Consider the following 144,179-nt stretch of genomic DNA (forward strand, 5'->3'; position numbering starts at 1 on the left):
GGAGAAGTCCTTCCAATCCAGCATACCTTGATTTAGCATGTATTGATCCTCAATGTCTGCCTCTGAATAAGCAAGGGAGATTGGCCTTGAATAATCACGTATTGATCGTCAGCATCTGCCACTGAATCAGTAATGGAGAATGGGGTCCTCAGTGCTATCCAATTCAGCACGTCCCTAGCGTACATAGATTTTTAAGTGCGATCAACCAGCCCCCTTCATTTCTTAGCCACTTTATTAGTTTCACAATCATCCAAGTGAGTCACCTGAACTCAAGCAAAGCTGATTTTGTGATGCTTCAGGAAAGAGAGCACCTTGTACCATTTTGGTGTAGAAACCCAAGCAACGGACATCCCATAGCAAAAATATGTACTTATCTGCCATGCGTGGACCTCGAGAACACAGGTATTACTCCCATGATCTTCAATAAAGTGACACCCATTGTTACTGCAACAACACACTCAAGAACAATGTAGTCACAACAGTAAACTCTTCATCTCCCTTCCACCCAAATTATGTACAGGACCAACACAGCATCTCCCGCTCTGTCTAACAGGGTTAGGGTGCCAAATACTCTGCTCCCAACCCAAACATTCAGCACAAAAAACTGAAATAAAATGCCTGAATCCACCTTTGAGGGGCACAGGCTCCACCCTACACCATCGAGATTAGTGCGGCCCATTGCAGACACCCCTGGGCAATATCACACCCATCTCAAAACACACAACAATGCGCCAAAGCGTGCAACTCAGGAATGCGGCCAGAGGCCATCAGACAATAAGCATTCTATGAGAACTCACAACATATGTGCACCCCAGTTCCCAAAGACATGCCAGTCAATAAAGAGAGGTAAGTACCCACTCAAGAGGCTACGGCCGCTCGATTGCAATTAATAGTGTTTCAGGCACAAAGTCTAATGCAACATGGGGGTTGGCACTCACAGGCCCAGCCAATGGAAGCACTGCAGGCCCTCTCTCAAGCTTTGGCGGGACAACTGATTCCCACAACTGCATGGTACCATCATCTTGAATCGTGACTCTGTGGGAGGCCGTGCGATTCATCTCCACCGGCCCCCCGAGATGCACAGCCAGGCTCCCCGCCTGATCTCAAGCCAGTCAAGGGAGAAGCTGCCCAAAAGAACCAGCCAGGCCCACACTTTATCCAGATGGTCAAAAAATGAGCTATACCCTGCAAAATAACTTTCAGCATGGAAGGAGACAACAGAATGTATTTCAATTGCAGAGCATGCAGCTTTTGTTTTTGAAGCCATGATTGATTTACGCTGCTCCTGTACATGTATTGCAATCTTACTGTTCTCAAACCGAGGGGCATCTGGCTCCCTGGCAGATCGCAATATACAATCACTGTCCCAGGAGTTCAGGATCTTAGCTATTATAGCCCATGGGGCGGCACCGGCGGGGGAGGTGGTACCAGAGCCATGTACACCCGCACAACCACAAAGGTTTTCAAAAGCCCCCCTGCCGGTAGCTGCTGTCTCAACCAACTTTCCAAGAACACCTCCAAAGATGCCCCCTCAACCCGCTCCAGGAACCCCAGTACCTGATTGTTACTACGGCAAGTGCTGCCCTCCCCATCCTCCACCTCTAGTTCCAACAGTAGTCAATATGGCTATGTGTTGCTTAAGAGGGGAGAGACATCCCCTTGCAAACTCTCTTTGTTACCATTTGCCACAGCCACCTTGTCGGCCACCTACTGCAGATCAGTCATAAGCAAGGTGACATGAAGTGAAACTGCCTCAATTTTATTTTCCAATGCCATCTAGGAACCCTGAAACGCCAGCGGATCTGCACGCGTGCGGGCTCTCTCATGCTCTTAGGAATGCCTCCATGGAGTCCACACCTCCCTGATGGGTGATCCTATGGGTAGGTGGCCTGGGTGTAGGGTATTGCATAATAGTGTTGCTGTATTACGAGTAAGCAGTCTTATCCTTTCTCATGGCTTCCAACATTGTTAAAGTGCACAATCCGGAACAAGAACTCAAAACATTGGTGCACTCTCTAGTTTTCTTTAGACTATGGCATTGCCCTTCTGTCAGGAATTCCCAATATTTACCTAGGCCCCCAGAGAGCAACACTACATGCTGCAGCATGCTTCGTCTTAAGTCTCAAGAAATATGACAACATTTCGCCTACCCTGCTAACCATCAAATGGCTTCCCATTGAAGAATGGGTCCAATACAAAATTGCTAGTATGACCTACAGAGAGTTGCACTCCTCCTCGCTCTCCTATCTAAATGAGAAAGTAAAAATCCCCAGAACAAACAGGGGTCTAAGAAATGCCCAATTTCTGCTCCGGAAACCCCCCACCTTCAGTGGAGAACGATTTGTGAACCCGTCCTTCTCTGGTAGCGCCACTAGAATCTGGAACTCTCTGCCTCCCTCACTCCATCTAACCACCTGCCTCGCAACTTTCAAAATGGACCTCAAGCTCCTCCTATTTGACAGACATCTTGGTTAATTCGCCCTCGACCAGACTTGAGTACTCTCTCCACTGTCCCCTGATCCACCTTTGTTTAACTGTGTATGCCTTCTGCCCAAATGTTGTAACTCTTGTGGTAGCGCCTCTACCCATCCACCAATGTAAATGTCTGAGTTTAGCTAATATTTCTGGAAACCGCAGTACTCTGTATCCTGTGTGTAGCAAAGCGCTTTGCTGCCCTCGGGCCATGTCCGCGCTATATAAAATTCCATAAATAAATAAATTGAAAAGTTTTAATGATACAGCTCGACAAATATACATCAGAAGAGCAAACAGGCTATTTGTCGCCAACAATGAAACAAACTTGTACTCCACTGTCATAGAAAATCACCTTTTAGCACCATTCCAAAGAGCCTCACAAGAATTAATTTGCCCCTTGTGACCATGTTCTGAGCCACACTTTATTGGTGGAATTCATAGGTGCAGGTAACCCTACCTCTAGAAGTTACTAGAAAAGCTATGAACTGGGGTAGCAGAAAAGTAATAGGCATGCACTGTGGAGTATTGGCAGAGCAGGAAGGTGAGTGTGGAAAAAACAGAGGCACGAGGGTGACCAGAAATAGTAGTGCTGTTAGGCCAAGAGTGATAACTGATGAAATATGGGTGGAATTGTGCCCGGTGAGTCAGCATCGAGGGATTCTGTGCTGTACCATCGACCTTCAGGCTTGCTATCTGAGATGATACAGAACCCCTTGATGTCTCTATCAGGCTTATTAAAAACACCCACAATGCCTAATCTCTGGTGTTGTCAGAGATACAAGTAGCTGGAAATAGCAGTCTCCGACCTTCAGCGCCAAAGCATGGCGCAGTCTGTTTGTGGAGTGCCGTCCGGGAGGAAATGCATACCCTTCAGAGTCCAGTGACTGGGGAATCTATGCCAGCTTTCCATTGAGAAGTGTGAGCCATGTGTGGTGGTGATACAGTAGCCTGAGTTTACTTATCACATAATACTTCGAGTTGTATTATTTCAATCAGGGCACCAGTCCTAAAAAAAGAAGTGGGGGCACTAACCTAGTTAATCAGTATGCCATTGGCATTGCAGCGCGTGACATCACGGCACGTGACATCACAGCGCATGACATCACAGGAACTGGCATCACAAGAAGTGATATCAATTTTTTAAGCCCTCATATATATGTTTAGCAGGTGTATCACGAGTACATTTGAGCACATTTCGGGTATACTTGCAAACCCACCTGATTTAGGCAGAAAATGCACACTTTTGTACGCCACATATAAAACAATGTCACCTTTTGGCAGCGTTAAGCTTTCTATAGACATAGTGCTTTGAAAGAAATAGTGATATTTAAATTATTACAACGCCTCCTCAAGGGTAATTAGCGTATATAAATGCAATTTATTTTGTGCAAATACTAGGAAAGAACAACACATCTGACATTCTTACAGTGCATGCAAACCTCCTTAACAGAGCCTGAACAAAGTGAAAAGCTGCCTCTCCTAAGTATGTGTGAAGTGCTAACAAGGGGCAAGCCTTTGTTTCCCCTCTGCTGCATTTGTATCAGGTGTGAGGCTCCTGACTGCTGCCAGCCAGGAAACTCCAACAAACGGAGACGGCGCTCGCGGCCCAGACCCGGCCGGACGGCAGGGCACAAAAAGGTAGCGAGTTGGGCCTAACTCCTTGGAGAAGCTACCCCTCCCTACACGCAAAGGGCGTGGGTGACCAGCCAAATGGTGGTCCCAGAGGTAACACGACAATGAGGACTACCAAGGACCAACAAAAGAACTGGTTTGGTAGGCGTGCCATCTACGAACTGAATGTACCACGGTATGATCTGCACAATATGATGATTGACATGTTTATGACCCAGATATGATTTATGACAATGATGACGACATGTATGATTTATGACCCAGATATGATTTATCACAATGATGATGACATGTATGATTTATGACCCAGATATGATTTATGAAAATGATGACATGTATGATTTATGACCCAGATATGATTTATGACCACGGCGATGGCATGTATGATTTATGACCCAGACATATTGTATGACATGTTTATGACCCAGATATAATTTATGGGATATTGTGTTGACATGTATATGACCCAGATATGATTTATGATCCCAATAAAACTGCGGCCAACAACCACCACAACAACTACGTCCTTGTTGGCTAAGTGTATTGGGATAACAGGGGTATTGGTCTTGGGGTAGATACTTCCCACGGTATGGGGGAGTGCGGGGGTTATCCCAGCAGGAGTCAGAAATAAGAGAGCCTCGTCCCCGCCTGCACTTTATTGGATCGAAAGCAGACAACAACATGCACGCGCTGCTGTATGTGTACCGGTGTTTGGAAATTACACTGGGACGAATTTAGCTTCTTTTTTAGAAGGCCCAACTTCTTGGCAGGGTGGACGGCATCCACCCTGTGAAAGAAGTGGGGGGACGGCGTACACCCGCGTGGACCACCGGCTCTCGCCCTGATTTCAATGCCCTGTAAAAAACAGAAGTTACTATTACCCTATTTATTGAAACTGTTTATCAGGCTTGGAAGGAAAACGAGGTATTTAACTTTGTGGAGTTTGGACGAAATGTCAGCACTGATTTCATAACTAGCCAAGCCGACAAAAGCGTATATTTGTGTGGAATCTTGGGGAGTTTGCTATTTGATGAATTCAAATGTATTTCATCCAACTAAAAGTCAAGTGTCACCTGCTTTTGTGAAAAGTGTCTATACTGCTTCTCCTCCAGTTATGTCTGTGGTCTCCTAAGGGGCCAAACATAGCTAATGGTAATGTAGGGCCTTTAGGAATACAAGGTGCACCACAGTGATGAGGCCTAAGGAGGGTGAACTATCCCTACTCGGGAGGAGCCAAGGGTGATTTGAATGGGCCCTTGTTGGTAATGGCTCAGAGACCAACACAATGATGGAGTGGAATATTTCGCAGAGTAATCCCCAGTGGGTAAGATTTACCTTTTTTTATTTCTTTTAGTGAGACACCTTCAGTAGAATGACTATGCCAAGATTCTAGTTCTGCAGCTTGTTGTACCACAGAGAATCAAGCCCCGATCTCCATTGAGCAGGAGTGATGCAAGGATTTAGTTGCATTGAGGCAAAAGAAACCTTCTGGACTCACACCTGCCCTGCCAATATTACCAAAAGGGCTGAAACAAAGCTGTTGCTTGATTTTCCATTCAGAACTGGACATTTACTTTTAGGAATAGAAGAATTATTTGATACGTTTTATTTTTTATGGCAGAGAGGCAAACAATAATGGGTTAGAATGCTACAAAAGGCACTGCCAGAGGTGGAGACTAATGTAATTTTATGGAAACATTTATATAGTGCTACGTGGAGCAATGAAACGCTTGCCTACATGGGCCACAGCGATATTGTGTTGGCTGTGTGGGTGGAAGTGTGTTATCTCTATTTTTTGTTCCTAGGTGCAAAACGTTTCCATGTCGTGCGGGAAGACCACTGAGGAGCGGTTATTGTGTTATGGACGAAGCTTTATCCCTGAGGTTGTTAAAGACTTGTGAGAGTCACCCACAGTTTATGGTTTTCATTACCTTAAGCAGCTCCACGGTTCCTTTATGGTACTTCTTAGGATCATAGCCTGCTCAGCATGAGCAGCTCCTCGGTTCCTTTAAGGTGCTTCTTAGGATCATAGCCCGCTCAGCATGAGCAGCTCCACTGTTCCTTTATAGTACTTCTTAGGATCATAGCCTGCTCAGCATGAGCAGCTCCTCGGTTCCTTTAAGGTGCTTCTTAGGATCATAGCCCGCTCAGCATGAGCAGCTCCACTGCTCCTTTATGGTACTTCTTAGGATCATAGCCTGCTCAGCATGAGCAGCTCCTCGGTTCCTTTATGGTGCTTCTTAGGATCATAGCCTGCTCAGCTTGAGCAGCTCCACGGTTCCTTTATGGTACTTCTTAGGATCATAGCTCGCTCAGCTTGAGCAGCTCCACGGTTCTTTTATGGTACTTCTTAGGATCATAGCCTGCTCAGCATGAGCAGCTCCTCGGTTCCTTTATGGTACTTCTTAGGATCATAGCCCGCTCAGCATGAGCAGCTCCACGGTTCCTTTAGGCTACTTCTTTTGATCATAGCGCGCTCTCCTCGGGGTGCTCCTCGGTTCCTGTAGGGTAGTTCTTGTGATCATAGCGCACTTACCTTGAGCAGCTTCATGGTTCCTTTAGGGTGCTTCTTAGGATCATAGCGCTTGAGCAGCTCCACGGTTCCTTTAGGCTACTTCTTAGGATATAGCACGCTTACCTTGAGAAGCTCCTCGGTTCCTTTAGGGTACTTCTTAGTATATAGCGCGCTTACCTTGAGAAGCTCCACGGTTCCTTTAGGGTACTTCTTAGTATATAGCGCGCTTACCTTGAGAAGCTCCACGGTTCCTTTAGGCTACTTCATTTGATCATAGCGCGCTCACCTCGGGGTGCTCCTCGGTTCCTGTAGGGTACTTCTTGTGATCATAGCGCATTTACCTTGAGCAGCTCCTCGGTTCCTTTAGGGTACTTCTTAGGATATAGCGCGCTTACCTTGAGAAGCTCCACGGTTCCTTTAGGCTACTTCATTTGATCATAGCGCGCTCACCTCGGGGTGCTCCTCGGTTCCTGTAGGGTACTTCTTGTGATCATAGCGCATTTACCTTGAGCAGCTCCTCGGTTCCTTTAGGGTACTTCTTAGGATCATAGCGCATTTACCTTGAGAAGCTCCTCGGTTCCTTTAGGGTACTTCTTAGGATATAGCGCGCTTACCTTGAGAAGCTCCACGGTACCTCTAGGCTACTTCTTAGGATATAGCGCGCTTACCTTGAGAAGCTCCACGGTTCCTTTAGGCTACTTATTTTGATCATAGCGCGCTCACCTGTGGGTGCTCCTCGGCTCCTGTAGGGTACTTCTTGTGATCATAGCGCACTTGCCTTGAGCAGCTCCACGGTTCCTTTATGGTGCTTCTTAGGATCATAGCCCGCTCAGCTTGAGCAGCTGCTCGGTTCCTTTAGGGTACTTCTTAGAATATAGCGCGCTTACCTTGAGAAGCTGCTCGGTTCCTTTAGGGTACTTCTTAGGATCATAGCGCTTAAGCAGCTCCACGGTTCCTTTAGGGTACTTCTTGTGATCATAGCCTGCTTACCTTGAGCAGCTCCCCGTTTCCTTTAGGGTGCCTCTAAGGATCATAGCCCGCTCAGCTTGAGCAGCTCCACGGTTCCTCTAGGATACTTCTTAGGATCATAGCCCGCTCAGCTTGAGCAGCTCCACGGTTCCTCTAGGATACTTCTTAGGATCATAGCTCGCTCAGCTTGAGCAGCTCCACGGTTCCTTTAGGGTACTTCTTAGGATATAGCACGCTTACCTTGAGCAGCTCCACGGTTCCTTTATGGTACTTCTTAGGATCATAGCCTGCTCAGCATGAGCAGCGCCTCGGTTCCTTTATGGTACTTCTTAGGATCATAGCCCGCTCAGCATGAGCAGCTCCTCGGTTCCTTTATGGTACTTCTTAGGATCATAGCCCGCTCAGCATGAGCAGCTCCACTGTTCCTTTATGGTACTTCTTAGGATCATAGCCTGCTCAGCATGAGCAGCTCCTCGGTTCCTTTATGGTACTTCTTAGGATCATAGCCCGCTCAGCATGAGTAGCTCCACTGTTCCTTTATGGTACTTCTTAGGATCATAGCCTGCTCAGCATGAGCAGCTCCTCTTTTCCTTTATGGTACTTCTTAGGATCATAGCCTGCTCAGCATGAGCAGCTCCTCGGTTCCTTTATGGTACTTCTTAGGATCATAGCCCGCTCAGCATGAGCAGCTCCACGGTTCCTTTATGGTACTTCTTAGGATCATAGCCTGCTCAGCATGAGCAGCTCCTCGGTTCCTTTATGGTACTTCTTAGGATCATAGCCCGCTCAGCATGAGTAGCTCCACTGTTCCTTTATGGTACTTCTTAGGATCATAGCCTGCTCAGCATGAGCAGCTCCTCGGTTCCTTTATGGTACTTCTTAGGATCATAGCCCGCTCAGCTTGAGCAGCTCCACTGTTCCTTTATGGTACTTCTTAGGATCATAGCCTGCTCAGCATGAGCAGCTCCTCTGTTCCTTTATGGTACTTCTTAGGATCATAGCCTGCTCAGCATGAGCAGCTCCTCGGTTCCTTTATGGTACTTCTTAGGATCATAGCCCGCTCAGCATGAGCAGCTCCACGGTTCCTTTATGGTACTTCTTAGGATCATAGCCTGCTCAGCATGAGCAGCTCCTCGGTTCCTTTATGGTACTTCTTAGGATCATAGCCCGCTCAGCATGAGTAGCTCCACTGTTCCTTTATGGTACTTCTTAGGATCATAGCCTGCTCAGCATGAGCAGCTCCTCGGTTCCTTTATGGTACTTCTTAGGATCATAGCCCGCTCAGCATGAGTAGCTCCACTGTTCCTTTATGGTACTTCTTAGGATCATAGCCTGCTCAGCATGAGCAGCTCCTCGGTTCCTTTATGGTACTTCTTAGGATCATAGCCTGCTCAGCATGAGCAGCTCCTCGGTTCCTTTATGGTACTTCTTAGGATCATAGGCCGATCAGCATGAGCAGCTCCACAGTTCCTTTATGGTACTTCTTAGGATCATAGCCCGCTCAGCATGAGCAGCTCCTCAGTTCCTTTATGGTACTTCTTAGGATCATAGCCTGCTCAGCATGAGCAGCTCCTCGGTTCCTTTATGGTACTTCTTAGGATCATAGCCCGCTCAGCATGAGCAGCTCCACGGTTCCTTTATGGTACTTCTTAGGATCATAGCCCGCTCAGCATGAGCAGCTCCACTGTTCCTTTATGGTACTTCTTAGGATCATAGCCTGCTCAGCATGAGCAGCTCCTCGGTTCCTTTATGGTACTTCTTAGGATCATAGCCTGCTCAGCATGAGCAGCTCCTCGGTTCCTTTATGGTACTTCTTAGGATCATAGCCCGCTCAGCATGAGCAGCTCCACTGTTCCTTTATGGTGCTTCTTAGGATCATAGCCCGCTCAGCATGAGCAGCTCCACTGTTCCTTTATGCTACTTCTTAGGATCATAGCCCGCTCAGCATGAGCAGCTCCACTGTTCCTTTATGGTACTTCTTAGGATCATAGCCTGCTCAGCATGAGCAGCTCCTCGGTTCCTTTATGGTACTTCTTAGGATCATAGCCCGCTCAGCATGAGCAGCTCCACTGTTCCTTTATGGTACTTCTTAGGATCATTGCCCGCTCAGCATGAGAAGCTCCTCGGTTCCTTTATGGTACTTCTTAGGATCATAGCCCGCTCAGCATGAGCAGCTCCACTGTTCCTTTATGGTACTACTTCTTGTGGTCATATCCTGCTTAGCTAGTTACAGCACTGGATTATCCAAACTGATATTTTGTGTACCAGTTTTTGGTCCTGAGCAGGCAATGGTTGGAGATAGAAGTGGTGAGGAGATTGGCAGAGCTGGTACTTGTTGCTATCACCCCATGTATGAACGTAATTCTGAGATATAAAGACGTGGTCATAGTATACAGAGTTGAGCCCTGCAGGGGTGCTCTAGATTAAAGTGCTCTGTTTGGCCTGCAGTACGTGGTAGATTTCTCCAGTCAGTCCATGCCTGTGCAGTTGGCGATGGCTGTTTTTTGTTGCTGATATAATATTGGGTGATGGAAAAGACATGTTACATATATGTCCTATTTGAGTTACATAGGATTACGCTATAGTTGACAGTAGGATGCTTAGTGTTATAGTTCTAGTATTAGTGTTATATATGTTTTCACATAAATACATGATACCTGGGCTAACAATAGGTCAAGCCTCCTTAGTTTACCTTCATACTGACAGCAGTGTGGTATTTGGCCTCATCATTATCTGATAGTTGTAAACCTGTAAATGTACCTTTAAGGTGCGATTATCTTTCTGGGTTCACTTTCAGGGTTTTTAAAAGTTCCCTCCTTCTCAATTTTCACCTTTAGGAACCACATCTGCCTTTCCTGGTCCTCCTGACCACTCCCAGTGCACATCTGCCTTCCCAGGGCCTCCTGGATACTCCCAGTCTACATCTGCCTTCCCTGGACCTCCTGGCCACTCCCAGTCCACATCTGCCTTTCCTGAGCCTTCCAGCCACTCCCAGTCCATGTCCCCCTTCCCTGTGCCTCCTGGCCACTCCCAGTCCACACCTGCCTCCCAGCCACTCCCAGTCTACACCTGCCTTCTCTGTGCCTCCTGGCCACTCCCAGTCCACATCTGCCTTTCCTGTGCCTCCCGGCCATCCCAGTTCTCATCTGTCTACCCTGGGCCTACCAGCCACTCCCAGTCCACATCTGCCTTGCCTGGGCCTCCAAGCCACTCCCAGTCCACATCTGCCTTCCCTGTGCCTCCTGGACTCCCAGTCCACATCTGTCTTCTCTGTGCCCCCGACCAGTCCCAGTCCACATCTGCCTTCCCTGTGCCTCCCTGTTCATATCTGCCTTCCTTGTGCCTCCTGGCCACTCACAGTCCACATCTGCCTTCCCTGTGCCTCCTTGCCACATCTGCCTTCCTTGTGCCTCCTGCCCACTACCAGTCCACATCTGCCTTCCCTGGCTCTCCTGGCCACTCCCTGTCCACATTTGCCTTCCCTGGCCCTCCTGGCCACTCCCTGTCCACATTTGCCCTACCTGGGCCTCTCAGTCCACATCTGCCTTGCTTTTGCCTCCTGGCCACTCCCAGTCACATTTGCCTTCCCTGTGCCTGCTGGCCACTCCCAGTGCACATCTGCCTCCCCTGTGCTGCCCAGCCACTCCCAGTCTACTTCTGCCTCCCCTGTGCCTACTGGCCATTCCCAGTCCACGTCTGCCTCCTCTGTGCCTCCTGGCCACTCCAATTCTACACCTGCCTTCCCTGGGCCTCTTGGCCACTCTCAGTCCACATCTGCCTTCTCTGTGCCTCCTGAACACTTCCAGTCTATTAGACCTGGCACCTTGGCGTGAGTCTCCCTTCCACTTTTTGCTGCTGTGCCTCATGGGTTTTGCTGGTGTTAGCTGCTCAGGCCACTGTGCCACTGCCAATCAGTGCCACAGTGCAAGTGCTCCCTATGAAAAGTGTATACATTGATTGGTGTCCATGATTGGCTTATTTGGTTTACTGTCAGTCCTCAGTAAAGTGCACCAGGAGTGCCAGGGCTTGTAAATAAAAATGCTGCTGGTGGGCTTGTAGCACTGGTTGTGCCACCTACAGAAGTGGCCTAGTAAAATGTGTCTAAGGTCTGCCACTGCACAAAGCTGCGTGCAGTCTGGTACTGTCACCCTGACTGTGCAAGTACACCTACTTGCCAGTCCCTAAACCTTTCCTTAACTTCATATTAGTCACCCATGGGCAGGGTGCATTGTAAGCATAAGGTAGGACAAGCCCTGATGTGTGTGGCATGTCCTAATAGTAAATTACAGCAATTTTCGTTTTTCACTATTGTAAGGCTACCTGTTCTAATAGGCCAGAATGGGCTGCTGGAATTATTACACTCTATAATCCCAGCCGGCTCAGGGAACATGGTAGAAAGTCAAGTTTAGTATGCCTGAACTCAGAATATTAAAATACTTATTTTAGTAAAGTTTATTTTAATAACCTGTGTTTGCAAATGCTACTTTTAGAAAGTTAGCATTTGCTTGCCTGACCATTTCAGCACGCCTCTGCTAGGATGTGTATCAGCTGTCTGGTTTCTGTGAGTGACAGGGCTGGGGATTCCAGGAGACAGTCTGGGCTGCCAGGTGGTGAATAGAGAGACTACACCAGGATAGGGGGGAGGGGTGCCCCTTTACTCTGAATAGGGCTGTGCTCTGCCACCACAATGCTGGCTCCACCCCCTGCGGAGCGTTTGATGTCTCTGCCCTGCTCACTGAAAGAGGAAGCCCGAGTCACCAAAACAAAGTGCTCCAAAACAGGGCTGAACCAGGCTCAGGCCCCCTGGCCTGCAAGAACAAAGGATTTTCAGTATAAAGGTAGGAGCACTGCTCCTAAGAAATTAGATCCTGTTTACGCCAAGAAAAAACTCTGCCCGAAGAGAAGGACCTGGGAAAGCTGCATGGAGGACTACTGTCTCTAGCCTGAGAGACTGGCCTGTAGTGGGTGCCTTGCTGCAAGAAGGAAAGTGGACAAAGACTGAGAAAGACTTTATTTCCACTTGTGCATTTTTATGAACAATCTCCAAGGGCTTGCGTGTTTCACCGTCCGCCACTTCCCCCCCTTCAGGATCGAAGCGTACGATCCCACTTCAAGCCTGCCCTACAACGCAACGCTGCCCTGCACGCACCGTGACTGCTGAGCCCTCGAGCCGTAGCTCGCACCGCATCAGGAAGGCCCCGTGACGTAGGACATCTGGCCTGGCATTGTCCGCATCGAACCCTTCAAGCTCAAAGGTACTGTGCCCGTGTCGCACTGTACGCTGCTCTCCGGACTGAGACGTCCGCGAAGCGCACATAATTGTGAAAGCCTTTGTTTGTCAAAACGTGGTACGCATCGCACAGGAGTGCTACGACTCGTACCCTTCCTGTGTCTATTGACCGCACCGTACTCCGCGTACCGCAAGGCGCATGAGGTTCGGCGCGGTCTCCATGTTCGCACCGAGCAAAGCGCACAGGAGCCCCAAGAAGCACACAACCTGTTTTTAAAGATAGCAAAAGAACTGAACATTGTGTCTAAGGATTGTGGCATCATTTTAAAAGTTACTGGAACCATTCTAAGTCTGTTAAGCCTGTATCTAAAGCCTGCTTGAACGTTTTCATATAAAGAGTATATTTTTACATAAGAACAGCCTTGTGATGGGTTGATAAATTACTGTCTGTGTTGCTACAAATGCTTAACACCAAACGCTCTAGAGGGTGAGCAGGTATTATTTCTAGGAGTAGTCCTTTGCCCTGACTAGGGAAGAGGGTCCCTGCTTGTCACAAGTTCATACCTGTGCCAACCAGAGACCCCCAATTCTAGCATTGGAGGCAGCGGAAAGGATCACGAATTTGCAGTATATATACAGTTATTGTTGACCATTGCATAGTGAGTGCAGTCCAGTAACTTAGCCACATACACATTTTAATTTTTGCTTTGCTAGAAGAGATCCCGTGTGTTTGAAGTCATGCCTGGCTCAAACAGCTTAGAAAAAGCAGCAACTGAAACCTCTGAAGTGGTAGAGGTAGAATGGGATGAGTCCAAACTGGACAGCTACAAGAAATCCGAGTTGTAGAGCTTCTGCAAGAAGTTCAAGGTTTAACATGTGGGATGCAAGAACAAGGCGGATCTATACAAGGGGCTGAAAGCCTGGCTTGAATCAAGGAATTCCCCTGAGGATCTTGTGATAGCTGAACCAGCAGAGAGCGTCCATAGCTTTGGCAGAGACCTGTCCCCAGAGGAGCTGGCAGATAGACAGGCAACCAGAGATCATGAAATGAAGCTAGCAGAGTTGAAATTAAATGGCCAATTGGAGCTAGAAAGCAAGAAGATGGCTCTAGAAGAAAGGAAAATTCAGATGGAGCATGACATGAGAATGAGGGAGCTGGAGCTGAAAGCCAAAAGTTTGGAAAACAGTCCCTCTGGTGGCAGCGCAACGCTGGTGCAGGTAGAGTCAAGGGTGTACATGCCAAAGGATGTAGTAAAAGAGTATTTTAAGAATGATGACATAGGGCAGTGGTTCAAGGCCTATGAGGTAGCCATGTCCTCCCACCTGGTCCCTGAGAGAGATTAGGGAGCGGGGTTGTGGGGGCGGTTCCTTAGTGAGGGGCGGTACACACTCTTAAATTTGCCCTCTGACGTCTATAACTCTTATCCCCTCATGAAGGAAGCTTTGATGACCAGGTATGGGTTAACTACTGTATTGTATAGGCAGAGGTTCAGGGGGTGTACAAAGATTCCTGGGGGTACCTATGTGGAGTATGTAACCTTTTTCTGCAGAGCACTGAATGGTTAGGTGAAGGGTAGCAAAGTGAATGATTTCCAAGGTCTCTTTGATTTAATTGCATGGGAGCACTTGTCCAGTAATTGTTTTCCTGAGCTACGCCAGCACCTGATTGATAGCAAGCTGACTAACCCTAGTACCTTGCGGAGGAGGCGGACCGCTGGCTCAGCACCAGGGTCCACAAGGGTCCAGTGGGAGACTCAGCCAAGGGTGGGCAGGGTCCCCAGTAGAAGAGTGGGGGGACAAGGGAAAACAGAAAGGGCTACAGAAAGGCCCCCAAAGTAATCCCCAAGGGAACCAGGGAAAGGTTCTCAGCCTCCCCCACCCCAGAAGTAGACCGGGGCCCCGACAGGTAACCCTGTTCCAAAGGGGCCCCCAAAATGTTATAAGTGTGATGAGCCGGGTCATTTTGCCAGTGACCCCTAGTGCCGCCAGTATGTAAAACCCGCACCCACTGGTGCTCCGCCACGGCAGATGGCTAGTGTAGCCTTTGGGGAGGAGGTAGAAGTCCAAGGTGGGTGGGACCCTGTTCAGATGATCCTAGTCTCACTAGGAGACAGTGACATGGTCCCTGAGAACTACTTAACCTCTAACACTAAGAAATATGGGCAAGTAGTGACCATCAATGGGAAGAAGGTAGAGGCTCTTAGAGACACAGGAACCAGTTTGACTGCAGTCCAGTAGCACCTGGTATCTCAAGAGCAGGTTGTACCCCATGCCTATTGCTGTGTTGTCAATGCTGACAACACAGAGAGCTGTTGTCCAATGGCTCAAGTTCCCTTTGAGGGGGAGGGTCTCTGGTACTCTGCAGGTTGCTGTGAGAACTGCCATGCCTGTAGACTGTCTGCTATGGAATGATTTGGAGAGCTCCCCTTGGAAAAGGGTGGAGAAGACAACTCACCTGTGAATGGTGGGTTTACCCAACTGGGCGTGCGTGACCACCAGGTCAATAGCAGCCAGTAGGGGTGTTCAAGCTGTCCTGGTGCCTGAGGCATTGGCCCAGGAACCGGCCTTAAAGGGAGGGCGCAGCAGGCGTCGGAAACCGGCCCCTGAAGTTCCCATGGCCCAGGAGGAAGCAGAACTTGAGGAGGATGCCCTGGAGCCGACTGGGGAACAGATCGCGGAACTGGGGGACCTGCCTGAGCTGGCCCATTGGCAGCAAGAAGGAGGCACCTCCAGGGAGGAATTCTGCCGAGAGCAGAGCGAATGCCCTTCTCTCGTGGGTGTGCGGCAACAGGCTGCAGACCAGGCCAATGGTGATCAGTCCGGTACACATTTCATCTACTGGGAGAATGACCTCCTGTATTCAGAGCCTACGTTTGCTGAATCTGGGTCAGCCCTTGTGCTGGTGGTACCCCAGAAGTTCAGAGCCTTCCTACTGGGGCTGGCTCATGATGTGCCATTAGCAGGGCATTTGGGGCAGGACAAGACCTATGAAAGGCTTGTCACTCACTTTTATTGGTCTCAAATGCACAGGAGCTCATATGCTCATTATAGGACCTGCCAGACTTGCCAGGCAAGTGGTAAGAGTGGGAGGAAGCAAAAGGCTCCTCTCTGACCTTCCCCGTCGTCAGTACCCCATTCAAGCGAGTGGGCATTGACATTGTGGGGCCACTGGACCCCAAGACAGCCATGGGCAACAGGTTCCTCCTGGTCTTGGTGGACCATGCCACCCGGTACCCTGAAGCCATCCCTCTGAGGACAGTGACGTCCCCCGTGGTGGGAACGAGCACTGATGGGAATTTTCTCCCAAGTGGGATTCCCTCTAGAGGTGGTGTCTGACAAGGGCACCAATTTCATATCCAAATATATGAAATCCCTTTGGCAAGAGTGTGGTGTTACCTATAAGTTCACCACCCCTTACCACCCCCAAGGCAATAGGTTGTTTGAGAGATTCAACCGAACTCTTAAGGGCATGATTATGGGTCTGGAAGAACCCATGAGGCATAAGTGGGACGTCCTCTTACCATACATTCTCTTTGCATACCGTGAGGTGCCACAGAAGTCTCTAGGGTTCAGTCCCTTTGAGCTTCTGTATGGTCACCCGGTCTGGTCAAGGAAGGCCGGGAGCAATCTCCCAGGAAACCTCCACAGAATGTATACAGTTACATGCTGGTCTTCAGGAATCAGACTAGGCGTTTCAGGCAACTTGCTGGGGCAAATCTGGAAGCCAGCCAGGAGGAAATGAAGCGGTGGTACGACCAGAATGCCACTCTGGTTGAGCTTCAACCTGGACAAAAGGTGTGGGTCCTGGCCCCGGTTTGAGCCTTGTGCACTCCAAGACAAGTGGACCGGACGCTTTGAGATTGTGGAGCGCAAGAGTACTGTCACCTATTTGGTGCACTTGCAGTCTCCCAGGAACCCCTTGAGGGTCCTGCATGTCAATCGCTTGAAGCCCCACTTGGAGAGGTCCGAAGTGGGCATGCTCTTGGCTACAGATGATGGGGTGGAAGAGGAGCCTGATCCTCTTCCTGACCTCCTGGTAGCCTCAGAGCGAGATGGGTCAGTGGATGGAGTTAACCTCTCACCCACCCTGACCCCTGAGCAACAAGATGACTGCCGCCAACTACTGGGGCAGTTTCCTGATCTGTTCTCCCTGGTTCCTGGTGTCACAGATTGGTGCATCCATGATGTGGACACAGGAGACAGCTTGCCTGTAAAGCACAAAGCTTACAGAGTGACAGACAGGGTCAGAGCCTGCATCAAGGAGGAGGTCTCCCAGATGCTTGCTCTTGGGGTGATTGAGTCCTCCAGCAGTCCTTGGGCCAGCCCAGTGGTCTTGGTCCCAAAGGCTGCAGCGGTGGGTGCCACACCCGAACTTCGGTTCTGTGTGGATTACAGAGGACTCAATTCAGTCATTAAGACTGATGCGCACCCTATCCCCAGAGTTGATAAGCTCATAGATCGGTTAGGGGCTGTCCGGTACCTCAGCACGATTTGATGTCTGGGTATTGGCAGATCGCCTTGACTGATGGGGCCAAAGAGAGGTCAGCATTCTCCACACCAGATGGGCATTACCAGTTCCGGGTTATGCCATTTGGGATGAAGAATGCCCCTGCCACCTTCCAGAGGTTGGTCAACCAGGTTTTGGCTGGCTGGCTGATTTCAGCGCCGCCTACCTGTATGACATCGCAGTGTTCCGTGGCACATGGAAAGAACACCTGCGCCACCTTTCGGAAGTGTTGATGGCACTGCGCAAGGCAGGCCTCACGATCAAGGCAAGCAAGTGTCAGATCGGGCAGGGTTCCGTGGTGTACTTGGGACACCAAGTGGGGAGCCGCCAGGTGGCGCCCCTCCAACCCAAGATTGAAACCATCCTAGCTTGGGAGCCCCCATAGACCCAGACTGAGGTGAGGGCCTTTTTAGGACTCACAGGAGGTTTGTCAAGGGTATGGCAGCATTTTTGCACCCTTGACAGAGCTGACTTCTAAGAAGCAGCCCAAGAAAGTGATTTGGACTGACACCTGTCAGAAAGCTTATGACACCCTGTAGACCGCATGTGCACGGCCCCCGTGCTCCTGGCTCCTGACTTCTCCAAAGAATTCCTAGTGCAGACAGACGCTTCAGAGCATGGTGTAGGGGCTGTTCTCTCACAGATGACTGAGGAGGGATGGGACTAACCTGTAGCCTTCATCAGTAGGAGGTTACTTCCACGGGAACAGAGGTGGAGTACAATTGAGCGAGAAGCATTTGCTGTGGTCTGGGCATTGAAGAAGCTAGGGGCCCGATGTAGGTCGCCAATTACCGGTCGGTAACGGCCGATTTCGGCCGTTACTGACCGGTATGTGGGATTTGACATGTAGGTAGGCTTAATTTACAGAATCTGTATATTTACCGATTCTGTAAATTTACCGATTCTGTAAAATACCGAATCGGTAGATTTACAGAATTGGTAAATACTGATGTAGGTGGCACTGAAAACAGTGCCACAGGCCGTTACCTATTTGTTATTTACCATGTAATGCTATTACATGGTAAATAACGAATCCCACTGTACATGCACATCTGTGTATGTACACCTGTGCCATGTGGCACACAGACATGCCCTAAGGGCATGTATGTGTGTCACATGGCACACAAGGCAAAATCAGGGGTGCAACACGGTGTCAAAGTGACACCCTGTTACCCTTGCATAATCCGAATTTTACCGAATCGGTATTTACCGATTCGGTAATTGACATTGATTCCTATGGTCCTGTAGGCCCATAAGAATCAATGGCAATTGACGAATCGGTAAATACCGATTCGGTAATTACCGAATCATACAGATTCGGTAAAAATTACCGAATTTATACCTACATCTGATTTACCGAATCTAGAATACCGAATCGGTAAAATTCGGTATTCTAGAGTCAGTAAATCAGATTTACCTACATCTGGGCCTAGGACCCTACTTGTTTGGGTCTCACTTCCAGGTTCAGACAGACCACTGGCCCCTCAGATGGTTGATTCAAATGAGGGGTGAGGACCCAAAACTGTTGAGGTGGTCCATTTCCCTACAGGGTATGGCCTTCATGGTGGAACATCGCCCTGGCACAGATCACGCCAATGCTGACGGTCTGTCCAGATTTTTCCGCCTTAGTGATGAGGAACTCCCTGGGGTAGAGTAGTTCTCCCCACATTTCAGCTGGAGGGGACACGTATTAGACCTGGCACCTTGGTGTGAGTCTCCCTTCCACTTTTTTCTGATGTGCCTCATGTGCTTTGTTGGTGTTAGCTACTCAGGACACTGTGCCACTGCCAATCAGTGCCACAGTGCAAGTGCTCCCTATGAAAAGTGTATACATTGATTGGTGTCCATGATTGGCTTATTTGGTTTACTGTCAGTCCCCAGTAAAGTGCACCAGGAGTGCTTGTAAATACAAATGCTGCTGGTGGGCTTGCAGCACTGGTTGTGCCACCTACAGAAGCGGCCTAGTAAAATGTGTCTAAGGTCTGGTACTGTCATGCAGACTGCGCGCATGCCCCTACTTGCCAGTCCCTAAACCTTCCCTTAACTTCATTATTCACACCTATGGTAGGCCCAAGGGCAGGGTGCATTGTAAGCATAAGTTTGGACAAGCCCTGATGTGTGTGTCATTTAAGCGGAGCAGGAGCGCATTTCGCTGTGGGAAGGAGACAGTGGCAGTGTCTCCGACCCGCTTTGCATTCTGACTTGTCCTGGGCAGTAAGTGCTTGTTAGCGCTTAGTAATTTACTGTTGTAGCATTTTTAAACGTGTAAACTGTGTTTTTTAAAATTTCACTTCCCCCTTGCACCACACGCCACTATTGATTACCGAAGCCGCCTCCCTGACACTCCTTGCAGGGATCTGCAGGCACTTCCGGTCGGACGGCACGAAGAGCGGGTAGCGCTCTAGTGTTTGACTTCCTGGGGGTTATTTAGCCCTCGCAGGTCTACGAGCGCGCAGCGATCGCGCGCAGCCCCGCCGAAGACCCGCCAAAGAGCTGCCCGTCTGCGCCCGTCCACGACAGGACGCGGCGTAGGGGCTAGGGTTCTTTGTGTTATGGATCCCGATACTGCAGGTACTCGATTTATTTCGTATTCTGCTACTTTCCTGCGCCAGCTCCAACCCACGCGCACCTGCGCCACACGATTACCCGGCGAGATACTTGAAGGTTGCTTTTCTTGTCGACAATGTCACTATCAATCTATGGTGCCAATTGATTGTTCCCATGCCAATGCTTCCATATCTGCTTCCCCCATAGAACTTAAGTGTCTTCTCCTTAATGTACGATCCCTTCCAAAACACCAACTCCAGATCTGGGATCTGATTTCTTCTCAGCAACCTGATATATGTTTCTTCACTGAAACGTGGATGAAACCCCACACCACTACTGCTATTACACTAGGGGTCCCAGTGGGTTATAAAATTATACATGTGGATAGGCCTATCAAAACTGGTGGAGGATTAGCCATCATTTTTAAAGACTCCTTTAAAATAGTAATGATAGAACAGAGTATTACTCCCCTCCTGGAAATCATGATTTTCAAAATTAACCTGACTAGCAATATCTCATGGAAGGGCGCACTAACATATCGCCCACCGGGACAGAATCCAGATTTTCCTTTATCTCTTCTGGAACTACTGGCCCCCCATGTCAGAGCTAAGGAGGATTTTATTCTCCTTGGGGACTTTAATATACATATGGATAACCCCGAAGATCATGAAGCTATACAATTAACAGAAGATCTGTCCAATCTTGGATTAGAGATAAGAAACAGAGGGGCAACTCACACAGCTGGACATACCCTTGATTCTATTTTTACTAACTGTACCAAAATAAGGTGCCTTCCTGCTACAGAAATCCATTGGACCGATCATTTTTTGATTGAATTCTATTTGGCAGGACCCACCAAACAATTACCCAGAACACCATCTCCTCCTATTTTCCGTCGCCAATGGCACAAAATATCAGTTGAGAATCTGAGTGAACACTGGCAACAACCCCAAATCACCGAAGGAGACTCAGCTGAAGAGGCACTGGAAAAATACAATAAGTCTCTTAAATCAGCTATTGATTCTCTTGCTCCATTAAAACTTCACAAACAGTACCCTCCTACTAAACAAGAGAAGTGGTACACTTTGGATCTTAGGAAGGAAAAACAGAAATGCAGGAGATTAGAAAAAACATGGAGGAAATCAAAAAACGAGCAAGAAAGGAAAATGTTTTTAGAAGCTCAGTCAAAATATTATAAAAACATAAAACTTGCAAGGAAAAATGATTTATCCTTACAACTAGAAGAGGCGGGTAACTGTCCGAGGGAATTATTTAAAATCTTGCTAAGTTTTGTCAAGCCATCAGCTAGTGAGAGCCCTGACGATGCCTCACAGACGCTGTGTGACGAAATCTCCATGTTCTTTGAGGACAAAATAAATCTGATTTATAATAAAATCTTGGCTTCACAAGGCGCAGTAACACGGCCCTCCCCTCCATGCGCACTTCCTGCACAGATTAAAAACACCTTTCTTACCATTCCTCCAGTTAGTGATTTAGATCTCCCACTCCTCATCAACCATATGAAAACTGGCTCCCCGAGCGATCACCTTCCTGCAAAAATGGTGGCCCCGTTAATTTCCATCTTGGGGCCCTCCATCCAGTCAGTTATGAACATCTCTCTGACGAAAGGACAAGTCCCGAGAGAATGGCAGATAGCGGTGGTAAACCCTATTAGGAAGAAGGCGGCTCTCCCCTGGACAGATTTGTCCAACCTTCGGCCCATTTCCCTCCTACCCTACATCGGTAAGATGACGGAGAAGCACGTTAACACCCACCTATCGAATCACCTTGAAGCAGCAGAAGGCCTGGACCCCTCTCAATCTGGGTTCAGGCCAAACCACAGTACCGAATCGGCCCTACTAGAAGTGACCAATAACATCAGGTTGACACTTGATAGTGGGGGGTCTATGATTCTGGTGCTGCTGGATTTGTCTGCTGCTTTCGATACGGTGTCTCATGAAGTGCTTCTCGGTCGTCTGAGGGGTGTAGGGCTGGGAGGAACGGCCCTGTCTTGGGTAGAAAGCTTCCTTTCCTGCCGCTCTCAAGAAGTCAGGCTGGGCTCCCATAAATCCATCTCTAGGGAGCTCACCAGGGGTGTGCCACAAGGCTCATGTCTTAGCCCCACATTATTTAATGTGTATGTGGCCCCCCTGGCCGACTTAGTGAGGCCATTTGGGTTTACCCCGATATCCTACGCTGATGACACCCAGCTGCTGTTCCCCTTTAAAACCTTCTCACCTGCTCTGCAAAAATCTTTTGCAGAAGGCATGAGGGCTGTGTCATGTTGGATGGCTGAGAATTGCCTACAATGCAATGTGGGCAAAACAGAGGTTTTATTGTTCGGGGAGGCAGCAACACTATGGTCTGGGGAGTGGTGGCCCACAGAATTAGGGCCAGTTCCTGTCTCAAAGCAGACTGTCAAAAACTTGGGGGTGCTATTCGATCAAGCCCTGACTTTTAAACATCATGTCAACCAAGTTGCAGGCACCTGCTTCAGAGCCATCGGACTTTTGAAAAGGGTGTTCCCCTATATACCCGATGGACACAGGAAAACTTTAGTCCAGGCACTAGTGATCAGTAGATTGGACTACTGTAATGGCCTTCTTTTGTCAACTAATGAAGGCCAATTAAACAAACTACAAGTATTCCAAAATACGGCGGCGAGGTTAGTTCTCAATGTACCATCTAGAACTCCCTCCCGTCCCCTACTAGCCAAACTTCACTGGTTACCAGTGCGGCAACGCACAAAGTTTAAAATTCTGTGTACTATCCATAGGTGTCTGATAGGAAAGGGCCCCAAATATTTGACTAAAGCTTTTTTACCCTATGTACCAGGCCGATCACTTCGATCAAGTAATCTTCACCTTTTACAGGTCCCAAAAATAAAAAAATCTCGCCAGGGAGGTCGTGCTTTGGCACATACAGGACCTGTCCTTTGGAACTCCCTTCCCATTCAACTGAAACTCATTACCAACCATTTATCCTTTCGCAAAAACCTTAAGACTCGCCTTTTCTCTTCCAACTAATCAGTTTATGATTTACTATTTCTGTTTATGATCAGGCGCAGGTCAAATGTAATTGTTCCATCATAAGCGCAGAGATATCCTTTCGGGGATCTAGTCAGGCGCTATATAAGCACATAAAATAAATAAAAATAAAATGTCCTAATAGTGAATTACAGCCATTTTCGTTTTTCACTATTGTAAGGCTATCTATTCTCATAGGCCAGAATGGGCTGCTGGAATTATTACACTCTATAATCCCAGCAGGCTCAGTGAACATGGTAGAAATTCAAGTTTAGTGTGCCTGAACCCAGAATAATAAAATACTTCTTTTAGTAAAGTTTATTTTAATATCCTGTGTTTGCAAATGCTACTTTTAGAAAGTTAGCATTTGCGTGCCTGAACACTTCAGCCCGCCTCTGCTAGGATGTGTATCTGCTGTCTGGTTTTTGTGAGTGACAGGGCTGGGGGATTCCATGAGACAGTTTGGGCTGTCAGGTGGTGAATAGAGAGATTACACCAGGATAGGTGGGAGGGGTGCCCCTTGATTCTGAATAAGGCTTTGCTCTGCCACCACAATGCTGGCGCCACCTCCTGCGGAGCGTCAGATGTCTCTACCCTGCTCACTGAAAGAGGAAGCCCGAGTCACCAAAACAAAGTGATTCAAAACTGGGCTGAACCTGGCTCAGGCCCCCTGGACTGCAAGGAGTAGTAGTTTCTGTCCTGTAACTCCAGTTCTGTAGTAGGGGTATCTCTGTTATAGTCATAATCTAGTGAATAGTCCCGCCCATGTGCGTGGACCCCGGCAATCAAAAATAATCTCTTATGTTGTCAAATCATGCAGAAACTGCAAAGACACTTAAGAGAGAATTTAAAGACAAATAATACAGCCTATATCCACAGGCTACACTGTCCAGTACTTCAACTAGAAATTCCACCAAATAACATCACACACAACACAGCCTGCCCAGTTTCTACTATAGAGAAACTTGCCTCCACCAGTAAAAGACTCTGGAATGATAGAGAGGAAGGCATGGACAGACAAGCCCCATAGGCTGCCATTATGTGGCTTAAATAGGATACTGTGCCTTTAAGAGAATTTTCCAGAACTTTCTCCCAGTATCCCAGAATGCATAGCAGGTCCCTCTTACTTTCAGTTCTTTTTGAAGGCGAAGCACGGCAGACCTGTCGCATTCCTTACATGAAGAAATATCTCCACCGGGGATGAGGGCGGGCGCTTATGACTATAACAGAGATACCCCTACTACAGAACTGGAGTTACAGGACAGAAACTACTCCTTCTGTAGTATGGGATCTCTGTGTATAGTCATAATCTAGTGAATAGAATGGCAAGCCCATCCCCACACCAAAGCGGCGGTGGAGAAAGAAATTAACGCCACTATTGTGCGAACAAATTCCGCAGCGAAGCCTGCCCAACCTGAGCATCTGCCCTGGCATCAGAGTCCAGACAGTAATGCTTAGCAAAGGTTTGAACCGACTTCCAAGTGGCTGCCTTGCAGATTTCAGCAATCGGCACGTTACGGAGCAAGGCCGTCGTGGCAGCTTTGCCCCTGGTGGAATGAGCCTTAGGCTTACCTCCTAAGGTCTTATTAGCCTTTTGGTAACACAATTGTATGCAGGACACAATCCACCTAGAAATGGACTGCTTAGAGGTAGTAAGACCCGTCCTGACTGATCCATAATTAATAAACAACTTTTCAGACCTACGAATATCTTTGGTTTTATCCAGATAAAATTTCAACACCCTCCTAACATCCAGGGAATGGAGAGACCTTTCCGCTGGAGACGAAGGATTCTGAAAAAACGTAGGCAAAGTTATGGTCTGGTTGACATGAAAATCAGAAATAACCTTGGGAAGAAATTTAGGGTGAGTACGCATAACAACCTTAGCAGCATGAAATACAGTATAAGGTTCAGTACAACACAACGCCTGAATTTCACTCACCCTGCGGGCCGATGTAATGGCCACGAGGAACGCCACCTTCCAGGACAGGTGCTGCAACGAAGCCTTATGAATAGGTTCAAAAGGCTCCTTCATCAATCTGGACAGCACCACATTCAGTTCCCATGAAGGCGAAGGAAGCCTGACAGGAGGGAATACTTTCTTCAATCCTTCCAGAAAATCTTTGATCACAGGGATCTGGAAAAAGGAAGTCTGTGAAGGGCATTTCCTGTAGGCAGTCAATGCGGCGAGATGAACCTTAATAGAATGAACATTAAGTCCAGACTGCGCCAAATGTAGAAGGTAAGGAAGGATGACATCTTCCTTACACTTCGTAGGGTCATGGTTCTTAGACTGGCACCAGATACAAAACCTCTACCACTTGTAAGCATATGAAGTCCGAGTGGAAGGTCGCTTAGACTCCTTCAGTATGTCCATGCAATCCGCAGGCAGATTCAGATGGCCTTATTGCACTATCTCAGGAGCCATGCCGCCAAACTCAAAGACGAGAGGTTGGGGTGTAACATCCGTCCCCCGAACTTCGTGAGAAGGTTCGGCCTGCACGGCAGCCGAATGTGAGGAAGTAGAGACCGGTGAAGCGGGTCCGTGAACCACCACTGCCTGGGCCACTCCAGGGCAATGAGTATCATCCGAGCTCTGGACCGGGCCAGCTTGATGAGCACTGCTGGAATCAGGGGAATGGGAGGAAAGGCGTACAGAAAGCTGTTCGTCCAGTTGATCCATAATGCATTCCCCAGCGTCCCCTGCTGGTAGTACCTGGAGGCGAAGTCTCTGCATTTGCTGTTTTCGGTGGTGCCGAACAAATCTACGTCTGGAGTTCCCCACCTTGCGAAGACTTCTCCTAGTACTTCGTCGTTTATGACCCATTCGTGGTTTTCCTGAACCAGTCTGCTCTGTGCGTCTGCCTGAACATTCTGCACACCTGGCAGATGGGTAGCCGTTATCGTCAGTCCTCTGGCTAGGAGCCAGTGCCAGATCGCCTGCGCCTCCTGTGACAGAGTGCGTGATCTCGAGCCCCCCTGCTTGTTGAGGTAATACATTGTGGTGGTATTGTCCGTCTGTACAAGCAGAGAGTTGGTCTGGAAGGACGGAAGAAAGGCCTTCAGTGCCAAGTGAACAGCTCTGAGTTCCAGGAAATTGATGTGATACGAGGCCTCCATCGGTGACCACGTTCCTTGAATCTGTAGGTTCCCGGAGTGCGCCCCCCATCCCAGGAGAGAAGCATCCGTCACGACAGTCTGCGAGGGAATGTCCTTGTGGAAGGGAACTTGTGTGTATTTAACAAGAACCCCCTGAGTAAATGAATTAAGAAATTCCTAGGTCAGGGAAATAGTACAATTGAGAAATAACAACCTAGGTAATTTTTAAGAGTGAAAAACCGTAATGGTAAGGATTAATGAAGGTATGACTACAGCTGGCTAAAAAAACATGATTTTATTAATCAATTGTCACAATAAAAAGGAGATTCATTTATATAACACACAATCAAGATTAAAAAAAACTGGCCGTTTCGGCGGCCAGTTTTATCCATACTGGATACTGAAAGAATAACAGTAAGAAACTGAAAATCTACTGTGTACTGCTCCTTAAGAAAATAATCTTTTTAATATTACGTGGCTACTCCAGGAAGAAGGCGCTGGCCGCCGATACGCGCGTAGAGACCCTATTTTTATGCCACTTACCCTCTCTCTTTGTGTTTTACTTTTATGCATTGATGTCCATGTCATATGTTTACTGTGAATTTTTAATCTTGATTGTGTGTTATATAAATGAATCTCCTTTTTATTGTGACAATTGATGAATAAAATCATGTTTTTTTAGCCAGCTGTAGTCATACCTTCATTAATCCTTACCATTACGGTTTTTCACTCTTAAAAATTACCTAGGTTGTTATTTCTCAATTGTCTTGTGGAAGGGAACCCCTCTCAGGAAATTCTCCGCCGAACACCACCACTTCTGTGACTGAAGAGCATGCAGAGACAGTCGTATCTTGTCGTCCCAAGATCCTTTCCTCTGATCCCACTGGTCTTCCAAGCACTCCTGCAGCGGTCTCATGTGCAGTCGTGCGTGTGGCGTCAGGAAGATACAAGAGGCCATCGATCCCAGTAGAGAAGACACTGTCCTCACTGTTGTAGATGGAGTTGTCATAAGAGCCTGAGCCTTCCAAAGGAGAGATAATCGTCGCTCTTCTGAAGGAGACACGCTTGCTGGCAGCGTATTGATGGAGGCCCCCAAGTACTGTATGCATTGGACCGGAGTCGGGACAGACTTGGCCATGTTGATGTGCAACCCCAGCCTGTTCAAGAGAACGCACGTCTTCTGGAAGTGTGCTCGCGCTTCCGAGAAGGAGGATGCCTTGCTCAACCAATCGTCCAGGTACAGGTAGACAAAAACCTTGTTCTTCCATAGGTGTGCTGCTACCACCGCCATGCACTTCGAGAATGTTCTCGGCGCAGACTTTAGTCCGAATGGGAGTACTGTGTATTGATAATGATTGGCGCCGGCTTGGAACCGCAGGAACTTCCTGTGTTTGTGTGCAATGGGCACATGGAAGTAAGCATCCTGTAGGTCTATAGCACATATCCAGTCTCCCTGTTGCAACTGAGGATAAATCTGATGCAACGACAGCATGCAAAACTTTTCCCTGCGAATCCATTTGTTTGCCTGTCGCAAGTCCAGAATGGGCCTGAACTCGTTCTTGCCCTTCTTGCGAACCAGGAAGAACCGGGAGTACAGACCTCTTCCTCTCTGGGACAGAGGTACGTCTTCTATCGCCCTCTTCCTTAACAGGATATCGGCCTCCGCCTGGAGCTCGTGCAGCTGAAACTGCGAGCTGACCGGAGGAATCGCGGGAGGCGGGCTTGTGAACCGAAGACTGTATCCATTGCAAACAATATTCAGCACCCACTTGTCCTGAGTAATTTTTCTCCACTCTGCCAGAAAAAATTGAATGCTTCCCCCTACCGGAGTGGGTAACAGATCCGGGGGAAGTAGGTTCCTAGGGCCTAGACCCAGCCTGGCCCTTGGGCGCCGGAGCCGACTGCTGGCCTCCTCTGCCCTTCTGGCGCTTCTGGAATGGCTTACGGAACTGTTGTTGTTGTTGCGACTGTCCCGAAGCTTGGCCACGTCCTCTGCCTTGCCCACCGAACCGCCGTTGGAATGGGCGGTACGATTTCTTCGTGTCTTTAGGCTTCTCCAGGCCCACAGCCGTGAGCGTTTCGGCCTCCGCCTTCATGCGGGCCATCTCGTCATCCCCATGCTTCCCGAAGGAGCCTCGCCAGAGAATGGCAGGTTGGCTACCCTCTGCTGTGCGTCCGGTTTCAGGGACGTAAGGTGGAGCCAGGCGTGACGTCGTTGGTTAACTCCATGGCAAAACCCATGAGCTGCCAACAGGGAAGAGTCTGCTGCAGCGCTGATAATCTGGTTCGCCACCAGCATCCCTTCATTCAGCACTTCTTGGAAGTCCTTGCGCTTCTCGCGAGGTAAGTGCTCCGCAAACTGCTGGAGGGAGTCCCAGAGGGCGCGGTCGTAGCATCCCAACAGCGCCGTGGCACTCGCAGCCTTCATAGAGGTCGCCGACGTTCCACATACTTTCCTCCCTGCTGAATCCATCCATCTAGACTCCTTATCCGGATGACGAGGTGGTGGCATGTTGTTTGCGGGCTGCCGTCACAATCACAGAATCCGGAGGGGGTTCCGCCCTCAGAAAGCCCGGGTCCGAATCGGGAGCCCGGTACTTTTTCAGCAATCTCGATGGAGCCGCCTTCGTCACCGCATGGGTGAGTAAAAGGGCCATAGCCGGTTCCTCCAGACCCGGCACCAGAGGCAGCAGTGGACGAGACAGGTGTTTCTGATGCAATGTCTTGAAAATTACTGAAGTCTTAGGTGTAGGCACCGTCAAGAATATGCCCAACTTCGCAGCGCCCCTTAAAAGGACATCATGGAATGCCACCAGGTCATCAATCGGAGACACCCTCGTGTCCGGTGACCCCGACAAGGTCGGAGAATAGTCCCTGGTCCCTGAGGACCTCGTGTGAGAGCGAGAGCCGTGCCTCCTATGGCGGCGTCTCGACCGCGTGGACGATCTGTGTCGCGATCTCTCCCTCCTCCTAGAGCGAGAACGAGACCTGCCAGCCCGTGGCCGCTCCACCGGTTTCCGTGGTGGGGTCTTCCTTGGCTCCTCTCGGGGTTTAGGTTTCGGTGTGCCCTTAGGAGGTGTAGGCACAGGAGGTAACGACGTGGACCTCGGCAGAGGGACCGGAGATACCACCAACCGAGGGGCCGGCCCACGCGGTGGAATCGGTGGCGGTGGGCCGCCTGGCGGAAGCAGAGGGTTGGCGGGAGGGTCCTCCTTAGGTACAGGCGGAGGTGGCGACCTAGGCCGAGATGGTGTGTACACCACCGAGTACACCGAGCCCGGTGACCCCTTAGGCGAAGGGGGCTGAGATCCAGCCCCTTCAGCAGGTGATTGCTTCCTCTTGCGTCCTCCACTAGAAGCAGTCTGACTTCTGGGGCCAGAATCCCACTTGCGCCGTTTAGGAGAGGCAGAACGACTCCTAGACGCCGATCTCTTCCTTCTCGACGCTGAGCGTCGCTTTTCCGGCGTCGAACGTCACCTCCGCGACTCCGGCGTCGAACGCCGCCTCCGCGACGTCGATCTCTTCTTCCACGACGTCGAACGCCGCCCCCGCGGCGTCGACCTCTTCCTCCGTGGCGCCGTACGCCGCCTCCGCGACGCCGAACGTTCCGTTCTCGACGGCGAACGGCGATTCCTCCTTCTTGAGGCCCTCGACGTCGAGGAGCACCTCGACGTCGACCGGTGCTACGACGGCGATCGACGGTGTCGCCTCGACGGCGAGCGCCGATGCTTGTTACTTTGTCTCCGACGTCGATAGTAAGACTCCGACGTCGCCGATGACGATGACGTCGACGGTGGCTTCGATGGCAGCCTCTCCAGGGCCTTCGACGTCGAGTCGCCATGCCGTCTCGACCCGGAGCCCCGGAGAGATGGGGAACACACCGCCGTCATCCCTCTCGATGGAGACCGGGACCGTTTGCTGGTCTTCCTGCCTCTGGGGAGCCCCCCAGAGGCCTCAGCAGAGGCAGTGGGAACCTTCCCAGCCTGCCCAGACCCACCTGCAGCCTGCAGACATCTCTCCTCAAGGCCTGAAAGCCTAATCTTCAGCCTGTCCCTCAGAGTCCGAGCTGTAAACTGCTGGCAGATGACACAGTCTTCAGGGACATGATCTTCAGGGAGACAGACGATGCAGACGTCGTGTGGATCACTCTTGGCCTTCTTCCTTCCACATGCTGGGCACTTGTCAAAAGGACCAGGCATTTAAGAGCCCTAAAACGCCTGAACCAACACACAGAAGAGAAGAAAAGCACCAAGAAAGCTAAACTCAAACACTTTTAAAAACAAAAGTGAAAAAAATCCAATAAACACTTGAAACAAGGGAGAGCTCAATGCCAGGGTCCTGTTAGCAGGAGCCGGAAAAAAGAACTGAAAGTAAGAGGGACCTGCTATGCATTCTGGGATACTGGGAGAAAGTTCTGGAAAGTTCTCTTAAAGGCACAGTATCCTATTTAAGCCACATAATGGCAGCCTATGGGGCTTGTCTGTCCATGCCTTCCTCTCTATCATTCCAGAGTCTTTTACTGGTGGAGGCAAGTTTCTCTATGGTAGAAACTGGGCAGGCTGTGTTGTGTGTGGTGTTATTTGGTGGAATTTCTAGTTGAAGTACTGGACAGTGTAGCCTGTGGATATAGGCTGCATTATTTGTCTTTAAATTCTCTCTTAAGTGTCTTTGCAGTTTCTGCATGATTTGACAACATAAGAGATTATTTTTGATTGCCGGGGTCCACGCACATGGGCGGGACTATTCACTAGATTATGACTATACATAGAGATCTCCTACTACAGAACAAAGGATTTTCAGTATAAAGGTAGGAGCCCTGCTCCTAAGAAATTAGATCCTGTTTACGCCAAGAAGAAACTCTGCCCGAAGAGAAGGACCTGGGAAATCTGCATAGAGGACTACTGACTTTAGCCTGAGAGACTGGCTTGTAGTGGGTGCCTTGCAGCAAGAAGGAAAGAGGCCAAAGACTGAGAAAGACTTTATTTCCACTTGTGCATTTTTTTGAACAATCTCCAAGGGCTTGCGTGTGAGCCTGCCCCCTGAACTGCGCCCCAGGAACATTGGGCGCTACCCTCCCTGAAGGAGAAGCTGGTGTTGCCTGCCCCTACAGAGCTGCCCACGGAAAGTTGAGTGTGCTGTGCCCCGTCATCGCACACCCTGAAGAGCCTGTGCAACACACAGTCCTGCCAAGCACCGTGACTTCTGCCCGCTGAGCCGCAGCTCACAAAGTAAAGGTCAGCCCCGCCTGACCCGAGCACCGCGACCCTGTGGCCTCCGAGCCGTAGCTCGCATCATAAAGGCTGACGCCTGCCTGTGTTCGCTCTCCATGTGGCGTCCTGCTGTTCGTGCCCCGCTGCTGTGATTGTTGCAGATATGGTGGTCCTAGAGATAGACACAGCGTGTATATTGCTTCACTGAATATCCAACTTATCATCTTTCGCCGACAGAGCGAGGGTGAGTCTGATTAGCTTCAATGTAATGTCCAAGTTTTGTCCCTGTTAAGTCTATGTCTTGTATGTGTAAATCACATTGGAAGAAACACAGCACTAATGGCAATATGTTTCTTGTTTTCCTCCAGTACTCGAGAGCACGTTTGATCGGATCTCTTTTAACGAATTGACCAGTTGGCAAATAGGCGCACCACTAACAGGGTGAGTGCTTTTGGAGTACCTACCGTAAACCTTCATGCTGTTGGTTTTTAAAAAACTTAGCCCATACATTTGTGTTACAGGTGTCCGCCTACATTTCTGGGGTTACATGAATGCAATGTAACTATGCTCCTTCCCTTCACCGTCCCGTCCTGATGAAGACCCGCCTATGAGGATACAAATTGCCCTTTTTTATCCTTGGGTCGAAACGTCGACATCTTTCCATACAGTGAGCCTGCAACTCCTATGCCCCTGCCCACTCACCCCTTCTGAAGACCGAAAACCATCTGAGCGAAGTGATCGCTGTAAAGACAATTACAACTCCTTTACAGACTAACTTTTGAGGGCAGGCTCTGTCTAGAATCAAAGCCAACAGATTCTTCAATGACCATACTATTCAATATCCCCTGACCGCTTGGTCCTTTCTTTCCTTTGCACGAGCACAAGAATTTCTCACTCTATGCACTTTATTCTCTCTCGGTAACCCCTTCTGTTCCGAATTGTAGATACTGTATATTTGTGTACTGCCCTATGAGGAGATTTTTATTATGAATAAATAGTAGAGTTTTCTCCTCTACTTTTAAAAGGTTAAAACACACCTGTTTTTGTGTTTGTATTGGACACCTGTGTATTTTTGGGCTATTATGTTTCTTGTTTTTTCACTTTAGGAATTAATTTCTCATATGAAAAATAATTGAGCGGAGTAATTTTGGATTAATTGTGTGTGTAATTCTATCTCTAGGACCACCATATCTGCAACACTTGATACCCAGGTCCTAGGACTCTTCTCGGGTTACCCCATATATAATAACGACCGCTGCTGTGATTGAGCAGCTGCGGCGCATAGTGCGGTTGTTGGCCGTCCCGTACTTGGGATCGCACCGCACCCTGTTTCACGGTCCGCCGCTTCCCCCCCCTTCAGGATTGAAGTGTACGATCCCACTACAAGCCTGCCCTACAACGCAACGCTGCCCTGCATGCACTGTGACTGCTTAGACCTCGAGCCGTAGCTCGCACCGCATCAGGAAGACCCTGTGACGTAGGATGTCCGGCACGGTATCGTCCACATCAAACCCTTCAAGCTCAAAGGTACTGTGCCTGTGCCGCACTGTACGCTGCGCTCCGGACTGAGACGTCCACGTAGCGCACATCATGGTGAAAGCCTTTGTTTGTCAAAACGTGGTACGCGTCGCACAGGAGTGCTATTACTCGTACCCTTCCTGTTGTATTGGCTGCACCGTACTCCGCGTACTGCAAGGTGCGTGAGGTTCAGCACGGTCTCGTTGTTCGCACTGAACAAAGCGCACAGGAGCCCCACGAAGCGCACAACCTGTTTTTAAAGATAACGAAAGAACTGAATGAATGAATGAATGAATGAATAAAGTGTTTAATAAAGCGCACGGTGGCCGAACGGCTTCCTGGCGCTGGGGACCTAATCAGAGCTCAGCAGAGGGAACCCAAGGAGGATTAGGAAGGGAATGCCTGAGAGAAAAGAAAAGTTTTAAGAGCTTTGCGGAAGTGAGTGTAGATGGGAAAGGAATGGATAGAGAGAGGAAGACTGTTCCAGAACTGGGGGGCCAGGACTGAGAACCGAGTGCCCCCCGTTCTGGATTTACGGAAGCGGGGGATATGAAGAAGAGAAAGAGAAGAAGAGCGGAGAGTGCGGACCGGGGCATGAGAAGAAACAAGAGAAGTGATGAACAGGGGCGCAGAGCGGAAATGAGCCCGAAAAGCTAAACAGGCCAATTTGAAAAAGGATCTAAAGTGAACTGAAAGCCAATGAAGTGATTTGAGAACCGGGGTGATGTGAGAAGATTTGGGGAGGGAAAGGATAAGACGAGCAGCTTGATTTTGAATGGCCTGTAGGCGGCGGGATTCATAAGCCGGTATGCCCACGTACTGGCCATTCCCATAATCAAGGCGGGAGATGACAAGTGCCATGACTGTGGGTTTAAGTGCATCGGTAGAAAAAAAGCTTGAAATTTTCCGGATTAAACGAAGAGAGAGAAAGCAAGAGGACACGACAGAGCTGATCTGACTGTGCATGGATAAGTCATGACTGACTTTAATACCAAGAGTGCGAACAGAAGAAGCGGGCACCGGAGGGGGGGGCCAAAAGAAAGGGGCCAATGTGCAGGGGACCAAGGGTTGGAGGGGCCACCAGTGAGAACAAGTTCCGTCTTGTCTGGATTGAGCTTCAGATGGTTAGCGCTCATCCAGTCAGAGATGAAGACTAAAATGGAGCAGAACTTGGGAAGAGAATCAGGGGAAGAGGAAAGATCAAAGACGAGCTGGAGGTCATCTGCGTAGTTGTACACCGAGACCCCCAGCTCAAGGAGAGAGGTGATGAGGGGATGAATGTAAAGATTGAAAAGGAGGGGGGAGAGAGAAGAACCTTGGGGAACGCCGCAAGTGACAGGGCGGGGGGGAGCAGAAAAACCGGGGAGATGGACTGCCTGGGACCTGTCCCGCAGAAAGGACGCCAGCCAGGAGAAGGCCGCGCCCCGAATGCCCGCTGCGCTGACACGGTCGAGAAGGATGGAATGGTCAACCGTGTCAAACGCAGCGGACAGATCGAGAAGGACCAGGGCTTGGGGGAGGTTAGAATCGGCCTTCCCCTTGAGCTCGTCCAAGACTGCGAGGACCACCTTCTTCGTGGAATGGCCCGCGCGGAATCCCGCCTGGGGGGATGCAAGGAGGCCGTTCTCCTCTATATAAGTGGAGAGGCAGGAAGTGACATGAGCTTCAAGGATCTTGCCGAGGTAGGGAAGAAGAGAAATGGGGCGGAAATTGGAAGGAAGAGAGGGATCTAAGCCAGTTTTTTTTAGAATAGGAAGGACTATAGCGGATTTGAAGGAAGAGGGGACAGATCCAAGAGCCAAAGAAGAATTAAGAAGAGCAAGAGGGGGGGCAGGACAGTTGGTGAAAAGAGTTTTGAGAATGCGTGCTGGCACGCCATCCGCAGGAGAACCGGACTTGGTTTTGACCAAAAGTTTTAAAAATAAATCGGTGGAGATGGGAGGGAAAAGGGCGAAAGAGGAAGAGGGACAGATAGGGGAGCAGGTGGGACGGGGTTGAGGCACTGTAGGAATGTTGGCTTTAATCTTCACGATCTTGTCGATAAAAAAGTTGTTAAGTGAAGAACAGAGGGACTGTGAGGGAACTAAACTAGGAGTGGAGCGATCAGAGGTGGCGAGATTGTGGACCAGCGAGAAGATTTCACGGGGTTTGTTAGCAGCGAGAGCTACTCTCTCGGTGAAGTATGCGGTTTTAGCCGCTAGGATCGCTTTTTTATATTCAGTAAGGAGTGATTTGTATTTGACGCGCAAAGAGGGGCAATAGGTCCGTCTCCAGTGGCGTTCCGACCGCCTAAGGTCGAGTTTAAGTGTTTTAAGTTATGGGGAGAACCATTTGTGCGCGTCATATCGACGTACCGCCTTGATCTTTCTAAGCGGGGCGACTAGATCGCACGAAGAGGAGAGCCATGTGCCGATAGCATTAACCTGGGATTCAAGAGGAAGATTAGTGAGGTTGGGGGCAGAGGAGGCCAAAGTGAGCGAGAGGGAGTCATGGTCGGTCCGATTCCAATTGCGAGCTAAGATGTTTTTCGGACGGGGAGACTTATCGACCGCTCCCAGATGGATAGAGAAGGAGATGTTAAAATGATCCGACCTCACGCATGGGGATATGAGGGGGGGTGAAACAATGGGACGTGAGGACCAAATTTGGTCCAAGATATGACCCTGGGTGTGAGTAGGGACTGAGACGTGAGAAGTAAGGTTTAGACATTGAAGAGTGCCCGAAAAATCTTTGGAGGGGAGGTCTTCCATGGGGTCGCCCGGCCAATAATTAAAGTCGCCGAGCAAAAGGACAGAGGAATTGTTGACCACAAGAGTGGCCATAAGGTCCTGAAGGGAGGCAACAAAGTAAGGCATGGATTGAGGGGGGCGGTACACAAGGACAACAGTGAGGGGGGCAGAAAGATTAAGAGAGCGAGCCACAAGGTAGTCCACGTTGGATATGGGGGGGTAGTTGAGGAGTTGAAATTTGAAGGTCGACCGAATGATCATCGCCACCCCTCCCCCCACCTTACCATCAGTGCGATCGGCCCGGAGGGCGTAATGGGTGTCAGGGAGAATGGCTAAGAGGTCGGGAAGGGAATCAGCAGTGAACCAGGTTTCAGTCAGAAAAAGGAGGTCAGGGGAATCAGTGGTTAAGAGGTTGAAGAGAGCTGTTTGATGTTTGACAGCTGAGCGGGTGTTGAGCAGTAAGGCAGAAGCTGCAGTGGGGACAGGGACGAAGGGGGAACAGGGTGGGCGAAGGGAGTCAGCAGCGGGAGGAGTGGGACCAGAAGAAACCGGGGTCGGGTGAAAAGGGGGAGAAACTGAACATTGTGTCTAAGGATTGTGGCATCATTTTAAAAGTTACTGGAACCATTCTAAGTCCTTTAAGCCTGTATCTAAAGCCTGCTTGAACGTTTTAATATAAAGAGTATATTTTTACATAAGAACAGCCTTGTGTCTCTGTGTGATGAGTTGATAAATTACTGTGTGTGTTGCTACAAATGCTTAACGCCAAACGCTCTGGGGATTAGCCTGCGCCTCCTGGCCACTCCAAAACCACATTTGCCTTCCCTGTGCCTGCCGGCCACTCCCAGTCCACATCTGACTTCCCTGTGCCTACTTGCCACTCCCAGTCCACTTCTGCCTTCCTTGTGCCTCCTGGCCTCTCCCAGTCCACATCTGCCTTCCTTGTGCCTCCTAGCCACTCCCAGTCCACATCTGCCTCCCCTGTGCCGCCCGGCCACTCCCAGTCCACAACTGCCTTCCCTGTGCCGCCCGGCCACTCCCAGGCTTTTTATACTTTTACTAGATTTCCTGCTAATAATAGCAATAATGATAAGATGGCGTCTTCTTCATCTCGATGTATGCTGCAATGTCCTTCTCAGACGTCGTTCAGTAAACCAGGGAGGCCCCCCAGGCCTCTGTAGAACCTATAGGCCTCGATTAGGAGCACATGGTAAATTGCAAAACTCTAGCAAATCCTTAATTGCACAAATGTTGCTATTGAGACTTGGTCGGATTTTTCGAAGCCGGGTCTTGGAGCTTAGTGGACAAATGTACACTGCAGGGGCCTGTGTTTGACCTCGTAGTCACAGGTTCCATCCCCGGCCAGTCGGAGAAGTATGGCTCAATGATTAGAGCGGCAGACCCTGATGCAGAGGTCTAGCCCGGGTCCAGGGTTCAATTCCCACCTCGGTGGGTCTTGGGCTCAAAAATTCCACGGACCTGATAATTCTAGCCTCGGTGCCTATTCCAATCATGGAGTCCCACTCTGCAACTCTGGGCAATAGCTTGCTTAATCTCCACAACGGCCCCCACAACGCTAAGGATGCCTGGCCTCCACCTTGGGGGTGCCCAGGAGTGGACGCCTCACAGGGAAAGCGATATTCGTACAAGCGCCTTGAGACCCTTGCAGGTGAGTAGTGCGCTATACAAGTATCAATTTACATTTACATTTCATCCTTCTGTTGTCGATAAAATGAGTACCATTGAGTTGGGTAGTAATAAACACCTGTTAGCGCCAAGATACCCTACTGGGTTAAGGTAGCTTTAATACACATATTATCTTCACAAATACACGTTACCCTTTCGAGATATATAAGGTGGTCAAATCTGATGATGTTTACAAATGGAAAAAAAAATATCAGGACATTCGGATTTTAGTGCAGTAAGCAACACATTGCACATTATTCCCGATTTCCATGGGGAAGCTCGTCATTGAAGTAATTTCTCACATCCGATGAATAACGCTTTCCAGGGTATCTTAATTTATTAATTGACACAGATAATAGCCAAATACTAAGCCAACATTAGTCAAGGCCTTAACACCGCGCTTTTCCACAATCAGGACATGATTTAGCTTTGGGCGCTACATCAGATAGTAAACCCCATTTGCACATTTACATAAGTGCACGGGGTTTGCGCCGGGTTTTACCGCACAAACGAGCATTTTCCCCGTGAATGGCGATAACAGGCCCAACTATTGCTCCGCGTCATTGCGCTCGTTTTGCGCTAACTTTTACTGATACCTTGCAGCCGGTCGCACCTAAATTAGAGCACGAGCGAGCGCAATGCAAACTCAACTTAAAATTGCAGCAAATCGTGAACATGGGTGGCGGAAGCCGCGCGCCGACTTCGCACTTTGCACCGAGCCTGCACGCGCGCTGCCGGCCGCTTATTGACATTAATCTGTTAAAAGGAGAGCGCTCCGGGCTCTCGCATTAAATATATGTTGACCTCCTGCCAAGACAATCAATCAGACCCCTTGTGTTTGCGGTAAAAATATCTTAGGAAGTTCTATTTTAATACGGCATATAAATATTACACGGGGTGAGTCTCGCTGCGCCCTGACCGCCGGTGACAGGAGCTCGGCGAGGAATCGCCCCTCATTGGGGGGGCAGCAGGCCTTTTAATTTTTTTGGGGCCTGCCATTGTCCCAGCAAGCAAGCTTTGCCTCCATTGTCCAGTGTTTGTCCAGACCACGTTCAGTGGGCTGTGGGAACGGATTAGCGCTTAATGTTTTTTTTCTTCCCTTCTTGCATAAACTTCACTTCAAAGGCATTCCTGAGATGACAAAGCACTGTATACTGTGTCACACGGCCCTGACCAGACTGCACGGACAGAACTTTAAAAACACATGCACACATTGTTCCGCCATTGGTATATTTTACAAAATAATTGTGCGGATACACCGAATTTTTGGGGATCTGGTTCACCTTGCACGAGAAAACATGTCCATGGCGAAATGAACAATTGGCACTTTCTTTAGCAGAGGAGCCGAGAGGAGAAGAATTGTGGCGAATTCCTGGTCGTGAAATGTGGATAAAAGGTCCCATAGAGAGAGACAGAAGTGTGCAATTTCTGAAAAGGAATGTTTCCTTCTCATTTTCCCATGCTGCAGCCTCTATTGTGGTGGCAACCTGCAGGATTTTCGTTTTGTGCCACACTCTTCACTCACCCTGTCTGGAGGCTGACCCATGCTTCCAGGACTGACAATGAACTGCAGATGTATTGACTGCAGTGAGCTATGAAATACATGTATTGTTTATTTGAACGCTCCAAACCTCTGCATGCTGTTAACAGAAGAATGGCCAAGATTTAATGTCATTGGGCCCGATTCACAGAACTAACTTAAGACACAATCCTACATTTACTTCCATTTTGGTATTCACAGAAGGCACTTACTCATTTCGGTAAGGACTCCTAAATGCCTTCTGTCAATTCCGAAAGCATTAAAGTTAGGAATTTTCTCAGTTTAGGAGTAGTAAAGGTAGGACTCCTAACTTCAGGACTCCTAAACTGAGAAAAACCCTGACTTTAAGACTTTTGGTATTCACAAAAGGCATTTAGGAGTCCTAAAGTTAGGAGTCCTAACTTTAGTACCCCTAAACTGAGAAAAATCCAAACTTTAAGAGACTTTTCAAATTCACAGAAGGCATTTAGGAGTCCTAAAGTTAGGACTCCTAACCTATGTGAATACCCAAATGAGTCAGTGCCTTCGGTGAATACCAAAATGAGTAAGTGCCTTCTGTGAATACCAAAATGGTAGTAAGTTTAGGATTTTGTCTTAGGTTAGTTCTGTGAATCGAGCCCATACTCTTTGGCTAACTTAGTGAAATAAATTACATTTTCAGGGGCATTATGAGCACAGGACAACTGGGATTAGTAAACTTTAGGAAGAAACATTTACATTTCGAACGTGTAGGAGACAAAATTGACAATTTGTTACCTACATTTGCAGAACTGATATTCGAAATGTTAGACATCAGCCACATTTTAAATGGGTGACATGACAAATGCCTCTATCTTTTTGAGTTGGTGTATTTAAAAGGTGAGATGTACAAACTCTGAATAATCTCTGCTCGGCCCAGCGCCATTCAACACATTAATTCAGCAGAATATTTCAGCAGTACCAGATGTAGAAAACAAGAGCTAAGTAAATTAACCATACATCTTAATCATTTGGGGAACCTATGTCGAGGCCATATGGTTGGTGTCTTGTACGGTTCGTTCAATAACCACACTTCACTTTGTTGTATTAGCCTATGATGGAGCGAAAAGGCTATTTTTTAGGACAGGGTTGCCAACAATCTATTCAACTTTATTAACATCAACAATATTTCAACTTTGTGCATCTTGACATATACCCAAACATTTTATTCTCCCTGCACTATTCACACTCGCCCGCTTTCAATTGCCCGCTTTCAATTTCCCAGATGGTCCATATCAGTTCCTACATTCCTCTCCCTTCTACTCACTGACCTCGTTCCAGTTACCCAGTCATTCCTTGACTTGCCCTTCAAGACATCCTCCCTTGCAGACCCTTCCTTCTCTTGGCCGTTGCATTCCGTGCACCTACTTCTGTAACCTGTGCTCCTCTCTCCCCCACTCGATTTTCCCACATGTGACTCACTACTCCTCAAACTAGCGCCAACCAGGATAACCCCGGAGTGCGGTTTCCTGCCTCACCACACACGTGCACCATTCGCCTCTCAACAATACGATCTGCGGCACCAAATGGACTCGTTCCAAGCGCGCTCACCACATCCCGCATTTCCATCATGTAGTAAACATTTCTCAGCTTACCGGCTCTTCTTCCTTGAGCCCACTATGCTTTATCACCTTAATGTGGTGGGCCTGACAAAAAACCCACATTGCCCTGTTCAGTTTCCTCCAGGCCTATTCAATTGCCGCATGTTTTAACACACCCTTCCAAATCCTATGTGGAACTAGCTCATTCCAAACTAAACATATTCCTGAGAAATACCTCTCAATTGCTTGCAGATCCCTCTGCATGTGCTGAGGTAGGGACAGTCCTGACACCCGGACAAAGTAATTTTCCTCAAGATGAATCAGAAGCGTATGCGCCTCTCTGCAGAACCAACGTAGTCAGCCAAGGTAACAAGGCACCTCAACACATTCCCCCGTTACCCCACCATAGCACCTAATGGTGGCTGCTCTTTAAGCTCAGGTTCTGTCCAAAAACGTGTTGGTCTACATACTTCGCTGCCCAGTGCACAAAATAATTTCCCACAATCCAAGTAACCGTCTTGGCCTATGGAATGCTCATGCAGCCCGTAGCAGAAAAAAGAAATAATTAGCTTTGGAAACTCATCTCCATGTCCCCCTCTCCCTTGTGCACATAGTCCTCCCACTTTTACATGTATTGCTCACAGCATCGCACCTTCCACCTGCTAATCTGTTGAATCCTTCCCAATGACCACCCCAAGCAAGCAGCCACTGTTGCTGCCTCAATCCAGAAGGTATGCGCACCAAAATTGGGTGGGTCTCTACCCAGCCGGCACAAAGGCAATGTGCAACACTGGCAACCACTGACAGGCTGTAACACTACTGCCTTCCAGGTGGCAAAAAACTTATGGTAAACACCTGTTAGGCCACAACTGGAACCCACGCCTTTTGAGGACTGGGCACAATGCACTCCTGCCGCCCTTACGCAACCAGACCCACTTCCCCCAGCACATTTGATCAGTTTTAGACTGCCATAACCAAATGCCCAGTTGCCCTTGTACCAAACGCACCCACTCATACAACACCCCACCATGTACAACCGTACCCAAAATCTTCGAGACCTGGAAAGCCCCCAAAAACATCCAAATCATACTCAGGCGCATCATCGCCACCTCAAACGCATCATAGCAACAAACATGCAACACACTCAACATGTCCCCCAACAGCTTAAACGTAATAGCTTCCCGCAAAGCCACCCTCCCCAGACCCATCACGTGTCCCAACCCTTTCAGAACCTGGCCCAAAATCTCATCCTTAGCAGAGTCAAACTGTAAATACAGCTTCCCATAGAAAGAGGTTCCAGCCAGCTTGCCCACAATAGTAATGGGTGACAAACGTTTGCCAATACAGAACAACACAAAACTCAACACTCCATGTAAATGTAAATGTAAAATATAAATAGATACTTGTATAGCGCACTACTCACCCACAAGGCGCTTAGCGACCCCCGGGTGATAATGCGCTATATAAATTGAAATAAATAAAAAATAAGGGTCTCAAGGCGCTTGTATGAATACCGCTGTGGAACCCATCCTGGCTTTCCCTGTGAGGCGTCCACTCCTGGGCACCACAAAGGTGGAGGCCAGGCATCCTTAGCGTTGTGGGGGCCGTTGTGGAGATTAAGCAAGCTATTGCCCAGAGTTGCAGAGTGGGACTCTATGATTGGAATAGGCACCGAGGCGAGAATTATCTGGTCCATGGAATTTTGAGCCCAAGACCCGCCGAGGCGGGGAATTGAACCCTGGTCCGGGGCTAGACCTCTGCATCAGGGTCTGCCCTAATCATTGAGCCACACTTCTCCGATGCCCTTGCTCAATGCCCTGAAGCTCCTGTTGCACTCCCCAAATATGCTCTATGCCAGCCTGTAATTTGTCGAGAGCCAACAAGCTCTTGACAAATCCCAACACTCACTCACCCCAGGCCCAGCTATCTGTGGGCAACTATGTCTTGAACTCTTCCTCTCCTTGTGCGAGTGGCGGAAACATTGCCACTTGAAACTCGGCAATAAATCAGCGATATCATTGCAGGCTCTCAGCACATGTTTCTACCTGAAAACTACATTTAGACCCAAGCATACCATCCTTAACCTCTGCAACAGCCTCAGCATTATCAAGTTTCATGCACGCTACCTGTTCACAAAATCCACCACAGTCATATTGTCTACATGAAAAAGAACCGTTCTGTTCTTAACTCATTGCCCCACACAGCCAGCGCGACCAACAGTTGAAACAATTCAAATAAAGCAATGCTCTGCCCTTGGGCCTTCCAATGTCGTGGCCATATTTCCGCACTCCATCTCCCATCTTAGTACAGGCCAAAACTCAGTGCTCCAGCCACATCCGAGAAGATGTGAGCCTGCCATCTAGTGTTCTCTTCCTAAAAATCCAAAGACACCCCATTGAATTCGTTCAGGAACATCTGCCAAACACACAGGTCCGCACGCACTGCCAACAAAATCTGTACTATGTGGTGTGGAAGAACCGCCCCAACATGGCCATGCTGAGACGTCTATAAAAAATCCTTCCCACACTCACCACTCAGCATGCAAAGTTAAAAAAAACTAGCAACTTTTGCACCACTCTGAATTCAATCTATCTCTACCCAATCACATGTTAGAAGTCCCTGAATGTCCACCACCTTGTCCCTTGGTAAACAGGCCACCCATCGCACAGAGTCCAACTCAATTCCCAGGAAGGTCAAAACCACACTGGATCCTTCTGTCTTCTCAGGAGTCAAGGGCACACCAAAATCCTGTTCTAAAGACTCAGAAAATCATAGCGCCGAGCCCACAGTTCCCTGTGGTTATGCCCCGATAAACATAAAATCATCCAGGTAGTGAGATACTGCCCGATGGCCAAGGCTCTTGATAAAAACCCACTGCAAGAAGGTGCTGAAAAGTTAAAAAAGTGCACAAGAAATGGCACAGCCCATTGGCATCACCTTGTACACAGATGGCTCTCCCAAATTGCATACCTAGGAGAGAGAAGCCAGTAAGATGAATAGGCAGCAAGTGAAAGAAGAACTTGACATTGCTGGACCAAGCGAATTTCATCATCCACATAGGCAAAGCACTCTGGTATCTTCCTCAACAATTAAATCATTGACAGATCCGTCCTCTGGCCAGGACAAATGATGAATCATCCTATGCTCCACTGGGGATAGTGCCTATTTTTGGGGCACTATCCCCAGTGGAGAAACAATTAAGTCTGGCAGTGACCACTCAAAAAATTGACCTGCCACTTTGCCTTCCGCCACTTCCTTGTCTAGCTTTGCAGCTACCACCTGTGGTAGTTCTTTGACTGACCTCAAATTTTCTGCCCACCGACATGCCCTAGGACCTTGATGCTCAACCCAGAAACCTTCAGTAAATCTCCATTCCAACTGCAGAGCCGGCTCCCTGTCAGAGTACACAGAGGGCCAAGGTTACAGGTCCTCCACCTTACTTTGAGGTAGGGGCCCTTAGGTCAAGATTGACCCTGGCCTCGAGTGGCCTTTCATTGTTCCGAGGGTGTGTTCAGTATAATACCCTGTGGGATGGGTTGGCGGCCCCTACACTTGTCGTCTTCATGCCAAAATTGCAGGGATGCTGCGAGGAGTAGCCCTTTTTGAAGTTCCAGCAGTCTGGCAGTGGACACTCCAAAAATGGACCTGCCACTTTGCCCTCCGCCACTACCTTGTCAAGATTTGCAGCTACCATCCGGGGAAGTTCTTTGGCTGACCTCAAATTGTCCGCCCAGCGGCACGCCCTAGGATCTTCATAGCCCACCCGGAAACCTACAGTAAATCTCCATTCCAACCGCAGAGCTGCCTCCTTGTCAGAGTATACAGAGAGCCAAGGTTACAAGGCCTCCACCTTAATTTGGGGTTGGGGCCCTTAGGTCAAGATTGACCCTGGTCTCTAGTGGCCTTTCATCGTTCCAAGGGGGTGTTGAGCATAATTCCCGGTGGGATGAGATGGCGGCCCCCACACTTGGAGCCTTCATGTCTAAAGTTGCAGGGATGCCGTAAGGAGAAGCTCTTTTTGTAGTTCCAGCACGCTCCAGTGGTGGGTTCTGCAGGCTTTGATACATAACCCGATTCCCGTGTAGTTGATAGAACCAGTGGGTCACTTACAACTGTAAGTGACCCACTGGCTGTATGCGTGGAAGCATAGGATTGAGAGGATGGCATTCACTGCATCGATAGTTCTGAATCTACCTCTCCCCATGGCTAATCAGGGATAACGCTGTCTCTTGCCCAAAACTCATCATTGTAACTCAGCCATGATTTACCCCCAATGTGCATCTGCGCCTTGCGAATAATGTCTATGTTCTTCAAAAGAGGATTCGCCCAATCCAAATGCCGCTCACAATAAATGCTAACGTAAATCAGAAAGGCAGACGTTCAATTCTCCATATTTATCGGGCCCCTCGGCCTCCGAGTCAGTTTCCACTCCTCCTCTTTGGAACCCTTGTTCGCCTCTATTTCCCTGTGAAAGAACTTCAAAACATTGACATATTTGTGTTTCCATATCCTATTCTAAGTTTTTTCCGACAAACGGGACCCCAGTGGTATCGCCAGCCCATGTAGGGACATTTTTTATTGATGTTTACCATGTTTGGCTCTCTCTTTGCTGCCCTCTTTCCCATTGTCAATTTTCTCGCTATCTGCACCCCCATACATGCCCTTTGTTTACTGTTGCCCACCCAGGCTGACGCCACATGGGCCATCACTGTGTCCGTCAGCATGGCCGTTGAATCATCTACCACTCCCACTGACCTACGAGACTTACCACCACCCTTGGAGTCCTCAATGTCAAATAGTGCCCACCACTCGCTTTTACCTGTTAATACAGCTCCACCTACTGCCTTGTCAACTGCTGTCCTCCGTTCCAAGATCGTATCTCCTTGGCGCCCCCATTTTCCACACTTTACATCTGCAAAACACCAATGTTGCCCTTTGCCTACTCCGTTCCCCCAGGCCTCCCCCGAAGGTATGTCCTCATGAAAATCGCAACACCCCTCCACTCACTCATCACTTTCATCACCGTTATATTGGACCAGGTCATCCTCACCCACATTCATATTACTATCGTCCTCTCGCTCCACTCTTTTCAAAATCTGGACAGGCACTCACGTCTGCAACAAAATTGGGTCATGCCGCGTTTCGAGCCACCATCCAGGGGCTGTGTTGCGCCCCGCCAGCATCTCCCACTTACTCCTAGCCTCAAACGCTGGGCTTGCACTTCTTCCCCTTCCAGGCTGCTGCAACCTAGAGTCCTTCACACCACCAGACCCCTGAACCGCCTAAGCTCCTGCCCTGTCAACACCCCTTGACAACTAACCTCAGGAACCCACACCTACTGACTCTGACCCCACTGGCCATGAGGCAAAGCTGGTGAACCTGTTTGGGATGCCTCCTGGCTCACCAGAGGGAGGGCCACCACCCTCTCCCTGGTTTGTCATATCTTGGCCTAACGTGCCTCAGTTTCTTGGTTAAGGAGGTGCTGTTCTCTATTGTGCACCTCCTAGTCTACCCCCTGCTAATTGGTCTGCTGTGATATTCTGATATCCCCAGGAGTACCCCATGCCTTGTTGCCCTGCTGATGCCCTCCACGGTTTATATGTACTGTGTCCCATGCAGCTAAATTTGTCTTTCTGTAAGTCAGGGCCTGAAGGGCCAGCCTCTTTCCCCCTGATGCTCAGAGGAGGGGCATTAGATGATAAATCTAAAGGCACATCCACCCGCCTGTCCTGCCTTGTAGTCCTTTGCAGGAGTAGGGTCAGGCTTCTGCACACCCGTCAGTACACCAGTCCCTGCCACCCTACCTGCTCTTCCCAATCTCCACTGAGGACACCATCCGCCTGATGAACTCCATCCACTCAGGATCCCCCACAGACCCTTGCCCTCACCACATCTTCATCAAAGCAGACTCCATCATAGCACCACACCTCCGAGAAGTCATCAGCTGCTCCCTCAACTCCGCCACCTTCCCGGAAAGCTGGAAACACGCTGAACTCAGCGCCCTTCTGAAAAAACCCACAGCGGACCCCACCGAACTCAAAAACTACCGTCCCATCTCGCTCCTTCCATTCCCGGCCAAAGTCATCGAGAAAGCTGTCAACAACCAGCTCGCCGCCTTCCTCGAAGCCAACAATTCCCTCGACTCCTCACAGTCCGGCTTCCGAGCAAAACACAGCACGGAGTCCGCCCTCATCGCAGCAACAGACGACATTCGAACTCTACTGGACAATGGAGACACAGTCGCCCTCATCCTCCTCGACCTCTCCGCAGCCTTCGACACAGTCTGCCATAGCACCCTTCTACAGCGCCTCAGAAACATTGGAATCCAAGGAAAAGCACTAGAATGGATCACCTCGTTCCTCACCGGAAGAACCCAGAGAGTCCGCCTTCCACCATTCAAGTCAGAGGCCAATGAAGTCATCTGCGGCGTGCCACAAGGATCTTCACTCAGCCCCACCCTTTTCAACGTATACATGAGCCCCCTCGCGGCCATCGCACGCCAACACAACCTCAACATCATCTCCTACGCGGATGACACTCAACTGATCCTATCACTCACCAATGACCCCAGCACCGCCAAAACTAACCTACACGAAGGAATGAGAGAAGTAGCCGAATGGATGAAATTCAGCCGTCTGAAACTGAACTCAGATAAAACAGAAGTCCTTATCTTAGGTACCTCCCCCTCTGCATGGGACGACTCTTGGTGGCCAGAAGCCCTTGGAAAAGCACCCATCCCGACAGACCATGCACGGAACTTGGGCGTCATCCTGGACTCGTCACTTTCGATGAACAGACAAGTCAACGCCATCTCTTCATCCTGCTTCAACATTCTTCGCATGCTCAAAAAAACATTTCGTTGGATCCCAACCGAAACTAGGAAAACGGTCACCCACGCCCTGGTCACGAGCCGACTGGACTATGGAAACACCCTCTACGCCGGTACTACCGCTAAACTCCAGAAAAAACTCCAACGAATCCAAAACGCCTCAGCCAGGCTCATATTAGACATCCCGCGTAAAGAACATATCTCTGGTCACCTGAAAAACCTCCACTGGCTTCCCGTCAATAAAAGGATCACTTTCCGGCTCCTTACCCACGCACACAAAGCACTCTACGAAATCGGACCAGAATGCCTCAACACACGACTGTCCTTCTACTCCCCCCCCCCGCCAGCTACGATCATCCAACCAAGCCCTTGCCACTGTACCTCGCATCAACAAAACCACCATGGGAGGTAGATCCTTCTCCTACCTGGCAGCTAAAACCTGGAACTCACTTCCCACTTACCTTCGCCTTACTCAGAACCACCTAGCATTCAGAAAGCAACTTAAAACGTGGATATTTGACAAGTAATTCCCCACCCCTCCTCAAGCGCCTTGAGACCCTCTGGGTATGTAGCGCGCTATATAAATTCTTTGACTTGACTTGACTTGACTTGACTTGCCGCATTGTTATCTTCTGCAGGGGCGAGACGGGTCTGGAGGCTCCTCCACCTGCCCTCGCGCTTGGGTGCTGCAGCAATGTGTTCCGCTCCTGTCACATCCCGTGCCTTGTTTCTCCATGCACACCGCTACCGCCGCACAACTCGGCTCGATGCCAAGCACATCAGGCGTTCCATACCTGCCCAGGCCTGGTCAAGGACACCAGGCCTGAGAAGGTCAGCCCTCCGCGCCACCGCTAGCACCACTAGTGTATAAGACCACAGACCCTTGGTCGAGGTCCACTCTACACCCGCAGCTGTACTGTGCCGTGTCTTGCCTCCAGACCAGACCTCCTCCTTGGGAGGTTCGAGGCTGCTGCCTGTTTCTGCACCTGGTGCCCACTCCAACTGGGTCCGGACAGCCTGCAACCACCGTAACCTTTCTCAGCCGTTTTTTTTCTAAATTTTTCCCTGTTGTTCCACTCTTATTGTGCCCATCTGTGTCTTGCTGTAATTTATTTATTTATTTATTTTTGAGATTTATACAGCGCGTACAATTGCCCGTAGGCGTCTCGGCGCTAGAAACTTTGAAAGTATGCCCGAGGTTAGGCCGGTAACTATTCTTGATCAAACAGCCAGGTCTTTATCTTTCTGCGGAAATGCATCAGGGATGGGCTGTCTTTGATGGAAGCTGGCAGGGAGTTCCATAACCTGGGAGCTGCCACAAGGAAGCGTCTATCGCCCCAGTTAACTGTTTTTGTTCGTGGTATTTGAAGGATTTTAAGGTTGTTAGATCGGAGCGATCTTATGGAGGACTGGTATCTGAGATGGGATTTCAGGAAATGTGGACCACAGTTGTGCAGTGCTATATAGAGTATGCACAGCGCTTTAAACTTGATCCTGTTTCGAATCTTGAGCCAATGCAGGTCTCTTATAATCTCAGAGATTGGTGAGAACTTTGGGATTCCAGACAAGAGGCGGGCTGCAGCATTCTGGACGGTCTGCATTTTGTTGGTCACTCTTGCTTGGGCGTTGATGAATAAGCCGTTACAATAGTCAAGAGATGACAGCACGAGGGCGCTTACCAGCGTCTTACCTGCTGAGGTTGGTAGAAACGGCATGATTTTCTTGATCAGCCTAAGTTTGTGATGGGCTATTGCTGCTATTTTATTTGAGTGGGCCATGAAATTTAATTTATCGTCAAAAATCACCCCCAGATTTCTGACGGTGATGGCTGGTGTAGGTGGTGTTCCGTGCGTAGGGGGGCCACCAGGTGTTTGACCATCCGGGGGAGAGATGTCCTAATATGACGACCTCGTTTTTTCAGCATTTAACTTTAGGCAGTTAGAGGCCATCCACTCACCGATCGCCCTCATGCCCTCTTGGAAGTTTTCAGCTACCTTGTCTCCATTCCCGTTGATGGCCAACACAAGCTGGGTGTCATTCGCGTACGAGGTAAGGCTCATCCCATAGGCCTTGATGACAGAGGCCAGGTTCGACACGTAGATATTGAATAGTGTCGGACTAAGGGATGAGCCTTGGGGAACCCCACACGGTAGTGACAGCTTGTGCGATTGGAAGGGCCCCAGTGTGACCACCTGTGATCTCCCGGCCAAGAAGGAGGAAAGCAGATTTCTAGCCATGTGGCGGATGCCCAGGTTTTCGGCACGGTCGACCAGGATCTTGTGGTCGACCGTGTCGAAGGCCGCCGACAGATCGAGCAGTACGAGTATTGCTGTACCTCCCTGGTCCCGGATCACTCTTATGTCCTCTGTAGCTTTTATTAAGGCAGTTTCGGTTCCGTGGAACTTGCAGAAACCAAATTGGGTGTTGTCCAGTAGTTGATGTTTTTCTATGAACTCTGAGAGTTGTGAGTTCATAGCCTTTTCCACTACCTTGGCTAAAAAGGGGAGACTGGCTATGGGGCGGTAGTTTTTTGGTTTGTCCTTGAACAGATTAGCTTTCTTAAGTAGGGGTTTGACCAAGGTGTTTTTAAGGGAGTCTGGGTATATCCCAGTTCTGAACATTGTGTTGCAGATTGATACAATGTCAAGGGAGAGATAGTCCATGATCGGACAAATGACTTTTAGAGGGCAAGGATCTAATGCTGAGCCTGATTTGATTGTGGCCGTTATTTCCTTGATTTGTGTTTCTCCAAGGTCTAAGAACTGAGAAAGTTCGATATTGTTAGTCCCGTTGTTAGATGTGGGGGGGCTGATTACTGTTTTTGTGGAGAATGCTTGATATATATCATTCACCTTTGTGAAAAAGAAATCAGCCAAAGAATCACAAAAGACTTGGGATTGTGGAGGATTCAGGTCCGGTGCGTTTCCCGCTAAAACCTTAGTTACCTCAAAAAGTTTTTTACTTGAGTTTTTAGCAGAATTGATTTGTTCAGTGAAATAGGATTTTTTTGTCTCGACTATAAGGGCTTTGTATTGTCCGAGTGCTTCCTTATAGCTGGTCTTGCTTTCAGCGCTGTAGGATCTGCGCCAATGTCTCTCCCTGTTTCTACAGAATTGCCTCTTAATACGGAGCTCCTCTGTAAACCATGGGGCTGATGGCGTTGCTCTATTTCTAGAGAATTTTTTAGTTGGGGCTAAGGAGTGGGTGGCGGTACCTATCCACTCCTGAAATTGTCGTGTGGCCAAGTTTGGATCAAATGTTGAGTCAGGACGAGTTTTTTCAAGTAGGCTCGTTAGCTCAGCGTGATCGATGTCCTTCCAAACTTTAATGGTTTGTGGTTTCGGTACAGAGTGGGGTCTGAGTCTATTTAATGTGACTGATATTTTTATTAAAATGGCGAAGTGGTCGGTCCATGGCATTGGTAAGGTATCTATTATATTAACGCCTTGCATATTAGTAAAAATGCCATCTAGCGTGTGACCGGCTATATGGGTGGGGGTGGTTACCAGTTGCCGAAGACTCATGGTGTGCATGTCTGATATCAAGGAATGGGTATCTTGGTCAGCTGCATTCTCAAGATGGAAGTTCAAGTCGCCCAATAATGTAAATGAGTCTTCCAGCGCTGGAGCTTCTAGTATTGCACCCAGATTTGCTAGAAAGTTGGTGCGAGAGTCTGGTGGTCGATATAGGAGGATGCCTTTAAAATGAAACGATAGGGTGAGTTTAAGATCGTAAAGAAGGGTTTCGCAGGAGGTGGAGTGGATGTGAGATATTCTGACCGTTATGTGGTCGCGGGCGATAATGGCTAGTCTTACTCCCCGCTGCCCCACTCTATCTATGCGATAGGCATTATAGGCTGGGGGGGTCGCAACTGCCATGTCAGGATCAGATGCTTCATCCGTCCATGTCTCCGTGAAAAAGAGACAATCAAGGTTGTTGTTGATAATAAGATCGTGTATTTCTACCGGGGCTTGACAAGGGATCGTGCATTGATTAGTGCAGCGGTGATGTCGGAAGACATAGATGCAGTGACAGCATGCGTTTTGATTTTTTCATTCGTTATCTGTAGCTTCATGTTGCAGTGAGGACATGTAAATTTTGTGGTATCTGACCATAAGTGTAGATTATATTGAGCGCAGTCGGTGTTAGGCGTGCGCAGTGCCATCAATGTGGATTTGGGGTAGATGTGGGGAGCCTGTCGCGGAGATTGATCAGAGGTTCTGGCCCTTGGCCCGGTCTCGGCACGGACGAGCACAGACGAGCTTGCCTTATGCGCGCCTTCGGCGCGCATTCGTCGCGCCCGCTGCGCTTGTCCGCTGCGCTTCCGGAACATGCACATATTTGTAGGGAGGGAGCAATGCAAGAGGCGTGGCCTCGAAGTGGCCGAGTCCCAGTCAGGGAAAGGGGAATGAAGTTGGCGGGAAAACGGCGATTTTACCCTTACCAGTGCTCGTTTTTCAGCAGGAAAGGGTGCCTTCACACTGCAGTGATGTGACAGGGAAGGTGAGTGATTTTAAAAGCAAAGTGAAATTTTACAGTTTTAAAACAAAGTTATGCTCAGTTTTCCTTGCTACTCCCGGCTGTGCCTCAGGAGGGTTCAAAAGTTATCTAAAGCGCTAGTAGTCAGTGCGTCTTTTATAACTTTGAAGAGGGGGGGCGTGGCCTCAAAGTGGGCCTGTCCCAGTCAGGGAGAGGGGAATGAAGTTGGCGGGAAAACGGCGATTTTGCCCTTACCAGTGCTCGTTTTTCAGCAGGAAAGGGTGCCTGCACACTGCAGTGATGTGACAGGGAAGGTCAGTGATTTTAAAAGCAAAGTGAAATTTTACAGTTTTAAAACAAAGTTATGCTCAGTTTTCCTTGCTACTGTTTTTATTTTCTCATTCCTGCCTGTTCCTTTCGCCTTTCACCACTGCTGCACCTGTGGACCCTCCTTCCTGAAATTTCCCCCGAAATTCCCCCGCTACCCCCCCTCCCAGCCTCTCCTCCCTCCACCCTTCCCTACTTAATGGTGGCTGCGCAGAGGACAAGCGCAGCGGGCACACCGCCGGCGTGCTGAAGGCTCGCGAAAGGCAAACTCGTCTGCACCCGTCCGTGACTTGATTGCGGCCAGCACCAGGTACCCTGGACCTCCCACTACCCATCGCTACATTCCCACCACCCTCCTTGCACTCAACCCTGGAAGAGTTAGAGAATGCCAACAGGCCTCGCCAAAAACAACCCACGGCCAATTCCCCTGCCTCCACTGCTGCCAGACCCTCACCGCCACCCCGGCCTCCAACACTGCCAACACCAGCACCGGAAACATCCTAAAATGCATCCACCTCAACATACGCTCTGTACACTAACACACCATGGAAATTTGGAACCTACTCGACTCTCTGTTGCCCGACATCGCCTTCTTCATAGAGACCTGGACCAACGCATCCTCCGCCCCGACATCAGCACCGCTACCCCAGACGGATACAGAGGAAAGACTACCCCAACCACCCAGGAGGGGGCATCGCAATCGCCCACAAGAGCACCCACCGCCTCACCCACCTTAAGCGAAACCTTCCCCTTTGCCGAACTCCTGAACTTCCAGATCCAGACCATCAACAAAGCCACACTCTGTGGAACCCTTGTCTACAGACACCCCAGCCCCCGAATACCCTTTGCCACCACCTTCACCAACTTCATCGCACCCCACACCATCACCTCAACAATCTACATACTCATTGGAGACCTGCACTCGACAACCTCAGCGGCCCCAACTCTACTATCCTTCGTGACAACCTCGCCAGCATCGGACATAAACTACTTGTCAACACACCGACCCACAGAGCAGGACACACTCTCGACCCCATCTTCGTGGCAGGAAACCGTGTCCAATTCAGCCACGCAATACAGCCGCCATGGACCAACCACCACTGCATACACTTCGCCATCAATAAACCCAGGTCACCCAAACCAGCCCCATGCCCCCCACAAAGGAACTGGAGCAAGGTTACCAATGAGCTAGTTAACTCCACCCTCATCCGAGACAACCACACCTGGGCACCCGATGCAAACGACAAAGCCAGAGAACTCCAAACCTGGATCTCTGACTGCGCAGACAAGCTCGTCCAGCTGCCAACCTCGACAGACAAAGCCCCAGGAAAGCCGCCTGGTTCACCACCGCTCTCCAAGAAGCCAGACGCACCTGCAGACGCCTGGAGAAGAACTGGAGAAACACCAAGACAACCTAAAACCACACCACCTATAAGGGCACCATGACAGACTACCTCAACCAGATCAGAGCCACCAAGAGGAATTTCATCCACAACAAAATCTTGGTCAATTCCACCAACTCTAAGGAACTTTTCAGTGTCGTTCAAGAATTCACCAACCCATGCTACAAAGCCACGGACATCACCTAATCCCAAGACCTCTACGACAATCTTCAAACCTGTTTCCACCTCAAGAACAAAAACCTCTACGACAACTTCATCAACCATCAACCAGGCACCACAGACTGCCCCCCACGCCCTCTGAAATACCAGCCAGCCACCATCTCCAACTGAACACCGATCAGAGCCAAAGACACCGTCTCGACCGTGAAAAGCATCCACTCGGGGGCCCCCACCCACCCCTCCCCCACTCACATCTACCATAGAGCCACGACCGCCATCACACACGGACTACAATGCACCATCAATACCACCTTCAAAACAGGCACCTTCCCAGATGACTGGAAATGCACATAAGTCAGATCTCTGTTCAAGAAGCCCACAGCTAACCCCACAGACCTCAAATACTATCAGCCTATCTCGCTCCTCCCCTTCACGGCCAAAGTGGCAGAGAAAACAGTCAACAGGAAACTGACACTATTCATTGTACAGAACGCCATCCTCAACCCATCCCAATTCGGATTCCGAAGCAGAGATCGCCCTACTTGCCACCACAGACGATATCCACACCCTCCTGGACCAAGGGAACTCTGCAGCCCTCATCCTACTCAACCTATCAGCGGCCTACGACACTGTCTACCACCGCACACTAGTTGCCAGACTACATGACGCAGGCATACAAGGAACAGCCCTGTATGCCTGTAACCGATCATTCCTCACCGGAAGAAGCCATAGGATCAGACTCCCACCCTTCCTCTCCGACCACACCAAAATCACCTGCGGAGTCTCACAGGGTTCATCCCTGAGCCCCACCCTCTTCAACATCTACATAGCCCCCCTTTGCAGCCATCGTCTGACAACATGGCCTCAACATCGTATAATATGCCGACGACTCCCAGCTCATCCTCTCCCTCACCAAAGACCTCACCACTGCTAAACTCAACTTCCCGAAAGGAATGCAAGACATCGCAGTCTGAATGACCAACAGCTGCCTGAAACTCAACGCTGAGAAGACAGAAGTCCTCATCCTCAGTATCACCCCTTCTGCATGGGATAGCACCTGGTGGCCAACCACCCTCGGAAGCCCACCTACCCTCTCAGACCATGCCAAGAGCCTCAGCATCGTACTCGACTCATCACTCACCATGAACCGACAGGTCAACGTCATCACCTCCGGTTGCTACAACACCCTCCGCATCCTCCGCAATACCTTCAAGTGGATCCCCCCTGAGTTAAGTAAGACAGTCACCCATGCACTCTTTAGCTAAACAGATCTGCAAACCCCCCTCTTCCTTAGCGCCTTGAGACCCTCATGGGTGAAAAGCGGGCTTACAATTCCCTGATTGATTGATAACGCCAAGAGTGCGGCACGGACAGCCTTGTTTCTGGGAGACACCATGCCTCTTCTGCTGACTCCGGACTTCCCAAAAACACAGGTGAGGATTTATCCCATTTATACCTCCCTCCCTATGCCACCTAGCTGATTACACCCCTGACCTGCTTTTCTGGTGCTAGGCGTCGGAAAAGGCCGGCGGTGCCTTCCCGATTCCTATATATCCCCCTTAAAACCCACCCATTCCCCTTGATCTACCCTATCCCCTACCTGTCCTGTGCCCCAGCATGTAACAACCCGGGGGAAGACTGGTCTGTGATCTTCACTTCCCTCAGGGGCTGACATTCGGCACAGAAGACTAGCCTAGGACATTATGATTCTACCTCAAGAATGTGTAGTGTAATTCCATCTGCATAGTACTGTCAACATTGCTCCTGGGTCTATCTAACATTTGGAAAACAAAGGGGGGTTGCTGCACTGTTCCTATGGTAAGTGAGGGAAGTGTTAGCTGGCATGACCACAGATGTTAGAGTAACATCCTGGGGCATCCATTTTGTTGGATGTAATTGCCTCACACACCCCGAAGGATGTCATGCTTCATCATCGGCGGTTGCTCCTCGTCGGGGAGGCGGTGCAATCCCCGACGGGCTCACCTCAAAGAGGGGCTCTTTGGCGGAGATCTTTTTCCAACTGCCTTATGGTGAGGTGGGGGTGTGTGGGCTGGGCTAAGTGTAGTGGTGTGTGGGATATTAAAATGTAGCAAGGGGTACCGGAATTCAGTTTATTCTGGGGGTCCCCTGGCTGCAGTTAAAAAAGTGGGGTTAGCTCACTAGGTGTCAGCAGGTTAGGTCAGGTGACCCTAGATGAGACTAAAGGTGATGTTGGTCGACATGTTTCACGCTGTGGGTATAGTCACCCGCGATTCATCAGGACCTTAGTAATGTGCAAGGGAAAACATGCTAGTGTCATGTATGTTGTTACCTCTGTGGGTACTCCTATGCCTAGACATAGAGAAAAAAGAAGGACAACCATTAAATGCTAATCTGCATGTAAACAGTTCAAGTTAATGCCAGGGTGTTAACACAGTGTAGCATGCTGTTGGTGATAAGGAGTATTGTATAACCGCCAATGCATGCCTTGCAAAGTGTGTGTGTCTCAAGTGCGCAGTGAGGAGCACACACAACTGTAGAGTTCGTGAGGAGGTTTGTGATAGAGTGCTGGCTAAAATCAAGATTTTTAAAAACAGTTTTAAAGAAAGATTTAAAATTGCAGCAGTTTGAGAGGACTGAACTGCTCATTTAGTGTGGAATTCGAGCAGGTGTATTGTTTATAAGGCACCTTTTGCAACTACATGCACAACAATCACACACTGTGTCCCAACTGGGAAAACATAGAGCGGTATGTCTCCCGTGTCCCACTTACCTAATGGTTAAGGATTACATGCCACATGAGGGGTCGGCGGGACTAGACATCAGGGAAGAGCCCAGGATTTCAGCTGGAGATGGAATATAACATAGCACCTGTAGTTGGATAGTTGCTAAAGCTAATGTTAAAAAATGTCTCCAAGCAGAGTTGGGCTTGTGAGGTCAAGGACCTCCACGCTGTCTCCCATTGTTAAATCCCTATCGAGTGGACTCACCTCCATTCTCCCGTGTCCGCGCAGTCAGACCTACCCTTCTCCGCCGAGCTCGAGTAGATGTGGGAGCTCGGCGGCCGGGGAAATTTAAACCGTGTTGACAGGTCGGCGTGTGACGGAGCGTCTCCGCCTCCTCTGTCAGGTCACATGGTTGGGGCGCTTTCTGTGGCGGCCATCTTACAGCGGTGTGCTGGTGCGCTTAACGCTAAGTATACATCATTCTAAATGTCAATACAACTATTTGTGTCATTTAGAGGGGGGTGGAAAGGTTGTTGAGAATCACCCCATTTTACCAAGGGCAAGTCACCACTATTGTGCGTGCGGAGTAGTTTGTTCAAAAGTCACTCGCTCTTATGTACGAAGTGTAGCGGCCATATTGTGATGGGCACAGAATATGTTCCGGGCATGCACTGACCACTATGGTTTAAGAAAACGTGGCAGTATGTTGTATTTTGGTGAGCCTACTGCCTAAGGAGCATGCATGGCATTTGGGACACGTTACACAGTATGTGGTGTCGCGTTGCATAGTGTGTAGTGTTGGCAACAGGGACTGATGGTAGAATGATTTGGGTGGATCACTGTCAACAATGTGGCCAGTGTATGTGGCAACTGGTTAAACGAGTGGTGGAAAAAGGACCTTGATATCCTAAAGTGAATGCCACGGAATATCCTCGTTGAGACCCTGTTTGTCTGTAGACAAACGATGGATCCATCTCTGCTCTTTCCGAAACAGGGCATTGCTCGGGCAGTTGGGGCTGGCTTCAAGCACCACCCACCTCATGGAGTCCTCATCATGGTTTTGTTCAACGAAATGTTTGCACATCTTTGTGTGGGTCTTTTTGCAACGAAAGTTGCTACGGTGTTCAATAATTCTCGTTTTGACTGGACGGGTGGTCATCCCGATGTACAGTAGGTCACAAGGGCACTTGAGCATATATATACAATTTGATGTATTACAATTAGTGTGGTGTCTGATCTCCCATTTGAAGGTCTCAGAGAGCTGGATAGTCTTAAGTGTCAGGGTGTACCTACACACACCACACATTCCGCAAGGATAGTGGCCCGTTACTGGGGGAAGGTGCCATAAAGTTTGTTGGGTATCTTTCCTGGTGCACTTAGGCCTAGTACTGATCAGGATGTCCTTCAGGTTTTGGGATCTCTTGAAGGCGAACCTAGGTTCTTCTAGGGATAAGTCGCCGGTATTAAGGATCCCCCAATGGCGTCTGATAGTGCCCCTAATCTTAGTGGACAGAGGGGTGTATGTTGTTACACATGTGATTGGTTGATTCTCAACCGGGATTCTTTCTTGTCTCTCTAGAAGCGCTTCTCTGTTATTATTCCTAGCGCGTTTCCTGGCTTTGAGGACATCGCATCTGGGGTAGCCCCTGTCAAGTAGATTCCTTGAGAGGATTTCGGACTCCTTTCTGTAGTCAGATACCTTACTACAATTGCGTCTTATTCTTAAGAATTGTACGAAGGGCAGATTGGTACGCAAGGCCCTCGGATGGTGACTCTTAAAGTGTAAAAGACTATTGCGGTCAGTGGGTTTGCGGTACATGGTGGTGCTGATGGACCCGTCTTCTAGTCTTATAGTTAGATCCAGGAAGGCAATCTCCTTGGGTGAGGAGGCCATCGTGAAATGTAAGTGAGGGTTTAGAGAGTTGACCCAAACCAGGAAGGCTTCATGTGACATGGGTGGACCCTTCCATAAAATCAGAATGTCATCAATGAAGCGCTTCCACATCTTGATGTTGTCCATGAAAGGATTGGTCTCGTGATGTATATGTAGACCTTCAAACTTGGCCATGTACAGACAGGCCACCGAAGGGGCAAAGGTGCTGCCCATGGAAGTCCCCTGGGTCTGGTGGTAGTATTTGCCTCTGTATTCGAAGTAATTTTCAGTCAGAGCTAGGGTCGCACACTCCATAATAAAGGTCTGTGAAGTGTTAGAGTTCCAAGTTTCCTGGCTTAGTCTTTCCTCAATCACCTCTAGAGTGGCCCTCTGAGGAATGTTTGTGTAGAGGGCCTCCACATCTAGGGTGATCAGGAGATCAATCTCTCCTGTGTTCTGGATGTTGTCCAGAATGCGTAGTACGTCTGTGGTGTCCTGGACGTAAGAGGGAATGCTTTTGACAAGGGGTTGGAGAAAGTGATCGCAAAATTGCGAAAGGGGCTCTAAGACTGAGTCAATCCCTGACACGATGGGTCTCCCTGGTACTGGTCTCGTGGCTTTATGTATCTTGGGTAAGATATAAAAATATGGTACCCTTGGGTCTTTTTTAACCAGGAAGTCAGCCTCCTTCCTAGTGATCCACTGTTCGCACTCTGCGCTAGTGACCAAGCTTGTAATCGTGGTTAGTAAGCGCGTGGTAGGGTCACTGGCAATGGGTGTGTAGTACCTGTTGTCACTCAGTTGTCTGATACATTCCAACTCGTAGTCTTTAGTATTCATAAGCACTGTGGCGCCCCCTTTGTCTGCCTGTTTGATGGTTATGAGCGGGTCATCAGCCAAAGATTTCAATGTGGCCATCTCATTCCTAGAGATGTTACAGTGCGATGTTTTCAAGTCCAGTTTTGAGATGTCTTTGAGCACAGCTTGTTCAAAAGTGAGTACTTCATTCGGCACCAAACCGTTGTGTGGTGTGAAGGTTGAAGGATTATGTAATCCAGAATCAGCATTGGGTTCACACGGCCTCCCTTCAAAGAAGGTTTTCAATCTTATTTTCCTGAAAAAGGACTTCAGTTCCCTAGTTTGTTCGAATGGATCAATCTTGGGTGTGGGGACAAACCCCCGACCTTTTTGTAGGACATCTTCCTCACCATGTGTGAGGAGGCGGTCGGATAGGTTAACCACAAGGCTTACTGTGGTCCTGACCGGCTCGTACTCCTCGTGTCCATCCCTTGGGGGCGTGTGTCCTCCCATTGTACTCTCTTTTCTGATACGTTCCCTCTTTTTCGCCCGCGCCCTCTGCCCCAACCTCTGCCTAAAAAAGGTGGGTGTGTAGGGTTTGTTGGGGGATAGAATGGAGGGTATTGTGGACCATACGGGGGCTGAAAATGGGGAAATTGGGGGTACTGCCAAAAAGGGGTACCAGCTGGTTGTCCCTGATTGAGGTAACCGTTGAAAGTGCTTTGTCCACGTCCTCTTCCTCTTTTTGCCCTCGGGGGCATCTGAGCGGGAGTATTATCCCCACTGCTGTCGGAGCCACTGTTGGAACCCCTTCTAGAGGAATTCGTGCTTGAATCTGAGTTGTAGTTGGTGCCTGCGGGGACATAGTCGTCCCTTAGGTAAGGATAGACTTTCTCCTTAGAGAATTTTTTAATGTCCTTTTGCAGCTTAGCTATCTTCTGGTTCAAGAGATATTCTTTGTGTTCAGCCATTTCTTTATTAATCTCGGCCAGTTTAGTTTTAAAGCCTGGATTTTGTACCGCGCTTTTCAGGGCGGCCTCGGCTGCTTGGATTTTGACCAGAAGAGCATCTGCTAGTCTTTTTGCTGTGTTTACGATGAGAATCAAAAGATCATGGGTACACTTCCATGAGACCTGTGACCACTCCACTTTGAATTGGCCATCCTCCCAGAATATCCTGGGGAAGTTCTTGACGATCAATCCATTCGGTGCTATTTTGGCCTTGAAGTACTGGGCCATCATAGTCCCGTGGATCGTTATCCTTATCCATTCCCGTTTCAAGTCCGACAAGGATTGCCACACAGTGGTGTTGCTCCCTGTTGCTGGTTCACTCTCAATGCCAAAGAGGGATGGTGTCCTCATAATTGCTGCAGCCTCCTCCTCGCCAAAACTCAGTCCTTGACCCTCCATAATGGTGAAGTCAAGGGGAGCCGGTCTCGGTGGGGTGGAGTTCTCCACAAGGGGTGGAAAAGTATTAGAAGAAAGGGGGTAGGAGAATTCCAAAGAGAATGGGACGGTTCCAAGGCCAGAAGTTGGTTATGGACCCAGTGTGACTCAATTCGATTTGGATAGAGTCGGTTAAATGGGGGATATCAACAAGTTTACCCGCCTAGAGAGTTCTCCCACGGTCGAAACCGTGCTCAAGTCTATATCAAAAGGGAGGGAGTCAAAGTAGTTGATCAATGGATCAACGGACACGGTTTTCCACACAGGAAGGTGGAAGGTCCAGTTACAGCTTGTGTCCGTGTCTTGCACTAGGAAAACAAAGGGGGGTTGCTGCACTGTTCCTATGGTAAGTGAGGGAAGTGTTAGCTGGCATGACCACAGATGTTAGAGTAACATCCTGGGGCATCCATTTTGTTGGATGTAATTGCCTCACACACCCCGAAGGATGTCATGCTTCATCATCGGCGGTTGCTCCTCGTCGGGGAGGCGGTGCAATCCCCGACGGGCTCACCTCAAAGAGGGGCTCTTTGGCGGAGATCTTTTTCCAACTGCCTTATGGTGAGGTGGGGGTGTGTGGGCTGGGCTAAGTGTAGTGGTGTGTGGGATATTAAAATGTAGCAAGGGGTACCGGAATTCAGTTTGTTCTGGGGGTCCCCTGGCTGCAGTTAAAAAAGTGGGGTTAGCTCACTAGGTGTCAGCAGGTTAGGTCAGGTGACCTTAGATGAGACTAAAGGTGATGTTGGTCGACATGTTTCACGCTGTAGGTATAGTCACCCGCGATTCATCAGGACCTTAGTAATGTGCAAGGGAAAACATGCTAGTGTCATGTATGTTGTTACCTCTGTGGGTACTCCTATGCCTAGACATAGAGAAAAAAGAAGGACAACCATTAAATGCTAATCTGCATGTAAACAGTTCAAGTTAATGCCAGGGTGTTAACACAGTGTAGCATGCTGTTGGTGATAAGGAGTATTGTATAACCGCCAATGCATGCCTTGCAATGTGTGTGTGTCTCAAGTGCGCAGTGAGGAGCACACACAACTGTAGAGTTCGTGAGGAGGTTTGTGATAGAGTGCTGGCTAAAATCAAGATTTTTAAAAACAGTTTTAAAGAAAGATTTAAAATTGCAGCAGTTTGAGAGGACTGAACTGCTCATTTAGTGTGGAATTCGAGCAGGTGTATTGTTTATAAGGCACCTTTTGCAACTACATGCACAACAATCACACACTGTGTCCCAACTGGGAAAACATAGAGCGGTATGTCTCCCGTGTCCCACTTACCTAATGGTTAAGGATTACATGCCACATGAGGGGTCGGCGGGACTAGACATCAGGGAAGAGCCCAGGGTTTCAGCTGGAGATGGAATATAACATAGCGCCTGTAGTTGGATAGTTGCTAAAGCTAATGTTAAAAAATGTCTCCAAGCAGAGTTGGGCTTGTGAGGTCAAGGACCTCCACGCTGTCTCCCATTGTTAAATCCCTATCGAGTGGACTCACCTCCATTCTCCCGTGTCCGCGCAGTCAGACCTACCCTTCTCCGCCGAGCTCGAGTAGATGTGGGAGCTCGGCGGCCGGGGAAATTTAAACCGTGTTGACAGGTCGGCGTGTGACGGAGCGTCTCCGCCTCCTCTGTCAGGTCGCATGGTTGGGGCGCTTTCTGTGGCGGCCATCTTACAGCGGTGTGCTGGTGCGCTTAACGCTAAGTATACATCATTCTAAATGTCAATACAACTATTTGTGTCATTTAGAGGGGGGTGGAAAGGTTGTTGAGAATCACCCCATTTTACCAAGGGCAAGTCACCACTATTGTGCGTGCGGAGTAGTTTGCGGAGTAGTTTGTTCAAAAGTCACTCGCTCTTATGTACGAAGTGTAGCGGCCATATTGTGATGGGCACAGAATATGTTCCGGACACGAGGAGTACGAGCCGGTCAGGACCACAGTAAGCCTTGTGGTTAACCTATCCGACCGCCTCCTCACACATGGTGAGGAAGATGTCCTACAAAAAGGTCTGGGGTTTGTCCCCACACCCAAGATTGATCCATTCGAACAAACTAGGGAACTGAAGTCCTTTTTCAGGAAAATAAGATTGAAAACCTTCTTTGAAGGGAGGCCGTGTGAACCTAATGCTGATTCTGGATTACGTAATCCTTCAACCTTCACACCACACAACGGTTTGGTGCCGAATGAAGTACTCACTTTTGAACAAGCTGTGCTCAAAGACATCTCAAAACTGGACTTGAAAACATCGCACTGTAACATCTCTAGGAATGAGATGGCCACATTGAAATCTTTGGCTGATGACCCGCTCATAACCATCAAACAGGCAGACAAAGGGGGCGCCACAGTGCTTATGAATACTAAAGACTACGAGTTGGAATGTATCAGACAACTGAGTGACAACAGGTACTACACACCCATTGCCAGTGACCCTACCACGCGCTTACTAACCACGATTACAAGCTTGGTCACTAGCGCAGAGTGCGAACAGTGGATCACTAGGAAGGAGGCTGACTTCCTGGTTAAAAAAGACCCAAGGGTACCATATTTTTATATCTTACCCAAGATACATAAAGCCACGAGACCAGTACCAGGGAGACCCATCGTGTCAGGGATTGACTCAGTCTTAGAGCCCCTTTCACAATTTTGCGATCACTTTCTCCAACCCCTTGTCAAAAGCATTCCCTCTTACGTCCAGGACACCACAGACGTACTACGCATTCTGGACAACATCCAGAACACAGGAGAGATTGATCTCCTGATCACCCTAGATGTGGAGGCCCTCTACACAAACATTCCTCAGAGGGCCACTCTAGAGGTGATTGAGGAAAGACTAAGCCAGGAAACTTGGAACTCTAACACTCCACAGACCTTTATTATGGAGTGTGCGACCCTAGCTCTGACTGAAAATTACTTCGAATACAGAGGCAAATACTACCACCAGACCCAGGGGACTTCCATGGGCAGCACCTTTGCCCCTTCGGTGGCCTGTCTGTACATGGCCAAGTTTGAAGGTCTACATATACATCACGAGACCAATCCTTTCATGGACAACATCAAGATGTGGAAGCGCTTCATTGATGACATTCTGATCTTATGGAATGGTCCACCCATGTCACATGAAGCCTTCCTGGTTTGGGTCAACTCTCTAAATCCTCACTTACATTTCACGATGGCCTCCTCACCCAAGGAGATTGCCTTCCTGGATCTAACTATAAGACTAGAAGACAGGTCCATCAGCACCACCATGTACCGCAAACCCACTGACCGCAATAGTCTTTTACACTTTAAGAGTCACCATCCGAGGGCCTTGCGTACCAATCTGCCCTTCGGACAATTCTTAAGAATAAGACGCAATTGTAGTAAGGTATCTGACTACAGAAAGGAGTCCGAAATCCTCTCAAGGAATCTACTTGACAGGGGCTACCCCAGATGCGATGTCCTCAAAGCCAGGAAACGCGCTAGGAATAATAACAGAGAAGCGCTTCTAGAGAGACAAGAAAGAATCCCGGTTGAGAATCAACCAATCACATGTGTAACAACATACACCCCTCTGTCCACTAAGATTAGGGGCACTATCAGACGCCATTGGGGGATCCTTAATACCGGCGACTTATCCCTAGAAGAACCTAGGTTCGCCTTCAAGAGATCCCAAAACCTGAAGGACATCCTGATCAGTACTAGGCCTAAGTGCACCAGGAAAGATACCCAACAAACTTTATGGCACCTTCCCCCAGTAACGGGCCACTATCCTTGCGGAATGTGTGGTGTGTGTAGGTACACCCTGACACTTAAGACTATCCAGCTCTCTGAGACCTTCAAATGGGAGATCAGACACCACACTAATTGTAATACATCAAATTGTATATATATGCTCAAGTGCCCTTGTGACCTACTGTACATCGGGATGACCACCCGTCCAGTCAAAACGAGAATTATTGAACACCGTAGCAACTTTCGTTGCAAAAAGACCCACACAAAGATGTGCAAACATTTCGTTGAACAAAACCATGATGAGGACTCCATGAGGTGGGTGGTGCTTGAAGCCAGCCCCAACTGCCCGAGCAATGCCCTGTTTCGGAAAGAGCAGAGATGGATCCATCGTTTGTCTACAGACAAACAGGGTCTCAACGAGGATATTCCGTGGCATTCACTTTAGGATATCAAGGTCCTTTTTCCACCACTCGTTTAACCAGTTGCCACATACACTGGCCACATTGTTGACAGTGATCCACCCAAATCATTCTACCATCAGTCCCTGTTGCCAACACTACACACTATGCAACGCGACACCACATACTGTGTAACGTGTCCCAAATGCCATGCATGCTCCTTAGGCAGTAGGCTCACCAAAATACAACATACTGCCACGTTTTCTTAAACCATAGTGGTCAGTGCATGCCCGGAACATATTCTGTGCCCATCACAATATGGCCGCTACACTTCGTACATCCCACGCATAGACTGTTGCAAGGATTCTGCTCATATACAGAACTGTGCACAGAGACCTAGGACGTCAGTGAATTGTGGTGTACCAGTAACTTAACTCCGTACCTAGAAAAACCCCAACCAGCTAGCATCAGTGTCACATCAGCTCTTTGTCCTATAGCAAAGTAATCAATGATTAGACAACCTAGAACATGCGACTTAGTACCATCTCAGGAGTGGTGGGAAGTGAGAACACTCTTTTGTTATACTCTAATACAAGTCCACAACAGGAGTAAATAAGAGACACGGTAAGGTTAAAATATTTATTTTAACAACGTGATCTCATGTGCGGTATTTTGGCCAACATAAGCAGACATATGATTAAAAATATTATGGGCAGCATGGTTACAATTCCATAAAATACAACAGGAGAAATTATATTACAATGATGGTGATAACAGGTCCAATATCGCCTTGTTTTGACACCCTCCCTATATAGAAACTATGTATTATAAACTAAAGAAGGTCTTGTATGGGGGACCCCATTACCTTTCCGCTCAGTAAGAGTAAATTACATCTGGATCAGCATAGGCTCTCTGCATCCAAGGAAATGGAAATCTTCCAAGTGTCTGAAATCATGGCAAGTGTGTGATAATAAAGACGCCAAAATCGTACTTAGCTCACAGCTGTCAAATGTTGTGTCTAGAAACTGTTACTCGAACATGTCGAATAAGAGCTAACATGTTTTGATAACCTTGACGGCTTCTGCACTAACTGTGCAGAATAGTGGCACGATGTAAGTCTAAAGATGTTGAAAACAAACCTTTTCTCATGTGTAGACCTACGTGAAGGCTAACCTACTAAAACAGCTATGCAGTGTTGTGTGCTAAAGCAGCAAGGGTAAAATGGCGTTTTTACTTCTAATAGCCATGCTAACATAACATGCGCGCAAAGCAAGCCCTAAGCCATACTACACCCTCCCTTGATCGGGAAACACACAATAAAGGGAGCAAGATTCATGGAACGCAGAGTTCAAGTACGAATGAGACAGAACCAAGTTCAGCAATTTTGCCAAACTTGAGAATTGGGAGTAAAAAAACGAATTGAAAAGTAACTAAGTCAGTGAAAACAATCACGGGTGGCCATGGTGTGAAAAAAAGGACCTCAAAAATTAAGAAAAACATTAAGACATTTGAGGGGAAAACATTCGTCACGAGTTTAGTGCGTGTCTATGAAGCAGAAAAATTCACACTTCCAACAGCGTATAGACACCATACGTTGCAACTGCCTTCAATAGGAAGTCGTTGTCATCATTCATGAACATTTCTGCAATCTAATTTAGTAATGGAAATGAACATACATGTTCTTCAACGGCCGGAGCCTTCTGCACCATCAGAGGACAACTCGGATTTACTTCAAGATAACTGCGTGCCAGAAAGTCATTGGCCGCAGTCCAAATGTTCCAAATGCCTAGAACGCAGGCCATAATCCATAAAGTAGAAAAATCTATTTCATGAGCAACTAAGGGACTCATTAGTAGATTAAAATCCAGGTCAGGAGACACCATGTTGCAGAGACACAAATCCAGGCCCCATTCAAATCCACAATCCAGGCAACGGAAAACTAGCTGCATGCAAGTGAAAAATGAGAACCGTAAGGATAAACCATACACCACACGCTACACTCAGAGTCGCCAGTGGCAGCGATCCATTGTATTCTAGCAACCTGTTACAAAGCTGGAGCAGCCGGGGCAGATCGTCGTGGAGCACACACTGTGCATTCATTTTGGAGTAAACAAATTAACCGGAGTATGCCAGCTCCCAGAGCGAGAATGAATGGGAAACTGCCAAAGACACTCGAAAAAATCAAATGAAAAAATGCAGGGATCACACCAAATATAATTTGAAATAAGGTCACAAGGCTAGAACATACTACTTTAAAAAGTGTGCCAAGCCCGTGGTCGACGGGGAATTGAAGATTGTGTGAATCAAAGCATCGAAATGCAGGGGCAAGTCGATGTTTAATAAGGCATTCACCTCAGTACGAGTATTTGAAACGTGAAGGACGAATGTCTCACGCGCATGTAAGGGGGACTTCCTTCTGGGAGAAAGGAGCTCTTATTCGCCTCATCTTGTTGAACTCTGCTTTCAAGGTCAAGATAGAAGGCCAGATGGAAACATCGAGCCTCTCATGTTTAGGAGGAAACAAGACTTTCTTGCAGAAAACTACACGCTGGGAAACTGTAACAATATAAACAATCCTGGCAAGAATACCACAGCAATCTTCATTATTTAAAAACAAATAACTACCGTTTGCAAGCAATGTGAAAGTTGGTGTAATAGCCTGGGTGGGGGTGCCTTTCAAAACACACGCAAGATTTGGTGCTTGTACATTGCAAGAACCATGCAAATGCAAATTTCTACAGACTAATGAATGATCTGATGTGGATGTGCAATCTTCACCTTTCAAATAAACTTCCTTTCCTTCCCTCATGCACATATGTGAACGGGAGATTCCAAACTTCATTAAGATAAGCACTACCTAAAGGTTCAAATCTTCCTATGGCATAGTGTTTCTTGCAGGATTCAAATTTAAACCTTGTTGGAAGCAACATATAACCATCTCTTCGATCTGCCTGCGGCAGAACCTTAAACAAAATCATTTAAGTCAACAAAGTCAGTGAGTTTGGTCAAGAGTAACCTAACTGACGCCAAGGTTAAATATCTGAGCCAACTCTGGCATAATTTGCCTACAGAATAGGTGGTGACTGAATGTTGAGTCTGAAAACTGGGATCTACTCTAACCTCCGTATATCCAGGGGTCAGACCCACAAAATGGTGCTGGAAGGAATCTGTACTTTTTTGCCATAGCAACCAGCGTTCGGGATTAATGCTGGAGACATTAAAAGAGGATTTTTTTTTAACAAGGCTTCTAAATCACTTAGGGAATTACTGGTGTAATTATCCCAATGGGGGTATCCACACAAATCAGGAAATTAAGGAGCATTTAATTTTTTAGAAGTAGCCAATCCAAAGCAGGTGGTTTGTGAAATAGTGGCTTTCAAAAGCAACATATAGTTTGGGATGAGACATGCACGATGCAAAGCCTCTGTGCCTTACACTTGCCAACTTTTAGAACCCCAAACAGATTTAAGATCAATTGTATCTTTCCACAGCTCAAAGCCCTCAACAGCCAACTGGTCAATAAAGGACTTTGAATACAGTAATTTTGTGTGGGTAAGTCTAACCTTGGAATAGGACTTCTCAGTCATCTTAAAATAAAATGCATTAGGGTTTGATTGATTAAAATCAGTAAAATAAGAAAACTTTTTCAAAACATTTTTGGAGCTGCCTTTCACTGGTGCGGGACAGTGTTCCCACTGTGAGTTGTTAACCACATTTCTAAATGAATTTGTCTTATGCAGTAAGTGATTTCCAAAATATGGTAACAGTGCAAATCACCATAGTTTGCAGATTCTAAATATAAATCTTCAGCATTAAAGGCAGTATAATATTTCAAATCAGAAAACAAAGCTTCTACGCCTGGACGTCCCAATCATCAGAGCAAATATTTTGTTTAACCACATCCCCCATAGAAACTCGGGGTACAATGGGAACATTAATAACCTCTGTGGGCCCATGAATCTGGTATTTTACAGCATCCCATACAATCCCATATAAAACGGGCCAAGCAGTTATATTCACAAATGTCTGGTCCCTCTTCATGATGTGCGAAGAGGAGTGAGAGGCCAAAGTTCCATCAATTAGTCTAATTGTAGTTCTTTCTTGAACATAGTGTCCATTACTAAAATGAAAAAATACAACCCAAATCCGATGGACATGAATACAAAAATTGCAAAAAGTACCAGCCAAATGTAAGTGCAAGGGAGTATCAAAATTATTTTTTTAAACCAGGTAGCAAAAATCAAAACTTTTGAAGGGGCCTTAGATGTTGTAGAGCCAGTGTCAAATAAAAAACGGATTCATTAGCCACACGGGTCTCCAAATCAGGCATACCCAAGTCAGTGGGGTAAGTATATTCAGTATCATTAAGAGGATCAACAGCAGTTGAATTCAATAAAGGATTCACAACTGTATGCATTTCAATGACAACATCAGGCCCAATGGCAGGATCCGGGACTAAAACAGTGTCGCACCATTGCTGGACACGAAACGGCAGGAGTCATACTATGAAGAATCAGCCACCCTGTGTAGTTTGATATTGTCAATGGAGATGTACCTGTTCCCCTTTCGTCTAGGAAGAGGTGGTAAAATGACTGTTCTTGTACCCTGCACGCCAAGCATGGCAACTGGAGCTCGATAGGAAGGACCAAATTCTTTCTTGTTGTCGATTTTCTCTCGGACCAGTGCTCCAACTTGAGGTAGCTAGCCGACTACTGGAATCTGCAAAGGAGCATCAGATGTGAGGGGCAAGTGTTCCTTTACTAGACTGTCTCTGGTCTTTTTGTAGGTTCTGAAAAACATTAGAATGTTCATCTACGTCAAAGAATGTGGCAGCCGCCGCCATGTCTAGACCATCAAGGTCCGGGACAAACATTTTGATGCCAAAGAGTATTTCATATAGGGTGCGCCCACCCAGAGACCTTCTAGGGAGAATATTTAGTGCACGCTGTACGCTATTGAGGTGGGTAAGCCAGTCTCTGCCAGTACCTAATACCTACGCTGTCAAGGATTGCTTTAAGTCACGGTTCATCCGCTCCACAATAATATTGTCCTCAGGTCAGTATGGAAATGAAAATTTGACCTGGACCCCTAATGAAGCCATGGCATCCTTGTATGCCTAAGAAGCGAACGCTGGACCCTGGTCCGAATGGAAGGTATCACACGCAAAAATTCCCACAAAGACTCGCAAATCCCTTATGACAGTTCTGGAATCAGCACTCCTTTGAGGCCACAGCCACACAAAGCGCGTGCAAGAGTCAACTGCTACTAAGATGTACTTATACGCAGTATCAGATGAGAAAGGACCGCAGTGATCTAAATAAACACACACACGTAGTTTATTAGATATGTACAACTGAGTTTGGGGCGGGCGTACAACAGTAGAAGGTTTAATTTGCTGACAAATGCCACATTGAAAGACATATTCCTGCGTTTGTTTGTACAAACCCCGCCACCAATACCGTTGCTGGAGAAGAGAAACAGTAGCTGACACGCCGGCATGCGATGAAGCCATCCCAGCGTGGGCTGCTGTAATCAAGGTCTGCGTTGGGTATTAATCTGTCACCAACGTCGTTAATTCTCACATAAGGTACTTTAACAGGGCTTAAATGATAAGAGTGTTTAGAAGGGAAACCTCTAGGGTAATTACCTCCCTTCTCTGTAGCAGCAATAGCTGCCAAGATGTCATCATCAATCTTACTTTTGTAACGTGTAACCGCTGCTACTGCATATGTGGCAACTGCTGTCTCCGCAGCCTTGTCCACGAAGGCAGTTGCCAACAGTGTAAACTCCAGTATGAATTACAAAGACAAGTGGCAACCTTTCCTTCAGCTCAGCCACTCAAACCCAGATCATTTTATGTTTTATTGTGTGCCCCTTGGAGTCACGATAATCATTTTGAGTCCAAAAGGGTAGATTGTCATTGTAGGATTGAACTCACTAGTAAGAGTTACTTACAATTAGAGTGGTCACACTGGGGTCCGTGTACTCTAATGCATGCCTCAGAGCACAGAGCTCTGCCAATTGGGCGGTACAGTCCCCTAATTTCTGAGTATGCACAACATTGGACTTGAATTCACCAACCACCATAGTACCGACCACAATTGCGCAGGCCGAAGAATATGCGTGCTTTGAACCGTAGCTGCTTGTGCGCTTCTGTCAGTGTAAATGATACTACGGAAATCCTCAAGTGGGCGCATAGTCAGAAGAGCAGGATGAACAAATTCATACTGCAAGTACTCTTTAGTCTGCAGTGAGGAACCAAAAAATGAACGTGACATCCGGAGATGTCAAGGACGTGGCCCATCTTAACCACAGAGGGTGCAAAGCTCTGGAATTTGGTACACTGGCTTTCGTCACTGCCTCCAAGGCAGGATACGGAGTAACAACCAAAATGTGTTTTCCCTGTGACAGTGCACGTTCTTTAAGAATCGCCATTTGCGCTGCTGTCAAAACTTTTTCCACAGTGGAAAATCGCAACTCAGCCGAAGTGTACAAGTGTGACTTGTAAGCGATAGGGACTGTGTCACCCTCATTAATAGTAAGGTACGTGAAACCCACTGCCCCTGGCACGATTGTTATTACCAGGTTGGTGTGGTTATCACGGGTTCACAAGAATTTAGATTCAAGCAGATCAGCCTGCAAAGATTGCAAGATGGCTGAATGCTCAGGCAGCCAGCACGATTTGGAAAAAGAAAGTTGTATCAAAGCATAAAGGGGTTCGATACGCTGGACATATTCGGGAATGTAGGTACGCCCAAAATTCAAAAAGCCCATCCAAAGTTTCTTCAGTGTTGTGGGAGCTCGCAAAAGTGCACATTTCTCCAGGGAAGTGAGTGAGGAGCTACACCTCGACCTTCATTGTTGAGTTGTTCATCACGTAGCCCAGGAACAACACTGTGCACTTTGCAATGTGAGATTTTGCAAAGTGAAATTTGTATCCAAAATCCGCGAAATTGCAAATTATGCAGTCTACTCTGCACAGATGCGGCCATAATTCGTTGTCTGTGCAATAGTTGTCATCCACATACGTACATGCATCTTTGTCGATCCCCTCCAAGAGAGAGACATCGCGGGTGGCAAAGATGCCTCTACTTTTCTTGTAGCCAATCGCCAAACGGCGAAAGTGACGCTGTTTACCACCACTTGTAAATGCTGTCCATTGACTACTAAGAGGGGACAGATTGTGGGCAAAAAAATTGGATATGTCAAGTGTGGTTTTGAACCTTTTACGCACGAGACTATCCACATGAGCAGAACTGTGAGTATTCTGGACCACGCACGTACGACAATGTGAATTTAAGTGGCGGTAATCCAATACCAAATGGTACGAACCATCTTGCTTGGTCACAGTAAAAAGGGGGTTATTCATCGGAGACACAGACGTTTCAATCAAACCTTGATATTCCAATCGTTCAAGGATTTCCGCAATGGAATCTTTAGCTTCTCGTCGCATGGGCCATTAGGGTTGAGCCTGTAGCTTTGACAGCAAAGGAATCTCATGTCGATGGGAAAATTGATCCTAACCATAGTGAGTATGGTACAAAGCCGGCGCAAGCACCTTAGCCCACTCTTCTGCAAATTGCAGCGCCTGCTTTTTTGGCACTGTGTGCGCGAAACTAGGGAGGATTACCTCCTCCTTTTGGGGAGCAGCTAAGACTGGGTGGAAAGCCCCTCGCTCTCCTGGGCCTGTAACCATGCACATCCTGGGCGAGGTGCTAGGTCTCCTCCCCCAGGATGGGCAGGGGGAAGCTTCAAAAGCATACTGCCTCTGTGAGCTTCTCCAGACAATTTGCTGTACCCAGCAGCAGGCCCCCACCAGTCCTGACCCCCAGTCTGGCGGGAAGACTGGCTGGAAAAACTACGTCAGGAAGGGGGGGTGCCAGCCTGTGACAACCCGACCCCTCAGGTGGGGGAGACGAGGTGAATCACGACCCCGGGCTCCGGCCATGTTGAAGATTGGGATTCCTGCCCAATCACAGCTAGGCTCCTGCCCCCCCTCCCACAGGAGAGGAGCAGGCTAGGTGGTGTACCCACCCCAGGATAGGGACCTAGTCCCTGTCCTTGCCCTACCTGTAACGCCCCTAAATTCAGTATTTAGGGCTCCCTGAACCTTCCTTCCTCAGATCCCGATAAGAAAAGAAGAAAGAAGATCAAGAAGAAGAAGACCCGCCGTGCAGCTGCTAACAACAGGACGACAACAACTGACTTGGCCCCAGCCCTACTGGCCTGTCGATCCTGGAACCTCCTCCTGCCTAATCCTGGTGACTCCTGTGGACGGCAACCTTGGGACACCCAGAGGACCTGCCTGCCTTGACCCTCTTAAAGCCTGGGACTCCCATCAGCAGAGGCTCTGCTGCAACAACACCCCAAGTACTAGCCAGGAAGCTCCGGACCAACCCACTCTGCACCTGCCGAGCCCGGCTCGTGCCCGAGTGATCCAGGACCACGAGGACGTCCCCCTGGCAACTGGGACCCGAAGTCCAGTCCCAAAAGAACCTCCTTGATGACCCCGAAGACGCCTGCAGCATAAGGACAGAGGACCCCTCCTACCGCGACCAGCAAGGGGTAAGATTTCCCGACCTCAAAAGACATCCCTGCACCCGGCGCCCCACGGCTCCCTGTGCCCAACTCCTGGGTGCCTACCTATCCTCCAAGATCCAAACTTACCCCTCGAAGTGTAGGTCGCTACAGAAGATCCTTCGTCCCCGAGCCCGCAGCCTTTGTTCCCTTTTCAAGTTCCTCATTGAATAACATTGAGCGCCCAAAGCCTCAAAAGCACCCTGCACCCTGCACCCTGCACCCAGCCACCCGAGTGCCCCTGGCAGTGCAACCTGTACCCTATCCTACTTCCTCACTGAGCAAGTGACCCGGAGCTCATCTCCCACAGCCGCGTGGCCTACTAGCCAGCAGCCACCAACCGGAGGCCCCCTTTCCCTCATTGGATAACATTGCGCCTAACTACCTCTGCATTCGGCCGCCCCTGTGCCGCTGGGGGTGAACCAACTGTACTTACCTGACTCTGGGGGACCCCTGAGTCTATGCCCAGAACCCTAACTTCAACAGCATTGTAATCACCTGGAAACCGATAACTCACTTACCTGCCGTTGGATAACACTGACTGGTTTGACTCGAAAAATCTTCAAAGTGTGAAGTTTTGGAAACTAAAAATATTCAAATAAAATCACCCAAATTCCGAATTCCGAAGTACTCACCTGTGATCAGGGGAGAAGCCAGTACTGTACCTAGTAGCCCAGTACTTAACCGCAAAAGTAATCCTTACCGGGTTTACTAGTAATCTGTATTTTCTCCATAGGAATCCATTGTGTGCTTGTCTATGAAATTACTTCTGTCTACTTTTGAAAACTTGAATTATTCTGTAAAAATCATACCACATACTGAAACGCAATTACTCACCTGTTTTAAGTTGAGACCCCAGTACTGGACCCAGGAAACCAGTACTGCATTACAAAAGTAACAAGATCATACTTTACCTGCAACCTGAATTTTCTCCCATTGGATAACATTTTCTAATTTCTAATTTAAAACATTTGTAAAGCGCAGCGTGCACCGAACGGTTTCTTGGCGCTAGTGGAGGGTATTGGCCACAGAGGCAAAGTAGTAACCGGGAGGTTACGCAGGGAAGGCCTGGTTAAAAAGAAACGTTTTTAGTTCCTTGCGGAAGGATACATAATGGATACATAATTTCACTTTTCATTGAAAAGTTTTTAAGTGTTTACTTTTAAAACAGCTTTATATTACTGAAGAAATCACTACCATAACTAAAACGATTTTACTAAATTGGTTTCAGCCTAGACCCCAGGACTGAACCTAGGATCCAGTCCTGGAACTACCAAAGTAATCTACAAAGTACTCAACTGTATATATATGATGATGAAAACCCATTGAGCTCAATGCTATAGTGTGTCTAGAATTGTGTTGCCTACTGCAACCCCTGTATCTATGGTGTTCACAAAGTTTATTGCCTCTTTGCAAAGTAATTACATGAGAGTACTCATATCGAGAAGAGTATATTTTTATACCTGTTAGTTCTAAAAATAAAACAACTATATCTGTTGGGCACCTCGACCTCTGCCGCCACCTCCTCCACCGGTGGGTGAGACCGATGTTTCCTGCAAAGAGCACGAGGAGAATGTTGTTCAGGAACCTGAAATCTATCAGGTGACTTAATAGTACTGCTGTCGCGCAACTCATATGTACGCTCAGTAGAGACAGGTGTAGGTAAAGTAGTACGAGATCCCTGTTTTTGTTGCTGTTTCTCCTGTTTTTTGTTCTTACTCCAATTTTGTTTCTGAACTTTTGGGCTGTCATCTTTATCAGATGACGCTTGTTGAGATTGCTGCTGTGTTTGTTTTTTAGCAAAAGGCTTAACACCCAAACTATTGCGGCCAACGGTCTTATAAGCCTCCGTAATAATTCTCAGTAACTGACGGGGTTTGTAGGCGTCGGGACATCGCGCAAAGCATTAGACACCTGGAAACTTACTGCATCCCCCTTAACATTTGCAAGGACGAGATCCCATACCATCGCGTACCATGTCAAACGCTCCCACTAGTTGCATTTCCCTCCACAGCCGCCTCTGGCCCGTGTTCATCCTGAATACGCTTAATTATGGAGGGCAGGACAGCCATTGGCAGGGTGCCTAAGCACCAAGTATAGACTGCCGCAAAAATCACACCCCAAGTTGTACAGTCATTTACGTCCGGTACTGAGGGCCATATGTATCAAGCTCCCCTTTTGCGATTCTCAATTTGCGATTTTTTCGCGAAACGCAAGTTGAGATTCGCAAAACGGTATGTAAGTAAAAAATCGCAATAAAATAGCGATTCCGCAAAAATCGGTATTTAAATAGCGATTCCTTATTTAAAAAGTCACAATTTTGCAAAATTCACAAATCTGAGAATTGAAAACTCAGGTGCACCTTGATGATATCACAACCAGGAAGTGTGACTACCCATGCTGCACCTGAGTTTCTGAAGCACAGTGAGAGAGAAGGAGTGGAGGTAAGGGAAGTCTGCAGTGCTACAAAAAATGGACGACACTGGAGACATGGCCAGCCAGGAGAAACAGCAGCAGGGGGAAACACAGAGGAAAAGAAAACAAAAGTTTTCAGAAACTGAGCTGGAGGTCCTGATCCAGGAAATGGTGATAAGCCATGAGCACTTCTTTGGTAAAAAGTTCCTCTTGGTGCCTGAGACACGCAAGCAGCGGATATGGGCTGATATCCAGTGCAAAGTGAATGCAGTCGGCGTCACCCACAGAAGTGTGGAAGATTTAAGGAAGAGCTGGTACGATATAAACCAGCGCTCCAAGGAGAAGGTGGCTGCCAGGTTGGAGCAGGCCAAGATGACTGGTGGAGGGATCTCCACTGCCACTGACTCCACACCACTAGAGGAACTGGTTGAGGGGATCCTGCTGCCATAGAGTGTAATGCGTATGGCCGACCTGGACAGTTCCGAGCTCCCAGTACCAAGACAATGTAAGAAGCATGCCCTTGATACCCCCTTACTACCCCCACACACCCAGGAGCGACCCAGGGGCAGAACAAAGCTAATAGCCCAGTGCAGGTACACAAGCACACACAGAAATGCATTATGGGAGATGTAGTCCCATGTACATTACAGTGGTGCATTTACACTCCGCCAGTCCCTAACAGCATGTGCACATCAGGAAAGGCAAATGCAGGACCCATGTAATCCCAAACAGTGAAATGTAATACATGACAAGTGCAAGTCAGAACAAACAGATAATTAATGTGTGCTTTTACGTCCACAGCACCATCTGTAACACAGGAAACAGTCAGTGGAAAAAAGGACAAGTCCCCTAACACACAGGCAACAGGGCAAGAGGAGGAGACAGAGGAGGAGGACAGCCCAGTAATCCCTCCAAAACGCCGCAGGCGGTATGTAGTGCCTCCACTACCCCCATTGGAGGATGAAGGCCAGGACACGGATGGCGATGTCCAACCAGTCCCCGCACAGCCAGAGCCACAACACCGTGCTTGAGCACGTGCTGATCCGAACCCGCCAGTTCCATCCAGGCGCAGGGCACGTGCATCCACCAGTGCAGCTGACTCAGGAGAGGACACAGTATTTGGCGGACTGGAAGGGCACATGTGGCAAGTACAGCACCTGCAGGCGAAAAACATAAAATCCCTACAGTGGTAAATCAGGGTTGGCTTCATGGGCATGACTGGTGCTCTGGAGGCACTCTGTGCGGAACTAAAGGCAGATTGTGCTGCTAGGCACAGAGAGATGTAGCGCCTAAATCTCTACACCTGGGCGGTGAACCTCCTCTCCTCAGCAACAAATGTGCTGTCAAGGCGCAGCATCTGTATGCAGCGTGAGGTTGCACACAACAGCCAGGACGTGGCAAGGACCCTGGTACAGGTCACATCTGCTGTGGATGAGCTGCGGGCAGCTCGTACTACTGGGCCAGGAGTCCTAACTCCAACAGATGAGGACGCACAATCAGGCAGGAGCAGCATCACCATCCCAACCCCCATGGATAGACGCCGTAGTGGGCGTAACAGTAGGCCTACTGGGACAAGTGAGGAGGGCACTGTGAGAAGTTGGCCTGATATGTAGTGTTTCCAATTCTGGAACCACTTGGTATCAGTCCAAACAAACCCCAAAGATGTCTGGTTGTAAGTCAACCTGGTTAGACAAGCTATCCTAGTGGTAGCATGGACTAAGCAGCCTTAAAGGCTTAACTTAAGAGGTCGTGTTAAGCGAGCTGTTTTACCACATACAATCCTGTAATCAAATGAAAGGACACCACACAAGTATATATTATAAAAATATATGTATTTATTTCTAAATTACTCCCCCGTACTCTTTATGAGGAAAGGGGCACAAGCGTTAAATCAAAAGCACAGTAAAACATATAAAGTTGCACAATTATGGATGAGGGCGGGTGGCCACTCGGACCATATACTAAAAAAATGGTATAAGGAACACTTATCGAACAGTGGTTAGGCCTAGGGCCTAGAGATTCGCTGGGAGCAGTCAGGACTAGCAATGCTGAAGTCGGGAGTAGCCCACAGGAGACGGGTGCAGCACGGAAAGTGCGGCGCGCACCAATGCACTGTCAATGGTGCGTAAAAGTCAGTTAAAGTGAATTAAAAGATACTTCCGCTGAACCTAGGAACACAAAACTTTAGACACAGACCCTAGAGGTGTGTACCAGTGTGGGAACACCGGCGTTGCAATGTTACCTCACCCACAGGCCGTGGGTGCACAGGGTCGAAGTGGCGTCGAGTTTTGACACGCAGGCTCTTGGTGCTTGAAGCTGTTGCAGCTGCAGGCGAGGTGAAGCAGAAGTGTCCGGTGGATCCAAGGGTGGATCTGAAGTTGTGAAGACCTGAAAGCAGAGGGGACAATGTTCAAAGTCACTGACCAGTGACCACCGTGGAACCAGATTGGAACCAGGCAAAGTCGGGTGCAAACAGGTGATCAGGGGTTGCTTCTCTCTGCAGCCACGTAGACACGAAGAGGTCAAGGACGTCCAGGAGTCGATCACGAGCTGTCCCTCGAAGGCTCTAGCTGATGACGGTGTCGGCAACTCGATTGAAGCAAACAAGCCTTGGCTAACGCAAGCCACGGGGAAAGTGAAAAAGGCTTATTACTCGGACCAGCAAGGTCAGAGCGGGTACTCCTTTCTACAGGAGCGAGGGCAAGTCTGGAGCAACCAGACCCACAGTGTAAATCGTAGGTTTCGTTGCCAAGATGGCCGCTGACCACGTGACAAGCGGCCGGGATGGCGAGTCGAGTGGCAAAAAGCAAAAGGGCCCCACGCAGATCGTGGAGATGCTGGAGGGCTGGTCTTTGGTGTAAATGCTGCTCGGTTGTGGGGCTTCTCAAACCCCAAAGCACAGAGTCGAGGGTGCCTCGGGTGCTGCGCAGTCAGCGTCTCGGGGGTCTTTCAAGATGGCCGCTCCCACGTCTCTCGGTGCTTCCACGGGTCCCTTCTTTGCAGGGACTGTGGATCGGGCTGGGAGAAGTCTGGGAAGCTGGGTCTTGTCAGGCTCTGCACTCGGACTCCGGCGGGAGGCGGCGGCAAAGCAGACGTCGAGGTGCTGGGTGGTGCCTGTGTTCACAGGGTGGCCCCTCCTAGGCCACAAGGGAGATGCTCTTCAGTCTTCTGTCATCAGAATGTCGAAGTCCAGTCGTCTTCTTAGTTTAAAGTTGATTTCAGGATGATCTGATCTCCGTTGGGACTGCTCCCCCTCTTATTCGAATCGGGGGGGCTGGACATCCTGCTAGGTCCCCTCCTATGGGTGGGACCCAGGAAGGGGGTGGTTACACCCCTCTCCTTTGATCCTGGCCGCGCTGGGACAGGGGCTGGGAGGCCCCAGAACCGGTTTGGCCGGATCCTGCAAGGGGCAGCCTTGTGCTCCCCAGGCAGTGTCTGGTTTCTTTGAAACCTCCCTACTCCAATCCACTATCTCCTGTCTGGGGTGGTTTGACACCGCCCTGTGACAGGAAACTCTTTGTCCAGGCCTCCTCTGCCGGGTTTCGGTCAGCAGCAGGAGGCCAGACCCGTGTCTGTGGCAGGGGCATCCATTTTGTGGATCTGAGGCTCATTTTAAATCAACCGCGTTTCAGCAAAGTAACATGTCTTCTCCCTCTAGAAGGGTGGAATGCTACCCCCGTCGCCAGAACTGGCGAGGGGGTAGTATTCCAATTCGTATGACACCTTACACGACATGTTTTGATAAAGCCAAACCAAAGTTGCTATATAACCGCGAGGATTATAAGGCGCTTAAGAGTATATGGTATGGCATTATCCCGGATCAGCTTAGGGAGTTGTTCCCGACAGCTGCAGACAGGCTCAGCTCATGCCAGAGCACCATCTCACATAAAACCACGCACTCTGCCTCCAGGATTGATGAGGCCTTCCATAGGAGTGGCTTACAGGCTATATATGTGTCCAGATATAGGTTTAGATATAGGTATACTATATCTAAGCAAGGGGTGATTACACCCACTTGCCCCAGCTGAGTGATCAGCCAGTTGTGTCAGTTTAGATAGCCAGCCAGGGGTGGCAAAAGATATGCTGCAGCCCCTGGTAGGCCTTGGATGCACCTATGCCCTGGGCACCTATAGTGCACTGTACAGGGACTGATAAGGTGACCCAAGCCAATCTAGTTATGCACCTAGGGTACATGGAATCCATTTTACAGAGAGAGCAGATAGCCTGGGGCCCTGATTAGCAGGGAACCAGGCCAACTAAGTCGAAAACCAGCTAAACACAGGGCAAAAAATCTGGGGTAACCATAGTCAGGTAGCCACCTTCCTACATAACCCCCCCCCAAACGAAAGGAGATAAGGCTATCCTTGGCCAGGTAAGCCTTTATTGCCTGAGTGGCCATATAAGGAAGTCCATGCACTAGCATGGGTACCCCCTGTCTCATGGTCCACTAAGCAGTCCCTCACCCTAGGGGTATTAGAGGGTCTCCACCATAGGGAATCACTACCTTGGGTGTGTTTATGCAAAGTTAAAGGCTGGTTTGGATATGGAGTATTGAAGTGAGGCTCCACTATTTTTGGGCTCAACTTCCTCCAATTATCTTCCACCATGTGTGCCTTTCTCTCTTCAACTGAGTTGCACTGAGCTCTCAGGGTCAACCTCTGGCTACCTAAAGCTGGAGGCTGGGTCCCTCTGTGTGGCTTGCTGGAGGGACAGTTCAGGTTTGGGCCCTTTGGGTCCCAGGTTTGGCTGTGCCCAACAGAATCCATCTGTGGGAGGTCCCTAACTGTTTTTAAGGGGGCTCCCTCAGGAGTTTTTAAAGTTTTCACCTTACTAGGGCTACTAGTTTTGGTGCCCCTAATCTGTTGATGGGGGTGCTTTATTTGACAGGGGGCCCTCTGGGTCTCACTGTCCTTCTTGTCCTCTGCAGCCCTGGGCTGACTAAGGCAAGGTAGAGAGGGGCAGGTTACCTGCTCCAGACTGGATCCCACCTGAGAAGGGTCCACTGCCATCAGAGGCTCTGTCAGGCCAGGCCTAACAACCTCTGGGGCAGTTCCTTCATCAGGGGTAAGATCAGTTCCCTGAGGAGGCTGATCCTGTCCTACTGTCTGGTGAGGGGGAGATTTCTCTTCCTCCTCCATGCTCTCAGTTTGGGTGGAGTGATCCATCATTTCAGGCTTCACAACACACATATCTGTTTGAGTTTGGGCTGTGGCCATCACAGCCCCACCAACCTTTTCAGGAGGAGACTCAGTTTGGGTTTCTGCTGTTATCATAACAGCTTTGCTATTCTGTCTTGGAAGAGCTTCTGGTAAAGATGGGGCAGAGAGTTGCTCAGCCCTACCAACCTTTTCAGGAAGGACATCTTGAATTGGGGCTATAGCCAGTACAGCCCCACTAACCTTTCCATTGGAATTTACCATTCTAGAATGGATTTTCTGTTCAACCTCAGCCCAGGCTGAGATTTCCAAATCATTACCCAGTAGACAGTCTACAGGCAAGTTTGGTGACACTGCCACTCTCTTTGGGCCAATGACACCTCCCCAGCTGAGACTTACTACTGCCATGGGATGATTTGTTTGGATACCATCAATGTTTGTTACCTGGTATGTGGCACCTGGTAAAAGTTGCTTAGAGGGGACTATACAGTCAGCCACCATGGTGATGCTAGCCCCTGTGTCTCTAAAAGCTTCAACTTTCAAACCATTGATGATAGGTTCTTGTCTATATTTGCTCAAGGTATTTGGGCAAACAGAGAAGTTGGCAAACCCCATGCCAGTCTCATAGACAAGATCATTTGGGGATGGGGACCTGGATAGGCCAGGGTCCCCTTGGGCTCCAAAAGTAAACCCACCCAGATTCCTGGGTGTGCTCCCACTTCCTGGGGGATTACTGCTGACAGTAACAGGAGGTGTTGGAGCTGGCTTTGGAGGTATGTTTTCTTTATTGCCATCCTTGGGACAACAGCTGTCTGTTTTGTAATGCCCAACCTGTTTACAGGCATGGCAATAAGGCTTTTTCTCTGTTGAAGAAGTGTCTTGGGACCCACCCCCCTTCTTGGAGTTTTGGGGCCCTGGGGAAGTGTTTTCTTTACTTTTATCCCCACCCTTATCTTGAGGCTTGGTAGACTCCTTCTTCTGGTTATTGTCCTGATTCTTAGGCCTAATCCTGGTTCTGACCCACTTATCTGCCCTCTTTCCCAATTCTTGGGGAGAGGTCAAATCTGAGTCCACCAGGTGCTGGTGTAAGAGCTGGTTCTGACAATTACTAAGGATCTGCTCCCTCATAATCAAATTATACAATCCTGTGAAGTCATGTACTTTGCTGCCATTCAGCCAACCCTCCAGAGCCTTAGTTGCACAATCAACAAAATCAGTCCAGTCCTGAGTCTGTGTCTTCTGGGTATCTCTGAACTTTAACCTGTACTGTTCAGTGGTTAAGCCAAACCCATCTATCAGAACACTCTTCAGGACTTTGTAATTGCTGGCATCCTCATGTCTGACAGTGAGGAGCCTATCCCTCCCTTTCTCTGAAAAGGAGTACCATAAGATTGCTGCCCACTGTTCCTCAGGAACCTGCTGTACCATGCAGGCTCTCTCCAGAGCAGTCATCCATTTGTGGATGTCATCCCCTTCCTGATAGGGGGGCACAATCTTTGTCAGGTTTCTACTATCATAGGACCTGGGTTTCTCTTTAGGAATTTTGCTGCCACCAGTGGCATCTAAGCCACTTAATTTCTGTTCCCTAGCCAAGGTAAGTTTAGCTTGAGCCAAGGTAAGTTTAGCTTGAGCCAGAGCTACCTCCTCCCTCTCTATCTGGAGTTGGACAGCCCTCATTCTGGCCCTATGCTCTTTTCTCTGGGAGGAAGTCATCCCTCTTTGAGATTCTCTTGAGGCACTAGAAAGATGAGAATCCCTTGATAGAGATCTCACCCTCCTGTTACCTGGGAGAATGTGGTTATGAGATCTGGAGTGGTGCTGGCCCTCTCCATTCCCATGTAGGTCCAAGTTGGCCTGGTTAAGCCTGGCAACCTGTACCTGGTTTCCCCCCTGATCCTGATCTTCAGGCTCTTCTAAATCAGAGCCTTCCTCTGGGTCTTCCTCCTCCTCCTCTACTTCTTCTTGAAGATCCTCATTCTCAGGGGAGTTTATCCCTTCCTCTGTTTCTAAGGGAGTCTGACTCACCTTATCTAGGTCATCCTTTTCTAGGAGAGCTACTAGGGAAGGAATGGTAGGGCCTCTGCCCTTTTTTAGCCCCCTGGCTGTGCACAAGGCACTCAGGTCTTTGTGGCTAAGGTTGTCATATCTGGATGTTGTCCCTATAGGATCAACTATTACAGGAGCAGAGCCTGAAGCTCTACCTGTATCAGACATGACTGCTAGTGAGGTGTAAGTGGTGCACTTACCTACACTAAGTGGTTTCCTACTGTACCTTGCTAGTGAGTTGTAGTCAGGGTGTGCTAATCCCTTTAATCTACAACTACTAAGTTCAGTAGAACTTAATATGCTAAGCTTTTGATTTATATGTACCTAGAGGTACTTGATGTGATCTTTCAATTTGATAAAGATTGCAATGGTAAAACAAACAGCAAGCTCAAATCCGCACCGCTGCACACCAATGTGAGAAGTTGGCCTGATATGTAGTGTTTCCAATTCTGGAACCACTTGGTATCAGTCCAAACAAACCCCAAAGATGTCTGGTTGTAAGTCAACCTTGTTAGACAAGCTATCCTAGTGGTAGCATGGACTAAGCAGCCTTAAAGGCTTAACTTAAGAGGTCGTGTTAAGCGAGCTGTTTTACCACATACAATCCTGTAATCAAATGAAAGGACACCACACAAGTATATATTATAAAAATATATGTATTTATTTCTAAATTACTCCCCCGTACTCTTTATGAGGAAAGGGGCACAAGCGTTAAATCAAAAGCACAGTAAAACATATAAAGTTGCACAATTATGGATGAGGGCGGGTGGCCACTCGGACCATATACTAAAAAAATGGTATAAGGAACACTTATCGAACAGTGGTTAGGCCTAGGGCCTAGAGATTCGCTGGGAGCAGTCAGGACTAGCAATGCTGAAGTCGGGAGTAGCCCACAGGAGACGGGTGCAGCACGGAAAGTGCGGCGCGCACCAATGCACTGTCAATGGTGCGTAAAAGTCAGTTAAAGTGAATTAAAAGATACTTCCGCTGAACCTAGGAACACAAAACTTTAGACACAGACCCTAGAGGTGGGTGCACAGGGTCGAAGTGGCGTCGAGTTTTGACACGCAGGCTCTTGGTGCTTGAAGCTGTTGCAGCTGCAGGCGAGGTGAAGCAGAAGTGTCCGGTGGATCCAAGGGTGGATCTGAAGTTGTGAAGACCTGAAAGCAGAGGGGACAATGTTCAAAGTCACTGACCAGTGACCACCGTGGAACCAGATTGGAACCAGGCAAAGTCGGGTGCAAACAGGTGATCAGGGGTTGCTTCTCTCTGCAGCCACGTAGACACGAAGAGGTCAAGGACGTCCAGGAGTCGATCACGAGCTGTCCCTCGAAGGCTCTAGCTGATGACGGTGTCGGCAACTCGATTGAAGCAAACAAGCCTTGGCTAACGCAAGCCACGGGGAAAGTGAAAAAGGCTTATTACTCGGACCAGCAAGGTCAGAGCGGGTACTCCTTTCTACAGGAGCGAGGGCAGGTCTGGAGCAACCAGACCCACAGTGTAAATTGTAGGTTTCGTTGCCAAGATGGCCGCTGACCACGTGACAAGCGGCCGGGATGGCAAGTCGAGTGGCAAAAAGCAAAAGGGCCCCACGCAGATCGTGGAGATGCTGGAGGGCTGGTCTTTGGTGCAAATGCTGCTCGGTTGTGGGGCTTCTCAAACCCCAAAGCACAGAGTCGAGGGTGCCTCGGGTGCTGCGCAGTCAGCGTCTCGGGGGTCTTTCAAGATGGCCGCTCCCACGTCTCTCGGTGCTTCCACGGGTCCCTTCTTTGCAGGGACTGTGGATCGGGCTGGGAGAAGTCTGGGAAGCTGGGTCTTGTCAGGCTCTGCACTCGGACTCCGGCGGGAGGCGGCGGCAAAGCAGACGTCGAGGTGCTGGGTGGTGCCTGTGTTCACAGGGTGGCCCCTCCTAGGCCACAAGGGAGATGCTCTTCAGTCTTCTGTCATCAGAATGTCGAAGTCCAGTCGTCTTCTTAGTTTAAAGTTGATTTCAGGATGATCTGATCTCCGTTGGGACTGCTCCCCCTCTTATTCGAATCTGGGGGGCTGGACATCCTGCTAGGTCCCCTCCAATGGGTAGGACCCAGGAAGGGGGTGGTTACACCCCTCTCCTTTGATCCTGGCCGCGCTGGGACAGGGGCTGGGAGGCCCCAGAACCGGTTTGGCCGGATCCTGCAAGGGGCAGCCTTGTGCTCCCCAGGCAGTGTCTGGTTTCTTTGAAACCTCCCTACTCCAATCCACTATCTCCTGTCTGGGGTGGTTTGACACCGCCCTGTGACAGGAAACTTTGTCCAGGCCTCCTCTGCCGGGTTTCGGTCAGCAGCAGGAGGCCAGACCCGTGTCTGTGGCAGGGGCATCCATTTTGTGGATCTGAGGCTCATTTTAAATCAACCGCGTTTCAGCAAAGTAACATGTCTTCTCCCTCTAGAAGGGTGGAATGCTACCCCCGTCGCCAGAACTGGCGAGGGGGTAGTATTCCAATTCGTATGACACCTTACACGACATGTTTTGATAAAGCCAAACCAAAGTTGCTATATAACCGCGAGGATTATAAGGCGCTTAAGAGTATATGGTATGGCATTATCCCGGATCAGCTTAGGGAGTTGTTCCCGACAGCTGCAGACAGGCTCAGCTCATGCCAGAGCACCATCTCACATAAAACCACGCACTCTGCCTCCAGGATTGATGAGGCCTTCCATAGGAGTGGCTTACAGGCTATATATGTGTCCAGATATAGGTTTAGATATAGGTATACTATATCTAAGCAAGGGGTGATTACACCCACTTGCCCCAGCTGAGTGATCAGCCAGTTGTGTCAGTTTAGATAGCCAGCCAGGGGTGGCAAAAGATATGCTGCAGCCCCTGGTAGGCCTTGGATGCACCTATGCCCTGGGCACCTATAGTGCACTGTACAGGGACTGATAAGGTGACCCAAGCCAATCTAGTTATGCACCTAGGGTACATGGAATCCATTTTACAGAGAGAGCAGATAGCCTGGGGCCCTGATTAGCAGGGAACCAGGCCAACTAAGTCGAAAACCAGCTAAACACAGGGCAAAAAATCTGGGGTAACCATAGTCAGGTAGCCACCTTCCTACAGGCACTGTGCAACCCCAAACAGGGGCTCCAACCCGACAGCGCCGCATTTGAGGTGCACTAACTTGGACCAGTAGATGGGTGCAGAAACCCACTTTACATGGACACTTGCTCCTGATTATACAATCGCACTATGACATGTGCTGGACATTGGGAGAAACATAGTGTGGTACTCAGGCTGTGTACCGTCATTCATCCTGAAGTTAAGGAAATAAAACACAGTCTCTCAACTGATATTTAGCATTGTGTCATATTTTCTTACTTAAAATAGTTGGTGTAATCTTATCTCACCTCTGGCGCCCAGCAGCTGCACCAATTACACCGGCTGGCATGCGTCCTGGAGCTGGCCCCTCCTCATCTGATGAATTCGATTCACTGAGCTCCACCGGTGTGCCTTTCCTGGTGGCGATGCTGTGCAGCATTGCACATGCTACCACTATCTTGCAATAGGTCTGGGGGCTGTATTGTGGTGCCCCTCCACTCTTATGTAGGCATCTGTATCTGCTCTTGAGTATCCTGAAGGTCCGCTCAATGGTGCATCTGATTGCTATGTGGGCACGGTTGTAACTCTGCTCCCCAGCATTAGCAGGTTTCAGGTAGGGAGTTAGTATGAACTCACGGACCGCATACGCACTGTCACCTGTGGGGTGGGAGAAATATGGTTAAACACTGCCCTGCACATGCTATCCTTAACTAGTGTGTCCTCTGAACAAATACATTTACCCAGTGGGTATCCCTGACCAAACTCCCCACTTGTGAGTCGACGGTGTATCCCACTGTGGTAGAAGATGAAACCGTTGTGCGTGCTGCTTGGGTATTTAGCGACAATGTCAGTGATGATGTGTTCTGATCTCCCAGCATCCTTTAAGGGACATCGTGTCACACACCGAGATTGAGGGACGTGAACAGACTTTGGAAAAACGGAGGACGATTTTGAGATTGACATAATGAATGAAGATCCTACGTTGTTTTTAGAATAAAAGCCTCGTCAAGGTGTACCTGGAATCCAGTTCCACTGTTGGGGAGCAACGGATGAGACATCTTCATACACTCTCTGTCGCTTCAGCTTTGACTTAGCAGATTGGATCAGCCCACTGAATAAGAACTCTGTGGTCCTGATGAGAACCCTAGAACCTGTTGGGTCTGAAACGCGTCAACCTTTTTTTGTGTGGTTTGGTCAAACAAACCTATGTTTGTTTAAGCTGTCCACTGGTGCACTATAAATAATTTTTGCATTTTGCAGACTGTGATGTTCTTGATTAAGTTGTGCCCCGCTGTGAGATTGAGGTTTAACAGTATGGTTGTTGGACCCTTGGTATTATAGTGTGGTTCTGAAAATTCCGGACCCTGCCATAATGGTGTACCAAGGCCTAAACACTCGTGCAGAAAATATCATCATACCACGACGAATTTGGTATCAATAGACCGGTAATGATCAGGACATTATGCCTGTGTATTTTCGTCACGATCGAGTGATGCTATCACCCTTAAATCACTGTTCTTGTCCTGAGCCCACGGCATCCATCTTGTGTCTTGCCCTTATATAGTCAATTGATTAAAGTCTGAATTTGATCCAAAGGACACGTCCACCTTTCTCTGACTTCTCCATGACCTGAACAGGCTGAATCTGCCTACGTGATGTTGGCCTCACCAAACCAGTCCACGCCCTCTAGTCAATCTATATTAAAGATCTGAGCAACTTGTTGTGTACATTGGCCTGAGCAAGATTAGAAGGCCGAATACAGTAGCCATGCCTGTTTATGACCCACAAGCATCCCTTATCCTACATTTCTATCTTCCACACCTGGCTCTGTTTCTCTGCTCCTGGGCTTTTACAATGGGGAGGTGACTGTTTATATGATGGGGAGGAAACCAGATCTATTGTGAGCTTATCCGGCCTGCACAGAAAAATATGTGAAGTTTGACATATGTTCATGATGGAAGATGGGTTGGTCAGTTTGGGCAAGTAGAATGGAATTCATAATTATAGCCTGCTTTGTTATGGTACCATGGGAGCGACCTACAATGATGTGTTTCACAGCAAGAATGTGAGCCTAGGGGCAAACTTTTTGTATAAAAGGCCTGTCTGAGAAAGCTCAGGCAGGCTCCCTCTTTCAATTGTAAAACTACGGTTGGACGACGAAGCCTCATAATAATAATAATAAAGATGTCTTTTGATTTTACAGATTGGCTGTCAATTCCTTACCTGCTTTATTATGCAAATTACTGGATAGATCCCTGGTGGGGAGAGTGAGTCATTTTCCACTTTTCTTCAGTTGGCTGCCCAACTCGGGGCCTTATCATGGAGTGGTTATCTACAGGAGTATTTTGTCAAAGGATGGAGGAACTGCTGGGGAATACAAGACAGAATTCTACCAAAAAGAGGTACTCTGGGCACAGGGTTTTCTGGGGGATTATCTGTCTTTGTGGCCCAGTATGTTTTTCGATTTTTCTGACTTAAAACTCTCCTAAAGATGTCACTCCTGACTAAGGAACCCATTCTTTTTTTTTGCTGTCAGTATTTTTTAACAGACTGTTAGTGCAGTGGGGAATTGACAGTTATAATCTGGACAAATATTTGTGTATATGCAAATTGCAATTTGTATAGGCAGTTGAAGAGATATTTTCTCCATCTGTTTTAGTTGAAGAATAAAAATGGGTCGCTCCCAGTCCTTGGTTATTTATTGATCGCAGAAATGTGACGCAGTCCTTGGTTATTTATTGGTCGCAGAAATGTGACGCAGTCCTTGGTTATTTATTGGTCGCAGAAATGTGACGTTTTGGTTTGGGTACCGGTACATTTGGTTCAGTTGGTAGGTCTTTTGGTTGCTGTGGTTCAGATTATCGTTGGATAATCTTCCTCAGTATTGGTTCCTTGGTTTTATTTGAACACTGCAGTATTCAAAAACCGTGGGTCACGTACATTTGCGTGTATATCGTTGGAGATAGCCCCATGAAGTTTGAAACCCGACTAGTGAGCGCAGATGCCTGGTCGCGGTATTTTGTTTGGTATTAGTATTGACTAGGTTGCAACAAAGGATTCCCGGTTGGAGGATTCGCGTCTGATACCTCCAGTTGGAACTCCAATTTATGAGCTCTCTTTAAAGGTCTGTGAGGCTGTCTCTTTTGCAGCCTTCTGGAAATCTGTTGAAGAATTTAAAAAAAAATAGGAACTAAAACGTTTTTGTTGTAAATATGGTTTACAACTAATATTGGCAGGTTATTTTTGAAGACAGTCTGTAGGCTGTTCCTTGTTCCTGTCCTAAGTGTTGACCTATGGGTTAAAATGTGTGTTTAAATGTCTATGTTGTTTGTGGGTTTTGTTGTACATTGCGACGGTGCTATGTACAAGAACGGCGCTATGTACAAGATATGGTTAGAGCGCGCTGTTTGTGTGTCCTGAGTGTTTGACCCCCCTTCTGTTTTGTGTCTGGAATGAGCTCAATGTATGTATGTGTATGGGTCACCTTCAATAGATGTAAATAAGGCTCCAAAGAAAAAAATGAAAAAAACGAAATTGCCTGTTCTTTAGACGCACGGTGTTAGATGTTCGCAGCCAAGTCTTTTCAGCTGTAGTATATCTAATAAGAATGTTCTTTCAGCTAGCACCTCTCTAGTAAAAACGGGTGGTGGAATTTTGCAAACAGTCTTTTTTTTTAAAAAATTGTGGCGCAGTAATCTCACGCATTCCCAGTTAGGCAGCTGCGCCTAGGCTTGTGTGTTAATATGTATCTAAATAATAGGCAAGGGATGTAGTGAGCATTTTATATGTAGAACAGTCACAAATAGCAATAATTAGGCTTCATTAGAATTTTTTTATTAATTATGAAAAATAATTATTAAAAACAAAGTGCTACAAAAATCGTTTTTTAATATTTGTGAAGCTTAACACTCATGCTATGACCCCTAGCATTAAAATGTTTGATTTAAGTTATGTTGTACCACGAAAATGACCAAACACTTCTGTGCGCAATTTCCCTTACCCCAGGCGCAAACAAGCTCATTTCTATAAGGTATAACTTAGTATTTTCAAAAGCATTTCTCGTAAATTGGGTAGTAGACATTCTAGTAATACCCATTAACCAATAAAATTATAGAATATTTTTTTCTTAGTATCCAGAATACATAAGTCGATTTTCACATGAATAGACTGTTTTGAATGGTTTCAGGGCCCTGTTTAAAGTGTCTCTTTAGTAAATACATACATTTAGATCTTAATATACATATTTGCAGGTTGTGCCTTCTTAGGATTCAGCGAGGCAATGTGTCATAGAAATTGTTTTAAATATAGTGAAATATTGCAGGTTATGTGTAAATGGTTAAACCTACTGGCCTTGTCAGCTTCAGTTACCACGAGCAGGGGACTGGCAGAACCTGTATAACGTGTTTCCAGCAGTAGCGGCTGAGATGTTATCTTGTAAGGCTGTCTTGTTGACATTTGTGACCTTTTAATTAGGGCCTCGCCTGTGGAATGCAGCATGCTTTGTATTTAAATCCCTGCCCCTGCCATGGTCCTGACCTGAGGTCACTTGAATAGCCTGACTTGCTCCATAAATGTAATTCCTGCTCATGTTCACAATTTAAAAGTATCTTCTTAGAGAGTTAAAAATATGACATTAGCTGGGATGGGGTTTTTGTTTTTGAACTAATATGAGCAGAGGATGCAGGGCACATGTACAGCAAATGATGATGGCATTTTAGCCAAAGAATAAATAATAGCTCCAGCATGTTCCCACAAAACGCTTGTTGTTTGGTAAATTATGTCACCAACACATTCATTTTCAATTAGATATGTGCTGACACAGCATTGCATCCCGCTGATAATAATAAAAGGAACACTATTTAATTTGTAAAACTGCAGCCTCATTTGTCAGTACCCTGAAGGATTGTACAGCCCACACGTGGTTTGCATAGCTCCCAGTTGCTTTCAAAATGCTGCACACAAGCGCTTTATATGAGATGTAGTTGATTGTATATGATTTAAATCTGTAACCTTCATTTCATTGCAGGCTGGCTTGTTCTCATTTGCCGCATTCACATTACATCTGCGTTAAAAGCGCACATCTGAGATAATAAACAAATAGGAAAGGTATTCCTCATGCAAAATTGTAGCACCTGCACTTCATGTCTTACAAATTAAGCACTGTGTAAAATGAAGGAACATGATTTAAAAAGGGCAAATGCAAAAGTGATTTCTTTGAGAAGACAAATATCAAACATTCTGCTAAATGATCTGTAGAACTGGTATATGTGTGTCTCCATGCTAGGAACGAATTTTTTTTTAGTTAAGTTTATTTGACAAAATGAAAAACGAAGTGTTACATTGAGTTTTAGATAGGCAATAAATAGAAGCCCTTCCCCAAAGTTCTGCAACTTAAAGGCCTTAGGCCTGAGTGAGAATGCGCGTTTTTGCAAGGTACATGGAAAATAGGTTACAGGTAAGTAATGAAAAGTTTTTGTATGTCACGTTGTGCCGTGTTTTGTAGTCTGATAAAAAGGGTTAAAATTGATGTTGTATTATAAGAAATGTGTGTGTTGTGTATCTTTTCTGCTTCTTCCTACAGATAATTCATGGATTAATTCACAAGACACGTGAGTTGGCTGGTTGAAGAGAAATGTTTTTTTTTTTTGCGTAATTTGTTTAAGAAAAAAATGTGTGTGGTTATGTTTCATTTGTACATTTGGTCCACTGAAACGCGTTATTTGACACAGCGACATTATAGTTGACTGCAGGGTATCAATTACCTGATGCCCTGCTGTCAAAAGAAGGGCATGTGCCATGGTATTATGCATGACCGTTTATTCATATATGCTGTTTGTTTGTCTGGGCTGTTTTTCCTTGTGCTTGATATACAGCAAGTATATCTTATGGCTTGAGAAAATTGGATGAATTTGTATTAAGATAAATTTCACAGATATGGATCTCATACTGTGAGCAGTAAGGCAGCAGTTTTTCCAGTGCACGCCTAAATTTGGCTGTAATAATTTTTTAAAGAAAACTAAAATGATATACTGGATCATAGATTGCCATCCGTTGTTAGTCACTTAACTGCCTTTTTCCTTAAGGACAGGCAGCTCTGCATTTATGTATCCTTGATTGGGCCTAAGGATGGAATTATAGATCCGTGACTAAAGGTGGCCTAATTTTGATATCGCATTTTTTATCACATTTTTTGATTCCTGAATAAGCCTATGGATTCATTTTTTTTCGCTGAAGAGACAACTGAACATTAGTTAGAATTATCGTGTAGGGTATAGATTGTCAGCGGTAGAGTTAAAATTCTGTAACATTGGTCTTTTCATGTATCCCCGTGCTCTTGGTGCTGTGTCACATGCCTTAGGCCACCCAAGCAAACTCTTGTCCGTCCTATAGATTTTTCTTTTTGCTTTTTCCCTGACCAATGTTGCATCATGTTTAGTTATTGAAGATTTTAGTTGTGTCCTACTTCCATTTTTTTTCCCTTCTCCATCTTCCTTTCACCAGTCAGCCCATTTATTATTATGGGTGTATTGTTCATGTTCCACATACATTCCCTTTTGATTGATGAGACTAATTTTCAAGAATTTACTTTAGGCCCACTTCAAATGTCTTTTTCAGACTGACTGTCAGGATAGTGATAGTCTGGTTAATTGACCCAATACAAGTTTTCCATCTCAATAGGAGATTTTCCATCTCAATAGGAGATATCTCAAGTTTACATTCTTTTTTAGTACGACATATTTTGTATATGTCTATTTTTAATTTTTCAGTTCCCTTCTGTTTCTGCTGTTTCAATTTTTTTAATAAGATGTGTTCTAATCATGCAGATACCAGGACTCTCTAGTTCTTGTCCTCTTGTCTGCACAGTTGATCATTAGCCTTTGTATTACATAGCGCACTTGATGCACATTGTTTTAAAAAGGGACTTTTCTTCATGTCCTTGATAATATGTATTATGCCATTGCTCTATTTGAGATGTTCTAGATAAGGAGTTTAGGAACACCTAGGCTTCATCATTAAGGAGAATATGTATTTACCCCATTAAATAATGTACCCCATTAGATAATGCCACTGTATGAGGGCATCCATTTAGGTTGCCATGACGAATTGCCACTCCTTTGCAGATTACAGGCCACTTGCTTAACTGTTTTTATATCTGACTTGAAGGAAACTAACAATTGTGTTACACTTGCCACATCACTAGGGTCCTGCTGGATTTTCCAGAGTCAAAGGAAGAGTGATTCCCTGCAGACCTGTGATCAACCATAAACCCACTCCCCATCAGTAAACATGGCAGACGACTACAGACTTCTTGGCCCTGCAATTCCTGAACAGCAATCAGCAGCGTGAACAGCAATCAGCAGCGTGGGCAGCGGTCATCAGCATGGACAGCGATCATCAGCGTGCCTCCAGTGGTACCTCCTAAGCAAGCCATTTGTTTCATCAGAAGGCGTTGTGAAAAGAAAAGAATAAAGGAGCTGATTTTCTGTTTTGCCGCAGAAGTTCAGTGCAAAGATGCGAAGGATCCCTGCTTTTGATGGCAGGACTGTCATCCACTTTGTGCAATTTGTTCAAACTGTCATGTGCTTGAACCTCTGACAGCGCGCGGTCCCCTGACCCCTTGGCCCGAGTTTTGGCCTCACCCACACCTCTTTTGCTTTGCACCAGCGGAACGGCGGTGCACCCAAGCATCCACGTTTGGAAAACGGCACTACATTCTGGTGCCCATAAGAGAGCAGCTTGAGCGTCCTCTGACACTAAATGATGAGTGTTGGAGTCTGAAAGTGCTGCTGACCTTGCTAGGTTTGTTGCTAAGTGGTGCTTGGATCTGCACGAGATGCTTTGTGCCCTTGATTAATGAAGAGCGCATCATTTGTAGTGTCTGCCACAAAGAAGAGACACTGGTGCATTGTTTTAAGACATTGAGACTTTCGAGTGAGCTGTGAGTGTTTGCCCGGAGGGCACTCGTACTAAACAGTATTGTCTTCTCATGAAAAAGCCTGAATTGAAGAGGCCCAACGCGAAGAAGACACTGGAAGCGGATTTGATGGACAATAGAAGCCTGCAATGAGAGGCTTTGGCGGACTCTGGGTATTTTCTGTGAGCTTGCATAGAATTGGAGTTTGGAAACTAATTTTTGCTGCTTTGCTGGCATTTGTTTTAAAGTACTATTCTGTTTAGTAAAAGCAGAATGAAGTCTCTCTGTGGAAGTGTATCCCTTTTTCATCTGAGAGCATTGATCAGGAACGCCACTGTTTCACTTGAACATATAATAGATTACTGAAATGCATAGGAAGCTATATAAAATGTTATTAAATTCTAGGATTTGCTTTTTGTTTAGGATTATGCAAGTATTTTGCATTTGACTTTTGTTTTTCTTTTTCTCTTGCTTTTTCTGAAATTGTATTATGGTTTTTTGTTAAATTTTTGATTGGTTACCATTTGCCAGTTGCAGGGTCACGTAGGAGTACCAACGGTTCAGTTTGTGACCTGAGTAGTGGCAGTAGGCCTGCAGGACTTGCAGTGTCCCTATGACCTGCTAATAATCACAGCTGAAGTACTCTATCAAGATCGCGTGAGCGACATTAGAAAATGGAGATTGTATTGAGGAATGACGATAAAAAGCAAGAGATGAAAAACCAAAATTATAGAATATTGTTCTCTAAGAGTGGTATAGCTCTATCTATTTTAATACTTTTATGTATTTTATTGGCTACTATATTTTGGTTTGTTTCTTCTACACAATTGACGTCTGCATCAATCCTTCTCAACCTACTCTTTCTTTACTGTTTCTTCACATAATTTTCATATTTTACCTGAACATACATTGGTTAGGCCAGAGTTTACTGACAGACCCTTCTGTACAGCTTCTACATCAACACTAGAAGATCACTAATTGTTGGGTGGGTGATCTTATAAGTATAGACCTAGATTCAGACTGACATGGGTTTAGGTTATTGCCTATATAAGGGCAAAAGGGGCGTCTGTGGTTCTGAAAATTCCGGACCCTGCCATAATGGTGTACCAAGGCCTAAACACTCGTGCAGAAAATATCATCATACCACGACGAATTTGGTATCAATAGACCGGTAATGATCAGGACATTATGCCTGTGTATTTTCGTCACGATCGAGTGATGCTATCACCCTTAAATCACTGTTCTTGTCCTGAGCCCACGGCATCCATCTTGTGTCTTGCCCTTATATAGTCAATTGATTAAAGTCTGAATTTGATCCAAAGGACACGTCCACCTTTCTCTGACTTCTCCATGACCTGAACAGGCTGAATCTGCCTACGTGATGTTGGCCTCACCAAACCAGTCCACGCCCTCTAGTCAATCTATATTAAAGATCTGAGCAACTTGTTGTGTACATTGGCCTGAGCAAGATTAGAAGGCCGAATACAGTAGCCATGCCTGTTTATGACCCACAAGCATCCCTTATCCTACATTTCTATCTTCCACACCTGGCTCTGTTTCTCTGCTCCTGGGCTTTTACAATGGGGAGGTGACTGTTTATATGATGGGGAGGAAACCAGATCTATTGTGAGCTTATCCGGCCTGCACAGAAAAATATGTGAAGTTTGACATATGTTCATGATGGAAGATGGGTTGGTCAGTTTGGGCAAGTAGAATGGAATTCATAATTATAGCCTGCTTTGTTATGGTACCATGGGAGCGACCTACAATGATGTGTTTCACAGCAAGAATGTGAGCCTAGGGGCAAACTTTTTGTATAAAAGGCCTGTCTGAGAAAGCTCAGGCAGGCTCCCTCTTTCAATTGTAAAACTACGGTTGGACGACGAAGCCTCATAATAATAATAATAAAGATGTCTTTTGATTTTACAGATTGGCTGTCAATTCCTTACCTGCTTTATTATGCAAATTACTGGATAGATCCCTGGTGGGGAGAGTGAGTCATTTTCCACTTTTCTTCAATAGTTTTGCCTTCCTGGTGTGTGGCCACTTGGAAAGTGTGGCGTGGCTAAGATTTGGCCTACCAGGGATGGTGTATGGATGTTGTGAGGGTTGTGTGTAATTGGTGGTGGAGTATGTTTGCAGGAATGAGTGAAGGTATGTATTGAGTGTATGTTGGTATGTGATTTTGTTGATCAATATGAAGTCTGTCTTGTTGTAAATATAAATGTTGTAGCTATAGATAGAATGTGTTGGAAAAGCATTCTAAAAGCTTCTTGCCAAATAAAACTATTAATGGCACTTTCAATAGTGTGGACCTATATGTTTAGTTTCTTGGGTCTAGATATTAAATACCATTAGTAGTAGGATTCAGTATTGGAATTTGTTTTGTTCTGTTGGTGATGATGTGTTTGGCAGTACACACTACCTGTATGTTCAGGGAATGGTGGGATTTGCGATTCCTGAACACATACTCATTCTGTTATGGGGGATATGGCAACATGTGTCCCATCTATGCATTCAATGACGTGGGGAAACTGTGCTATTTGATAGAACTACTGCTTGGTCTGTCCAAGTGCCTGTGGGGTGCTGGGTAAGTGGATGTGGTGATCAGCCTCTGCACCATGGCATCAAGGAACGTGTGGAAAAAGCGAGACAATGCACTCTGTGACACCCCTCCTGCTGAGGCTATCACCCACTGGAAACTACCTGATGCCAGGAGGCGCAGTGAGCAATTGACCTGGATATGGGTGGGGATGGTGTGTGTCCTGCGTGTGGGGTGTACAAGTATAGGTTTGAGTTCCCCAATTAAATCAAGGATGTTCTCTTCATCCAGCCTGTAGTTTGTATGGATGTCCTCCTCAGTCCGCTGGATCAGGGTTATGCGCGCACGGAAGATCCTTTGCTGGCGTTTCGTCATCTGTGCAGCAGCTCTGAGTCGCAGCCTCCTGGCTTTCACAAACAGCCCAGCCATTGTGGAAAACTCTGTTGCATTGTGGGACTCCTTAAATAGTTTGCACCAGGTTACCACCTGCTCAGACTTGGTGGTAATTCCGATTCTCAAAATTGTGAATTTCGTGAAATTGCTAATTGTGATTTTTTTCATACATTTCATTGCGATTTCTCAAAATGCAATGTTTCAATTTGCGACTTTCGCAAGCAGAAAATCACAGTTTTGGAATTTGCATGTATATTCGCAAAATTATTAGTTTGCAGCATTAGGAATCGCTATTTTTACGGTTCCTTATTTTAGCGTTGTTAGAATGTCTCATACAACGCGTTTTTAAATGTTACTTGCGAACGCTGTTTTTTGCGATTCGCAGCATTTGTGAGTAAAATTTTGTTTCATACATATGGCCCAGAGTCTGTTCTGCAAACTGATAGTAAGAAACCTGTGTTTTTCCACAGGAGTAGTATTCGTAAAATTTCTCGGCAAGCCAAAAAGGCATCTCATCTCTTATCATGGGGACGCTTGACCTTGACTGCATTAACCATGACAGGACTAAGGTACAGCCCACCCGCTACAACTGGATGCGCTGCAGCACCCGGGGCCCCACCCAGGAGGTTGCAGGAAATGTAATGAACCAGACCCCTTATTACTGACACAGCAGAGGCATGTAGGGGTCTTAATTCAGGAGCTGTCAACCGCGGTGCATTAGGATGGGGGGTATAAGTAGCTAAAACAGGGCAGGTAGCGCCTGGAATCGCAAAGGTCCTTCTCTGACCATCGTTATTACGTGTGGGAGGGCGCCATTAAACCAAACGGCATTCTGCCAAGCAGAAATCGGAATTTCCTGCGTCCTATATGGAGCGTACACTACAGGCACGGCAGACGGAGTGTAAGAGTGAAATACCCCAGTACCAGCATCTGCAGCAGGAAACGTAACCCATGAAGAGAACAGATCAAATGGGTACACTGCATCATCAGATACAACAAAAACCACTGCCTGTCCTTTGGTAGAGACCAGGAAATCCTGCTAATGATTTCGCACAGCCAAGCGGCTGTGTACTGCGATCTCAACCGCAGCCAAAATGACACAGTATAAGTACAATGCAAATATTAAGGAACAACTGGGTAGAAATTCAATAGAAAACTGCTTTAGAATATCAAGCTTGAAAAGACCTATATAACTATAGGTAGGTTTTATCCGTCACTACTGTCAACCGGAAACAATAGTGAGGGGGTCGTAGACTGATATAAGCACTACTCAAGTGTCTCACAATAAGACCACACTTGTTGCCGGCGCCATGTTGCAACGATCCTACTCATACACAGAACTGTGCACAGAGACCTAGGACGTCAGTGAATTGTGGTGTACCAGGAACTCACCTCAGGACCTAGAAAAACCCCAACCAGCTAGCATCAGTGTCACATTAGCTCCTTGTCCTATAGCAAAGTAACCAATGATTAGACAACCTAGAACATGCGACTTATGACCATCTCAAGAATGGTGGGAAGTGAGAACACTCTTTTGTTATACTCTCTTACCAGACCACAACAGGAGTAAATAAGAGACAAAGTAAGGTAAAAATATTTATTTTAACGACGTGATCTCATGAGCAGTATTTTAGCCAACATAAGCAGACATTTGATTAAAAATAATATGGTCAGCATGGTTACAATTCCATAAAATACAAAAGGAGAAATCATATTAAAAAGATGGTGAAAACAGGTCCTATAGCACCTAGTTTTAACACCCTCCCTATATAGGAACTATGTATTATAAACTAAAGAAGATTTCTTAGGCTTTTGAGGGGGATCCCATTACATTTCTGCTCAGTAAGAGTAAATTACATCTGGCAGTAAGTGAGATCTCCCTTGGGCACTTTCAATCTAAGGCATTCACTCACAAATTTTCACAAACCAGATCTAATAAACTTACATGTAATGGACAAAGAGGCACTGTAAAAATAATATATGAAAAAATATACTTAACAATTTATTCAGAGCAATGCATTTAAAAACATTAAGGTTTGTGATTAACAAACCTTCCTTTGATACAGATTATTAAAAACTGTCAATTTATCATTATCAAAACATATAAGGAGACAGACAACAATAAGGAAAAAAAAATTCCTATTAATGAACAAGGAGATACAAAACAAGAGATCAATTCAGCTTTGCGTCAGAATTATTGTCCCTAAATGCTTAAAGTAGTTCTCCTTTTCTTGAGCATTGACGCGTTTTGGTGGGCACTTATACAATAGACAACACCTTCTTCAGGAAAACAATATAACCATCCCATAAAAAGAAGAATCTGTAATTAAAAAAATTATAAATATAAAACATTTATATAAGCACCAACAGATAAATCAAAATAGATTGCCAAAGATAAATTTCATTTTACAAAACCTCATTGTTACACGCAGAACAAATTGTAATATATACACATAACCAATTTAAAACAAACACTTACATACAAATTTCATTCATCATAACAGTACAATAATACCAACACATATTATGTATAGTTCATTGGTTTAATAATACCCATCCCCCTTCATTAGATACATATATACAAAAAGAAGAAGATAGGTTGGGCTAAAGGGTCAGATAAGCATCAATACCCCTAATTTCAGACATTTGGCAAAGCCAGAACTAGGCTATTATTTAAGCATGTCTTTCATGTGGTACCTTTTGCATTCATTGGAACATACCACTCATATGAAACCTCTGATTGAGGGAGGGCAGTGCAGGGCCATGCGTCATTGCTGCTGATTGGCAGCAATGACAAGTGGCCCTTTCAGTGTTACTTGTGCATGTCGGTGTGGCTGGCTACATTATTAAGGCCAAACAGACATTCATAATTCAACCTCTCTAACTCGGCTGTCATATACAGCCGGGTTGGAGAGCATCTATAGGCCTACAGTGATGTTCGGTGCGTTGAGACAGCCTGCTCCAGCCAATCCAGACGCTTCACTCATGCAGCATGAGAGCAGTGTCTGGATTGGATAAGAAGCTGCAAGATCTGCGCTGGTTGAGTCAGGAGCCAGCAGGAGAACACAGAGGCAGTTCATCAGCTTAAAAAGGTAAGTGAAACTTTTTCTTTCATTTAAAAATGTAACGGCCTCATTTATGAGAAGTGACGCTTCGCTGCGTGAAAGCACTGATGCGTCACTTCTCAGTGCGTCCTCCTTGCGACATGGTGGATGCGTCATATTTACATTATGACACATTATGTCTCAAGGTGTTACAGATACATTAGTATTTCTGACGTACCTGTAGGCGCAAAAGTAACGCATTGCTGCAGTGTGTCACAAAAGTGACGCAAATCCAGCAGTGTATCGTTTCACATGGGGCAAGCCCCATGTAAAAGGGCCTGCGTCAGTCTTACACCTGCTGTGAGGCAGGCGTAAGATGTTGATGCATTTGCAACCTAGAAGTGGCACTTCTAAGAGGTTTACTAACGTGGGAACGCCCACCCTGCATACAAGTATAATGTAGCGCAGGGGTTTACAAAGTGACGCATCTGCTTAGATGCGTCACTTTGTAAATAGGACGCAACAAAAGGTATGTTTTACGCTGCTAATGCGTCACAAAAAGTGACACAACGGAAGTGCAAAACTGTCGCACGGCCTCATAAATACGGCCCTAAATGTTTATTCATATTTGTTTCAATTTATTTATGTCGACTTGACATTTTTGTGGATCACCAACCGCCACTGAATGATTTTCTTCGAACTTGGAGTATATCACATCCATGCAGGAATAGCTTACCTCTAAATCTGTATTGCCATACTGTGACAAGCCCTGTCTTACGAGGAATCAGGCCTGGAGCTGAATAGCTGAAGAGATGATCTGGGACTACCGGAAAGGTAAGTAACACGGGACAACAACATATGCCAATGAGGACCACAGTAGTCATGCTATAATGAGGCTTTTGTCCCATGGAGCTCATCCAGCACAATACCTCTTGTGTATTTCTGAGGTATTTACCATAATCGGTTCATTCATTTATCAATCAATGATTTAAAAAATTGCAGTTTTCTCTCCGTTGAGGCTCCCGTATGCTTTATAGAAGCAAGGTACAATTTGTACAGTGTTATAATGGTGCCATCGACACAGTGCTCAACAGTGAAAACATATATTCAGACAAACACATGTACAATATAATGTCCGCGGTTGTATGGTATTACCAGACAGTAGAGATAAGTATCTATCTGTATAGAATCTCTTTTCACGTATTTCAATGATACAACAGCTGGGGGTGGCGTGTGGACAGTTCGATCCATTTATAATTTGTCGGGTTTCATCAGGACCAATGTCATCTGACTAATGCACCTGTATCAAAATAGAAGGGAAAACTGAGTCCATGTTCTATCATCCATAATTTAACATCTTTTACCTGACCAAAATCTTTTCACCAAACTCTGTCCAAGTACACAGGCACTCACAATGTCACCACCTCGAAGTTAAGAGTGCTAAAATAACAAATATACAATATACAATAACACAGTGGCCTATGGATAATGTAACATATTTTATACCTGTGTGTATATTCTCCATGCCACATGCTTGATGACTGAAAGGATGTCAACCTGTGATTGCAAAAATTGTATAACTCTTGTTTGCCAGTGAGTCGAAAGCAATTTTAAAACCAAGGTTTTCACAATCTCTCAATCTCACTGCATGCAATATCATAGAGCAGAGCACGTACTGGCCGAGACAACTATACATCAACTACAATGATTTTAAGAAAGCCTTTGACAGTATCCACAGTAAAAGCCTCTGGCGTTTATTGAGAGCTTATGGCATACCGCAGAAGATAGTTTATTTCATCATGCACTTCTATGGCAATTTTACCTGCAAGGTGGGAGACAGTGAGCATAGTGTTTTGTTGTAGGTGTGAGACCGGGTTGCATGGCTTCAGCATTGCTCTTCCTTTAACTTAGTCATCAGCTTTGTGATGTGACACACAACAAAAGAACAAGGCAGAGGCATCAAATGGACCTTAATGTCTACACTGGAAGAACTTGGTTATGCGGATGACCTAGCCTTGTTCTTATACACATACACCAGAATATGCAGGAAAAGACGTCCTGTCTCAACATCTATGCACAAGATGGCCCGTAGATCAACACAAAGAAATCAGAAGTCATGCCACTCAACATCCCAAATCCTTCACCAATCATGGTGGATAGATAGGACCTAGACATGACTGAAGGGTTCACCTACCTAGGGAGTACGATCAGACATGGTGGAGGGGCAGGCAGTGAAACAAAGAGCAGAATGACTAAGGGCAGGAATTCCTTCATGATGCTGACCAATGTGTGTAGGTCATTGTGGTACAGCACCAATAAGCTAGGGCTTTATCCAAGCTGGGTTCTGTCCACACTCTTTTATGGATCAGAATCCTGACGAATAACTAAAAGTGACCTCGGCAAACTGTCTGCTTTCCACACCAGTTATCTGAGAAAAACCTTGAGCAATATCTGTCTGCGAACCACCCCCAACTGGGATCTGCAGGCAAGAGAGCAGGCACACCATCATCTTGAGAAAAAGATAGAGCTGGACAGGAAGGACCATCAGAAGAGAGCAAGACTCCATCACAAGAACAGCTTTCAATTGGACCCCAGAAGGCAAATGGAGGAGAGGCAGGCCAAAGAACACCTGGAGGCGAACTGTGGAAATGGCAGCCCTGAACAACAGCTGGAGCACCGTACAAATACTTGCCCAATACAGACAGAAACGGCGGTCGTTCTTTGCTGCTGTGCATGCCGGTTGGCATAACGGGCAGTAAGTAAGTTACCCTCATGATCTGGGGTCCCCTTTGGTGAGTGATGTTTGAATTGTACTTACTAGTTGCTACTGCTTTTGACCAACTTCTGTTTCCAAATGCATGATTTCAGAGCATCAAAAACAGATTCAGTGTCACAAGATACTTTGAAAAAGTGGTGCATGATGCTTATCATGTGTTTATCTGATTCCTTGGCTCTGCCCACAGTGAATGACAGAAAGGGTCAGCTGCCTACCGAACATCATGTCCTTCAAATTACTGTGAAAAATAAAACACATTGGGAAACCTAAAGTCTGAGTAGCATTAATGGACCTAGCAAGAAGCAAAGCAATCCGATCGGACAATTGTTATTTCATCTGACCAGAGCTCTCACCAGAAAATGGTTGGTTGGAACAAAGAGCTAAAATTCATATGTGATCAACTCAGAACATTTTCTCTCAATAAAACGTTATCCTCCATGGTCATGTGATCTAATGTGCAAGTGTCAGGATCTTCCGCTACAGGAAGTTTAGAACGACCTTTAGGAGAAAATATCGTTCAGGCACCCAGTACTGGCCCCATTACTGAGCACTCTAACATATGTGGTTGTAATGTGATACAGCCAGACCTTATATTTGTTTTCACACCACCCTCTTCTGAAATATGTACAATGTGGTATGGCTATCAGAGATGCCTCCTAGTGAGCACTTGCACACTTTTCTGTAAAGCGTACAGCACAATATTGCACTGCCACGCACAAATCCACCCCCAAGACACTTCCACATTGAGAATGGCATGATTACACAAGCATGGATGTATGTGACATATTGACAATCCTAAAACACATTTCCTCAACTTTCCTCTGTAGATTGAGTAAGCAAATTATGTCCTCCACCTAGACCTACTACTTACATCCTAGTAGATGGCATGCAGTACACCATATACCGGGAACAAAAAGATAATGCATGTACAATGTAGAGTACTACAAATTTCACAGGATAGGCAGATTACAGCAGCAGCTACAGACATGATGGGAAGGGTCTGGGAAAAATAGACATCAAACACATTTTTAGGACGGTGATTCCATCATTCAAGATACCAGAAACCCTATGCTGTCTTCCTTTCTTTAAAACTATGGCTTGCGAGTCTGAATGAAAAAATGGTCTGGTTGTCGCATTGATGAAGTAACCTACTATAGTCACGTGTTGTGATTCTATCAACCATTTCCAGATTATGTTAAAAAGTTCAGAGGTTTTATTGAATGTTATATGCTTTACAAATAAAAAAAAAGAATAGCAAATATAAAGTGTAGTAATATCAAACTATCAACAAAGAGAATTACTGTGATTTTGCACTACAATGATAGTTGTAAAGCATTACTCCCTAGGGTTTCTTGATGGATGCTCTGTTGGAGAAGGTAGTTATAGTAGAATGAAATAGGTGTTACAAGAGACTGGGGGGCATATTTGCAACAGGCAGCGATAATTATCGCTGACATTGTATACCGCATTATTTTCTATCACTGAAATTTTCGCCAGGCTAGCGTTGTATTAACAACGTTTAGCGCCATGGCGATGAACATTCCAGCGATAGCGCCCTTTTCCATGGAACATCGCTGATTTTTCAGCGATGTTCCATGTAAAACGGCGATATGCTTGATAAGACGACCCTGTGGTCGTATTACATGAATCCACCTCCAATGTTAGGTATGCCTTAGTCAGTAATTTAACAGATGTTAAATTCCTGCGTTAAGGTATACTTAGCGCAATTAAAATACTCGCTTCCCCGCGTTGTAAATATCGCGAAGCTGCCTTCGCGATATTTACCCATGTTGTTTCCACAGGCACGCCTACTTGGTAACTCATTAGCGATGCGTAGTTAGGCGTGCTGGAAACTGGAGCAAAATCATCAAAGCACGCAATAGCGTGTCTTTGCTGATAAGGCGATAACATTATCGCCGCTTTTCGTCCAAAAACGGCTGCAAAAGCGGCGATCATTTTATATCACCGCCTTGTTAATATGCCCCTTTGCTAGATGGGGCTTCTCTTGTCTATATTAGGTGAAATGTAAATACAAAAATTATGAAGAAGAAGAAGAGATAGCTAAATCAGACAGTAGGACATTAGCACCATGACGTTTTTTAAGTGGCAATACAAGAGAGTAGATATTCGTATAAATGCACAGTTAATTATTTGAGTATATTCCGAGAGTGTGCACCTCTATGAATTTGGTCTGTGCCCTTAGAAGTTCTTGGTGGTTTGACTGGTTGTTGCTATTTTTCTAGAAGGTCCCATGGTAATTTTTGGAGAATATTTATATCTTTATTACCCAATTCATTATTATCACATTTTAGGATTTCTTGGACCCAACATCGCTATTTGTCTGCAGATAACTTGTTTTGTTAGTTTCCAACTGGAAAGTTTGTTCTATATTAGGCTAATCATATTTGCTCAACACTGCCTGTAAAAGACGTGTTTGCTAAAGCGTCTTTGCAACAGATATCATGATGACTATGTCTTCGAAATGTGCGGTTGGCCACTTTCTTTTAGCTGATTTCTAAGTAAGAGGTGCTTCTGATTCATTTACACTGGGCCAAAATGAAGTGTAAAATGAAAGTCGGGTAACTATTTTTTTAAAGCAAACATTGGCAAAACCCAAAGGTCAGGAGTTGGCTGACAGCCTTTTGGCTTTGTTAATGCATGTGTTTTTTTGTCATGGGTTTTATTATTATTATTATTATTATAACCAATTTATAAAGCGCACTTAGACCAAGGTTTCATGGCGCTGTTTTGAGCAATTGTGAGTTAACTGTTCTGACGTGACTTCTGAAGGGATGGTTACTCATGTGCCTGTATGAACAGCCATGTCTTAAGTTGCTTTCTGAACCGAAGTAGATCGGGGCGAGAACGGATTTCCCATGGGAGTGAGTTCCATAGTTGTGGTGCCAAATGTCCAAAGTGACACCCACCATGTCGTTTGCGTTTGAATTTTGTGCTCACCAGCAAATTCTGATGTTTGGAACGGAGATCCCGGGTTGGAACATACCTCAGTATCAGATTGTTAATAAAAACTGGGCTATAACAATTTACAGATTTAAATGTGAGGCAGGCGGTTTTAAAGGTGGCCCGCTGAAGCAGTGGGAGCCAATGGAGTTTTTTTATCAGAGCTCTGGCCGATTGCCACTTAGGCTGCTGATAAATCAATCTAGCTGCCTGGTTCTGTACAAGCTGGAGCCTCTTGATCTGATAGGAGGGGAGGCCTAGATAGATTGAATTTGCATAGTCTAGGTGGGATAAGACTAGGCCAATCACAACTTGTATCAGTGCTGCCTGGGAGAGTAGGTGGTGTATCTTTTGGATCTTCCGCAGCTGGAAAAAGCATTTAGATACAACCGAGCCCACTTGAGTGTTTAGGGACAGATCTTTGTCAATAGTCACCCCTAGGCTTTTTACGGAAGAGGAGGGTTTAGGGAACATCCCTAGTTCTGCTGGTCAATAGTAAGGCCCCCAGGAGATACAACTATCTCCTATCAGCAGTACCTCGGTCTTTCCGGGGTTCAATTTTAGGTGGTTGTGATCCATCCAGTTGCGGATGAACACCATGGTGTCCTGAAAGTTGGAGATGATTCAGTGGAGTTGTCTATGGTAAAGGAAAGCTGCAGATCGTCTGCGTAGTTGAAGGTCGTTACTTTGCAAAACATTATTATGCAGATTCTCCTGGGCCCTCGTCAACCTTAAAATGAATGACTACAATGAAAATAATTTTTTTGTTCTCAAAGCACACATTGCCATAGCAGTTCTTGGCACTCATGGGCACTACTTTGTGGGTGTGTATGCTCCTTTTGGGAGGGCAACTCAAATCGCAGTAAGCCAATGGCTGTAGTGGGCCGACTGTTACCCCATGCTGTATACTCCGGTGGGGGAAAGAGCAATATCAATTACACAATAGTGAAACAACAGATGAAAACTTCTGGCTGAAAATCCCTATAAGTACGTATATTAGCCATATAAATTTAGTAAAATCCCAAATATAATTCACGCCAATACTAGAAAATCCTTATTACTTTAACACACATGTCTTTAGATGCTATCTTTAATCCTTACGATTTTTGCTGGGATTCTGCTAAGAAACAGAACAATGCCAGGGATCATGGGACATTAGCACGTAGGACTCAGTCACCTTACCACATCAGTACTTATGGTCCCAAATCCAGACTAATTTATAGTGCTTTACCTGCCCTTCTAACCCTCCACCAAGACAGATAACTTAGCACCCCAGAACACAACACTCTAAACTCATCTCAGGATTCGCAGTAATAGGTCTTCACCTTTTATTCTCTCACTCACACATGTACACAATAAAAGGAAATAGACACGTATAAAGCTTACAATAGTTATTGAATCTAACATGCTGTATCATGCAAAAACTGTGCTGAAATTAGGAGACATATGCAAGTCAATAATGTGATTAGCACAATAAATAACTGTACACAATGAAAAGCACTGTCATACTGAATGACGACTAAGCAGCCTAAGCCTACCCTTACTGTAACTAGATTATTATGCTAAAGTTCTCTGGGATTAGTGCCGGATCCCATACCTGAGAATCATAATTAGTTGGTCTATATCTTAGATGTGTAGCTCATTCATCTCAGGACCTTTTCCCAGCAAGCCTTGTTTCCCTCTGTTTTTAGAACTGTAAGTCTTGGCTTATATAATGAGACTTTCTCTTTTCGAGCTCCGAACTCTTAATCTATTTACCCAAACCAAACAGATTCTCCATACATTATCTCAGCACAGCTTTCATGTTTAAGCAGTGCATTGATAATAGTCTATCCATGCCATATCTTAATGGTGTCATGCAACTTCTTGCCCTAATGATTCATCCCTACACATCTCTAACTTTTTACTCCTTTTCTCTGCTACCAAGTATATGATTTATTTTGTATGCTTCCCTAATCGATGAAATTTGATTCCTTCTCCATTCACTTCCTGCTTAAGACCATGCCTCCTTACATTATGTTATGTGTATTTGTGAAGAGCACTATCACCCGCGAGGGTGTAGCGTTCTCCCCAGCCTGGTAGCATGCAAATGACCACGCCATACACAGAGCTGTAAAGTGCACGTTTTTATTCTTCAGAGTGCATCTATTAACTGACTGTACGCATGGCATCATGAACTTTATTAACCACACCCAGACACACGTAAATGAATACGTCATTCTTCGACGTAGTGCAGTAGGGACCAGAAGGGTCCAGCTATACATATTTACAAAAAACACCACTGGGTTTGGGCTCGCAACAGTAAGGCCAAGCCTAAAATAACTAAACGATACAGAAAAGGGGGTGGTGATGAACAGAGTGTCTGAATTAAGCAGACCACTCTTACCCAGTCCAAAGATCAGGGCTTGATCCATCACCGTTTTTTATCTCACTGCACCATCCCAGCTCAGAACCTGGATATATGCAAATCAGTCTGTCCCTGGCCCAGTGCATCATGGGAACAGGGCAGACTAAACTACCAAGCCAATTCTTCACCAGAAAGGAGACAAGCTACCGGGGACCGGTTTCTGGCATTTCAGCCGTCTTCGGCCCGGCTTGCTTGAATCCTGATGGTGCAGTGAGAAAGGGACTCATGTCTGAGTATACCCTGCCACACCTATAGTGGCCAAAAACGATACAGAAAAGGGGGTGGTGATGAACAGAGTGTCTGAATTAAGCTGACCACTCTTACCCAGTCCAAAGATCAGGGCTTGATCCATCACCATTATTTATCTCACTGCACCATCCCAGCTCAAAACCTGGCTATATGCAAATCAGTCTGTCCCTGGCCCAGTGCATCATGGGAACAGGGCAGACTAAACTACCAAGCCAATTCTTCACCAGAAAGGAGACAAGCTACCGGGGACCGGTTTCTGGCATTTCAGCCGTCTTCGGCCCGGCTTGCTTGAAACCTGATGGTGCAGTGAGAAAGGGACTCATGTCTGAGTATACCCTGCCACACATATAGTGGCCAAAAACGATACAGAAAAGGGGGTGGTGATGAACAGAGTGTCTGAATTAAGCAGACCACTCTTACCCAGTCCAAAGATCAGGGCTTGATCCATCACCGTTATTTATCTCACTGCACCATCCCAGCTCAGAACCTGGCTATATGCAAATCAGTCTGTCCCTGGCCCAGTGCATCATGGGAACAGGGCAGACTAAACTACCAAGCCAATTCTTCACCAGAAAGGAGACAAGCTACCGGGGACCGTTTTCTGGCATTTCAGCTGTCTTCAGCCCAGCTTGCTTGAATCCTGATGGTGCAGTGAGAAAGGGACTCATGTCTGAGTATACCCTGCCACACCTATAGTGGCCAAAAACGATACAGAAAAAGGGGGTGGTGATGAACAGAGTGTGTGAATTAAGCAGACCACTCTTACCCAGTCCAAAGATCAGGGCTTGATCCATCACCGTTATTTATCTCACTGCACTATCCCAGCTCAGAACCTGGCTATATGCAAATCAGTCTGTCTCTGGCCCAGTGCATCATGGGAACAGGGCAGACTAAACTACCAAGTCAATTCTTCACCAGAAAGGAGACAAGCTAAAAAACGGTGATGGATCAAGCCCTGATCTTTGGACTGGGTAAGAGTAATTCAGACACTCTGTTCATCACCACCCCCTTTTCTGAATCATCTTTGTCCACCATAAGCGTGGAAGGGTATACTCAGATGTGAGTCCCTAGCTCATTGCACCATCAGGATTCAAGCAAGCTGGGCCGCAGACGGCTGAAATGCCAGAAACCGGTCCCCGGTACCTTGTTTCCGTCCCAGTATAAGAATTGGCTTGGTAGTTTGGTCTGCCCTGTTCCCATGATGCACTGGGCCAGGGTCAGACTAATTTGCATATAGCCAAGTTCTGAGCTGGGATGGTGCAGTGAGCTAAAAAACGGTGATGGATCAAGCCCTGATCTTTGGACTGGGTAAGAGTGGTCTGCTTAATTCAGACACTCTGTTCATCACCACCCCCTTTTCTGAATCATTTTTGTCCACCATAAGCGTGGAAGAGTATACTCAGATGTGAGTCCCTAGCTCATTGCACCATCAGGATTCAAGCAAGCCGGGCCGAAGACGGCTGAAATGCCAGAAACTGGTCCCCGGTAGCTTGTTTCCTTCCCAGTATAAGAATTGGCTTGGTAGTTTGGTCTGCCCTGTTCTCATGATGCACTGGGCCAGGGTCAGACTAATTTGCATATAGCCAAGTTCTGAGCTGGGATGGTGCAGTGAGCTAAAAAACGGTGATGGATCAAGCCCTGATCTTTGGACTGGGTAAGAGTGGTCTGCTTAATTCAGACACTCTGTTCATCACCACCCCCTTTTCTGAATCATTTTTGTCCACCATAAGCGTGGAAGGGTATACTCAGATGTGAGTCCCTAGCTCATTGCACCATCAGGATTCAAGCAAGCCGGGCCGAAGACGGCTGAAATGCCAGAAACCGGTCCCCGGTAGCTTGTTTCCTTCCCAGTATAAGAATTGGCTTGGTAGTTTGGTCTGCCCTGTTCCCATGATGCACTGGGCCAGGGTCACACTAATTTGCATATAGCCAAGTTCTGAGCTAGGATGGTGCAGTGAGCTAAAAAACGGTGATGGATCAAGCCCTGATCTTTGGACGGGTAAGAGTGGTCTGCTTAATTCAGACACTCTGTTCATCACCACCCCCTTTTCTGAATCATTTTTGTCCACCATAAGCGTGGAAGGGTATACTCAGATGTGAGTCCCTAGCTCATTGCACCATCAGGATTCAAGCAAGCCGGGCCGAAGACGGCTAAAATGCCAGAAACCGGTCCCCGGTAGCTTGTTTCCTTCCCAGTATAAGAATTGGCTTGGTAGTTTGGTCTGCCCTGTTCCCATGATGCACTAGGCCAGGGTCAGACTAATTTGCATATAGCCAAGTTCTGAGCTGGGATGGTGCAGTGAGCTAAAAAACGGTGATGGATCAAGCCCTGATCTTTGGACTGGGTAAGAGTGGTCTGCTTAATTCAGACAGTCTGTTCATCACCACCCCCCTTTTCTGAATCATTTTTGTCCACCATAAGCGTGGAAGGGTATACTCAGATGTGAGTCCCTAGCTCATTGCACCATCAGGATTTAAGCAAGCCGGGCCGAAGACGGCTGAAATGCCAGAAACCGGTCCCCAGTAGCTTGTTTCCTTCCCAGTATAAGAATTGGCTTGGTAGTTTGGTCTGCCCTGTTCCCATGATGCACTGGGCCAGGGTCAGACTAATTTGCATATAGCCAAGTTCTGAGCTGGGATGGTGCAGTGAGCTAAAAAACGGTGATGGATTAAGCCCTGATCTTTGGACTGGGTAAGAGTGGTCTGCTTAATTCAGACACTCTGTTCATCACCACCCCCTTTTCTGAATCATTTTTGTCCACCATAAGCGTGGAAGGGTATACTCAGATGTGAGTCCCTAGCTCATTGCACCATTAGGATTCAAGAAAGCCGGGCCGAAGACGGCTGAAATGCCAGAAACCGGTCCCCGGTAGCTTGTTTCCTTCCCAGTATAAGAATTGGCTTGGTAGTTTGGTCTGCCCTGTTCCCATGATGCACTGGGCCAGGGTCAGACTAATTTGCATATGGCCAAGTTTTGAGCTGGGATGGTGCAGTGAGCTAAAAAACGGTTGTGAGAAGTTGGCCTGCTATGTAGTGTTTCCAATTCTGGAACCACTTGGTATCAGTCCAAACAAACCCCAAAGATGTCTGGTTGTAAGTCAACCTTGTTAGACAAGCTATCCTAGTGGTAGCATGGACTAAGCAGCCTTAAAGGCTTAACTTAAGAGGTCGTGTTAAGCGAGCTGTTTTACCACATACAATCATGTAATCAAATGAAAGGACACCACACAAGTATATATTATAAAAATATATGTATTTATTTCTAAATTACTCCCCAGTACTCTTTATGAGGAAAGGGGCACAAGCGTTAAATCAAAAGCACAGTAAAACATACAAGTTGCACAATTTTGGATAAGGGCCGGTGGCCACTTAAACCATATACTAAAAAAGTGGTATAAGAGATACCAATCGAACAGTGGTTAGGCCTAGGGCCTAGAGATTCGCTGGGAGCAGTCAGGACTAGCAATGCTGAAGTCAGGAGTAGCCCACACGCACGCACGCACGCTGAAGTCGGGAGTAGCCCACACGCACGCACCAATGCAATTGACATTGCATTGGTGCGTGCAGCACGGAAAGTGCGGCTCGCACCAATGCAATGTCAATGGTGCGTAAAAGTTACTTAAAGTGAATTAAAAGATACTTCCGCTGAACCTAGAGGAACAAAACTTTAGACACAGACCCTAGAGGTGTGTACCAGTGTATGTACACCGGCGTTGCAATGTTACCTCACCCACAGGCCGTGGGTGCACAGGGTCGAAGTGGCGTCGGGTTTTGACAAGCAGGCTCTTGGAGCTTGAAGCTGTTGCAGCTGCAGGCGATGTGAAGCAGAAGTGTCCGGTGTGATCCAAGGGTGGATCGAAGTAGAAAAGTACCTGAAAGCAGAGGGGACAGAGTCTGGGTCACTCAGCAGTGACCAGGGTGGAACCAGGACGGAACCAGGCAATGTCGGGCGCAATCAGGTGGTTGTCGATAGGCTTCTCTCCGCTGTCACGTGGGCTCTGGGGCATCTGCGATGTCCAGGAGCAGGTCACGATCTGTCCCACGTAGGCTCTCGCCGTCAGCACCATCGGCTTCAAGATTGCAGCAAACAGCACTTGGCAAAAGCAATCCACGCGGAACCGGGAGATTGCTTATCACTCGAACCCGGAGGGTCAGAGTGGGGGCTCCTTTTCACAGGAGCTGGTGCAGATCTGGAGCAACCAGAAAAGCAAGTCGTATTTCAGTTTTGGTCGACACAGGGGCCACAAGCCAGCTGGCAAGTGACCGGGCCAACGCGTCGAGCCGCCACAAGCAGAAGGGCCCCACGCAGCACTCGTCGAGTGTGGAGGGGGTAGCTTTGGTGCAAGTGTAGCTCGGGGTGGGGGCTTCTCAAACCCCGGTGCACAGCTTCGAGGATCACTCGTGGGCTGCACGGTCAGCGTCTCGTGGACTTTTCAAGATGGCGTGCCCCACGCTTCCGGTCGCCTCCACTGGTCTCAGCTCTGCAGGGACTGTGGATCGGGCAGGGAGAAGGCAGGCAAGCTTGATCTCGTTGATCTCTGTCGCTCGAGTTCCGGCGGGAACTGCAACAAAGCAAGGGTCGAGGGCTGGATGGTGCCTGTTTGCACAGGGTGGTCACTCCTTGACCACAAGGGAGATTCTTCAGTCTTCTGCGTTGAGTAGAAAGTCGAAGGGTCCAGAATTCGTTTCTTATGTTTCTTCAGGATGATCTGAGTTGCATTGGCACTGCTCCCACACTTATTCGAATCTGGTGGGCTGGACATCCTGCTATGTCCCCTCCTATGGGTGGGACCCAGGAAGGGGGTGGTTACACCCCTTTCCTTTGATCCAGGCCGCGCTGGGACAGGGGCTGGGAGGCCCCAGAACCGGTTTGGCCGGATTATGCAAGGGGCAGCCTTGTGCTCCCCAGGCAGTGTCTGGTTTCTTTGAAACCTCCCTACTACAATCCACTATCTCCTGTCTGGGGTGGTTTGACACCGCCCTGCGACAGGAAACTCTTTGTCCAGGCCACCATATGCTGAGTTTCGGTCAGCTTTGCAACAAAGAGGGTAACCCACACTTCTAATGGTTTTACACCATTCTGTTTACGGTGAACAGATAAACAAAACTTAATATGTTTATCAAGGCGATTATTTGCGCCGTTTTTATTTTTCAAATTTTGTAGAAAAATTGTTTGTGTGTACAGAGAAATCACACTGCCATTTACATAATAACCAACCAAATTTAGCTACACAAATCATAAATTTACAAACATAAACAATATGAAAAACAGTGCGTGAGAAAGTTTTTTGTATACAACAAAGTGAACATATATCATGAACGTGGGGAGGGAAAGATGTCAAATTATTTTTTCAAAAACATCAACAACAAACGCAATTACGCAAACTTTTTCAAACCATAAAGCAATTATTGCCCAAGGAGCAGCCTTTCAATGAATCTGCATAAAAAACAAAATAACCTCTCGGAAACAATGTTTGTAAGGTTATAGATTCCCAAGTGTTTTAGCGTATTTCCAAACTTAGGACGTAATCCTGTTTTGGCGAACAGGATTACGTCCTAAGTTTGGAAATACGCTAAAACACTTGGGAATCTATAACCTTACAAACATTGTTTCCGAGAGGTTATTTTGTTTTTTATGCAGATTCATTGAAAGGCTGCTCCTTGGGCAATAATTGCTTTATGGTTTGAAAAAGTTTGCTTAATTGTGTTTGTTGATGTTTTTGAAAAAATAATTTGACATCTTTCCCTCCCCACGTTCATGATATATGTTCACTTTGTTGTATACAAAAAACTTTCTCACACACTGTTTTTCATATTGTTTATGTTTGTAAATTTATGATTTGTGTAGCTAAATTTGGTTGGTTATTATGTAAATGGCAGTGTGATTTCTCTGTACACACAAACAATTTTTCTACAAAATTTGAAAAATAAAAAAGGCGCAAATAATCGCCTTGATAAACATATTAAGTTTTGTTTATCTGTTCACCGTAAACAGAATGGTGTAAAACCATTAGAAGTGTGGGTTACCCTCTTTGTTGCAAAGTTAATTGGGCCCTTACCCCACTTCTGTCCGCGTGGGCCAAACTCCTTTTTGTTACAGAGTTTCGGTCAGCAGCAGGAGGCCAGACCCGTGTCTGTGGCAGGGGCATCCCTTTTGTGGATCTGAGGCTCATTTTAAATCAACCGCGTTTCAGTAAAGTAACATGTCTTCTCCCTCTAGAAGGGTGGAAGGCTACCCCCGTCGCCAGAACTGGCGAGGGGGTAGTATTCCAATTCGTATGACACCTTACACGACATGTTTTGATAAAGCCAAACCAAAGTTGCTATATAACCGCGAGGATTATAAGGCGCTTAAGAGTATATGGTATGGCATTATCCCGGATCAGCTTAGGGAGTTGTTCCCGACAGCTGCAGACAGGCTCAGCTCATGCCAGAGCTCCATCTCACATAAAACCACGCACTCTGCCTCCAGGATTGATGAGGCCTTCCATAGGAGTGGCTTACAGGCTATATATGTGTCCAGATATAGGTTTAGATATAGGTATACTATATCTAAGCAAGGGTGATTACACCCACTTGCCCCAGCTGAGTGATCAGCCAGTTGTGTCAATTTAAGAACCAGCCAGGGGTGGCAAAAGCTATGCTTCAGCCCCTGGTAGGCCTTGGTGGCACCTATGCCCTGAGCACCTATAGTGCATGGTACAGGGGCTGACAAGGAGTCCATTTCCAATTGTGGTATGTACCTATAGCACATGTATTATAAATTTAGAGAGAGAACAGCAGGCTGGGGGTCTGATTAGCAGGCCCACAGCCTCAGTAAGTCGAAAACCAGTGAAGCAAAAATCTAAAATAGGATAGCAGACCCTACTCTCCTACAACGGTGATGGATCAAGCCCTGATCTTTGGACTGGGTAAGAGTGGTCTGCTTAATTCAGACACTCTGTTGATCGCCACCCCCTTTTCTGAATCATTTTTGTCCACCATAAGCGTGGAAGGGTATACTCAGATGTGAGTCCCTAGCTCATTGCACCATCAGGATTCAAGCAAGCCGGGCCGAAGACGGCTGAAATGCCAGAAACCGGTCCCCGGTAGCTTGTTTCCTTCCCAGTATAAGAATTGGCTTGGTAGTTTGGTCTGCCCTGTTCCCATGATGCACTGGGCCAGGGTCAGACTAATTTGCATATAGCCAAGTACTGAGCTGGGATGGTGCAGTGAGCTAAAAAACGGTGATGGATCAAGCCCTGATCTTTGGACTGGGTAAGAGTGGTCTGCTTAATTCAGACACTCTGTTCATCACCACCCCCTTTTCTGAATCATAAAATAACTAAACAACTTACCAAATGCCAGTACTGTTACCTTATTTTTAATCTTTTTTTTAGAGTAGTTATACTGAAAGTCCAACAATATAACCCATAGACTTCTTTTTCTGTCTAAAATAAATCTTTTCTTTTTTTATAAAATTATTTTACATATCAAAATTTACATATTTCAACAACTTTTTAAATCATTTTCGACATTCCACTCACAATAATAATACTTTCCAAAAGTGGTTGCTCAACATTCTCCTATCTTTTTCACACGCATACTTTAGGCTTACTTTTCATTCATTCGTCATACCGCAAACACACAGCCTGCATCTAAACTATTACAAAAAATATGTCTTTAATTCCTATCTCAAATAATGGCCATAGTAAAAAGATCAACCAATTCTACTTGTTTTGATAAATCAAAATTCTTTTTTCACAATCTTATGGCTTTGAACAAAAAACTGGTCTACGCGTTTCGAACTCCTGTCTGTTTGAGAGTTCTCCTAAGGACCACACAGCTTCTATTTCTTCCACTGGATTTAATGTGTACTCTATGCTTCAGAGGATTAAATATTTAGTCACTTTTTTAGTAGTGTATCTCTTCCAAAAATGGGGGCCCTCTTCGGGGATGCGAGAACTTTTTGAAGATGTATCTTTATTACGATGCCAAAAATGGAACGCTCCTTTTATTCCTTAGTTTCTATTAGATATGTTGTTTGGTGGCGAGACGCCTCATATTATTATCCCAGCCAGTATTTTGAAATGGCTTGAGCGCGGAGATTGGTGCCGTGGAAAAAGAGGAACATTCTCTCTGTTTTTTACGGAGGTTGGCTCTGACGTATGTTACCCACGTTGTTTACCAGGGGACGGCTTGTGCGCTAAGGTTGGTGCCGTAGTAAATGAAAATACCCCTTGCCCTTTCGTTTGGGCGAATGGAGCCGACGTTTGTTAGTCTTGTCTATTCTACGGGGGACGTCTCGCTTCTCTTCCCATCTGTAGCCGCTTCCGGGGGAAGAGACGCGAGACGTCCCCCGGAGAATAGACAAGACTAAAAAACATCGTGTCTATTCCTGCTTGACTGACAGTTCCAGCTCAGTTTTGAACTTTTGGTATTCAAAGTCATCTGTAAGAGATTGAGTGTGCTACTTCTAGTATTCCTGGACAATAATGTCAATGAGAAGACACAGCTCGTGATCTCTATTTGTAGAAGCAAGAATTTGCTCCATTGAAAGATCTAATGGGATGCTTGACGTGACTATAGAGTTAACATAGGCCTTAGCCACTTTAGACTTTGTACTGTCACACTGTACTGTCACTCGTGAAAAGTAATGAGTGGATTTTTTATCTTTCCCTGGCGTGAACACTATAGTGTTATCATACTCTTGCAATCGCAACCCCCACCTTTTGATATCAGGAGGCATCTTCGCTTTAGGATTCCTAAAAATAGTAAGTAAAGCCTGGTGGTCAGTGACAAGGGTGAAATGTTTTCCATATAGAAATGTGTCTAGCTGTGGAGGTGGGCGCAAGCCCACACCACGGCTAGACTTTCCTTCTCAGGTTGGGAATTAGCAAGTTAGGTCTGCGACAGACTCCAGATCCCATAAGCCATAATGTGCCTTTGAACATTGTAGTATTCACTGTGCTAGGGCAGGAACCCACCCAACCTACTACAACCTACTGGATTCTACTACAATTTCAGTATGTAGTTTTGGATCAAAATAGGCAATTTCAGTTCGGTTCTCAATTGCATTTATGATTTTCTTAAAGCTTTGGTCGCATTCAGGTGGCCACTTCAAAACAGCAATCTGTTTTTTGTCATGTCTCTGTACGGGGCACTGACTGTGGCAAAATCACGAATATACCTGAACAGTAACTGGCCCCGCTAAGGGAGGATCGCAGCATAGTTACATCTTGTAGTGGAGTAGTGGACAATAAGGCTTGTACTTTAGCCGGATCTGATATAATTTCCTTCACAGAGAAAATATGCCCAAAGAATTTGAGTTTTGCTTTGTGGAACTCACACTTTTCTGCGATCAAAGTGAGATGACCTTAGCCAGAAATGGCATACTTGTATAAGGGATTTGCATTGTTCTTTTCAAGTGACCCCATGTGTGATAGGCTGTATTACATGGCAAACAATATCCTGATAAAGTTCTGCAACTGACAACACACCAAAACATAGGGGATCATTACGATGGCGAGCACCATCGTGGTGGTGCTTGGGACTGCCCGCCTGTATGGCAGCGGTCTCGCACGTAGAATCATGGTGCGACCGCCACCTTGGAGGTCGCAGCTTGCATCTTCACCATTGCGGTGGGTACTGCTGGCAGCAGTTCCCCGGCACCACGTGGCAGGCACCATGTGGTGTCTGCCACATAGTGCAGGGTGGGTACCATGGGTACCTCCTCAGTGCACCACCACCTCCCCCAACGCAACAGGCCCCCAAAACCAATCCCCACCAGCCTTTCAATGGCAGTTTACCCGCCACGGAGAGGCTGGCGGCGACCAGCATTGTAATTTGGCAGACGGTGCCTGCTAGGCACCACTACCATTATACTGATGCTGACACTGTGCCAGGCAATCGGAATGATTGTCTGTGGAGTATTGGTGGCGGGAGGTCTTTGCACCCTCCACGATGGCAGTCAGATTCCCCCTGCCATCCTAATTTGGCGGGGGTAAAATTCCTGTCCGATGTTGGAGGACCCGCCACTGCTCGGCTGGTGGTGGTGGGCCTACGGCCATCGTATTCACCTCCATAGGCTTTCATATCTGAACAAACCAACATGGGTTGAAAAGGTGGCAATGTGTCTGTAGTTTTCCTCTAGTACGAGTTGATTATACCCTTTGTTCTGATCAAGACGTGAAAGGACTTTGTCACCAATCAGCTGTGTATTCATATCTGTAATGTGCAGAACAGTATGTTGTTTTCTCTCAATTGCCTTGTTAGCTTGGCGCATGTCAACACAGATGTGCACAGCACCTACAATGGTGAATACCCTAAATATTGATTCCAAAATATAGACTGCCCAAAATATCGAATCGAAAATATAGACAGCCCAGAATATCAAATTACTAAAATATAGACAGCCTAGAATATCAAATTTAGGGTATGAAACATCGAATTCCATAATACCGAATTTAAAATATTGATTTTCATAATATCGATTTTTTTTGTGTTATGTATTGTAGTATATGTATTAAAATTATGTATTAATTTTGTAATGTATGTTTAATTTTTTTAAGGAATGAATGTTATGTAATTTAATTTTTGCGTAATTTAATTCCGTAGCAGGTTGTGGGTTTATAGGGGAATAGGGTGGGAAGTAATTTAATTATAGTAAATTAAATATTCATTTTTATTTAAATTTATTGATAATTAATTGATTGATAATTAATTTTATAATTGGTCGATAATTTTTATTAATTGGTAATTGATTTTTATTAATTAGTAAATAATTTTTATTAACTGATTAATTGATAATTATGTTAATTATATTTATTTGGAGCGAGTTGTGGGTTTGTAGGGGAATAGGGTGGGAAGTGATTTAATTGTAATAAAGGTAAACATTATTTTTATTTATATGTATTGATAATTAATTGATAATTAATTATTAATTGGTCATTACTTTTATTAATTAGTAATAAAAAAAATGAATTTGTGATTATTTTTTTATTGGTATTGATAATTAATTTTATTTTATTTTAATATTAAATCATTACTTTCCCTACTGTTGCACTCTCTGGAGTGGGAATAGTAATTTTTACCCCTACGCTAACCAACCCTTTCGCTACTGTTGCACTCACTGGAGTCGCAATACTAATTTGTACCCCTACGCTATCCAACGCTTTCCCTACTGTTGCACTCACTGGAGTGGGAATAGTAATTTTTATCTTCCCACTATCCAACGCTTTCCCTACTGTTATGCTCTCTGGAGTGGGAAAAGTAAATTTTATCCCCCCGCTATCCAACGCTTTCCCTACTGTTGCACTCACTGGAGTGGGAATAGTAATTTTTACCCCTACGCTATCCAACGCTTTCCCTACTGTGGCTCTCACTGTAGTGGAAATAGTAATTTTTACCCCTACGCTATCCAACGCTTTCTCTACTGTTGCACTCTTTGGATTGGGAAAAGTAATTGTGACCCCCTACGCTATCCAACGTTTTCCCTACTGTTGCACTCACTAGAGTGGGAATAATAATTTTTACCCTCCCGCTATCCAATACGTTCCCTACTGTTGCACTCTCTGGAGTGGGAATAGTAATTTTTACACCCCGCTATCCCACGCTTACCCTACTGTTACACTCACTGGAGTGAGAATAGTAATTTTTACCCCTACGCTATCCAAAGCTTTCCCTACTGTTGCACTCTCTGGAGTGGGAATAGTAATATTTACCCCTCTGCTATCCAACGCTTTCCCTACTATTGCACTCTTTGGAGTGGGAATAGTAATTTTTATCTCTGCGCTATCCAACGCTTTCCCGACTATTGCACTCACTGGAGTGGGAATAGTAATTTTTACCCTCTGGCTATCCAACAAATTCTATACTTTTTTTACATTAAAGTTATTATTTTTATATTTTAAGATTTTTTACATTATTTCAAGTATATTTAATGTAATTGTTTTTATTATTTAATTAAGTTTATATTATTTTTAATATATTTAAAAAATTCGATATTTTAGTTAACTATATTTTTAACAATCTATAATTTGGATTCAATATTTAAGTACTCACCTGTTTGTAGATAGGGATTCTATATTTTGTCCTTCGATATTTTGGAATCAATAATTTGGGCATTCTAGCCCGTCGGTGAAATGTCCCTCAATATTAAGTCACTGAACCCCTCCAATATGCTTTTTGGGCACTACCACAGTGTGGGAGCAATAGAGCATTCAATTATATCATGTTTTTACAGTTTTTACCATTCTTTCTCAACCTCTTCCTGCAAGGGAAAAGCAATTTGACAATTTCATTGTGCAACAGGGGGAAGGTCCTCATTGATATGAAATTGCAGCTTCATGGTATTAAGCTTTTCTAGTCAATGAAACAATGATGATTGATATTATAGGCGATGGAAGTCAGACCCATGTCTGCATCAGTACTGAAACAGAGTAAATATGCACGTAACATTCGTCTTCTTGTGTTGCATGGTTGCTACAAATGATCCTTGACTTTGCCTTGGGGTGGAGGTAGTGTATGTGTATACCTTTGTCTTCAAAGGTATGACATGGGGCACTAGCGACATTTCATTGTACTTCTTTGCCGGCATGATGTTTATCGATGGGCCACTATCAATGATAAAAGGTATGCAACAACCATTCTCCTTTAGTGTGAACTTGGGGTAATCTCCAAAGGAATGTGGTTGTTTCACATGGCGATCTTGCTTGGAGTTGGACTATTCTCTACATGAAGCTGTCCCATGAGCTCACGTCGTTTACCAATCGACACCATCATCGCATAGCCATCTACTTCACTGTCGCTCAACAATGACGGTGAAGACGTTTTGGAAGATGAATTCAATAACGATCTACCTTGTTTAGTCTCCACTTGTCTTAATTAGTGTTGCTGCTTGTTCTTGTGAGCGTGGCTAGAGTATTTATGGAACTTTCAGACAGCCATTTGCTCTTTTCGATATGACACAGTAATTTTTTTCTTTCACTTAACAAACTGTTACAAAATGGTTTTCTTTCTTGCTACCTTTGCAGGTTTGTACAATGGCAGGACATTCACCTTTGTGCGGAAAGGAGAATAAGCATTGGTAACACAATTTGTTTTTCCTCTGAGACATCACTTTATGGCCCTGTACCATGTGTTGTTGCTAACTTTTCATGTTCAATACTGATTCACTCTGGGCTACTCCAGCTTCCATATCAGCAGCTATGAGGATCTACACATTTTTCTGCTCTCGCAGCCATGAGCACTCTTTCAGACTGAGTTTCTTGTGCATCATACGTCATATGAACAAGTTGGAAAGGCGCAACCATTGAGGACTCTGAGTAGGATAGCTTCTACATCATTGAATTCATTAGACTTGCAATGCTTGATGATGGCCTCAAGTCTTTCAGGAAACTCATCCAACGTTTCTCCAGCTTGCTATCTGCTTGGTTGAAGATGTACCTTTCAAAGTCAATGTTTGGCATTGGATTGAACTTGATTCCTAATGCCACATTAAGCTGATGGTACAATATTTTATCAGCTTGTAGTTTTTTCTTTATCACTCCTGTCACATCTTTAAATGCATGTTTCTTTAAGTATTGGATGATCTTTTTGTCATTTCTCTCTTCTAGCCCGTCGGTGAAATGGCCTAATTTTCAATGCAGGATTTTCATCTGGCGCCAATATTCCGTTTTTTGGCAGTTTCGAAGGGAAGTTGCAGATTAAAACATGGTAGCATCATACCCACCTGTGGAACTTCCTGCTGTCGAGAGCAAGACATGCTCTGATGCCGTCGTTTGGCTGGTAGGACCTTCTCCAATCATACCATCTCAAAGCCCCAGCCGCATGCATGCAACAGTGTTGTTGCTGCTGATTTGATATTTTTGTCCTCTTTTTCATCTTTGGCGGAGAGTGATTGTTATGTCTCCTGTACATGGCTGTCATCATTCTGGACCCTCTGCTTTGCTTCTGCCTCATACCTGGTTTTTCACTGCCTTTAGCGTTTCTTGGTGGCTGGATGATTCTGCTTTTGGCACGCTGTTCTGCACCTGGCTATCGCGACCTTCTGTGCTTCTCTGTACTTGGCTGTTACTGCCTGTAGCACAATGCTACTGTATGTATGCTGGCTCTATGTTATGTTGTGGCGCAGTACCTCTTCCTACAGCCTTTTCAGCAGGCTCCGGACCAATTGTGACTGAACTTTCCATCTGGCTATCGCCTTCTTTGAAAGCCTTAAACTAGCTGCAGTGGCACTTTGGATCTACGTACTCCAACCGCCGACTGCTTTACTTCAACTGATGTGCATGTGGCACGCACTAGCAGTTTGCTGTACATCGGCACACTATCGGGGAGAGCACTCTTGTTACTTTGGGTGGCAGGCCCCCTAACTCGTCACCAGCTGTAGCGTTCTCCCCAGCCCAGTAGCATGCAAATAACCACGCCACACACAGTGCACCTCTTTATTTTTCAGAGTTCAACTCCTAACTAACTATATGCATGACATCATTCACTCTCTAACCACACCCAAACAATTACGTCATTCTTCTACAGACTCCAGCAGAGACCAGAAGGATCTCGTAATACATATGTACAAGGCACTACAGAGGGTATTGCTGGGGCGAGATTTTGATCGATACCTTATCACTATTGATCTAAAACCCCGTTCTGGTCGACTGAACCTTTGTTGCCTGTCATTGAGGGAAGAAAGTGCATCTCTTACCAAATTAGTTCACCCAATAATGGACTCCGCTCTAAAAGACCACAAACAACTTCTAGCTTTCAAAGGTTTATTATATAGTTAGGATAAGCTGCAAGTACAGGCATCTCAGAATGAGATTCACAAGATACACGGGCCCAACTACATACATGTGCTCTCTGAAAACCCTCAGACGAGCAAAGAAGACTACAAGTACAAGTTCTAAGAATAACAAAGCTATAAGCATTGACACGTATTGAGATCTCTCCGTCATTTAAGGCTGGAGGGAAAACACAGGTTAGGCTGTCCCTACCCTGCTCTGGATGGTATCCCTACTTAACACGATCTCAACCTATCAAAAGGTGTCAGCGGTGAATGACCTCTTAGGGAAGTCACCCACTCCTAGTCTCTTGGTGAAAACCTATAGTTCTCCAGTCATGACCCCTCTCTGCCTACCCATCCGCTCTCTAAAGGGTCCTCAGGCATCTGCTCTAACTCCACCCAGGGGTGCTGTCCCTAATACAAAAACACACAACATCGTTTGAGACGCCCCTCGTGAGACGCCCCTCACGTGGTGTAGCTTCTGGCTTTTTCCATGATGAGGCCTCGTGCGTTAGAGTTGACCTTGCTTCTCAGACTCTTCTCCGGCCCGCTGATACCCCTTAAAACATTCCGGAACCCTCCTCCGTGTCTGGGCCGTCTCCTGAACAAACCTCTATTCATTTCATTTATAATTGGATCCCCCCTTTCTCTTGCAGACAGACATCTGCAGCCAAGATCCCAATTCTCATAGACTTCCAACAAAAGTTTGCAACATTTCTCGGCCCAGACCAATACGTGTAAATCAATGTCTATAAACATTTCAGGCCTACAGCATTTCTCATAATGATTATACCATTCAAATCCTTCATTAATTAGTAGCATGTTAATACTCTATTCTATGATTCGGTAAACACATCTATAAATTATGGCCCATTGACGCTACTACTAAAAGACATTAGTGCAATCCATGTCGTGAAAACAAACACCTTTCCCATCCCTTCCAGCTCTGGCCCTGAGGCCTACCACGTTCTACGTTTAACCGCATGCCATCTTCCATTTTAGCAGCTACACGACATGGATTCAGGGTTAATCACGTCTAATAAAGTTATATAATTTCACACATTTCTTCATTAATTCCACTTCTACTTAAATCTCTAAGTTAACTGCACATTTCAGAATACAAATGCGTATAATATCAGCACTCATGGCATTTCTCTTCATGACTTGTGCTTACTACGTGTAAGTGTGATGTACTTATACATTTAGGTCAGTTTGCGCTCTCTTAGTTCCCCCCTTTGATGACCTCTCGGGGTCATCACTAACATTTAAACTGCAGTGATTGCTAGTGCACCTCGTGCGTTTCCAGAGCCCTCAGACTCCTGTACTGATTATCTTGTATGGCAGCTAATCTCTGTAGCTGTTCCCTCTGGGTCCTCTCCAACCTCCTTGCTCTGTACCATTTGAATACCCTCACCAATCCCCACAACACGATCCCACAGATCAATATTATGATGATAGGTTTCAGCACATACCACACGAAGCTTTTGCCTAATGTGGTGAGCCAACCTCCAGCTTCACTCATTCCATGACCCACCTTTTCCCAAACATTTTCTCTACTCAGGTCTTCGATCTCCTTGTGAATATCAGTTATGTTCCTAATAACTTTCTCAAGGGGTTTTGAATTGTCTGGAATGTAAGTGCAACATTCCTGAACCTTCAAAGCCTTACAGACTCCGCCCTCTTTTGCTAGTAGGACGTCTAATGCAAGACGGTTTTGAAGAACCATGGCCCTTATCGATTGCATCTCTCCTTCCACCAGCATTAAGGACTGAGCAGTGCTGGCAGACAACCTGTCTACGACTGTTGCCAGTCGTCTAATTTTGACATCATTAAGGATTAATCCCAAAAGAGGGAACACAGCTCCAAATACATCTCCAACCATTTCCGCATCTCCTATATCTCTCTTTCCTCTTGCTGATGCCTTGCCCTCGATGATCTCTAAGTCTTGGGCGTGATATATTTTGGGGAAGATAATTGCCAAGTAACATGATCCATACCAGTTATCAGGTAGTCTCACATAGGCATTTCTTCCACACACAAAATATACATTTGGAATCACTTGCATCCCCTTTAGGAAATCCTTGGTATAATATTCTAGATTGAAAGCATGTTCACAGCTAACTTCTCCCACGTATACATTTTCATAATACGTTTTGGCTCGGTGAAGACATAGCTTTCCTCTCTGCGTTCTATCTAAAGCTATCGGACCACTACTACCCTTTCTCTTGTGTGCCTTCTCTTCCTCGGTCCAATCTGTTTTCCATTGTCCTGATTTTTTCAAAATCTTTTGTCTCCTGTATCGATCATCCACCTGCCCTATGAACTTCTTCTCGACTTCTGACACCTTGCATGTCAGATTGTTTCTACGGGCATGTGAAGTATCTAAAGTAATCCAAGGAATGAAAAACTTGGCCAACCTTTCTTCACTCTTCCAGTAGTCCCATTTGTTCATTTGCTTATAATTTGGGACTTCTGGTAACACTGAATCATAATTGGAGAAATAGTATTCAAAACTATCCCTCCCATAGAATATACTAAGCAATAAGCTACATGTAATGCCATATGTCAGCGGGAGGTGATGATATCGAATGCCTTCATCTACAGACGCCGGCAACTGCATGCAGACGTAGCAGTCCTTAACCTCCATGGCATCCACGTATTCATATAAAAGTTTAGCATAAGCATTTGACCTAAAGTCGCCTTGGGACTCATCTACGTGTAACCTACGGGCTTCTGCAGCTAATAACGCTTTCTCCTGCATGTTTTCCCCTTTCTCTCCAGCTACAGTGGGTTTGGGCGTCACTACAGATTTCACATCGGTTACCTTTGCCTCATCCTCATGTCCCTTCACATAGGAAACTGTGACTACTAAAACTATTAATATTATCACTCCTACTATTAGTGTGCCTATTATACATTTGGCTCTGCGGTTCGGGGCGCCGGCTTCCATTTTGTCAGACAGTATGGCTCTCTCTTTTCTCAGCACAAAGTTCTTTTCTTCTCATTCCTTTACAGTCTCTTTTACTCCTTTTGTCCTTAGAACCACACAACTGGAAGCTGACAGCCTTCGTCGCAAAAAGTCTTTTGAAAAGTTTCAACACAGACAACCCTAGCCCTTCTCCATCAACTTATAGGGAGGTCCCTAATATTCTCTGCTTCCTGGGCGCTAGGTAATCTTCTTTTCTTCTCGCTTATTTACAAAGTCTCTAAGCATCTACAATGAGGCTTGTGCCTGCAGCTTTGACAGCATAGTTCAATATTTCCAAACGAAGATTGTGCTCTTCATGGCTTGTTATCTTTGTACCAAAATCAGGGAATTGCAATTCTGTGAAAAACATGTGCTTTAACTTGCTGAGGCAGGGAGGGCTGGGGAGTGTGAAAGTTAGTGACCCTTCTGTCTCGACTCCGGGTACTAACAGTTGTACTTCCACTGTGATGATGGGCTCAGAGCTGGACACCACCACCGCTCGTATCCTCCCTGTCTCCCGTTCCAAAGACATTTGTTACCAGATATGTCCACTCAGGGGTGGCGTATCTTTTGGTAGGCACACGCACTCTTCTTGACCTTCTCAAGTCCGGTGCTTCAGCGCCCTGAGCACCTTCTTCCGGGTCTGAATCCTCTGATATCGGAGGAAGGGTTCTCTCTGGAGTTGACCTCAGGCTAGAGCTCCTTCTTTGCGGCCAATTAGCTTCTCCACGTACCCTTCTACTCCTTCTTCTTCTGGTCGGTTCACACTCTCTGTCAGACCGGTCAGTGTCTGACTCGTACTCCCAGCTACTTTCTCCTTCAGTAGCGTCGTCCGTTTCGCTGTTGTACTGACCGTCCTCAGCTTGGTCAGACTCGTTCCCTGCTTCTGTTGGCACCTCTACAGCTTGGCTAGCCCCCTCTATGGCTTCTCGGTCCGCAGCTGGACGTCTATCCGAGAGAGGAGCTGTTTCTTCCAGAGGTGCTGGAACCCTCCGCGTATGCGACGCGTGGATCCAATTGGGCAGGCCTCCCACCTTTACTGCAGTGTTCGTGATCAGGATGATCTGGAAGGGCCCACGCCAACGAACATCCAGGCAGCTTCTTCTCACGTGCTTTCGCACAAGCACCCAGTCTCCAGGACACAGGTCGTGGCACAGGTCCTGGCACGACGGAACTTCGGCAGCCTGCACCTGAAGGGACACAGAATGAATGGCGTCAGACAGCCCCTTACAATAGTCCAGGATCATATCATCTGTGATGTTTAACAGTGCAGCAGTTGGGACAGAAGTCAACCTCATTGCTCTCCCCATCAACACCTCATGGGGTGACAGCCCCGTTCTTCTGTCTGGGGTACTACGGAGGCTCATAAGGACCAATGGCAGAGCGTCAGGCCAACTCAAGGACGTTGATGAACACACCTTTGCAATTCTGGCCTTTATAGTGCTATTGATCTGCTCCACAATTCCTGAGGCCTCTGGTCGGTAACTGCAATGCAATTTCTGATCTATGTTCAGAGCCGCACAAATCATTTTCACAAGCGAGCTGTTGAAATGCGTTCCCCTATCCGATTCCAAAGAGGCCGGCACCCCGAAGCGCGGAATGAGCTCCCTAAGCAGTAACTTGGCTACTGTGAGGGTGTCGCACCTACGTGTAGGGTATGCCTCAACCCATCTGGAGAATACGCAAACAACTACCAGGACATAACGGAGGCGGTTGCACCTTGGCAGTTCGATAAAATCCAACTGCATGCGGTTGAATGGACCCCCTGACCTCCCAATGTGGCTCAGTGCAACTGGTGTCTTTTTCCCTACATTCAACTGCTGACAGGTCACACAACGCTGGCACACTGCTTCGGCTGCTACTCTGAACTTAGGATTATACCATGTTTGCCTAAACACTCTCAGCATAGCGTCTCTCCCTAAGTGTACGGGACCATGGATTTGTCTGGCCATTGGGCTCACCATCTCATTGGGTAACACTGCTCTGCCATCTGCTGAGACCCAGAAATGGGCCTCACCCACCACACATCCTGCCTTTTCCCATGTTTCTTTTTCAAAATCAGGAGCATTTTCTTGCATGCACTTTAGGTCGTCCCAAGAGTCAACAGTTTCTAGTATCATAGCCAATTCAGTTCTTACATTTATTCCACCCACTTCCACCTCTGTGAAAGAGTACCCTTGTTCCGCGCAATACCGCGCGACTTCGTCGGCATATCTATTGCCTTGTGACACGAAGTCTATGTTTCTGGTATGTGCGGTGCACTTCACAACTGCGATACCTGCTGGACATTGCAATGCCTCTAACAACAAGCGCACAAACTCTCCATTTCGTATGGGAGAGCCTGAAGAGGTCATGAAACCTCTTTGAGACCACAACTGCCCGTAATCGTGAACTACCCCGTAACCATATTGGCTGTCGGTGTATATGGTGACTCGAATTTGATTGCTGGCCAGACAAGCACGCGTTAGGGCAATAATCTCGGCTACCTGAGCGGAGTGTACTCCTTCCAGGCATCCAGCTTCCACAACTCCAGTAATGGTACAAACAGCGTAAGCTGCTCTCAACTGCCCAACTTCGTCTCTTACACATGAGCCATCGACAAAGAAAATTTCGTCTGGGTCAGTCAGTGGCTCTTCCACGATGTCGGGTCTGGGTTTGGTGCATAGTTCAGTCACATCGAGGCAGTCATGGTCTGTACATTCATCATCATCATCTATATCATTTGGGAGTGGCATCAAGGTAGCAGGGTTCAAAACAGAGCATCTCCTGAGGGTCACGTTCTCTGCAGCAAGGATGACTTGCTCATAGCGCGTGAGCCTGCTGTTGGTCAGATGCTGTGTTTTGGTCCTGGTCATTAACAGTTCAACAGAATGGGGCACGTACACCTCTAACGGATGCCCCATGACAATATTCTCACACCTCTCGATGCTGACACCTGTTGCGGCAACGGATTTGAGACATCCGGGCAACGCTGCGGCTACTGGGTCTAAAGTAGCCGAGAAATAAGCGACTGGTCTACGGGCATTCCCATGAATTTGGACTAACACAGACAGCGCGCAACCCTCTCTCTCACAACAATAAAGCAAGAATGGTTTATCGTAATCAGGCATTCCCAAAGCCGGAGCACGACACAGGTCCTCTCGCAGCTGTAGGAACGCCATCAAACAGTCTTTGTCCCATGGTACCAGATCGCTCACCTCCTTGTGCGTCAGTTTTTGCAGTGGTTTTGCTTTCAGTGAAAAGTTGGCTATCCACTGTCGGCAATACCCCACCATCCCTAGGAACATCCTGACTTCTCTCTGTGTTTTAGGCGCATTCATCTTCATGATGGCCTCTATCCTGTCTGGTGACACTTTTCGTTTGCCTTTCTCAATTCTGTGTCCCAAGTACTGCACTTCTGTCAGGCAGTACTGTAACTTTCCCGGGGACACCTTGTGCCCATTGGCAGCTAGGTGATTTAGCAAAGCAATGGAGTCCTCCCTGCAAGCTTCTTCTGTTTCTGACGCCACAAGGAGGTCGTCTATGTACTGGACCAGAACTGACCTCTGGGGCAGCACTAGACTTTCAAGATTTTTCTTCAGAAGCTGGTTGAAGATCGATGGGCTCTCTGTATACCCCTGGGGAATACGACACCATGTTAGGACGCGACCTTCCAGCTTAAATGCGAAAAGAAAATGGCTCTCTTCGTCCAGAGGGATCGAAAAGAAAGCCTGGCAAAGATCAATCACAGTGAACCATTCTGCTTGGAACGGTATCTGAAACAATATCACTGATGGATTCGGTACCACTGGACAACATGAAACGACTATGTTATTAATCTTTCGGAGGTCCTGCACTATCCGGAATTTCCCATTTGGTTTCTGTAAACCCATAATCGGGGAGTTGCATGGACTACCCACGATTTCTTTCAGTATTCCCTGCTTAATCATGGACTCGATCACGGGTTTTATGCCTGCAATCGTTTCTGGAGTCAATTTATATTGGGGTGTTCTTGGAAACTCAGCATGCGGTTTCACTACAATTTTCACTGGGTCCACCCCCTTGACCAGTCCGATCTCTTCCCCAGTGAAATCCCACACTTCTGGTGCCACGGTCTCTCTCAGATCCCAGGGGAGCTCATCTACTGTCAGAGTTGGATACAGCTCCACACATATTCTGGAATTTGCAACTTTGAAGTCAGCATCATCATCATTAGTCAATACCTCCACTCCTTGTGGTGTGCAGTATATGGTGCAATTTAACTTGCACAAGAGATCTCTTCCTAGCAGACATACAGGACTAGAATCGCAAACCACAAACTGGTGCTCATCGCTGTACTTCCCTATTTTCACCTGCACGGGTTCAGTCAGTGGGCTGGTCATTCTCCTGTTAGCGACCCCCACCACTTGTATGGTCTCTCCAGACATGGGCAGGCCTGGAACTGCGGCTGATCTGATCGTGGATCGAGTGGCTCCTGTGTCCACTAGGAATGTCGTGGGGCACCCTGCCACTTCGGCCTCAACATAGGGTCCCTTTGATCCACCTCCAAGGCTGCCCCGAGGGTACAGTCCTCCCTTTCCACTCTCTGTCCAGTTAGCGGGTCTTCATAATAGCACTCCTCGCCTCCTACAAACAGGGGCATCTGTCTATAAGTCTTACCCATAGTCCCTACTCTGGGGGGCTGAGGGAACTGGGCTCGGGGAGAAGGGCCCCCCCCTTTGAGCACCTTTCCCTGGTATTGCGTTACCCCTCTCGTAGGCGCACTCTGAACCTCTTCCTCCTCTACTTCCTGTTCTCCTATCTCAACATTGTAGGGACACTCGCGTTTCCAATGCCCCACCTCGTTACACTGGTGGCACCTAGTCGTTTTCTTCAAGGCAGCTATGTCTATCCTGGGTCTAAAGGTGGAGTTCTCCTCATTGCCCTTGTTCTGGCTATACTGTTTCTTTCCTCCAGTGCCTGTTCCTTGTTGCTGTTGCGGCTGTCCCCCCTTCCCGGCTGCCTGCATCTGTACCACCATCAGTTTCTCCTTTAGTTTCTTTGCCTTGGAGTCTATCTCATCACAGCAGTACCTGGCATATCTCAGGATTTCATCTAAGGGTTTGTTTTGCCAACAAATCAAGTGTTGCTGAATCATTAAACTAATATCCGGTCTCAAGCCCAGGACGAACTTGGACACAAATTGCCCTATGTCCTTTGGGTCCATTACATCCAGACCGCTATACTGTTTAAACGCCTTCAGCAATCTCTCATAGTATTCGTGAACTGTCTCTTTGGGTTCCTGTCTAGTTCGATCTATTTTGACCCAATCTCTGTCTTGCATTGGCACTTTCTCTTTCAGCCAAGTCATCACTCTCTCGTATTTGGCCATTACGGTCTCGGACGGCCCATTAGTCTTAGCATCCCTCTCTGGCTCTGTTGTGGGCCACTCAGCGCTAACCTTGCATGCTGTCCACAAATCTCCTGGCACTACAATGTCAAACAGCGTGTTCAGATCTATCCATAGGACCTTTGAGATTTTTACGAATCTCTCAACTTGCTTGTACCACTCCACTGGGTTCTCCCGCAATTTGGGGAAGGAAGTGGTAAAAGCAGCTAAATCTCCCCTACTCCATGGGACGTGCACATAGTTCCCATTTGCGACCTCACGCAAAGGGAATGCCTCTATTCCCTGCAGTCCTCCTGGTGTCATACCAAGCATGCTTCTCCTGACGGTCCCCTTCTTGGACCACCTCTCTTCCCATTTATCTAGTGCCCTCCATGTCCGTATTCCAGCGATCAATTCCCTTATGTGCGTTTTCAGTCCGATCGTTCTCCTCTCATCTAGGTCTCGATCTGAATAATGTAGCCTATGGTTACCCTGTAAGGCTTTGGTCCTTGACAGGTCCACCATATATTTGCCTGCTAGTTCGACTAACTTCTCATGGATTGTTCTCGCCTTCCGAGTGATGTCCTTTGCCATGAACAGTATTTCATCCTGCTCATACATTTCCATTCTTTCTAAAGGCAGGGTACCATCTACCATGTCATCCAGATCTGACCTTAAGCTGGCGACATCGAGTCTCTTGGCTTTTATCTCAGCTCTCAATATCTCTTTCGAGGGAGGTTCACAGGTTTCTCTCCCATCCCAACTCCGAGCCCTACGTTTGGGTTCGGGAGAGTTAAGGAGTGTTCTCCCTTGCTCCCATCTCTCCAGGTCCCATGCTCGGCCATCCGATCTTGGAAGGTGATGGAACACGGGCCTGTTACCCCCAATCTTACTTTGCCCATTCTCTCTTTCTTCTCTCTTTTCACAGTAGGACTCTCTGCTATTCTCCCTCCGGTCTCCATTCTCTCTCTGTCTTGTATCACTCAGTATCTGATAGGATCCTTCTTGGTTCCCCATAGTCCCTGGGCTGCGCTCATGTCCATCATCACAGGGACTGTGGTGCGACCTCTCGCAACTCTCATTCTGTTCTCTGTTGCCGGGCACACAGTGGATACACTTAAAGCTGTGTCTGTACTCCCGCGTTCTCCTGTCATCTTCACTGTGTATTGGGCGAGGCACCCCCCCACTCTCGGGGCCCCCGTTTTCCAGGCCTGATCTACCTCCACTCCGGGCCCAATGGGTGACTGTCCTTCTCCCTCCCGTCCCACTCCGGGCTGCTCTCCTCAGCCCCGCAGTGAGTCCGGGCTCTGCTATCCTGACTTTCCCTTCCGGCTTCTGCAGTTATGATGCTCTTGTGAGCCTCTACTGCCTCATCCCACTTCTTCAGGTACTCGTTTAACTCCTGAAAGGATTTCCGTCCTGATCCCCTCATCTCCACTGGCCATCTAGGGCCCCCCGGATCCCCCACTGGATCCCCTGCTGTGTGTACCGGGGTGCTCCATTCTCTTGGTATCGGCAACTGACTTGGGGAATTGATTGTCTCATTCCTCCTCGCCATTTCTGCTCTCTCCCTGTCCACCCGTACCTGTTCCTCTCTTCTAGCTCTCTCTGGGTCATAAATCGATACTATAGGGCCTATAGTAACAGGTACTTGCAGGGCATCTGGTAGTGCGTAGGATGTGGCACACTCTGTTTCTGGGGCCCTTTGTACCACAAACCTTCCGACCACCTGCTGCACTGAACTAGGCTGGGACAGTTCTTTCTTAGCAGTGGGATCCCAATCGGAACTGGGAAGCGGTCCATGCTCTCCTACGTTGCTTCCCTCCCTTTCGCTATGCTCGACATCTCCCCCTGCTCTGTTATACGGGGGTGGCCTATCCGTCAATAACCTATTTATCAAGCTGTCCTCTGTTTCGCTCTCATCATCTTCTTCTAGGGGGCTTTTGTTCCCGGGCATGTAGGAAGGTGGCTACCTGACTATGGTTACCCCAGATTTTTTGCCTGTGTTTAGCTGGTTTTCGACTTAGTTGGCCTGGTTCCCTGCTAATCAGGGCCCCAGGCTATCTGCTCTCTCTGTAAAATGGATTCCATGTACCCTAGGTGCATAACTAGATTGGCTTGGGTCACCTTATCAGCCCCTGTACAGAGCACTATAGGTGCCCAGGGCATAGGTGCATCCAAGGCCTACCAGGGGCTGCAGCATATCTTTTGCCACCCCTGGCTGGCTATCTAAATTGACACAACTGGCTGATCACTCAGCTGGGGCAAGTGGGTGTAATCACCCCTTGCTTAGATATAGTATACCTATATCTAAACCTATATCTGGACACATATATAGCCTGTAAGCCACTCCTATGGAAGGCCTCATCAATCCTGGAGGCAGAGTGCGTGGTTTTATGTGAGATGGTGCTCTGGCATGAGCTGAGCCTGTCTGCAGCTGTCGGGAACAACTCCCTAAGCTGATCCGGGATAATGCCATACCATATACTCTTAAGCGCATTATAATCCTCGCGGTTATATAGCAACTTTGGTTTGGCTTTATCAAAACATGTCGTGTAAGGTGTCATACGAATTGGAATACTATCCCCTCGCCAGTTCTGGCGACGGGGATAGCATTCCACCCTTCTAGAGGGAGAAGACATGTTACTTTACTGAAACGCGGTTGATTTAAAATGAGCCTCAGATCCACAAAATGGATGCCCCTGCCACAGACACGGGTCTGACCTCCTGCTGCTGACCGAAACCCGGCAGAGGAGGCCTGGACAAAGAGTTTCCTGTCACAGGGCGGTGTCAAACCACCCCAGACAGGAGATAGTGGATTGAAGTAGGGAGGTTTCAATGAAACCAGACACTGCCTGGGGAGCACAAGGCTGCCCCTTGCAGGATCCGGCCAAACCGGTTCTGGGGCCTCCCAGCCCCTGTCCCAGCGCGGCCAGGATCAAAGGAGAGGGGTGTAACCACCCCCTTCCTGGGTCCCACCCATAGGAGGGGACCTAGCAGGATGTCCAACCCCCTAGATTCGAATAAGAGGGGGAGCAGTCCCAACGGACCTCAGATCATCCTGAAGAAACATAAGAAACGAAATCTGGACCCTTCGACTTTCTACACGACGTGAGAAGACTGAAGAATCTCCCTTGTGGTCAAGGAGTGACCACCCTGTGCAAACAGGCACCATCCAGCCCTCGACCCTTGCTTTGTTGCAGTTCCCGCCGGAACTCGAGCGACAGAGATCGACGAGATCAAGCTTGCCTGCCTTCTACCTGCCCGATCCACAGTCCCTGCAGAGCTGAGACCCGTGGAGGCGACCGGAAGCGTGGGGCACGCCATCTTGAAAAGGCCACGAGACGCTGACCGTGCGGCCCACGAGTGACCCTCGAAGCTGTACACCGGGGTTTGAGAAGCCCCAGCCCCGAGCTCCACTTGCACCAAAGCTCACCCCTCCACACTCGACGAGTGCTGCGTGGGGCCCTTCTGCTTGTGTGCGCTCGACGCGTTGGCCCGGTCACTTGCCAGCTGGCTTGTGGCCCCTGTGCCGACGCACTTCGAAATACGACTTGCTTTTCTGGTTGCTCCAGATCTGCACCAGCTCCTGTGAAAAGGAGCACCCACTCTGACCCTCCTGGTTCGAGTGATAAGCAATCTCCCGGTTCCGCGTGGATTGCTTTTGCCAAGTGCTGTTTGCTACAATCTTCAAGCCGACGGTGCTGACGGCGAGAGCCTACGTGGGACAGATCGTGACCCGCTCCTGGACGTCGCAGATGCCCCAGAGCCCACGTGACAGCGGAGAGAAGCCTATCGACAACCGCCTGATTGCGCCCGACATTGCCTGGTTCCGTCCTGGTTCCACCCTGGTCACTGCTGAGTGACCCAGACTCTGTCCCCTCTGCTTTCAGGTACTTTTCTACATCGATCCACCCTTGGATCGCACCGGACACTTCTGCTTCACAGCGCCTGCAGCTGCAACAGCTCCAAGCACCCAGAACCTGCGTGACAGAACCCGACGCCACTTCGACCCTGTGCACCCACGGCCTGTGGGTGAGGTAACTTTGCAACGCCGGTGTCTTTACACTGGTACACACCTCTAGGGTCTGTGTCTAAAGTTTTGTGTTCCTAGGTTCAGCGGAAGTATCTTTTTATTCACTTTAATTGACTTTTACGCACCATTGACAGTGCATTGGTGCGCGCTGCACTTTCCGTGCTGCATCCGTCTCCTGTGGGCTACTCCCGACTTCTTCATTGCTTGTCCTGACTGCTCCCAGCGAATCTCTAGGCCCTAGGCCTAACCATTGTTCGTAAAGTGTTACTTATACCACTTTTTTGATATATGGTCTGAGTGGCCACCCGCCCTCATCCATAAACGTGCAACTTTCTATGTGTAACAGTGCTTTTGATTTAACGCTTGTGCCCCTTTCCTCATAAAGAGTACTGGGGAGTAATTTAGTAATAAATACATATATTTTTATAATATATACTTGTGTGGTGTCCTTTCATTTGATTACAGGATTGTATGTGGTAAAACAAGCTCGCTTAACACGACCTCTTAAGTTAAGCCTTTAAGGCTGCTTAGTCCATGCTACCACTAGGATAGCTTGTCTACAAGGTTGACTTACAACCTGACATCTTTGGGGTTTGTTTGGACTGATAACCAGTGGTTCCAGAATTGGAAACACTACCTATCAGGCCAACTTCTCACATTGGTGTGCAGCGGTGCGGATTTGAGCTTGCTGTTTGTTTTACCATTGCAATCTTTATCAAATTGAAAGATCACATCAAGTACCTCTAGGTACATATAAATCAAAAGCTTAGCATATTAAGTTCTACTGAACTTAGTAGTTGTAGATTAAAGGGATTAGCACACCCTGACTACAACTCACTAGCAAGGTACAGTAGGAAACCACTTAGTGTAGGTAAGTGCACCACTTACACCTCACTAGCAGTCATGTCTGATACAGGTAGAGCTTCAGGCTCTGCTCCTGTAATAGTTGATCCTATAGGGACAACATCCAGATATGACAACCTTAGCCACAAAGACCTGAGTGCCTTGTGCACAGCCAGGGGGCTAAAAAAGGGCAGAGGCCCTACCATTCCTTCCCTAGTAGCTCTCCTAGAAAAGGATGACCTAGATAAGGTGAGTCAGACTCCCTTAGAAACAGAGGAAGGGATAAATTCCCCTGAGAATGAGGATCTTCAAGAAGGAATAGAGGAGGAAGAGGAAGACCCAGAAGAAGGCTCTGATATAGATGAGCCTGAAGATCAGGATCAGGGGGGAAACCAGGTACAGGTTGCCAGGCTTAACCAGGCCAACTTGGACCTACATGGGAATGGAGGGGGCCAGCACCACTCCAGATCTCATAACCAAATTCTCCCAGGTAATAGAAGGGAGAGATCTCTGTCAAGGGACTCTCACCTTTCTAGTGCCTCAAGAGAATCTCAAAGAGGAATGACTTCCTCCCAGAGAAAAGAGCATAGGGCCAGGATGAGGGCTGTCCAACTCCAAATAGAAAGGGAAGAGGTAGCCTTGGCTCAAGCTAAACTTGCTTTAGCAAGAGAAAAAAAATTGTGTGGCTTAGATGCCACTGGTGGCAGCAAAATTCCTAAAGAAAAAGCCAGGTCCTATGATAGTAGAAACCTGACAAAGATTGTGCCCCCCTATCAGGAAGGGGATGACATCCACAAATGGATGACTGCTCTGGAGAGAGCCTGCATGGTACAGCAGGTTCCTGAGGAACAGTGGGCAGCAATCTTATGGTACTCCTTTTCAGAGAAAGGGAGGGATAGGCTCCTCACTGTCAGACATGAGGATGCCAGCAATTACAAAGTCCTGAAGAGTGTTCTGATAGATGGGTTTGGCTTAACCACTGAACAGTACAGGTTAAAGTTCAGAGATACCCAGAAGACACAGACTCAGGACTGGACTGATTTTGTTGATTGTGCAACTAAGGCTCTGGAGGGTTGGCTGAATGGCAGCAAAGTACATGACTTTACAGGATTGTATAATTTGATTATGAGGGAGCAGATCCTTAGTAATTGTCAGAACCAGCTCTTACACCAGCACCTGGTGGACTCAGATTTGACCTCTCCCCAAGAATTGGGAAAGAGGGCAGATAAGTGGGTCAGAACCAGGATTAGGCCTAAGAATCAGGACAATAACCAGAAGAAGGAGTCTACCAAGCCTCAAGATAAGGGTGGGGATAAAAGTAAAGAAAACACTTCCCCAGGGCCCCAAAACTCCAAGAAGGGGGGTGGGTCCCAAGACACTTCTTCAACAGAGAAAAAGCCTTATTGCCATGCCTGTAAACAGGTTGGGCATTACAAAACAGACAGCTGTTGTCCCAAGAATGGCAATAAAGAAAACATACCTCCAAAGCCAGCTCCAACACCTCCTGTTACTGTCAGCAGTAATCCCCCAGGAAGTGGGAGCACACCCAGGAATCTGGGTGGGTTTACTTTTGGAGCCCAAGGGGACCCTGGCCTATCCAGGTCCCCATCCCCAAATGATCTTGTCTATGAGACTGGCATGGGGTTTGCCAACTTCTCTGTTTGCCCAAATACCTGGAGCAAATATAGGCAGGAACCCATCATCAATGGTTTGAAAGTGGAAGCTTTTAGAGACACAGGGGCTAGCATCACCATGGTGGCTGACTGTATAGTCCCCTCTAAGCAACTTTTACCAGGTGCCACATACCAGGTAACAAACATTGATGGTATCCAAACAAATCATCCAATGGCAGTAGTAAGTCTCAGCTGGGGAGGTGTCATTGGCCCAAAGAGAGTGGCAGTGTCACCAAACTTGCCTGTAGACTGTCTACTGGGTAATGATTTGGAAATCTCAGCCTGGGCTGAGGTTGAACAGGAAATCCATTCTAGAATGGTAAATTCCAATGGAAAGGTTAGTGGGGCTGTACTGGCTATGGCCCCAATTCAAGATGTCCTTCCTGAAAAGGTTGGTAGGGTTGAGCAACTCTCTGCCCCATCTTTACCAGAAGCTCTTCCCAGACAGAATAGCAAAGCTGTTATGATAACAGCAGAAACCCAAACTGAGTCACCTCCTGAAAAGGTTGGTGGGGCTGTGATGGCCACAGCCCAAACTCAAACAGATATGTGTGTTGTGAAGCCTGAAATGATGGATCACTCCACCCAAACTGAGAGCATGGAGGGGGAAGAGAAATCTCCCCCTCACCAGACAGTAGGACAGGATCAGCCTCCTCAGGGAACTGATCTTACCCCTGATGAAGGAACTGCCCCAGAGGTTGTTAGGCCTGGCCTGACAGAGCCTCTGATGGCAGTGGACCCTTCTCAGGTGGGATCCGGTCTGGAGCAGGTAACCTGCCCCTCTCTACCTTGCCTCAGTCAGCCCAGGGCTGCAGAGGACAAGAAGGACAGTGAGACCCAGAGGGCCCCCTGTCAAATAAAGCACCCCCATCAACAGATTAGGGGCACCAAAACTAGTAGGCCTAGTAAGGTGAAAACTTTAAAAACTCCTGAGGGAGCCCCCTTAAAAACAGTTAGGGACCTCCCACAGATGGATTCTGTTGGGCACAGCCAAACCTGGGACCCAAAGGGCCCAAACCTGAACTGTCCCTCCAGCAAGCCAAACAGAGGGACCCAGCCTCCAGCTTTAGGTAGCCAGAGGTTGACCCTGAGAGCTCAGTGCAACTCAGTTGAAGAAAGAAAGGCACATATGGTGGAAGATAATTGGAGGAAGTTGAGCCCAAAAATAGTGGAGCCTCACTTCAATACTCCATATCCAAACCAGCCTTTAACTTTGCATAAACACACCCAAGGTAGTGATTCCCTATGGTGGAGACCCTCTAATACCCCTAGGGTGAGGGACTGCTTAGTGGACCATGAGACAGGGGGTACCCATGCTAGTGCAGGTACTTCCTTATATGGCCACTCAGGCAATAAAGGCTTACCTGGCCAAGGATAGCCTTATCTCCTTTCGTTTGGGGGGGGGTTATGTAGGAAGGTGGCTACCTGACTATGGTTACCCCAGATTTTTTGCCTGTGTTTAGCTGGTTTTCGACTTAGTTGGCCTGGTTCCCTGCTAATCAGGGCCCCAGGCTATCTGCTCTCTCTGTAAAATGGATTCCATGTACCCTAGGTGCATAACTAGATTGGCTTGGGTCACCTTATCAGCCCCTGTACAGAGCACTATAGGTGCCCAGGGCATAGGTGCATCCAAGGCCTACCAGGGGCTGCAGCATATCTTTTGCCACCCCTGGCTGGCTATCTAAATTGACACAACTGGCTGATCACTCAGCTGGGGCAAGTGGGTGTAATCACCCCTTGCTTAGATATAGTATACCTATATCTAAACCTATATCTGGACACATATATAGCCTGTAAGCCACTCCTATGGAAGGCCTCATCAATCCTGGAGGCAGAGTGCGTGGTTTTATGTGAGATGGTGCTCTGGCATGAGCTGAGCCTGTCTGCAGCTGTCGGGAACAACTCCCTAAGCTGATCCGGGATAATGCCATACCATATACTCTTAAGCGCATTATAATCCTCGCGGTTATATAGCAACTTTGGTTTGGCTTTATCAAAACATGTCGTGTAAGGTGTCATACGAATTGGAATACTATCCCCTCGCCAGTTCTGGCGACGGGGATAGCATTCCACCCTTCTAGAGGGAGAAGACATGTTACTTTACTGAAACGCGGTTGATTTAAAATGAGCCTCAGATCCACAAAATGGATGCCCCTGCCACAGACACGGGTCTGACCTCCTGCTGCTGACCGAAACCCGGCAGAGGAGGCCTGGACAAAGAGTTTCCTGTCACAGGGCGGTGTCAAACCACCCCAGACAGGAGATAGTGGATTGAAGTAGGGAGGTTTCAATGAAACCAGACACTGCCTGGGGAGCACAAGGCTGCCCCTTGCAGGATCCGGCCAAACCGGTTCTGGGGCCTCCCAGCCCCTGTCCCAGCGCGGCCAGGATCAAAGGAGAGGGGTGTAACCACCCCCTTCCTGGGTCCCACCCATAGGAGGGGACCTAGCAGGATGTCCAACCCCCTAGATTCGAATAAGAGGGGGAGCAGTCCCAACGGACCTCAGATCATCCTGAAGAAACATAAGAAACGAAATCTGGACCCTTCGACTTTCTACACGACGTGAGAAGACTGAAGAATCTCCCTTGTGGTCAAGGAGTGACCACCCTGTGCAAACAGGCACCATCCAGCCCTCGACCCTTGCTTTGTTGCAGTTCCCGCCGGAACTCGAGCGACAGAGATCGACGAGATCAAGCTTGCCTGCCTTCTACCTGCCCGATCCACAGTCCCTGCAGAGCTGAGACCCGTGGAGGCGACCGGAAGCGTGGGGCACGCCATCTTGAAAAGGCCACGAGACGCTGACCGTGCGGCCCACGAGTGACCCTCGAAGCTGTACACCGGGGTTTGAGAAGCCCCAGCCCCGAGCTCCACTTGCACCAAAGCTCACCCCTCCACACTCGACGAGTGCTGCGTGGGGCCCTTCTGCTTGTGTGCGCTCGACGCGTTGGCCCGGTCACTTGCCAGCTGGCTTGTGGCCCCTGTGCCGACGCACTTCGAAATACGACTTGCTTTTCTGGTTGCTCCAGATCTGCACCAGCTCCTGTGAAAAGGAGCACCCACTCTGACCCTCCTGGTTCGAGTGATAAGCAATCTCCCGGTTCCGCGTGGATTGCTTTTGCCAAGTGCTGTTTGCTACAATCTTCAAGCCGACGGTGCTGACGGCGAGAGCCTACGTGGGACAGATCGTGACCCGCTCCTGGACGTCGCAGATGCCCCAGAGCCCACGTGACAGCGGAGAGAAGCCTATCGACAACCGCCTGATTGCGCCCGACATTGCCTGGTTCCGTCCTGGTTCCACCCTGGTCACTGCTGAGTGACCCAGACTCTGTCCCCTCTGCTTTCAGGTACTTTTCTACATCGATCCACCCTTGGATCGCACCGGACACTTCTGCTTCACAGCGCCTGCAGCTGCAACAGCTCCAAGCACCCAGAACCTGCGTGACAGAACCCGACGCCACTTCGACCCTGTGCACCCACGGCCTGTGGGTGAGGTAACTTTGCAACGCCGGTGTCTTTACACTGGTACACACCTCTAGGGTCTGTGTCTAAAGTTTTGTGTTCCTAGGTTCAGCGGAAGTATCTTTTTATTCACTTTAATTGACTTTTACGCACCATTGACAGTGCATTGGTGCGCGCTGCACTTTCCGTGCTGCATCCGTCTCCTGTGGGCTACTCCCGACTTCTTCATTGCTTGTCCTGACTGCTCCCAGCGAATCTCTAGGCCCTAGGCCTAACCATTGTTCGTAAAGTGTTACTTATACCACTTTTTTGATATATGGTCTGAGTGGCCACCCGCCCTCATCCATAAACGTGCAACTTTCTATGTGTAACAGTGCTTTTGATTTAACGCTTGTGCCCCTTTCCTCATAAAGAGTACTGGGGAGTAATTTAGTAATAAATACATATATTTTTATAATATATACTTGTGTGGTGTCCTTTCATTTGATTACAGGATTGTATGTGGTAAAACAAGCTCGCTTAACACGACCTCTTAAGTTAAGCCTTTAAGGCTGCTTAGTCCATGCTACCACTAGGATAGCTTGTCTACAAGGTTGACTTACAACCTGACATCTTTGGGGTTTGTTTGGACTGATAACCAGTGGTTCCAGAATTGGAAACACTACCTATCAGGCCAACTTCTCACAGGGCATCTCTAACACTGGGTACAATTTATTTACTTCCATGTTATGCACTCTCCATCTTTTGGCATCTGCATCCCACTTGGCATCCTGCACTGCCCTTACCGATCGTTTCACCCTTTCTTGTCGTCTATTCATGTTCTTCTCGTGCGCTGCCCTAATCCAGGCATTGAGAGCTTCAAACTGGGTCGGTCTAGGCAAGGGTCTCATTGAGGTCATTACTGCTTTTAATCGGTGTAACACCTCTAATCTGAACGTCCCGTACTTCGGAAACGTCAGTTCCTCATTACCTTCTGTAATCTTACTCCACTCTGATATCCATAGGATCGTATGCAGCCCCACATTTGCCGCCATATAATAAGCCGGCGTACCCTCCGGCGGGGCTTCTTCCCCTTCATAAGATTTCCGCCTCTCTCTTTTAAAAGCCGCTCTTAACCATTTAAAACATTTCATAATTACACGCACAATTTCCGACCTCGCTATTCTGTTTACTTCCTGATGACAATCCACCAATCCTAGCGCGGCTTTTCTAGCTGGCCTATCACAGCGCGGTCTTTCTCCGGCCGGCCAATCCCAGCGCGGCACTTTCTGACGTCACTCGTCTCCGCTCCGCAGCAGCACCCCTCCTTTCTCAGCTCTTCTCCCGGTCATGCATGCGTCCCATTCATACCCTGAAAAATGACTACTTCCGACCAAGCGGTCACTTCCCTCGACTGTACGTCCACAGTCTATCTGTAATTGTCAACACAACTGACGAAATGTCTATCGTCTCTCTGATAGGTTGTTTACACACACAGTAACCTCCGACCAGCGTCCGTTACTCACGCACTCGCTCTTACGTTCCCCCTATCTCGGTCTTTCGGGTGATCAATGGTACCTCATGACCCCCTTCACACTGGTTGACAATTACTCTGGATGTCCGATACACCCGAACCACTTAAGCTCTCTTTGAACTTAAGATTTCCACCGGTTGCGCGCGCTCACAACCTGTTCCACAGCCACTCTACAGACATTCAACTCCGCCAGACATTACAACATAGATACAATACAAAAACACCGCAATCTAACACGCATGACCCTTTATACTCACTCTCGACCGATACTGCTGCTTTTCTGTCTCACGTCATCCGGACCTTCTTCGGCGGGCGGTTCTTCCGATCATCGATCTCTAGGGGCCTTGGGGTAATCTAACCTGGCCTAGATCACCTTCCTCAAGAAGGCAACCATCCTCTATAGCTACCAACTGCTGGGGCGAGATTTTGATCGATACCTTATCACTATTGATCTAAAACCCCATTCTGGTCGACTGAACCTTTGTTGCCTGTCATTGAGGGAAGAAAGTGCATCTCTTACCCACAAACAACTTCTAGCTTTCAAAGGTTTATTATATAGTTAGGATAAGCTGCAAGTACAGGCATCTCAGAATGAGATTAACAAGATACACGGGCCCAACTACATACATGTGCTCTCTGAAAACCCTCAGACGAGCAAAGAAGACTACAAGTACAAGTTCTAAGAATAACAAAGCTATAAGCATTGACACGTATTGAGATCTCTCCGTCATTTAAGGCTGGAGGGAAAACACAGGTTAGGCTGTCCCTACCCTGCTCTGGATGGTATCCCTACTTAACACGATCTCAACCTATCAAAAGGTGTCAGCAGTGAATGACCTCTTAGGGAAGTCACCCACTCCTAGTCTCTTGGTGAAAACCTATAGTTCTCCAGTCATGACCCCTCTCTGCCTACCCATCCGCTCTCTAAAGGGTCCTCAGGCATCTGCTCTAACTCCACCCAGGGGTGCTGTCCCTAATACAAAAACACACAACATCGTTTGAGACGCCCCTCGTGAGACGCCCCTCACGTGGTGTAGCTTCTGGCTTTTTCCATGATGAGGCCTCGTGCGTTAGAGTTGACCTTGCTTCTCAGACTCTTCTCCGGCCCGCTGATACCCCTTAAAACATTCCGGAACCCTCCTCCGTGTCTGGGCCGTCTCCTGAACAAACCTCTATTCATTTCATTTATAATTGGATCCCCCCTTTCTCTTGCAGACAGACATCTGCAGCCAAGATCCCAATTCTCATAGACTTCCAACAAAAGTTTGCAACATTTCTCGGCCCAGACCAATACGTGTAAATCAATGTCTATAAACATTTCAGGCCTACAGCATTTCTCATAATGATTATACCATTCAAATCCTTCATTAATTAGTAGCATGTTAATACTCTATTCTATGATTCGGTAAACACATCTATAAATTATGGCCCATTGACGCTACTACTAAAAGACATTAGTGCAATCCATGTTGTGAAAACAAACACCTTTCCCATCCCTTCCAGCTCTGGCCCTGAGGCCTACCACGTTCTACGTTTAACCGCATGCCATCTTCCATTTTAGCAGCTACACGACATGGATTCAGGGTTAATCACGTCTAATAAAGTTATATAATTTCACACATTTCTTCATTAATTCCACTTCTACTTAA

Source organism: Lissotriton vulgaris, unplaced genomic scaffold (genome assembly GCF_964263255.1).
Source record: "Lissotriton vulgaris unplaced genomic scaffold, aLisVul1.2 SCAFFOLD_1950, whole genome shotgun sequence".
Taxonomy (NCBI): Eukaryota; Metazoa; Chordata; class Amphibia; order Caudata; family Salamandridae; genus Lissotriton; species Lissotriton vulgaris.